Source organism: Chroicocephalus ridibundus, chromosome 5 (genome assembly GCF_963924245.1).
Source record: "Chroicocephalus ridibundus chromosome 5, bChrRid1.1, whole genome shotgun sequence".
Taxonomy (NCBI): domain Eukaryota; kingdom Metazoa; phylum Chordata; class Aves; order Charadriiformes; family Laridae; genus Chroicocephalus; species Chroicocephalus ridibundus.
The window spans coordinates 58,581,880-58,726,058 of record NC_086288.1 but is presented as its reverse complement, the minus strand read 5'-3'; the positions used below and the strand labels follow the sequence as shown (position 1 = coordinate 58,726,058).

Sequence of the window (144,179 nt, the reverse complement as noted above, 5' to 3'; positions counted from 1 at the left end):
TTCTCAAAAGACATGGAGCCAGTGACCCGTTTCTAGATGCTAATCAATCAGCAGTATGGGGAATTTTATGATCAGAACAGACAATTAGTCAGAAATTACTGCTTAGGAAATGTTGAAAAATGGCCTTATGAAGGAAAACAGATATGGAACTGTAGATGCACTCAGTTTGGTGTGACAGAAACATGTGACTGAATGATTGTGGCTTTTCCAGAGACCTGGTAGGTGTGACCCCAGGGGACACTGAACATCAAAGGAGCCCAAGAGAGGGAGTTGATTCAAGAACAATCTCCTCAAAGCACAAGAACAGTCCATCCAGACGGGCAGAAAATCAAAGCTGGGGAAGGGGGCCAGCTTGGCCAAATCAGGAAGTCCTGATCTAGCTTAAATGTTGGAAGAAAGTGTAGGGAGAGTGGAAGCAAGGATGGACTATCTGGGAGGAATGTACCAGCATTGCCTAGACTGTTAGGTTATGCGCTAAAGCTCATCTGAACACCCATAAAGGAGCTCAGAGAGACACAAGCCCAGAGGAGCACAGGGGCACAAAGGCAGGCAAGAACCCAAATTAAGGACTCCTGAGGAACAAACTCTTTGCCTGGGTCCCTCCAGGGCTGTTCCAGCAGAGCCTTAGCTCTAACATCCAGACGTGACACCCATCACCAGGAGCACTGGGGGCAGCTCGCCAGGTCACCTTTTAGACTAAGGAGCTGCCTAGGAGTGGGATATATCGAGGGATGCAGGGGAAAAGCAGTTCATGATCACACAGGACTTATTATGGGATGTTTAGGGGAGGGGGAAGAAAAGGTGGGGCAAGGGAGGGGTTTAGGTGATTTGGGAGGAACAAGAGTGGTGAAATAGAGGGGTACAGGAATAAAAAGGGCCAGTTCTATGTAAACAGCTGGTTGGTCAGTTCATTTGCCTGGCCATGCCCTGTGCCTGACCAGGGCAGTCTGTCCTGTCTTCTTCTTCAAGTCCTTTCCAGCCCTTCCCTGGGTGAGGGCTCTCTATTCCTTGTGTGCACGGGTGTGTACACAGGGGTGTGGGTGCAGCAACAGGTCAGGCCATGGGTTGGAGGGCCCGTGTGTCCCTGGTGCCAGTGACTGGAGTGAATGTGGGTGTGTGAGTGACACCGTGAGCACCAGCGGAGATCAAGCTGGACAAGCTGGTGAGCAGGCGACATGACCTAGGAGCTGGGGGTGAGTGGGTCTCTAAGGGCCAGCTCTGGCTGCGAGAGCACCCGGGTGTCTCTAAAGGCACGAGCATGGGGTGGGAGTCAGCTATGGGACCAGGAGAGTCTGGCTGGCTTTGTGTGTGTGACAGACATGCAGGCAAGCACTTAAGAAAGCCAAACCCGCAATGAAGTTAAAATTGGTGAAGTGTGGAAGGGCACCAAGAATGGCTTCCACAGGCACATCCACAGCAGAACAAACAGCAAGAAAAACATAAGGCAGCTGCTCAATGGGGCAGGTGACCTAGTCTCAAAGGACACTGAAAAAGCAGAGGTGACTCTAAGCTTTCTTTGACTTATTCTTCACTGGCACGGTCTGTTCTCAGTACTCTGAGGGGTCTTTGTGCCTACAGTGCCCAGGTAGGAGCCTTGGGGAGAAAACTGCTACCCATAGCAGAGGAAGATTGAGTTATGGATCATTTAAGCACGCTGGCTGAATACAAGTCCCTCAGTCCAGATGAGATGCATCTGAGGGTAGTAAGGACAAGCTGGCTTACATCACGGCAAAGTTACTCTTGCCTTTGAGAGCTGCCTTCCAGCATACATGACTCTATAATTCTCTGAAGCTACAATTTTGTGATAAGGATTTGCAAAATGCAGACAGATCTCCATGTTTTCTAATGAACTAGAGAACTGTATCAGACAGGCCTCCAAAGATATTGGAATTTAGGGAATTGAAGACAGATGGAAATCTAGCTAATCTTTCCTTGAAGACAATAGCTGAAATCAATTATTTATAAGAGCAAATCTCCAGGTAGCTTAATGTTGACTGTAAATGCAACATGCTGTGGAATATTATTTGTGCTGCCTAAATTTGAATTTTAAATGTCCTTGATAGACTGTCTTAGCCATCAGGTTTTAAAATAAATGCACCTAGTATGACTGACTGCTAAAACTCCATGGGCAGCTAACGATGTTATAAAAATAAAGCTGTCTTTCCAGTTACACATTATTGTTATGAAATAAAAAAAGGAACAGTACTATGTATGACAGGCCCTTCCAGAAAGAAAATATTTAGTAATTGCCATTCTTGGAAAACTCACAGTATGATTGAACAATGTAGGTTGGAAGAGACCTCTGCAGGTTATCTGGTCCCATCACTCGCTCAAATCATGGCTAACTTCAAGGTTAGATTAGGTTGCTCAGGGTGTTCTCCAGTGGAGTTTTGAAAACCTTCATGGATGGAGAATCCAAAACTTCTCTGGGCAGCCACTGCCACGGTATTATTATTTTTTTTTAAATGTTTAATCTGAATTTCACTTGCTGTACTTTTTGACCATTGCCCCTAGTATTTTCACTGTGCATCCCCGAAAAAAAGAGTATAGCTCCATTTCCTCTACAATGCCCTCTAGATAGCAGAAGAAACTATCCTTTCTGAATAACTTTCTGGATCTTCTTTTGGAAGATTTGTTGCTATAGCATGCAGAAGTGTCTCATGAAGAGTCGTAATGCTCAGGCTTTCACAACAAGGCTTCTGACACCCATCCACCAGTCATTTAAAAAAGATTTTAAGAAATTCTTCCTCTTACATTTGTATTTTTGGAAGAAATAGATGAGATTAAGGGAAGCTGTGGTAAAGAGCTACAGCATGGCTGTGTCAGGTTCAGTTCTTTTTTTTTTTCCAAATGATTTCCATTAGGGATTTGCTAAAGCAGAAACAGTGGCAGACTGTTCAGTTCCCTTGAGTCCTTGAGTCCTAGAACACAATCTCTGTCTCACCCTACTCTGTCTTTCCAAATGCCCTTACTTTCAAATGGGAGATCACAACTGGAGAAATAAAGGAAGCCAATTGTCTTTTCTTCTCATCAAACATCGTGCTTTAGTATGGAGGAGAAATCTTTTATCAGTAAGGGATAAATTTTCCTGATTAGTAAATTAGCTTTCCAAACCTTTCTGATTGCCTGTGTAGATAAGGTTTGTTTTTCTTTGTATGGATAATTATTCCTATTTGCCTATCTTCCTGTGAAGTTCTTCTTTAAGTAATGATTCCGGGATGTTTTGAAAGGCTTTTTTAGCCTTTGTATATATGTTAATTTTTCTAAAAACCTTTCTGATCGGGAAACTCCTACCAAACACCGCATAGAAAACTAGCTCCAAGCTTTTACACGCTATTGTTTCACCGCAGGCTATGGAGACAGCATAAGGGATGAGAGCTTTTCAGGGCCCACAACAGAGCTTAAGATCCCTAAATTAGTGGCCTGCTTTTTCTATTAGGGTTGTGCTCTGCTGAAATGGCATTAGATTTTAAGCTGCTTGTTTCTAGGATGTGATTTATGGCCAGTCAGATTATTTCCGTAGGATCAAGTATCTGGTGAAATACACTGACAGGAATATAGACGTATCCTGAGCTTTCTCAAAAGTGGTGACATCTGTCCTTCAGCTCAGATGTTTCAAACTGTGCTGCAGTTTTGACCGCTTTACAAATTAATAGCATTATGATGGGATGTGCCTTTATAGCTCATGTCCAGGGAAGGGGTGTTTGGGAACAGCTATTCCTCCCTCATGCTCCGCACAGCCGTGCGGAGTGCACGTGCACAGCCTAGTTCCTTTGCCCGAGTCTGTCCGATTAGCACTTGCTTCTCCGCTCACTGCTGTGCGAGCTCGCTTGGAGCCAGTTGGAGCCATGACAGCACTGGCTGTGCTGCTCAGCGTGGGACAGGGCAACACACACTAATGACTGATTTTTTTTCTTTGTTTATCACAAACAAAGATCCCAAAGGGTCCAAAACATTCTCCCTCTTTGGACCGAGCTTCTTCCTCCCATTTCTGTGCTTGTTTCCCTTGGCTGGCTCTCTTGAGTGTCAGGCCATCTGCTCCCTCCCCTTCGCTTGGAGAGCCTGGTGCTTGTACAGGTGCTTCTGAAGCTTTGCTGCTGCCTGAAGGATTTCCTGCTGTCACAAGTGCTGCTTTTTTTTGTTTTGTTTTTTTTTTTTTTTTTTCATTTTGCAGTTCCCAATTTCTTTCTCAGACAAAGTGGTGGGTTTGTAACAAAACAAAGACATAGCCAGGGTTTGTGCATTGATTTTCTCAGGGAGCAAGGCCACGTGCCGAGAGATCCCCTACGAAGGAACACACTGCTGGTGGGGAAGGGGCTGGAGTGGGGACACAAGCTGTGGAGTAGCTCCAGAACAGTTTGAGGAAATGGGTTGCTTCATTCTTCTGTATCACCTTCACCTGGTTTTCATATGCCTATTTAGACATGTCAGAAAATGATGTCCTGGGCAAATTTAAAAAAAACAACAAACCATATTCAAAGGTATAGGGTTTAAAGCACTAATATACAGAGAAGGGCACCCACATTTAACGAATCACGCATTCAACATGAATAGGCTATGAAGAAAATATTTCTTAATTCAAGACATGTTTAATTTATACAAAATGGAACAGCTGCAATAGAAGAGTTTGCAAGAAAGTGGGAGCTATACCAAAGCTACGATCCAGCAGTGAGGGATCTTACCATGATTTCTGATGAGGTTGCTGTACTTTTTTTGTGCAAAATTTTTTCAAGGTTTAGTTTTAGTGCAGAGGAAAAGCAAATGCAGTAACCTCACCGACTTTCATGAAATCAAGTGCTTGTTTGCTGCCCAATACCAATTATTATGCTGCTCACACATTCTGAAGGGAAATACCCAGCAGGCTCCCATCCCACCGAGGCAGCCAAGGAAACAAAGTTGATACAGAAGTATGCTCTGCAAGCACAGGACTGTGTAAATTGCAAAAATTCTCCTAAAAGAACTGTAGGGGGTAGATCTGCCACTTGGAAAGGCTCCATGTGATGGTTCAAAGGTCAAAAAACAAGAAACTTGAAAAACAAGATCTTTCCTGCTTGCCAGCTATGCAAAATATGCTTTTGTACACACACACATAAATATTTGTCCAGGATTTGATGCTGTGGCTTCCTAGTTTATTTGTTATTCTTACTGTTCTTCTTTTTCCATGATATATAACATATATTTCGCTTGCCATCACTTCTTTTTCATATTATTCCAGCATCTCTTTTTGTATTTACCCCACGCTAATGGGCAGTCATGACAGAAAATTCATGGTGAAAGCCCAGAGCATTCATTCTGCTTTGTGGAAATGCCAACGCTGGATTTTCTGGCATCTTTCATTAAAACAAAAGGCGGAGTAAAATGAAGCGTGACACTGGCCAGCATGTCATACAGTTGGGATTTGAGATTGCAAGATTTTGATCGAATACTTATTTCTGCTCATTTGCTTCTTCACTGGCTGCTCTTCAAAGTGGTATACTGTGACCTAGGAGCTTTTCCAGATCTGTACCCTGGCTTAGCATACCATATAGAATACCTGTCATTTACTTGACTTTACCTGTTGCAAATGGCAAAAAAAAGGGTCCTCCTGCAGTTTGGTGATCCAGATTCTTGACATATCAACCTACGCCTGCAATACCTGACATTCCTTGTTAATTATTTATCCAAGCACTCATTAGCACCTGATATCAGACTGTATCAGATGTAATCACTAAGAGCTGCCCAGGCAAACACAGTTACTGGATGAAAAAATGCTAGGTCTTTCTTAATTATTGTAACTAATGGTATAACTCGAGTTACTCCAGATACACAGTTCTGGAGCATCCCCTCTGCCTGCACTTTGGGAACTTAACCACACTTACTGCTTCCATAGCGCAGAGGTATTCCTACTCAAATGGTCGCAAGTCAAGGATTAGTTACTTTACTTCAGTGCCTATTACTTAAAGGCGATGTGTATTATTAAATATAATTCCCTCTTTCATTTTCCTTCTATAAAACTTCCAACATCGCAATTTTCCACTCACACCCTCTGCTAAAAATACGAAGTAACTCATCTGCACTGAGGTCAGGTTCACCTTTGCTGCGAGTGGCAGGAAAGAGAGGAGAAGGTGGGCGAAGAGGGGCTGCCCGGGCAGGGTGGACACCCTGGCACGGTGTGAGGGTACGTATGTGCCATGCTCCCAGCCCCCAGTTCCCTGCGCTCCTCTCCCTGCCAGCCTGCACTTGAACTGTGCTGCTATAGTAAGGGCATCAGGGTCTGCTCTGAGCCTGCCTTTTTTAATTCACAGGGAACAGTAGGAAATGAAATGCCTGCAGATTATAAATAAAATCTGGCAGATTATATTCTTCACCTCTTAAATAAGTAAGTACATTTATGAATAAATCTAGACTGCGCAGAAGCTGGAATTAGGAAAAACCTGAAAATCAGAAAAACACTTCTAAAGTGCTTGAGCCACCCTAACATTTTCCTAAATTAAGATGCTGTGCCTCCCCACACTGCGCTATTTTAAACCAAAGTTCTTGGCTCTGCTAAAAGCACTTTACACTCTCTATTGTTGAAGCAGAATACAGCAGAATTATTTCTAGCTCATCCAATTGAAAGGAAAACTATCGAGAAAGTTAGCTTTCTTTGAACAATAAGTATTACACAACTTGTTGAGGTTTAAGTTCAAGTTTCACTACATCTGAGATTGCTGATCAGAAACACAGTCGTGTCAGCTGAATATCACATCAAGGCCAATATGACAAAAATAAACACCAGCAGTATAAAAAGAACAGAGAGGTGAACAAGCTGTCCTTGCTTTATTCTCATAACTTCTTACTCCAGAGCACCCCAGAGTTTGCATTTAAAAGTAGACAGAGCAGGTATGAGCAGATCTATATGTGTGCATGCACATAACAAGCTGAAAAAATTAATTATTATGAACTAGAGTTTGGCTTTTGTCAGAGACACTGACTAGAACACATGCAGCAGCAAAAAAATAAAGAAAAAGGAAGTAGGTTAGCAGAAGGGGGGTTTATACCTATTTCTATATAGGAATGAAAAGTACGACATAACTGAGTTCTTCAGTGATCCACAAAACGGGCAAAGGCATGAAATACTACCTTAGTATCAGCGGCTTCCACAGGTGTGTTTGCAGAAATGCCGATCGCCTTGTAATGCTCCTGTACATGATGCTTTCAGTTGCCCCGAGTAGTTGGATATTAACAGATCTACACAGGACTGTGGCATCCAACGGGATTCAAAATGAAGTGACACACATAATGTTTTCATAGTCAACATTTTCCCCCTTGAATTCAGGTCTGGAAACAGCTGTTTTTGCAGTGCTGCTAGTAGAAGTATGACTGTATGAAACATTCTGAAGCCATATTTGAAGCACCCTGCTGACCACTAGCAGGCTTGCATGAGTTTAGGTAGAAGGGCAGATGCCTTTTAGATATGATGATTTCTCCAAATTTGCCACAGCTGTTACAGGAGACATTGCTAATCAGAACATTTACTGAGTGTTCAAGACAAGAGCACAGGCATATGTAGCTGATTCTCACCACTAAGTGTAAAATATATGTGTAAATAGCACTATTTGCACACTTTGTAGATGTAGAAGTAAATAAAAAAAGAAAGATATACAGGATTCTCTTGCTCACAACTTTTTGTTCATGTCTTTCCCTCCAGGAGTAACAAATGACCCTATTGTTTCTCAATTTGCCGACACTTCTGCGCCTCTGCTTCCAAGATGCCAGTCACACTGTTCTTTTGCACAGATTAAAACCATTATATTAAACTCAGAACAACTGATCCACACTCAGCCTGAAATTTCCTGCCTTTAAGATTTCAGGAAGCCTATATATCTAAAACTTTGCCTTCTTTTTTTTCCCAAATGTATTAGTTGGTTAGCTAAAAATCTACAGATCTTCGCAAGCCTTTCCAGCAAGTTTGAGACATTTTATTCAAAAGATATTGAAAAAAATTGCTGCCTTTGATACCGAGTTGAAGGAATGGGAAAAGAGGCAAGAACATTAGAAATAAGAAAACACTGCAAGAGGTTTCTGAGTATGTTGTTCTTCATATAAGGTTATGCAGTAAATAACCTAAAATTATTTGAATCATATCTATGCTACTTTGTATTTTACTGTTTTTTCAAAACAGAATTATGTAGCACTTCCTACAGTGTGTTTGGTATCATACGCAATGGCCAGCACTGCCTGCGCTGCTGGAGTGGATTGCATCCAGGGGCTGGAAAGTTTTCATAGGCTGGAAAGCAAAAGTTGGCCATCTGGGGTGCTTGGCTTGTGGATGGAAGTTGCCTAAGAGGCATATGGCTTGTTAATGGTATTAAGCTATTCTCTGAATCTCGGACACACTATAATATACAGGTCAATGGGTAGGACAACACTCAACCAAACGATGGCTGGGACACCTATCTGTGAGCCTCATATGCACTCCACAGCCTGTGGTCCAAAATGTGTCATGGTGTGATCTGCTGTGGACAAATAGAAGACTGATCAAAATTGCTTGGCTTTAGTTACCTGAGCTGTGTCTGTGTTACAAACAGATCCCTCTCTTATTACTCTGGCAGCTGCTAAGGACAGCATCATAGAATCATAGAATCATAGAATCATTTAGGTTGGAAAAGACCCTTGGGATCATCGAGTCCAACCATCAGCTCCACTCTACAAAGTTCTCCCAAACAAGCAATAAAAATGAGGAGGATGTTGAAGGAACTAATCAAAGGACTAACGTTTCAGCATAGGCAAGGAAAGATTTTGAGGCATAATACAGCCCAGATTTTAACTTCTGATCTCGGTACTTTTGCAAGTGTCTGAAACAGACACAAAAATCCTTCAAGCTGGAGCCTAAACCCGGCTGTGACACAGGCAAACACAACTATGTGTGTAAAGGGGTTTGCATTAAAACCAAATTAAAGATTATTACAGGAATGGAAGCCAGACAAATAAGCAACAACAACATATTTTAGTTATTTTATCTTTCAAACATACAACATGATATAGTTGTACCAGGGATTGAACAGGGATTGAAAGGACATAAATCTACTATGGAGTCCTAAATCAGATGCACTGAGATAACAGGAATATCCTATTCCAGTTTCCTGACAACCAGCTAATACAAACACAAATAAAATAAATAATACAGAAGCTAACAGAGAATGGGCAGCAAAATTCTACTTAAAAGTTATTTTTCTACAAGAACAACTATTTTTTTCCAAAGATTTCTGTGTCATCTTGGTAGCTGGATGTCTTGGTGGTTTAGAGGAGCACCTAGCTGGAACACGTAGATAATTCACAGAAGTAACACAAGAGATCTTCAAGATGGCATCTGCTGTCTCCTCAATATATTCTGAAGCACGCTAACCGAGTTCACTGCAAGCAGGCAGATGTCTGACTTGGCAGGTTCTTGTCTGAATTTGATACGCCATAAATCACATCATGGTGGAAAACCCATGGAGCTTTCTAGACCCCGGTATTCCTGACTATTGGCTACCCACTGGCCGGGAAAATGCCAGCTGAGGAACAGCTGTGCGGATGATGAAGCAATCGATAATATGTGGTAAAATGCTGTATGGAATTATGCAAGCCAGAACCTCTCTTTATGATAGTTTCAGGTAAGTTTGGCCCAAGTACTGGACCCCTTATGAAAATGAGTTTAATTTTTCCACTGTACCAAGTAAGCAAGCTAAGCTCTATCTCATCTGAATTCATAGTTCCCCTTCCCAATACACGAAAATCAGACACTTAAGTTTCCACGGCCAAATGTTAGGATTGTTTTTACAAACAAGCAAGCTGTGTGGGAGATGTATGACAGGCATAGTTTCACTTTTCTTTCTGAAATATGTGAACAGGAAGTATTAGTCTTAGTTTAATTCTGGAGAATAAGGATAAGGGGAAACAGCAATAGATTTCTTCTATTCAAGAAAAGGAAAGGAAGGGTGAGGCTTCCTAGAAGCAGTAGAATAATTTTTGATATTAAAAGTAGTTGGCATCTAGATAGAAATATGCAGTGTTTTAATATGCAGGTTTGCCAGTCCCAGAACTAGGGTAAAATTGCAGTTAGAAATTAATTAAAGCCGAATTTCTAGCCAGCTAAGGCAAACAGAGGATATGGATTCACTTGATTAACTTAGTACACTAAAGCAAATCTGAACAAAAAGCCTACAAAAGAAACAAACATGAGCTTGTTCCAGCTGCCTCCTCTGTTTGAAGATATAGGTCCTCTTTGTGCTGCTGGTGCAGATCTAAAGAAAAGAAAACAAACAGGATGTTCACAGCACAGAGCTGAGTTAGGATTCTTTTAAATATCAGGGGTTTGTTGCCAAGGATGAAGTTTGCCGTCCAAGTGCTAAGCTAGAAGTTTCTTTGTAAGAGCTCGTCACCAGATTCCTTTTGGCTGTCATGATTTTATAAACGGGATATCTGTGTGCCAAACCCTGGGAACGCTCCTTTCTACCTTAATACCTGAGCCTCCTTGTCTCTCCACATCCATTTACTGTCTCTGGCCTTATTCTTGAGATTGTATAGAGCTCTTCTAGACCGCAGTGTTCCTAGAGGTCTATATTTTTACAGCACTTCATACGACAGTATCCATATCCATTTCTAAGTCTCCCTGACACTGCAATAATGCAAGTAATAAATACCACTACTAATAGATTGCATCTGGCTTCCTTTCTGCTTATGTCTGTAAGGCATCTGTGCCATCTAGTGGGTATTTTTTTACTTGCAAGTTCTTGGCAAACAGGGTGTCAACGAACCAATTGACATAGACCGTAGTTCAAGTCCGGAGAGGAGTCAAGGGGCACTATGACTACCCAGTAAGCCCCAAGCACACTTCAGCACATTCAAGCCATCCCTCTGCTACCCTGACACAGCCTCTCCTTTGGTATGCTGATGTAACGGGAGCTGCGGTGACAAAAAGCAGTCACTTGCACAACTCTGACGTTCTTGGGCTCGGGACATGATTCTCCGGAGGCTGAGAAGCCAACTATCGGTCTTGTAACAGCAAATGGCCATTGTGAAAGGGGATGCCACAGGGCCTGCATGCCTACTCTCGCTATTTATTATGGAAGTATGAAAATGTAACATGTGTACACTGAGCACACACTATGCAAAGGAAGCCTTTTCTTAACAGAGGCACGCTCTTAAAAGTGATACCACTACTGACCAAACTCTTCCCATGTCAGTTAATGGACCATCAGAGGGTGGGGAAAACAGAGAAAACAAATCTAGAAGATAATCATCAAATAATTTATATACATCTGCTTAAGGATCTTTCTGAAAGGGCATCTAATTTCAATGGAGATGTTATTTATTGCAGAGAAGTAAATAATTTGGAGAAGAGTGTAAGTATTCATTGGCTTAAAGTATTTTTAGCCACTTACATTTCAGGGAGAGGCAATGATAGTTAGCATTCCGATTGGGAAGCTCTGTCTTGATTAGGGATAACATAGATGAGAAGTGAATCAAGGCTATTACATTGTCATGCATACAGGAGGGAATAGAAGGCTCAGGAAGAAACAGAAAGACACAAGGAAACATTTCCGAAGGAGGATCATAACAGCTGAGTCGCTTAGGAGTTACCCCAGGAAAGGATGAAACTGGTGCTTAGAATACGCTAGTGATCATGTTAATTTAAGTACCGACATAGATGGAAAGGAAGGGGTGGCTGCTCCCCTGCTTACATACTGCAAGCGCTATGTGGTAATAGTGGAGAACTGGTATGCTCATCCCTTAGGTGAAAGAAAAATACATTAATGGTTTCCAAAAGCCTTTTCATCCACATTTCCTCAGCTGAGGAATGTACCCACATCACAAAACTTTGAGGGAAATCGTTTAAAACCTGGGAGAAGAGAAAAATCTTCTGTTAAGAGGTCACAGCATTATATGTTTTAAAGTCCTGTAAAGTGCTTTTTCCTCTAGTTTGTTAACATTGTCATCACGTTCACAGATGTGATTTTGCATAGGACAACCGTATTTTCCTTTGACACATGAACAAAAGCTTTACCGTTCACTGGCAGAACAAGGAAACCCTATTTTAATCCACCATGCAAGGTATCTAGTAACAAACAAATGCCTTAACACGGCTGGAAGCCTGTTCTATGATCAGCTACCTAGAAGGACTCTGGAGATATCAGTGGTATCTACAATGCCACTGTTTTCATCACACATTTATATGTTGGTGCTGGGATATAATTTGGATGTAAGAATAAATGTTGTTGCATCACAAGATGAGTGAAAGCTTTCAGTGACCAGTACAAAAAAAGAATACTCACTTTCTCTGTTAGGGTATATTAAAAACCGAACATATGCTACAGAAAGTGATATACGCCTCCTTTTCTGTACTGCATGAAGCACTACTGCCACACACTGCAAGGCAGGCAAGCAGGAGTCGCACCTCTCTGCTGCCATAACCAGGGACAGCAAATCAGGTTTTTCATAGCAGAAGTTATCGTTGCAGCATTAGGTAGGTATTAACACACAAAATATTTTCAGGTGCTTGAATTATGGCAGAAAGGACAGTGGGAGATAGGATGTGGCCAGATGTATGGATTACGCATAAAAGTAATATAACTAGAGAACAACTTTTATGCATCCTTCAACTTTTATGGATCCTGCAACTTTCCAAACTGTGAGGACGTTTTCACATTCAGATGTTCAAGTACCTTATGTGTACCTATATGTGCAACAGCATATAGATTATGAAATTTAGCCACAACTGAAAACAGTCATCTTTACTGTAAATTCACTGAAATGCATAAATTAATCTAATCCTCTTTATACAATAAAGAAAAATATGGATAGGAAAGGAAACTATTAAAACTATTGGGAGTGATGCTTGCTAATTAAGAAAGTTGTATCTTGGATGTAATCTGCATTCTCTGCAGATAACCTACTGGCCCAAGGTAAATACGTTAAAATATAGAAATTGTGTGTGCACACAAAATGGAAGATTAAAAAGAAACTTCCTCAAAATTTGGAACGAAAAGTTCCAGTAACTGGAGAAGCGTCCTTTAGGTCTGTTGCCGTTTGACCTACTATTTCATTGTTCAAGGAAGAATATTAATAAAAGCAATTTCAAATTTGTAATAGATTTTGCATCAGAACACGGATATTTACAAACTTCATTCATACCATGAGTGATATACAGTATGGCTGTGTGATCTATTAGAACTGATTAACACCTAATTTGGAATAGCAGCTGCTCACAGACAATTATGCACAATTTGTAGATAGAAATACTCAATACACAGTAAGTAATAAATTCAAGAATACTGTATATTGTGTATGGGTGATATATAATAGATGATAGAGGTGGAATCTGTCAAACTGTTGATTTCTGCATTATTTATTTGATTGTAATGACACTGATGATGGACTGAACTTATTTTACTTACGATGAAAGGGTACACTTAGAATCATCAGGGTGATCCAGGCAAAGTAAGAACATTACAGACCTGTGGAAAATATAATTTTATTTAGCATCTTTCAGGCAGAAAACTTAGGAAACCAAATGAAAAAACAAAACAAACTCTAACAGTACTATAGTGTCTAAAGCTTCCCTTCAATTACATTTATCTTAAAATCTGCTGTGAATAACTACAGCTGTGAATACTACTGTGAATAACTAACAATTCTGCAGACATCCAACAGTGTTTTTAACTGTTGTTCAGATTTTTCAATCCAAATAAAGATTTTACAGTGAAGTGGAATACATGAGGCCATCTTCTGTGTCTGACATTGGGTAAGTAAAACGTTCCACTTAATTATACAGTTATACAATATGGTGTAGTGTTTTGTTCAATTCATGGCTGAAAAATGCTAAGGCTGAAAAATGTGACATCACCCCTCCAACGTTTCAGTCTCCTACTGAAGACACAACATTAATGGCACTTAAGTATCAGAAGTTAAGAAATCATTTAAAATACATGCTTCTGCAAATATGGCATATTAATGAACGATCTTCACTTACTTGTAATTGTCAGTGCAGGTGACATCATAACCAAGGGCTTTCAGCCTGTTTTCTAATATCTTTACAGTATGAGTTCCACAGGAATCTCTGTGAGAAAGCATTTTAATATTATTGCAAGTCTTTTATTATCTAATTTCCTTTCACTGAACTCGATGGAATTAGTAAAGTAAATCCCCATTACTTTGCCTCTTCTATACTCCTTAACACCTATGGAAAATTGGTGTACATTGCCATTTATAATGCTTCATTTTCTTACAGTCATTTAATATTTTATAGTCAGTTTGCAGAGACTGGAAGATTGGCTTCAGCCAGTGTAGCATTTGCAGATTCTATTAACCAATATTTCCACCTTTAACACTTCACTAGACAAACAGAAAAAGAGCTAAATAATTTTGTAAAATAATAAATGTTTCATTTGTAATATTCTTTGGCAGCTATTTAGGTAGTGCTAAAGTTGATGCTAGCTGGCTTTACAGAATAAGTTGGTTATAATTAATTAGAATTATTCCTGTTGTTAGAAGCTTGTCCTCTTTCTTGAATACAGAACTACAGAAAAACACAAGGAGAGAGAAAAAACCAGAAACAGTCCTAAACACAGCTTGTGTCTAGCACTGATTTTTTGATTTGTGGTCCAATTAGCAAAAGAAAGTTTAGCATAGTATAGAACCTACTGAGACCTCTAAAACTTGCACCAATGTCAAGTATTAAGGTCAGTGCTACTTACACATTGGTCACTAAATACTCATGACTCTAAAGAAATCATATGGGGACCAACAAAATAATCGTAAAAGCAATTAATAAAAATACACAAATATTCCCTTGCATCCAGACAAGCACAAACTGAAAGATAAATTAACATCCAGTGCTTTTCTCAATTTTTCATTGTAATAAGGGTGACCTTTGCAGAGGTGAGCTGTATGGCGGTTTTTTTTTCAAAAGGGTATGATTCTTTGATTTAAAGAGAAAGGCTGAGAAATGCTAATCTGAACTATGCTTCATAGACTCCGCAGCACTACGGTAAAATATGTGGTCTGGGTTGGCCATGCCAAAACTGAATGAAAGAGAAGCAAAAGGAGATAGGAAAGAGAAGAGATGAGATGTGAAAGGGAAATGACACAAAATGAATGGATGCAACTGAAAAGCATCGAGTAGCAAGAACAGAAGCCTCATGCTCGTAAGAATGCAGATGACATCTGGGATGCAGTCACCAGTGGTGGATATAGTGACATCTGAGACCATTTCTCTGGACCTTTTCAGCCAGGGCAGTTTTAACACCAATGAAGTGCCACCAGGTTATATTAAACTGCAGGGACCCTGCAGATGGTTGGGATAAAACTGACTTCCTCTGCTCCTCTACCCCCGACTCATCTATGTACATTTGTAGGGACCCCACAAAAGCTATAATGAACAGACTATTTACTTCTTCCTTTAATCAGTCTGAAACTAGGCCTAATTTCTGGCCTAATGAATTCATTTTTTCAACTTCACAGTCCATTTTCTGTTTCTGTTTCTGTTGAAAATTGTCACTATCTTTGGCTATCTACCAACAGGCTATTCTGTTTGGACTAATCTGTTTTGTATTCTTTATTGTTTGTTTAGGTTTTTTAAATTAAATTAACAGCAAAATTAGACCATTTTAAAGCCTACTTTTTATTATTAGCTTGATTTTAAGTACTGAGAGAAGACGAGCCCCCAGTGGTATTTCTCTGCTTCTACTAGTTTTCAAACAGTTAAGATGACAGGTGAAAATGAAAAGAAGGCATACGGCAAGGCGAAAGAAATATTTCATGTCGGCATTTAATCTAAAACTCAGATTGATGCTTTTCTTAATGAACCTGTATGTGCTACAAGTTCACTCAAGATCTGAGATCCACACACACATCTCTCTAACTAAGAGTGGACTCCAGACCTAATATTAGAATTTATATTTTGTCTAATTCTGGTATTTCTATACTCTTTGGGAACGGCAGGGTTTGCCTTCTGTGTTAGTGAAAGCATCTAAAATATTTTTAGTTTAATTGCTATGAAAACATAATCAAACTGAAAGATAAGGTGAATTTTTAAAGACAGGTCCAAAAAAGGAGTAATTAAGTTTTTTTGAAGACATAACTTACATATCTGCTCCTTCAATATCATCCACAACCCAGATGACAATTTGTGAGATTTTGTCTTTCTGTAGATTAGGTATTTCATAATCTGCAAAAAAACTGATTCAAGAAACAAATTTTTAGAACTATAAAAAACACAAAAAAGAAATAATCTTTTTCCCCTTTGCATTAATCAAGGCTCTGATCCTTCTGTGATATATGGGGTTACTCAATTTTACATTTATATCTTCTGATTACAATCAGACTCAACACAAAGAAGAAAAAATCTGATTCACATTCTGAATGTCCTCAAAGGTCAAAGGCATTTAATCAGAAGCTTTGTTTTCATATTCTTCATCTTAGAGGGGCTCAGCTGAAAAAAAGTTACAACTCAGAGGTGAACCAAATTTAAGTGAAGTTTAAAAAAGGCAAAAGCAAACCAAAAAGCATTTGATATTTAGTAAGAAAGAAAAAAGTCATTCTTGTAGTTATAGCTTTTACATACAATACAATTTTGCTTTAAATAAAAAAATAACAACAGCCTCAAGACAAATATATATTTTAGGTACAAAATCACAGCAACAGTAAAATGAAGTATTTGTCTAGGATATATAAGACCATAAAGGAGAAACTTCTAGACATGTCCATCCTTCGCCTAGGGAATTTTCCACTTTATTGCTTTGTGTAAATTGACTTTGATAGGTATTTAAATAACAATTAAAATAATAAAATGGCAACTAAATAATAGAATCATAGAATGGTTTGGGTTGGAAGGGACCTTAAAGATCATCTAGTTCCAACCCCCCTGCCCTGGGCAGGGACACCTCCCACTAGACCAGGCTGCTCAAAGCCCCATCCAGCCTGGCCTTGAACACTTCCAGGGATGGGGCACCCACAGCTTCTCTGGGCAACCTGTGCCAGTGTCTCACCACCCTGAATTTAATTTTTTATGAGACACAGGCATTTCAAAGCCACAGATTTCTAACCCTTCCAGCAAGATGTACTGTAATGACTTCCAACCTCTTAATTCCTTTTTTTTTCCCCTCAGAAATCTTGTAAGGGCCGTGTCTCCACTGAATGCTTGGTCCAAGCCTGAGCCTAAGTATGTGCTCTAATTTGCCTATAATGGGTCTTCTTAAATGTCTACATCTGGGCTGCAGTGTCTCTTAGCCACTTCAAATGCTCTGAGACCCACCCCCCAGACTAGAAGGGACTGTTAGTTGTCACCTCCTGGATGAGACCAGTGATGTCAATGTGACCACCACTCTGTCCCCCTGGTGCCTGCAGGCAAACTACTGGTGCTTTGGTGTGGAAGCTCTGTTGGCAGCCAGCTGAGACCCATTCATGAAGTTACCAAGTTAAATTTAAACTTCTGAAGAAGTGGAACATGAGGAGGCGAATACCAACAGTTTCCCTCTCTGGTCAACTCCAGTTAGTGGTGGCTAACCAGAGACCAGTAGCCGCAACAGCAGGGTTGCCTATCTGTCCAAGGTGTCCAAGCCTGTCTTAAACACATAGTGAAAAGACAACAAAAAATAAAGATTCAAATTTTTTTTAACTTATTTGCCCATTCATGCATATGTTATTGCCAGCAAAAATGCAGCTTTCTCCAAAAGATAAATAAATCTTTAACTAGAGGAGTCAGAAACTGTGGAAAAACACTGTACAATTGGCTTCAGTAAACCAATTTTTGAAAAGACTAATATTATTAAAGAAGTCTGCCAACTAAATTCATACTGTGTGGATGAGCAAAGTTATTTTGCAGTGAAGTGAGAAATAAACCTTAACTGAAATGGTAACAGGTGACTTAATGATGATTTAAGTGTACAAACTCTAATGCAGTATAAACTTTGGAAGTGGCTTTGAAATGCCTGAAAACAGACAAGAGATGTTTAGGAAAACAGGTAGACCTTTCACATTACCTTCTGCTGTTAACTATTCAACTCTAAGCCTCTTTCAAACAAGATCTCTTAAATGAATTCAGTTATAAATGGGACAAAAGATACACAGCAAATAAAACAGACGGAGTAACTGGCTTTGGGTTTTTTTCATGGCAGGTTGTGTTCCAGTTATGGAGATTTCACTGCTCACAATACCACCAGGCAGGTAACCCGGGGAACTGGTGGAAAAAATTAATTTATGTGTAATAGGTTTCTGAAATAAGGAATCTGTAGATTAACAGAAATAAGGAATCTGTTTCTGAAATAAGGACTCTATACGGGAATCTGTGCATTGATAGACTGCCAGGTATTATCATCTGCATAAGAATCAATCCCAGCTGACCACTTGACCAACCCAAGGAGACCATATAAGTCATCTTGATTAGCTGAAAGGTGTGTACAGAGATGGACCGTTTGGGGGGTGCAGGTAAGTAGGTAGTAGGGGTTTTGGAACAGATGGTTCCTGTTTCTCTCCTATCTAGAGATAAAATTAAGTTTTCAATGATTATTTTTAGTCCTCAGTGAGCACACAGGAGTAGGATCTGTTCTATGGGGTTTTTAAAGATGTTTTTTTGATCTGCCTTGGACAGGACGGTTGCTGAGGTGAGGAAAGATGAATTTTTCATCAAAGGTAGGCAGTTGCTACAGCCACATATTCAGTAAAAGTTCTTATGGGTGTATTTTTACAACAAATTTTCATTATAAGCTTAGATGAACTTCTGCATAGTGGTACACCTATAAATCAGGGAAAATACATCTGTCCTTAATATACGACGGAGTAAGGAGAAGAAGAACCTAATCCTTGCTATTACCCTTCTCAATGATCTTTTTTGCTTTCTTAATACACAGTGGATCTCAAGCTACCTCCTTCTCTCGGTCATGGAGAAACAGCAGGACCAAGCACCTTCACTAGACAACTTACAAAGTTTTCTCCTAGGCCTGACAGAGGCTATGTTCCCTGTAACGTCCTCTCCTTGGAGGTGTTCCTGAATAGAAATTTTGTAACAGTCATTTTTTTTAAGACATACACATTTTGTCCCAGTATGTTGGCTGGCTTGAAGGCTGCTTTCAAAGAGCGTTTATCCTGCTCGCCACAGCAGTTTGTAAAATGCAAGAGTCAAAAGGATTCTTTCCATCCATTTCATTTTAATTCCTACAGCTGGGGGCAATTAGCAGTTGTCCCCACAACTCAGCAGACTTTGATGTAACAGGCTGTTTCAGCCATGCTTTGGGCAGCAGAAGACCCAAACAACTGGTTGACCTTTTTTTTTGCCGGCATCAGACCTTGTACACATAAATAAGTCAGTTTTCTTACCCTGGGTCTGGATAAGCTCCTCCAACAGAAGAACCATTCAATAAGACGTGTATCACCCCAGAACTCTGCTGTGCATACTGCAATACATAACAATTATATTTTTTTTCAGAACTCATCTTACACACTTGTCATATGATTTGGTATTGTATTGCAAGCAAAAATGACCAAGGAAAGAATTTTACCAAGAAGAATATCAGAATTCTGAAAATAATATGAAACTAGCACCCTAGCAGGTCACAGCAGCAGAGAGAACTAAATAGCCAACGCATTAATTCAATGCATCTTCTCAAACTATTTTCTCGCACCTATAAATAGTTACTTCAGCATAGGAAGAAAGCATTTTGGCACTCTGTGTTGGGTTTGATCTATGAATAAAGGGTTTTCACCAAGGCTGTCGAATGTCACTTAGGACCTGTATTCAGTAGACAACTAGTGTGCTTATTGTGCTTAGTATATGCTTAATATATATTAACAAAGCTAACACAGAATTTTAACACATTATCTAGCTAAGGTGAAAGTTAGGTTCCTCTTGCTAAGACACTATTTCCAGGCTAAAAAAAATGTATTTGTATCAGAAGAAATAATCTAGCACAGTTACAGACTTAAATCTGTTTTAATCCAGCCATGTTTTCCTGAACCACCCAGGACACACTAATGTCTGAAGTCACGCACTACTTACAGTGATTGAGGCCATCCTCCAGAAAGACTCCACCGCGTTGTTTTCGCATTCCTGTGTGGTAGGGCAGGATTCATAGTCCAGTCCTGTAGGAAGGCACATGATTTGTGCTATTAGAGAGATGATAATGGCCATAAAAAGTGACCTTAGAAAGCAATTAAATATATTTGCGCATTACTCACTGAACATAGCAGGTGGTCTGACATAACACTGAAAGCTGGAAGTTGTATTTTTTTGTATGACTTTCCATCCTTTGCAGTTTACACAAACAGTGACATTCTGTGGATTCGATAATTTGGCTGAACTGACTAACTCTATACCTAGGATGCAGAGAGCTCCTCATTCAGAGGACTGTGAGGTTTATCTCCTGTGCAGCACTGTTTAGATTTCACTGTGTTCCCCTGACTGCAATGTTAAATATTCACACAAAACAGGAGAGAACGAGACAGTGAAGCTATCCCTAATTTTTCATGGGGTGAGAGCAAAATTAGCTCCTCCAGAACACTGCAGTCAGTCTCCATTATGGTTTTACAGACAGATGTTTAACATAGCACTCATCGTCTTACCAGGGCTGTCGGCCTGCCCACACCAGTTCAGAAAATCTGCAAAGAAGCCAAACAGAGTATCACCCAGAGACATGTAGCGACGGCCTCTGCCAGCAAAGGCATTGACTAGCAGCTGATTATTTTCCCAGAAGAGAGACTATATAAAAAAAGGAGAAAAAAAAATAGAGAAGAAATGAACCATCACTTGGGTGTGGACACAATGAGATTACGGGGTGTTGAAAACAGTTTAAAACATGTTTTGGTATTTCTTTCAAAATAAAGCTAATAGCCAGATATGTTAGCTATCTCTTTAGAGGAAAGAAGTTTGTTTTTTTTACAGTCATGTAAATTCTGATCACTAGAGGCTTGAGGGCATTCATACCATGATGGGAATGGAGACAGACCTATATTCAATAAGGTTATCCCTAGCTTTGCCTTCCTCACCTGACAGATTTAGGGAAAGGAAGAAAAAAGGGAAGACAGATATTTATAAGACAGATATATCTTACCAAAATTCTCTCACACTGCTATGTTGGCTTATGGTGTGAAAAAATCACTCGTGTAGCTGCGATTTCTGTGTTTGCAAAACCCTTCCATGAATTAAGCTATGTTGACGGGAGTATTTATTGGTTTAGTTTGTGTCATTTAGAGATAAGGAATAATTGTGCTAGAGGAAAAACTGCCTTAAAGCACAACCTTTTAGAGAAGGACAAAGCACACATTCTGATGGGATACGATGGCACGAAGAGCTGTGGTGTTTGCACTTTCACAGTTGTCTGCAATTGCCAGCCCCTCAAACCCTTACTGTTTTCTAGCATATAACGGTGTCTTATCTCATTTCTGCTTATGCTTGTTTAACATGTTGATGTTTAACATGTCATTGCCCTGAGACTTGGCTGTGAGGAGTGGAAGCAAAAGACGACAGCAGACACAGTTTTTGCAGGCAGACCACCTAACTTGAGGAAAAGGAGAAGTGGAAGTTCAGGGACTACAACAGAGCTCCCAGCACAGCAGGAAAAATGGGGGATCTTTGGTATGGAAACAGAGAAGCTGATGAGAAGTTACTGCATAAAATAAATGCAAACACATTGAAAAATGCCATCAAGCCTGAGCCTCATTCGTAAACTACAGACAGGCCAAAAATAGTGAATCATGAGTCATCCACAGAAAGACTCTTGGTCAGTTTTGAACTGTGTCATGGAAAATCTGCTGGATGTCACAGGACTCGTAACATAACATTAGTAATCATTACCTTGTTAGGTGGAATTGTGTGCAATGACAGGTTGATGAATAATTCATAGTCCTTAGGTAGAATGCTGCAAGGATCCTTGTTAATAAATGCATTTTTAAATGCTTCCCATATCTCTGAACAATTCTTTTCACTGTAATAATTGAAACAAATAGCAGAATTGTTTTTTCAGAGCACAGCAAGAAAGTAATTTGTTCACAACTTCTTCAAATTCCCAAATTGAACCCCCCACAAGTTTAAGACAGGAAACTGAAGTCAGGGTGGTAGAAAACTTGCAACCCAGGAAGAGCATATAGATCTTGTCTCTTCCTGACTCCTAACAGCAGCAGATTAGGAAAGCAAGGGAAATATTAGGATTTACAATGTAGAATTAGAAATACATAGTAATTCAACAAAAATCTTGGAAGGTACTGTACACGCAGTGAGCTTGCTACCAAGCACTATAGAAATACTAAAGAAAACACTTTGAAATCTTCCATATTCAAAAAGCCATTTCAATTAAAGCGTAGCTGAATGTGCAAAGCTACTGAAATATAAAACTACTCTTATAATGTCAGATTCAAGTGCAGGAGGAGTTACTAAAAAGTTTCAATGGTACAATAATGGTTTTGAGAGAGAGATGCCTTCTGTATATAGGCCCTAGGATTATGCAGCTTTACCTTGTTGGAATGAGTACCGTGATCGTCGGACACGTACTGCCACTGTGCAGTGACTGTGAGTCCTACAGGAACGTTAGGATTCAACATTTAAACTGCTTGTGAAGTGAGGCCTGAAATAAGATACTAGGGTCTGCACTTCAACGGTTCCCTTCTGCCAGCTATGCCTTGGGGACAATAATCTCCTGCGGAAGGACAGGACAGGCCATCCAGGGATGGGAGTGTTTTCTCTCTCTGGATTTGCACGATCTCATCTGTCACAACTCTGAGCCTGCCTGGAGTAATTAAGAAGGAAATTGCTGCTTTCACCACCTTCCCACAGTACCTTCCCTACATACTGTGTGACAATGTCTATGCTGGGAACACTCTGCAGAACAGAATAATGTATTTTATGTGCACACAGCATTCCTAACGCACACAGCTCTAATTGCAAAGCTGTAGCTTGAACAACAGTAGTCCCGATAAGTAAACCAAACTTTGCCGTTAAGAGTGTTTTGCTCATTTAATGTCATCCATAGACAGTTGGGTTTCTGCCAGCGCTTCTCCTCCTGGGATTCTTTAAGGAGCTGCTTTGTGATGCTGAATGTCGCAGATACTTTAAAGTTAAAGGACCCCTTGTGATGAGCTACGTAGCTCCCATGCAGGAAACAGACCACAGATTCTCTTACAGTAATCTCTAGTCATGCTTCCAACACCTATATTAAAAAAAACCCAATATTTCGTAAGCAAATACGGGATCTTGATCTGAAAATCTTTAGTGATAGTAGTTCCAATGTTTAAATAGCCTGACTTGATAAAAGGATTTGCACCCTATGTCTGATTTCAAGCTGTTAAACTTAGCTTCTGACAACTGTGTATACTTATCTCTCTTTCTGCTAAAGAGCTGTCTACTCTAAGCACACACTTATTCATGCTAGTACTTGTAAGTTATGATCAACTGAACTCTTAACATCTTTCTTGACAGTTGAATCCAGCAGTAATTTTCTGGTTAATTCACATATTGCATTTTTTTTCTTCATGTCTTCTCATCCAGGTTTGAACATCTTGTAAATCAAAAGGATTATTCTGCTCTGTTACTCAAAATTTCTTAGCTGGCAAAAATACTTTTTGAAACTACAGGGTGGGGAAGGACTGTAGTTCAGGACAATTCCTTCCAATCTTAATAGACACTATTAAGTCATATTAGATCTATTTCATACTAGTCAGTTAAAAAATATGCTTTCAAAACTTCCATTATATACTACAAATAAAAAATATGGGGGAAATGCATTACAGGAACATTTGTGTTATACATCACGCTCCTATTAGAAAATTTCAAAATGATTTTCATTCAAATCCCTCACTTCTACATGACCATAACATTTTGTAAAATGCATCTTCTAACTGCCATGTTGCATGTTCTGTTTTAATGTAAGGGAAAGTTTTTCTTATGTTTCTACAAATATCTTTATGTTTTAACTATGTTGCAGTGGAAAGACAGCCTTTGCTAGCTTCTTTTCTGTTAGCGAAGTATTTTTAAAAAACTATTCTATTTGCACATAAATTCAGAAGTAAAACCTATCCAGGTGGCCATGCCTCTGTAAAAGCTAGCCTGGGGGCAATTAAGAAACAGACAATGAACAGAAAGGGTTATAAATAATTAGAGTATCTGTTTTGCAGCTGTGCAATATGAAATTTCCATTTTGTTTAGATTACACTATTTGCTTACAGACCTAAGGGAAAGAGAAAAAACATAATAATATTAAATTAATCGTGCAGCTTTTCTTTTTTATAATGCCATTTTGGGCCTTTATTCAGGAAAGCAGTACTAATCTCCAGCTTGGCTTCATGCTATTCAGAGAATGGATACTTAATGAATGTGTTCAGACTTCTTAATTTTAAACTTATATTGTGAAAATGTCACGGGGATTAACTAGACCACAAAACTGTCATAAACATGAGACATATAGAAATACTTTCAAGAATATTGTATTTACATTTCTAAAAGCCCAAATTGGTTAACGATAAAGTTAACAATTCCATAGTAACAATGCTTTATGTTGCTCAATTTAGTCTATTCTATATTACTATTAGTCATGTCCTGCTTCAGATATAAATGAAGGGACAGCTGCTGTTAACTCCAACAGGAACTCTACCTACTGCAAGACCAGATTTCATATACCAACACAACTGTTAACTGATCAAAGTTTTCATAGTTTATAACATATATTATACCGTAGGTGTGTCAAAGTTTACTGGCACCTTCCACTCTGACATGTTTATAAATTTGCCAAACTTGAATTGTTCAGCTGAAATTTTAGTACCGTGTTACTGGCATTAGGATGATTTTTACTTTTATGAACCAAAACGCTTCTGAGAAGTTAAGAATGTTACTAGGAAGAAACATATTGGTTTGCCTTTGTTAAAAGCCACAAACCTGTTTTCAGTCCTGTATCTTCCTGTTTTGCAGCAGGAACTGAAAATGGGAGGTTGCGGGAAGGAGGTAATATTTGCTGATATTACACAACATGATCTAATCCTGTTTAAGACCACAATTCAGTGCTGCAGAAACACAGCCAAGCCCCCTCTGCAAATACCTCTTCAAACTATCAAGAAAAATTTTAGTGGCAGAATAAAGGACTGAACCCCAGGAGACTGTCCTTTTTTTTTTTTCTTTTTAGCGAAGCCCAAACAATGTTAGGATGACAGAAAAAGCGGTCATTTTAGCAAAGCCTGTGATTTATCTCCAGTTCTGTGTAATTAATACAGACAATGAAAGCTCATGGGTAATCATACTTCAGCAGTTGATTACTACTTGATTTTTCAGGTGGATGAGCTAAACAGTCTCTTTCAGTACCACAGGATAGCAATAAAGTGTGGTGCTTTCCCTCTTTCGTGACCTGACATAGAAGGCATGCAAAGTAAAGCTGGTCTTCCCAGGAGCACTGTCAGATTTGGTACTTCAGAAATACCATCTGCACCACTCATTTCTGTGCAGTGTTCTTACAGAACACTGTGGCGCTAGGGGGGGAGAAATGTGAAATAAAAAGTTGAAGGATTAAAAATCTTGCCTTAGTTATACTACTTTTATTAACATGACATCCATCAAAGTTCATTTTTTTGTTTTCAGACAGCTACAAACATATGGCTTCAAAAGGATCACTACTTTCCTGGCTAGGAGCAAAACATCAGGCTTCTGATTAATAATCATTTTGTACAGAACATAAAAAACTAATCCATAAACAAGCAAAAACTTACCCAACAGCAGGATTCACAATTCTGATATAGTCATAGCACCTTCCAATGGCAATACTTTCCAGGTTTTGCGTTGTACCTTCACCTTTCCATTTTCTTCCCTGCACTTCTGAGAAGCTGCTCATAAACAGAACAGAGAACAGTAAGAGAGACAAAAGAAGGCTCTTCATAATGAATTCTTGACACAACCTAAGTTCTTGAAAAAAAAAAAAAAAAGGAGAGTTAAATGATACAATTTAAATAGAAACCTGGAGGCTTAACATCTAATAATTTCAATACTGGCTATAGCTCTGTACACAAAAGACGAAGTTAGACGGAAATGTGAACCTTGCTGGGGACTCTAGTCTGTTTCCTGAATGATTGCAGAGCAGGGATACATCACTTCCTCATGGCTAACTGTTCCCCACTTCAGTAAAAATAGACTTTTAAGGCCATGATATTGCCACCTGGTGATAACTGGGAAGAATTACAACATATTTCAGCAAAGGGAGGAAAAAACCCTTACCACTTCAGTATTTTCGATGCCTTAGGTTCGCTTAATACTCATTACCATGCTACATCTTCCGAAAACATCACAAGAGCTTGCAAGCAACATGTTTTAAACCAGTTTCTTTTCGTTTTAAAAGGGCTATACTTTTTGCACATATTTCTCTAATGGCTGAAAAAAATGCTGGAATGCATACCAAGAACAAAAAAATTGGAAATATGCACATAAAACAATGATTGCATAAATACCCAAATTCTCATGTGATCTTGTATCACACATAGGGGTAACACAGTCAGTTCTTTTTCCACCTCTCCACTGGATACCGACAGTGACGTTTTGGTGTGATGACACATGTTCTAAAGTCTTCTTCATGAGCAAAACCGCCTTGCAGGCAGAAATCAATCACAACGAGAACAAAAAGGATGAAGAAATAGTTCCTGTGCACTGAAGAAATCTCTTCAACTTCTGTTTACTCTCATTCTCCCTCCAGCTTTACTTCCCTACGTATTTTGTTAGACCATCAAATGGCATCAATTAATCTAATCTTCAGTGTAAATACTCTCTGGTATACACTGCTGCAAATACACCCACATGATGTTTTTCCCTTTTTAAAAAAAAAAATAATTTTTTTTCAACCTTAGAGTAATTTGTCTATGGACTCGTTTTTGAGGAACATGCTGGTTCTTTTTCTCTTTCTATTAAACACTCTCCATGCCTCAGTGAATATATACATCTTTATTATTTATGTAGTTATTTATATAGTGTCATGCTTACACTGAAGCACTGGTACTCAGCTGATGGATCTTCCTGAAGGCAAAGCGTTGCTAATTATAGAGTAAGTTGCTGCTGATGGATTTCTACTGTAAATGATATAAAGATAGCCAGTTGGCTTGTTTCCTCCAGCAGTCTCTTCAGGAAAGCCAGATTTACCCAGAAATGGATGTGCAATGTTGTGCTTCATATGGTGGAGACATGGCAAATGCTGCATTTCAGTTATTTCTCTCTTGCTTTTTCTCCCTATTTCTCTTCCTAGCCTCTCTGAAACATGCCCATGCTGACAGGGCACCAGCACGTTAATCGAACGGCTTGAAGTCACTGCTTTGGGTTCAGAATTAGAAAGTGCAGTAATCCATGGGAATTAATGAATTTATTATCAACTTTGCTGCAACCAAATTTTGCTCAGTAATCTCAGGGCTAACAGAAACCAGAGGCATCACTGATGTGATCTTCTATAGCGAACAGGGCAGAAATTGTCACTGATTTTTGCATCAAGAATAAAAGTTCTGCTTAAAATATACAGTGTAAGTTAAAAAGAAATAAAGACGGATACCGAGTTTTGAAATGGCTTTTCTCCAAGGAGACCCCAGGTTAGGACTCATCAGCTTTGGGAAGCAGACGTGAGTGCTGCTCAGTGGTGTTCTGCAAAAAGAGACGGCCCGTCATAACATCCCAGAGGGAATGGAAATGAGTCCAACAACTGCTGGGATCACCATCTCACCACCTAACGAGCTCCCTTTCCTCTCTGGCCACTTCTAGAAACACATCATCAGGCCGGAATGGGCCTCTGATCTAACTCACCACAGACATTTTTAATGTATGTTCTTAGTTTTGATTTAACTACTTCATGTGATGGATAAAATGACACACCTCTGTGTAAATTGCTGCAATGGTTTGATATCCTTGAGATTCAAACCTTAGCTCTGGGCTGAACTTGCCTGCCTTTAGCTTCCAGTCCTTGGATCTCATGATGTGTTTTTCTGCTACATTAATGAAGAATTTACCCTCAGAAATCTTCTCTCCGTGTAAATTCTTGTAGAAAATGACCAAGTCTCCCCTTAAACTTGTCCATGAAAAATTCAATATTTTAATCCCATTATCAGGCACTTTCTCTTGTAGTGTTGTACTTCACCACCACGAACTGGATGTCCACCTTGCCTCCCAAGGCCTGGCAATTCATGCTGGATGCAGATCACTCTCCCTCGCTCTCTGCCCCTCTCTCCTAGAGGAGGTTATTGCCCATGAAGCAGAGTCAGCAAAATTGGCAGCGTATTTGCTCTGCAGATACTCTAGTTCACAAACTGAATAATAACTCAACCAACCATGAAATTCAGCATACATTTATGTTCTGAAGCCCTGGAAGATGAGGAAGGGACATGTTCTCTCTTGCTATTTCTACCAGATGGGAGTGGTAACTTCCAGCAAAAGGAAGGTATAACAGGTGGGAACATTATTCACCTATTACTCAGGCATGAATTGCCGGCATAATAACCCCAATTCTGTATGACTTCATGCTGTATGCCTGGAAATATGACCTTGGAACTGTTCATGTTAACAAGCTCCTCTGTAAGCAACGATCTTCACCAAACTTTGTTTCTTGAGGGTTTGTGTCTTCGGTGTGTAATTCTACTGACAGCAGTAACCGGAGGTCTCCCTGGTACGCCATGATACGCACAAGCCCAAAACCAGAGCAACCAGTGCTTGCCTGCCACACAGTAAATACAACCATGTGCTGGCTGGCCAGCTGCGTTAACACCTGTGCTTTGCCTTCCTTTTCTTCTCTCACGTGTAACTGCTTCTTTTTTTCCCAAAGTTGTACGAATTTAACCTTCTCAGATTCGTACATATTTGCAAATATGACTAAGTAGGCCAGCATGTTCAAAAGTCCTTGGAGGTGGAAAGGATGAATGGAAAAGGAAACACCCAATACTGCAATTGCTTAAGCCTCATTTCCTTAAAGAGATAAAGAGATTCTTTTGCACAGTGTGATCTAGATAACCCTCATCACCTGATCTCTCGTCAACTCACTGTCTACTACCAGCAATAGTTTTGCATTTTATTCCCAAGCATTAGTACATTGAGGAATACTGGACTAAAAACGTATGCGTGCCTTTGCTTGAAATATTTCAATCTGTTTACAATTAACTGCTTACATCTATAAACCAGCTAGCTTTTTAATCTATTTGATATCTGCAACATAGATTTTATACAGTAATAGTTTTCAGTCAAGAAGGTCTACTGCATTTATTATATGCTTGACCATGCATTTTTGGGACATTTACTACACGTTGCCATGTTGGCTGACAGTTACACCTTTCGTTAAACTGATGCACAATCTCAATTCTGCTAAGTGTTCCTACTCTTTTTTGAAATGCTGCACGGGGAGACGAGTATCAAAGGTTGATGGTCCTGCTCCTTTTGTTAAACAAACGCAGTATTTGTTTTATTTGGTACAAATGCTGCAAAAAGTTGGGCGGAGATTCCCCACCATAGCCCCATTTCAGACATACCACTCATCTTCATAGAATCATAGAATGGTTTGGGTTGGAAGGGACCTTAAAGATCACCTAGTTCTAACCCCCTGCCATGGGCAGGGACACCTCCCACTAGACCAGGCTGCTCAAAGCCCCATCCAGCCTGGCCTTGAACACTTCCAGGGATGGGTCATCCACAGCTTCCCTGGGCAACCTGTTCCAGTGTCTCACCACCCTCACAGGAAAGAATTTATTCCTTATATCTAACCTAAATCTCCTCTCTTCAGTTTAAAACTGTTACCCCTCGTCCTATTACTACATGCCCTTGTAAAAAGTCCCTCCCCATCTCTCCTGTAGGCCCCCTTCAGTACTGGAAAGCTGCAGTAAGGTCTCTCCAGAGCCTTCTCTTCTCCAGGCTGAACGACCCCAACTCTCCCAGCCTGTCCTCACAGGAGAGGTGCTCCAGCCCTCTGAGCATCTTTGTGTGCCTCCTCCGGACCTGCTACAGCAGGCCCACAGCTCCCTCACGGACAGGAATTCACCTGCCAACACCCTCTTGATTCCTCACACGTTGTCCCCTCCTCAGATTATTCGTGCGAAGCCAGTTTTCTTTACTTAATGCAAACGCACCATGCGATTTTTACTTCTTTACGATTTCATTAAAGGCCTAAAACCTGCTGAGCCACCGGCGCGCCAGCTGACCCACTGGGCACGGAGACCCGCCACCACGGGACGTGGACGGCGGCCGCGCCCGCGGCGCAGCCTAGGAGCCCCGCTGCACCCGGAGCCCCTCCCGCAGCTCCGGTCAGCCTCTCTCCCCAACACCCCCCGGCATTTTGCAGGCCTGGCCTCCGACGCCCGGGGCCCACCGGGCCGCCATGCGCCCCTCCACCGCCCCCTCGGCGCGGGGCGAACTGCGCGTGCGCGGAGCGGCGGGGCGGGCGGCGGCGCTGGCGGGGCGGCCGTGGTCACGCGGGGCGGCGCGCATGCGCGGGGCGGCTGTTTAGCGCCGCCGTTAGCGCTGCCGTTAGCGGCGGGGCTCTATGGGGAGAACATGGCTCCTTTCCCCGAGGAGGTGGACGTCTTCTCGGCTCCGCACTGGCGGATGAAGCAGCTTGTGGGGCTCTACTGCGACAAGGTAGCGGAGGGGGGCAGTCTCGGCCCCGCTGCCCTCAGGCGGGGGGGCGGATTCCGGCAGTGCGCAGCTGTCAGCGCCCCGGCCCCGGCGGCAACTTCTCACCGCTGCCGCGGTGCTCCCCGGCCCTTCCCGCCGCGGGTGGTGCCGCCTCCCCCGCCGCGCCCCACGCCCCCCTCGGGTCCCTTCAAGGCCGGGCCGGGGCTCACTCGCCTCCCGGCCCCCGGCGGGGTGTAGCGCTCTCCTTATCCCGGAGGAGCGGCGCATCCTGGCGGGGGCCGCGCCTTCCCGCCGCCTTCCCTCTGGCCGGGCCGCGGGGAGGGAGGGCGCCGGCTCTCAGCCCCCGGCCACGCTTGCTGCTCCGGGGCTGGGGGGTGGGCGCCCGTCGGGGCCGGCCGCGGCGGAGCAGCCACCCCCCTTAGGGCGAGGGGCTGCCCCAGAGGGGCCGTAGGGATGAGGGGGCGGCGGGGAGGCAGGCAGCAAGCCCCGTTGTTTTTTTTTGTTAATTAACAGTTTTTGTTAATTAATGCCTTGCCTGGCACTAGTGCTGTGCGTTGTGCTCGCTAACAGTCCGCAAGTGGCTGTGTTTGCGTTTTTGTGCGCAGCGTTTAATGGGTGAGTCGCTTAAAGATGCCCCAGGTAGGGTTGTTCTTTTTTTTTTTTTAATTTTAACTATATATAATTTTACTTGTGGACAAAATTGTTTTTTATTCTTGCATCAGGGTAGTTAGTAATCAAGGCTGATGTGTCACCTGAAAGGCAAACTTTGCAGCAGCAGCAGCTTTGAGTGTAATAGAAGGGTTTCAGGCAAATACTTCAAAACCAGCACTCGTACTGAAAGAAGTAGTGCCTCCCATCTCCGGGCATAAATGGCTGTTTGGAGAACCAGATTGGCTAACAGACATTTAAAAGGAGGGTGAAGTTACATGAGAGACAGCATAATGGTTTACTGCTGCCAACAGGATGGGGGAATTCTCGCTTCCTTCCCTTGTTTTCTACGTGCCACCTTGTACTGCTCTGGGGCTCACCAGACCCCTTCGTGTGAGCCTGTTCGGTTTGCTAATCAGGTGAAGAAAATGTGAGGGTTTTTTTTGCTAGGTTAGCTAACTGAACTGGCTGAGCGGAGCAGGAACGAGAATGTGAGACCTTGTGCAATTTCACTTTGCCTTTTATCTGTGAGTGCATTTGCAGTTTCTTTTTCTTCTGTGGTGGCATGAGAACTTCTGGTATCTTAACAGAGTGCATTTTACATGAAGGGAAACAAACATCTCCAGATATTGTAGTAATTTGGATTTTGTTCCTAGAGAGGCATTTCTGGCACTTTATTGACCCTCCCACAAAGTTTTGACCAAATTTACCACGACTTGATAAAAGTAAAACTGCCTGGGCAGGAATGGTTGGTTTTCCTAAATATTGGCAAACTTGATTAAAACTACCCAGTTTGCAATGAACGTAATCTCTCATTTTTAAAAAAAGTTTTATACAGGAGTTCACTTGCTTCCTTGTTCTTTTGAAGAATTGCAAGCATGAATGAATGGTGCTTTTTCTAAAGTATTCAATCCTGTATCCTTTAACCCTGTTCCAGAAATTGGAGATTGTGCCTGGCCTATGACCTTTGTATTAGAGTAATGCTAGCTTTGCATCAGAAAAAAACTCTCTGAACTGTGTTTGACTTTCCGTCTTGTGTGACTGAAATGCGGTAATTAGATAAGACCGTAGTTCTGCTTACATGGCAATTATAATCTGTGAAGCCATGCTCTTTATCAATTTAGTTTGTCCTTGAGGGGTCTTTCATTTTGTGAATTACACGTTACCTGCTGTTCCTCATGTTCCCTGCATACTGTATTATAGCCACTGTCTGTTAGCGGCTGAATTTACTAATTTCCACCAAATGTTAGCGAGGGTGAAATGGTTGCATCTGTGCTTTGCTTTTTCTGGGGAACAACTATAATGTTACTGATGGGTAAAGCATGTAGGCTCTTCCTTTAGGACAGAGTTATACAGTTTATTTTGTTCTTCCAGCACCTGATGTGAGACAGAACAGTGAATCAGACATTTAAGGTGTTCGGTGTATTAGGAAAGTTATCCTACTTGGTTTTTAACTTGCTAGCAGAGATCTCACTAGAGGTTTGCTGCATTCTTAAATGGCATATTTGCTTATGTCGTGCACGGTGCCCTGGACTTGGATAACAAGAATAACTAAAATTCTGTTTTGTAAGGAAACCCACAGAGTTATCAAATCTATTGCCTACTCTGATGATTAGTAGATTTTTTTTAAGTCCTCAGAGGATGTACCCCCCTGTAGGTAGAGGAGTGCTACAGCAGACAGTCTTTATAGTTAAAATGCCTTTTCTAATGCCTGACGTCATCCTTGCCACATAGAGCAGATTCTGTTTTCCTATCTCCAGTGAACCGTTCTTCGTTTTCAGAAAGATCGTGCGCCCATTTGCAGATTGTAGCCGTGTCCTCCATCTTAGTTATCTGTTTTCTGGCCAAAGCGAACGGATTCATTGTTCTTCACCATCTGGGTCACGGTTTCCGTACCTCAGCGTACTTGTTGCTTTTGTCAGAACTGAGCTGCTGTTCCGTAACAGTTTAAGCTATCTGACCGCCACTGTTACGACTGTGTGCCTTTCTTGCTCCCATCAGCACTTGAAGTGACTCACAAAGGCCCTAAGCTGGCAGAAAACATTTTTTTTTTTTTCTGAAGTGGAGTGGTTTTTCTGCTGATGTAGTGCTGCCAGCAAGCACTGGTCAGATGAGTATTGAAGCCAATGCGAGGCAGAGGGTGGAACCATGACAGCCAGCAACTAGATTGGCTTAAGCTGCTGTGAAACCTCAGCCTAATTATGTCTATGTTTTCCTGAAATCTGTTGTGCAAAACAGGACACTGCTGGTGTTGAGTAAAGCAGATGTGTTATTCTGCAAGCTCTTTTTCTCTCTTTTTTTTTTTAACAGCAGCATACTTGCTCTTTGCTTCTCTATAATCCCATGCTTCTCTGAGGACTGATGCTCAAGTTTCCTTTCACATTTGTTGTTAGACTCCTGTCCTGTTTGTAGAATTCTGCACTTGTCCAAGTCAATATGTCAGTGTCCAGTAGAGGCTGTTTCTGTTGTCGCATTACAATCTTGTGTGTCCTGCACCCGAGCATGCTCCACTTGTGTACTTCCTGCTTTCCCAGCTGTGCCTGAAAGTATTGTATTGGTCATGAGGCATTGCAGATTTCAACTCATCATGTCATGAAAATACGATTGTGGCTTGGCTGGAAACATTCGTAACCACAGCTTGAGAGCACTATTTACACGTGCTTGAGCTACCCTGAGACTTCCTGCAGACTGTATTAGTTTGCTGTAAGGCAAAACCGTATCAAAAACCTGAGAGAAGTCGTGATCTGTAACATGTATCACCTTCCTCTTAAGTAGTTTGGTTATCCTCTCAAAAGGAAATCAGATTCTTTTTTCTAAACAAATCTGTGCTGGCTGGTTGTTACTTCATTAGCTTCAAGATCAGGGCTGCTCAAGTAGCAGACTCTATTCTAGATACATACTGCAATTATGTTTTGGCTGAGCCTTCCCCAGGGACAAGACACCTGGTATTGCTGTATGGGCCTTCAGACTTCCTGTTGTCTGTGGAGTTACTGCCGCTGAAGAGTGTGTTTTCAAATCTTTGTGTTGTAGAATTACCCAGCAAATTTAGGCTTCTTTAGGGAAAGGAATAGGAAAAATAGTCATGCGCTAAATGCTGTAATGCAGTTATCGGTGGTTGATGAGCTTGTTCTCATGTTCTGTCTCTTTCTGTCTGCCTCTCAAAACTATCATGAGACTGAGGGGACCTAACAACTGCTGGAAGGGTTAATTGTTGATGATATCCTCTGTGCTTGTCTGTCCCCTTGATGAACAGCTAGTTCATCTAGTGCACTGAAGTGGAAGGTGATTCAGTAAAACCGGCTCACTAAGAGGTCAGACGAGCTCCAGAACCAGGTCAGCAGTATGGGAGGAGGGGACAGGACTAACCATTGCAGAAGTAAACAGCTGCTTTAATAGCTCAGCTTTATTGTGAAACCTTTGGGTGTGTGATCAAAAACATCTAAGGTCCTTCTTCTGTTTGCCTGAGTTCAGTCTTCTGTGATCGTACCTTTCTACAAAAGATGTCTGCAGTTCTCTCTCGTGGTTCAGTAATTACTTTGGCTAGTTCTTCCAGGAAACTTAGATCAATTTTGTCATGTTCTGCTGACTTGAATGCATTGAACTTGTATAAATATTTAACTAGTATTTTTCTTTTCTAGCCTATACTTCTGACTCTTTGTTAAAAATTAATTGCCATAAATATTTTTCCTAATTAACTTCCTTACGTAGACTTGAATAAAGACATTTAACTTTACTGTTCTCATCTCTGCCTTTCCTGTTAAATAGTTGACTTAAGTACCCCTTTTCTCCTTTTATTGAAGTATATATAGACTTTTTTTTTGCTGTTTTTCTGTGTCCTCTGTCCTCCTTGTTTGAAGTCTCAGTGCTGTTCTGTGTTCTGCAGTGATAAATTCTTGGTTATTTTTGTAGGATTCTTTTCAAAACTTCCATATAGCTAAAAAGTACCTCTTTATTTTCTAATAATGGTTTCTTTTGATAACTTGCATTTCTCTGTAACCTTTGTGTCTATGTCAGTAGCCTTCTATTGTGCTTCAGCTGTTTTTCTTACTTGCAAGCTTTGGCCTTTGCTGAAAAGAATGAATTGTTTTCATATGTTAAATTTGTGATGTTCTTACAATAAGGGTATTGCAGATGAACCATTTTAGGAGTCAAAAATACTACCGAATTAAGTTGAATTGACATTGTAAAGCACCGGGCAGGGAATTAGATGACCACATTGTGATTACACTTTTTGTGGCAGCAAGGGGGACTGAAATCTGAAAAGTCAGACAAATTATCAACATTCTGAATTTCTATTTCAAAGTCAAGTATTTTTCGCTTGCTGTCCTTGAGACCAGAAAATGATTGTTCCATGATGATGTCTCTTTCTGTTTCTAGTCAACAAATGTTGGTAAAGCTTTTGTTCTACTTTTGAACTCCTTTTTTGGTATTTTGGTACACAACCATTTGTTTTCCACTGCTGCTTCAAATATGTGTGTGTTGATTTAGAAATTCATAGTACTTGGTTATTACCAATTAACATTCTGTAGCATTGAGCACTTGCCTTCACCTGTGCTTAAAATGAATAAGCAGCTACTTAGGATGCTTAGTGTTAGTAAGTCTGCAAATGATGGGCTGCACTGACTAGGGGCAGAAGATGGAAGGAAATTAAACCTCCTCATTAGCATCCAGAGACAGGTGAGGAGTTAGCTGTCCATACCTCTGACTGTTTCACCAGAGACTCTACCCGGCGTCTTTCCATCTTAGCTTCTGGATGCTGAATAGTTCAGTAACTTCTTGCTATACCTGTTGTAAGATAACAGCTTTGAGTTCATTTTTCATGCAGAAGAATATTTTGAAGATGAATCTGGATGTGACAATGTGTTTTAAATACCTTCATTTTAATCAAATGCATATTAAGTAAAGTGCTGAAGGAGGTCTGAAATGGGGGACACAAGTGCGAAAACACATTTGGAATTTGTGAGGCTTTTCAGACCTGCATAGCAATTTTGCTCCTTTTTTCAGGATGCTGTTATCTCATGTTGTCACCTCAAACCTTCTCTCCTGTTCTTTATTTATTGTCTAGTAAAATACTTATTTTTTTCTTACCCATCAGATGCTTTGTTCTTTTTTCTCTTTTTTTGCCCTCATAAGAAAAAAACTGAGGGTATTTTCTTATGCCAGACACAGTACCAGGATTTTTTCCAAGTAATTGCTTGGCACCTATTTTTGCCCTTGAATTGCAGGGAAAAAAGAGTTTTCTGTTCACCCTTCGCATGTTGCTCTGATCTTTTGTCCTCTCTTCCAGCCTGCTCTGGAGAGCAGTAATAACCCACCTTTGCCCTTCTCTGCTTTAAGCAACAACAATTTATTCTCTCTTACTCTGTGCCACAAAAAAAAAAAACCAACCCAGAAACTGATGCCTTCTAAAAAGCTAGAGACTGTAATTAGTGTGTATCAGTGTTTTTACGTGGTTAATGCAGCTATCGTAGGATATGCTTTAATTGATTAAATGGAATATAAGTTGTAATTCTTGAGAGACTTGGCTTTTTATTTGTTTCTGCTGTTAGTGCCCAAGATGGATTAAGCTGGAGTGGTGAATTATTCCAATGCCCACCTTCGACCTTGTTAGGAAATTGCAGGGAGACTGCAGAAGGGCAAAGGCATTTTTACTATGTTTGTAGTTTGTGAGTTACTGCAGTGGGTGAGTGGAGAGGAGCCTTGAGGCTGCTGTTATTTCACACTTGGGCCTTCAGCTATCTCCTGACAGAAGGCAAAAGGCCAGGTCTTAACAGCTACCTATCTGTGGGAGGGTATAAGACAAGAAGTCCTCTATGGCATATAGAGTAAATATGAGAAATGCTGTGACACAGGTACCTAAAGAACAGCATCATTGCAAGTGTTCATCTTGCTTTCATTTGAAGCCTTTGTATTTCATACCCTTACTAGATTTTTCTTTAATGTTTTGTTGGGTTCATCTCTGCAGGCCTGGTGACAATCTGTGTCTATCCCTGGTAGACTTCTACTTGTAGAAGCCACATAGTGAGGCAGCTCAGCTGATGTTACCAGTGCTTCCTGAGCTGTGCTTTCTGTTATGGTCCCCAAGGGGGCCTGACACTAGTAGCATTGCATCATTGAAAATCTTGGTGCACTCAGTCCCGTACTGTGATTGATGTCTCTTTGTGGAAAGCCCTTCATGATTCAAAAACTGATCTACAAGTGTTCATTAGACAAAATTGACACCCATGTAGTGCAGAGTGCTATGAAAGACACCAGTAAAAATGAAAATAACAGCATTTTGTTTGCATCTCCACTGTGCTTTTACACTTGGCATTTATCAGCTTGACCTTAGCCTTTAAAAATACAGACAGTACAAGATTTTACCTGCCCTGTTGCCTGAGCTCTTTGAAAAACAAAATAATTTTACCTGCTTTAATCTCTGAGTTAATGTAGCGTTTGTTTTTCATTTTTCTTTTTGAAAGGCTATTTCAAGATTTTAGTTAAGCTGCAAAACAACTGACAAGATAACATAGAGGACAGGATTATGTAGACAAGATGACAGATAGATCGGCATTTGAAAGTTTTGTATTTCTTGTTGAATTCTGCCAGGTCCTGTCCTGCCTGCCTTACTAATTGCTATTATTTTGGGTTGATCCACAGCCAAGAAAAGTACACAGGGTAGAAAATCTGTATTACTCCTCTGATTTAAGGCTTCATATATCCAAACAGCTGGAGCATGAAGTAATTCTCTTACTGTTCACCTCGTATACCTCTGCATAAAGATAAGCCAAGGAGCAGGTGACACTGAAAGGACAGTCATCCTTGTTGCTAGACTGTCTTGAAACTATAGTTCTTCCTTGGGCACAATATAAACTGAGCTTCTTGTGGATCCTGAAGTAAGACGTGGCATGTGAGTGGGTGTCACTGCAGGCTGTCTGTAAGACTAGTGCACTGACCAGGTGAAAAATGAACCCACTAAAAAGGCACAACTTCTTTCTGGATCAGTACACCAGACATCTTGCAGCTGCATAATTGCTAGTGTATTCCAGGGAAGTAAGGGGAATGTACAGCTGGAAGCAGAGGCAGGGCTGCCGCTTCTGGGTGTTTCATTCTCCATCCTCGCCTCCTAATTTACAGCAGATTAAGTATAACATGAAACCACATGCTCTTGGTATTGACACAGGCACACCTTGTTATGGTCTTCGTCCCTCCATTTTCTTGCTCGTAAAATTGAGATACTCTCTCTGCAGAGTTCAGGTTCCTTTCCTTTGACTTTTAGTGCTATCGCATAGGTGAGGTGATAATACTTAAAAATGTAAGAGTGTAAAGTTGTAGCTGACTAGTAATGCCGTGTTGCTGCTTTTTTTTTCCAGCTGGTGCTATTCTATTCTAAAAGTGTTGGGTTTTTTTAATCCAAGTGGTCTGCCAGCTCCATAGTGAGAAAGATTTTACTGTTTGTTTTGTTTTTTTTAATGCGTTTTAACTCTGCTGAGTTAACTAGTGGTGGAAATGTAGTCTGCATTGATCATCAGGAATACGATATCTTTATTTCACCTCCATTGGTGATCAGATGCTTGTATAGGTCTTAATGAGCACAGTGGTTACACATGGAAAGCAGAATATATAGGTATGACCCGTTGAAAATGTCACTTGTGATGATACATGAGAAAGATTAAAATCACCTTCAATTTTTTTAGATTACAGGCTGAACTTTTAGGGTTAGCGGTTGCTCAGAAGTTACAGTTGCTGATGGGGGAAACACTTCATTTGAAGTAAAGCAGTTTGTGAATTTATAGCCACTTCTAACTTCTTTAACCTTTAGTAGTTATTCCATTTTAAATTTGTGAAATCTTTGGACACAGTGGAAAAATCGGTTTTCACTTTCCTCTTATCTTTCCTCTTATTTTTGTTGTTTTCTGGCTTGTAATTGGGAGTAAAGAGATACTTGTAACCGGGTAAGTTACAACACAGCATAAACTTTGCTGCTGTGCTAGTCTCATAAGGGCGGTGTACTTCTCTTTCTTTATTCGTGTTTGCCACTTTCTCCTTGCCAGTTTATAGTATTCTTGGATGTTTTTAAGGAAGAAGCAAACCCTTTCCACTCATTTAAGCTATTTTTGGCATAGATACTATGAAATAACTGTTACAGTTTACTCAGTGTAAGCTAACATTTCTGAAAAATTAATTTTCTTCTAGGAAGACTTTTTTCCATATTGTCACATACGTAAAACACTTCCAGAATCCAAGTAATGCTGTGTTTTGTTTGGTGATTTAATTAGCAGTATTGAGCTTTCTTATTTATTCACAAAATTTTGGATAGAAATATCTCTGTCCTCATCTGACAGAAAGTTTCTATTTTTTAATGAAAGCACTAAAGCCACAAAGGAGATACAAGAGTTGAATGTGGAATTACCTTCAGTTGAGCGTCATGAACATGAAGCACTGTATAAATAGCAATTACTGTTAATCTTGCCAGTATTGTCATCCTGTTCTTGAAGCACAAAAATGACATAATAGCTTATAGTAAGGAAGGGTGTTTGTCTGCTGCATCTCTGTACATTCATCTTGAACATATTAATGGCTCTGTTGTAGTCCAGTGGAGTTGAGCACTCACCTAAAACTGGTATATGATTGAGCTACAAAGATTTTTCAAGTGTAGCTGTTCTTCAGTGGTGTAATTTGAGGTTTAAGAAAAAAGATGTCCCTCAGGTGATTTCTTAATTCAGCATTACTGGTTTTTTCCTGCAAAAGAAGGATGGAATTACCGAATCTTGAATCGGTGGCAGAAAACTGCTAAGATCTACTTCTTAATAATCCTAATACTAGTTTACACATTGCTTTCAACCCTGATAAACAAAAATAAATATTTCCATTTTTTATTTACATCTTGATTTTAAGTATTGTATACTGCAAAACCCCTAAATTGACCAGTTAAGTATGAAGAATTTTAGAGGAGAACAGCAGTCTTAGGTTAGTGTGGCCATCCCCTTGTCATGCTGTTACTTGGAATAGATTTCGCACATTTTGTGACCTCATGCTTTACTTCGTTGCTGGCACCACAGCGGCCCTTGGATTGTAGATGTGCCTGCTCCAGTTTACATGAGATAAAGTTGAGGTATGGGTGGTTATTTTCGTTTGGGGGTTTTTTTAGGAGTTTAATAAATAAAGTTAATACTGAGTTTAACAGCTCCTGACTACTTCTAGAGTATGCCTGCATGAGCCAAAGGTCTCTGAAGTGTTTCAAACAATTTGCAATGCGATTGACTGACAGCCTATGGCTCAAGCTGTTTGGATTATGTAGAATTCTTAAGTTTCAGGAGGCACCATGACTGTTTCCCTTGTGGTACCACTCCTCAATTCCAGTTCACATTCCAAACACAAAACCGGTTGTGCTGTGACTTACAGTTGTTTAAATCTAATCTCTTCAAAAGTCCAGAAAGCTCCCAGGTATCTCTAATGCCTGTGGCTGTGATAATTGGTTTACTGCGGCGTGTTTTAATCCTGCTCAGGGATCACATGGGCACTGTACTTTATATTTTTGACCATTCAGCAAATATTCTTAATACAATCCATTTCCTTCCCCTTGCCCTTCTCTTGGGATTCTCTGTCTGAGTTTTGGGGGGTGGTGGTTTTCTTCTTGCCCTACTAAACTTCTGCGCTAGTTTTCCTTATGTAGAGCTGGTGGAAAGTGGATTTCGGAGTGTAGCAGCTGCAGTCTGCTAATAGTCTTGGTCCCCTATCATAAGACTTCATCAGTCCTGGTAATGAAATTAAAGATCTGACCGAGTGGCGTTGTTGCTAGGCTACCTGTCTTCTGAAAAGCCAGTTTTCCTCAGCTTCGGCTGACCTTTTTAATGTACCTGATTCAAGTACAGTCATTAAACTTTGATATCCTCTCCATAGTTCCTAATCTCTTGGATATCTGCTGGAAGCCTCAGTAGCAGAGGTGAATATGTAAGCATTTCATGTTACAGTGGCTTCTATAACAATACATTTATAACAGGAATTCTAAAATTGGATGCACAGATGGATTCTTTATTTATTCCAGATTTGTGGATGATAATAGGTAGGTTCAATAGAACTTTTCATCCTGGAAAGATTTTGGGTGAGGCAAATGAGAAGATGCTGTTTTCTATCAGAACTAATTTTGTGGTTGGTTGGCTGGTTGTTTATTTTAACCCAACAGCAAAATACAATAGTTTTGTCTAACCTTCCTGTTACACATTTCAGCAGCCTTGTTTACATTTTTGCATCAATCAAAACACCAAGCATTTTGGAGCAAGTGGGTTTCTTGGGGAAAATAGGGGTTTTTTTGGGACTGACTTCATGTATTGTAGATCCTTATGGGTGAAATGAATGATTTTGAGACCTAATCAAGAGAAATGCTACATTGGAAACCAAACTTCACCATTGTTGAGGTCTGAATCACAAATGGCTGGAGGTGAGGAGGCTATCCTGAAGAGGTATTTGTGTAGCCATCTCTTGTGCTTGCGCAGACTTCTGCTTTTCAGTGTGGGAAGTCTAGTCTGTAGTTTCATCTGGTACCGCTGCTCTGTACATTGCATTCTCTGAGCTTAGCATAGGATAGAAATGGTCTTCAGAGCCAAGATCTTTTCCCATTTGTGGTATGTACATAACAATGCATGACGCAAATCCTAACACAGTGGATTACAAATAACATCATTTTTTTTCTGACCAACCAGTCAGTGGTTGGTCTAAAAGGTAAGCGTTTGGGTTTTCTCCCCCCAGTAACTTTGTCCTATTTTCTGTCTCTGCTGAGGCTAAGTAAATGTGTTCTTTTTTTTTTATAACAACAGTCATTTTGCTTGTATGTACACCATGTAACGTACAGGAGGTACAGCTGAGTTGGAGTTGCATAAGTAAAAGTAATTGGCAGATGTCCAGTGTGTTTTGGTTGCATTGTGAGTGGTTGCCAGGAAGTGGCAATGCAATGTCAGAATGAATAAGTGCATTTGGCTTTTTTTTTTGAATGATAGAAGTTTTAAATATCTCAGTTTATCGTTATTTTTGATTTAAGTATTTTGTATGAACACATAAGTCTCAGATTACCGTTTGTAGTAAACTCCTTAGATTCCAGAATCTTTGTAAACTAAAACACTTCTGAATACTCCAGTGGCTTGTCCTCTGAATTAAATTAAAATATTTCTATTTCTAAAATGCTTGCTCTTGTATATTGCTGTAGGCTATGATTCTGGAAGCTGCAAGTGGAAAAAAACAGAAGGATGGAAAAAATACTATTTTTCTACATTCACCAAAGGGAAACGCAGTTCTGAAACATATTGTTGCTAATGGTGACTGTACACATGTAAAAATGGCACTACTGTGTTACCTAGAATTTATGCTGTCTTGATTTGTTGGTTCTTGGTTCATTGGAGACCTTTTCCAACAGCTAGTATAGTTTGTGTTCACTTGGGGGGGGACTCAGTGTCGCTTGTGGATAATATGTCCCTAAAGGTGGGCTCAGGGGTCTGTGATAATGACTCCTTAGTTAAGGACTAAAATGTAGATCTGCGAAAGTGGCAAAGCCTCTCAGTTGTCTGCCAGGCTGGGGAGATTGCATTGATTTCTACCAGGAAATCTTTCTATTTATCTCAAGGTTTCACAAGACTGGTTTATGATCTTTAAATACAACTTTGATTGTAGTGACTTCCTAGAACTAATGCTCTAACTGCATTGTTCGCTCAAGGATGATCTTCCTTTAAAAAGTTATCATACTACTTAGCTGTTTTCTTAAGCTCTGTTCATTCATGTAGAATGAGTCAATTGTCTTCAGAATTTGTATGATTAAACGTAACATGCTTTTTTTTTCTAATGTGCATTATTGCATATATTATGCTTTATTAAACTTCTGTAGTTATCATTAGTTCCTTGTAATATTTCTAAAATTTTAGCTTCTTTTTTTTTTTTCTTCAGAGCCTGTGATGGGAAATGCAGTTACCTAGTTGCCACTGGAAATCACAAAATTGTGCAACTCAGCCCTTAGTTTACTTAAACCTCATTCACAAAGCACAACGTTGTTGTAAAACTCTTAATATATTTTGGGGAGTTAAGAGAATGGCTTACTGTTTAAATGAACTGTAAGAGGAAACATATGTGAAATGACCATGCATAATGAGTTTTTGAAAGTTTTAAAACAAGTTTGAGGGTTTTATATAGAATTTGTGTCAGTTACTGTTAACAAATAAAAATCAAATGGCAAGTCAGTCATGAAGGTTAAAGTAATTATGAATTCTGTAAATGATTTCAATAGTCATGTTAAGAGGATTGTTATATAAATATTTGTTAATCTATAGTATTCAAGTGCCAGTATTAATTCTGCCCACTTTTGGAAGAAGTTGCATTAACTTATGTTTTAATACACCAATGGGATAAATTATGAGGAAGTTACTATTAAAATAGAAGACTAGTTTGTGTATTCCTATCTATGCACTTGAATTTCTGATTTTTATCTGTTGCGCTTGAAGATTGGAATTAAAAGCATTCCTTACTTTAATTTTTGATATCTTTTGAAGTGAGTCACTCGAATTGCGAATTCAGTTTTTATTTTTGCCAGTTTTCTTTACAAAACTGAAGGTTTTAAGCTTTTATGTTATAAGTAATGGGAGCAATGAATAACAGGAGTTATAATACCTGTTCTAAGGATTTAACTTGACCTTGACATGATTTTCACTGATTTTTTTGAGCTTTTCTTTCTTCTAGCTTTCCAAGACTAACTTCTCCAACAACAATGACTTCCGGGCTCTGCTGCAATCTCTTTATGCCACATTCAAGGAATTTAAAATGCATGAGCAGATTGAAAATGAGTGTATCATTGGTTTACTTCAGCAACGTAGCCGGACAGTGTACAATGTGCACTCGGACAACAAACTCTCAGAGATGCTTAGCCTCTTTGAGAAAGGGTTAAAGAATGTGAAGGTAGGTAGACTATAAGAAAGACTTGTGTCCTAAGGAAAACTTACATATTAGGTTGCCTCAACTTTCCTTGAGGGTCTCTAGAAATAAACTAAGGACAAAGAAGAAACATTCGTGTTTTCTTGATACAGTAGTGAAAACTTTCCAGTCGAAAACACAAATTATTTTGCCATTCATCACAGTTACTGAATTTGTAGTAAAAATTTTTTTCAGAGGTGCATTTTGTGGTAGAAGTACATCACTGCATAGTTGGAGGTGTTTTGGAGGGAAAACATGGAAGTTTCAAATACAAAGACTGATAATTGGTCAAAATGGAGTCTTGACTATAGAAATAATATACTTTTTATTAATTTGTTAGGAAATCCTGAGTATCTTTTCTTGTGGCACATAGCATCATATTATTGTCACAGATGGAGATGATTACCGGACTTAAAAAAAAAAAAAAAGGCATTGTTTTATTCTGTTAGTGAGTCATGTACTCCTTCCAGTAATCTGTTGCTCAGTAATGCTGTTAATGTTCCAGTCCTCAAGAAACTCTACGTGTTATTTCTCCAGCTGCCTTTTTCATGACTTAAAGTTGTTGAATTCTTCTCCAGTAGAATCCTACTTGAATTCTGCCATGTCTTTCCTCTGGGGTAACCAACTTAACTCCCCCTTTTTGCACTCTAAGAACTATAGTCTCCAGTAATAATTTTTCATCCCATATTACATTTCTAGTACACATGGTCCATATTTTCAGTAAGAAAAATACAAAATATGTGGTTGGTTAATTCTGTTTTACTATCTAAGGCTGGTTTTGACATGCAAATAATTTTTTCCCTGTGCGTATCAAACCTTAAAGTTTGTCTTATTTCCATTAATGAATGGGAAAAAGAAGGAAGGTGAAGCCAATTTAACACTTGGCTTTTGTTACACCTTCTCTGATAGGATGCTACTGTTATTCTGTTACTTAAGTGTGGAAAATCAGATTTCTATAGATTTCTTTAGATGTGTTAACTGTAACTTTTTTTTGAGAGTGGTTAGCTTAATTTAAAACTAAATGGCTAAAGCTTTTTTCTGTAATAGTCAAGTTTTCTTGCTGTAGAAGTTCGAAAAGTAAAACTTACAACACTTACGGTAAAAGCTATGAGGAACTTAAGTATGTTGCAATTACTGGGCAGACTTCAGAACTGGGTTCTGATTACTGGCACAGAGAACAAGTGAACAAATGGATAGATGATGCTGGTCTAACTTCAACATGTAAAAGTCAGTTACATCTTTATTTAAGAGTTTTTTCCATTTCCAAAGTAAATAGCTGTAGAGCATGTCTGACTCTAAATTCTGTTTATAATTTGGAAGCTAGAATTGTAGGATAACTAATGCAAAATGTATGCAGTTAAAAGATGAAGTGGAACTGCTGTATCCTAGAATAATTCTTATGCAAAACATGCACATGCTTAGATAAGTCTGTTACTACTTTGAACTTTGGGTGAGACTGTAGATTGGCAGACTTCAGTCTTTGCTCCAAAGTAAAAATGTGATTAGACAAGTTAATTCTTATCTGAAACAAAATAAACTGGAATCGGGCATGAAGAGAGTACTTTGTTCTGCCTAGTAACAGGCCGATACAGACTGTCAGCTTGTCACAAACCTTTGTAAGTGAACACATTCTTACCATGAAATAGAGCAAACGTGCTGCATGCATGGGCAAGAGGTAATGGGCTTTACTTTAGAACACTGGCTTATTTAACAGTTCACCCTTTGAATGAATGGATAATAGTTAAACCTTTGCTTTCTTCTCAGAATGAATACGAACAGCTAAACTATGCGAAACAGCTGAAGGAGAGATTGGAAGCCTTTACCAGGGATTTCCTTCCTCATATGAAAGAGGAAGAGGAGGTAGGTAAAAATCTTCCGCAAATATTATGCTGGTCTTCCTTGGGGTTTGGAATGACTGAATAGAGACAAAGGCTTCAGAGGTTCAGTTTTTTTCACAGCTCTCTTCTGTTTTTATTACAATGCCCATTTGCATTCAGGACTGTGGTGTCATCGTTCTGTTCTCTGACTGCAGCGTGACACATTCTGAAACTGAATATATTGAAAATTTGTGACGAAACTCCAGTCCTTTAAAAAATCGATAACAAAAGTCCACTGGGGCTGGGATGTATTTGCAGCAGGTAGTTATTTAAGGGGATGTGTAGCAAAACTTAAAGGAAAAAGACAAGTCCTGTAAACCAGCACTTCATGACTCAAACTGACACTCCCAAACAGCCTCTGACCTATATTTGAAACATAGACTAGTACTGCCAGTCTGAGGATTTATGGGTATCCAAAAACTGGGAAGCATCTTCTGGAGAGAGTAAATCTTCCGAAGTCTGTCCAAGAGAAATCTTTTCTCATGTTTTTCTTCCTTGCCACTTTGCCTTCCGTGTGAGTACCTTGATAACTTATATAGTTTAAGCAACTTTAATCACTTCCCTTTTCTATTGAGGAAAACAGTTAAACAGCTTGCCTGAGACTATGCAGTGATCCACTGGCAAGCAGAGGGTTGGAACGCAAATCTTCCACGGCCCTGTGCTTAGGTTCACTTAATGTATGACGTGTTTTACTTGGAGAGAATTTGAAACAGGAAATTCTGTGTTGGTAGGTCTGTGTAACATTATTGACTATCTCTGTCAGCACTGGGCTTTTTTTTTCCCTTTGCTTTAGGTTTTTCAGCCAATGTTGATGGAATACTTTACTTATGAAGAATTGAAAGATATTAAGAAAAAAGTAATTGCACAGCACTGCTCACAGAAGGAGGCTGCAGAATTCAGAGGTCTTAGTAAGTGGAATCAAGCAGAAGAGCTGCAGAAGGTCTTCAAATATTCTGTGGATGAGAAGGCAGATCAAGGTGAAGCATCTAATTAAAGTTATAAGTTAATTTTCAAACCGCAATTTTTATCTAAAAAGCCATACCAATGACATAACTAAGTTAAGTACTGGCAGATAAAATCTTTTTTATAAAATTTTTTCAAACCAGTTTTGAAACTTCAGTAACTTTACTATTTGATACAGGCTTCTTGGCAGGTTGTAATACAGATAGTACTTCACTGTTTACTGATTCTCAACCTTCTTCCTCTCCCTTCCCTCCCATGGTAATATTTGATATAATAAACAGGCAGGAATTAACTTCTAATTTCATACTTACATTGAAATTGTATTTTCTATTTGCAGACCCTGCATTTAATTCTTGGGTTTCAGGACCACTTTGTAAGCTTTTCTGTTGATGGTTTAATAACACAGAATAGTTAGGCAACGGATGATACTTCAAATTAAAAGCAACTCACCTTCCCCACTACCTCACTTCCCTGGCCTCTTAGCAACCAGAAAGGAAGAAACTGTGTGCGTGGAGTGATGCAAGGGAATGAACCCGTGCAGCGTGCGAGTAGGTCAGATGAAACATGCGTTCTGAAAGTGGATATTTGTGTTCATCTGTAACCGCCTTTCCTGATGGAACTTATAACACGTGGATAACTACTAAAATGCGCTTCAGGCTTGTTTTATGACTGTTGAAGTAGCCTCAGTTGTCCACGTTTGCAGTTTTGACTCTTAACTGAGAAAGAAGAGTTGATGCCCCAAGAAAGGAGAATTAATGTACCAAAAGTGTAATGCTGGGGTGTGAGACTGATAAGTAGAGCAAGCCCTCCTGAACTGACTTTGTGGTATAGATAAGATGTGGTGCTCTCAAAAAAAAAAAAAAAACAAAAAAAACAAAAAAACAAAAAAAAAACTTGAAAAACTACTGCGTAATCAGATCTTTTTTGATGAAATTTGACTTGAACTGATCATTTTCTGAACTACTGAACTGGTCATTTTCTGCCCTCCAGGTGAAACCTTCAGAAAAGATCATGGTCCATGGTGTGAAATACTATTGAATCTGAGCAGATGAATAGGACAGAAGTAGTCTTATGGCATTACTTGCTGTTAAGCTTAGCTGGAATAGCAGTTTTGGGACAGTAGTAAATCTGCAGTGGCTGTGTTCTAGACTTTAGGGAGAAGAAAGTATACGTCCTGCATACATTTTTGTAAAAAATGGAAGAAAATAGCACAGCTTGCAGTCCTGTGCAGTTTTAACTGCATTTTAGTGTGAAACTCTCTGTAGTTTACCTCCAGTGACTTGCCAGGTATACGAATAAATATATTGATTTATTAAGTGAAACTGTTATTTAGTTATATTTTTTGAAGTAGCAATGGATTATCACAGGGTGAAGTTTATATTATGCTCACTTTTGAAGGTTCTTTGCAAAAAGAAACCTGATCCTTGTCTCACTGTAAAGTCTTGTGTACTTGGTGTCTCAACTTTAAAAATAAATCCCTATTGATTTGTGAAACCACTTATTTCTAAGGACTTCTGAAAACTATTTTAGAAATGTTTTTTTGCTCAAGTAAATTATCTTTAAACAAAGCATTAAAAATTCCATTAAAACAGCAAAAAAGCCACTAACAAAAGCACTGAATTTGTTATTTTTATATAGTTTGCAGCTCTCTGTTCTTTGGAGATAAGGGAGTTATTGGAGATGGTTCCTACTGCTATCCATTAAAGTATTAATTACAGTGGTCAAGTTTTCGCCTCTAAGCTAATATTTTGTATTACCTTCTAACCTGAATGGCTTGTCACTGTTCATAAGTTAAAGTTAATTGTCTATGCTAGGAGTTAAAGCTAGAAACAAAATATGAGAGAGCTGCAAAGACTTAAGCATGGACTTCTTTCTGTGTCCCAGTCAAGAGGCTGAGCGCTTTTGCTGACAGTGGCCCCAGCTGGTAGATACTGTGTGCTAGCACCGTTTCCTGGGAATGTGGCAAAACACATATGTAGATCATCTATGACATAAGACATTTTTTTTAAAGCATTTCATTTATAGCAGATACTGCTTTAATCTTACTGTGGTTGAGTAGCAGCAGTTTACTTTTGTCCAGGGCTTTTTTTGGACCCTTGGAGTGTCAGGGTTGGAAAAAAACTAGTAAGTTGAAAAATGGCAAATAGGAAAACTGAGCTGATTTTTTTTTTTGTTTGAGGTGGTATTACAGTGAAAGCTTTTTAAAGCCAAAGCGATACCTACTTTTTTTTCAACATTTTTGCCAAGCAATTGTTTAAAACTTTTTTCAGACACTATTTTTTCATTGTTCTAGTCAAAACGTGAGTTCCACTATTACTTAAAGCTGTGATGCTGTGCTTCACTTAACACACACTTTCTGTGTTTCAGAAACCGAAGTAACAGGGCACACCACAAATATTAGTAATCTTCCTCCTGAAGTAATGCTGACCATTTTCAGTTACCTTAACCCCCAAGAGTTATGTCAGTGTAGTCAAGTAAGCACTGAATGGTCACAGCTGGCTAAAACTGGATCTCTCTGGAAACATCTTTACCCTGTTCGCTGGGCTAGAGGTAAGTTAAATGTAATTCTTCTTTGAAAGCATGTCAATTATCAGAATTTCTGAGTGTATAGAATGCTTTAGTGTAGGCTGTCATGTACAATGAACCTGACAGCTGAGCATGCTTCTGGCAAGGATGGTGCACTGAAACTTGGTTAAATATTAAAATCCCCAAAACATATTTCTGTCTTGTAGAATTAGGAAACCAAAAGTTGTCTTTGTGGTAACTCATGAGTAGCTCTTGTATACAAACTGTTTGATTAGTTTTGCTGAGGCTTTTTTGCTTGTATGAGTGCTAACAAGTATATTCACTAATACAACATCTTAATTATGATTTAAGAATTTAAGGGGTTTTGAATTATAAGTGCTGCTGTTACATCTACATCGGTAGTATTTTTATTTCATTAGGTTACTAGGTAAAATAAAATATATCTATCTTTGTTAGTTCCAGACTAGTATGCTCTCCTCTGAGAGATCTGTGTCATGACTCAGATATAACTGCAGAATGGAAGTTTAAAACAAATGTAATTCTAACACTTCCTCACAATCTGTTCTTTTTATATTCAGACTTCAAAGAAAACAGTATGAATGTTATTTTTAGTATTGATTCTTTAGATTTATTACTTCAGTAACTTCTACTGCAGTAAGGACTAAAAGTTTTTTTAATAAATTCTGTTCATCAAAATCTCTTGTTAATTAATATTTCCTATTGAGAAGTGTAAGTGTCAAATAGACAAAATACTATGTATTCTAATGAGGCCAGTTACAAGTTGTCAGAGTATATTTGTAACTTTAAATATTTGTAGTTGTCCATATTTAGGTGAATATTAAACGGTCACTAGACTATGGCACTGCAGGCTTTGCAATTGCCGCTGTGTCAGTGTACTTGTGTAAAAAGGAGACCATCTGTGCTGTTTAAGCTATATTTTATGTGCCTTCATAAAGTTTTAAGAGAGAAAGCTAACAATACATAACTTAAATTTTGAGATACATAAAGGCTAAGAACTTATTTCTGGCCAGACCAAAAATGGTTTCTGAGGTCTGTACCATGGTTTCTGAAGTCTGTACCAGGCAGAGAGGAATTAAATCACTCTTAGGTCTGAATTAATTTTTTTTGGTTGGATAAATCTCACTGAAAATAATAGATTGGTCCCTGAGCTGGAAAAGACTGAGTGGAGAGGAGGGTTTTCAGAGTTTAAACTGTTAAATTTTCATCTAAAACCTAGGTGTCTTGATAATTCAGTGCTACGCAAAAAAAGATAATTGGCAACTGCTTAAAATGACTTATTCCTAAATCTGTTTTTGGCACAACAGAAAGCTAGTCTCATGATATAGTGTCTATACGACTACAGTTATTTGTGCAGAAGTACTCTAAACTGGGTGGAAGCTTCTCAAATAGGATTTACTGCCAGAAGGGAAATTTCTAACTATTTTTTTCCCAATATAGAGAAGGCTTCCAATGCTTTTTATATATTAGAAAGATGAGTTAAGGATGAGAAATGTTACTGAAACCTTCTGCTTCAGTTGTTTGACAGTCAATTAGGATTTCATTGTCTCTGTGGTGCTCATGTAAGAAACCATGTTCCTTTTGGTACCATTCAACAGGGGTTGCTCTTGCTTTGGGGAGAGCAGGATCCCCCACTAATGAGACAGTAAGACAAGCTGTATTTGTCAAGCATTCCTGTGCTGAGGAAGGCAGCAGACCTGCTTATACCAAGCCCAAAACTGCAATATACCCAGATTAGAAGTAGATTATGCCAGTGCTATAACCCCTGGGGAGAGAAGGTACCCTACAAGCTAAAACAGTGTAGCTGTTGCTGATATTCGTGTTCATCCAGATGATCTAAAAAATTGTTTATTGATTAGTGTCATTTGTATGTTGTTATCAAGTACTGGATAGCTGTTTAAGTAGGCTACTTCTGGAACTTGGTTTTCTTGATCCTGGAGTTGTCATGTGCGATGACTAAAACCAGGCTAATAAAATACATGCTGGTTGACTGTATATTTGTGAGATTCCAGAGGAACACAGGAATGTCTTAAACCAACTGGTTATACTAAAAGTTGATGGTTAATATATCTAACAGAAAGAACTTTAGCACCTACACAGTCTAAATATTCCATAATTGTTTCTGTTATTTTTGCAATCATATTGGTCCCTACCAAGAAAATAAGGACAACAAGCATGTCTCAGGATAGCATAGTAGGCTGTGAGTTCTGTAACAGTACTGAAACTGTGCCTTCTTTTGAAGCCTTAAGAAATAGCTCAAAAAAGAATTATGTCAAGGTTCAATCCAACCTTAGTTGAGATAAATGCAAAATTAATTTATATCTTTAGGTGAAGTCACAGTATGCTGAGAAGTTTATCATTGCTATTTTCTGAAGTGATGAGAAGTTTGTATTAATGTCATTTTTCTTTTTGTTTCCCTTTCCTTTTTTTGTGTGTGGGGGGTGAGTAGGTGATTGGTATAGTGGTCCTGCAGCCGATCTTGAGACAGAACCTGATGAGGAATGGGTGAAAAATAGAAAAGATGAAAGTCGTGCTTTCCAGGAATGGGATGAAGATGCTGACATAGATGAATCTGGTAGGTAAACCTGGTTTTGTTGATTTTTTTTTTTTCATGAAGGTGACATATCTGTAAGAAATAAATGTATAAAATGGAGTCTTTTTGTAAAATCGGTTTAAAATACAGATTTTTTCATAGTTGATTCTAATACATTAAAATAATAACAAATGCAATAATACTTATGTTCAGTCTAGGTTAAATGCTTATTAAGCCAAGCCTTATACAGTAAGAAAGAACTTGTGAAGTTTTGTCTAGTGACTGCTTAAGGTTCCTTAAAGGAGCATTCTTTTTCCTTATCTTCATCTCATCCTGACTCCCAGCTGGGTGGACAAAAAAGGGGAATGGTGTGGGGCATGGGAGAAGCAGGCAGCTGCTTTTAATGAGCTGAATTAATTCATCTAGGAGAGAGCAAACATGAGTGTAGGTAGAAGAAGGGCTATGGGGATGTTTCTGGAGTTAGGAAGGCAGTAAAATATGGGCTTCATCTCTTCAGGAAGTTTGGATGAATCATTTTGCATCCTAACGCATTCTAGGCTTAATTTAAAACTTGTCTTAAGCTGTTATATCGCAGGATACAAAATGCTCAGTGAGATAGTATTTCCATGTTTACAGCAAGTTGGTGGAATCAGCTGCCCCAGAGACCCCTGAGCAGTACATAATCTGTAGTATATTTTTTTCCAACTTCTTTAATGATCATTTTCTGTTAAGACTCTTACTGTTTTTGTTAAACTCTTCAGGACTGTCAGAAAGGCAAGCAGATAGTTTTTAAAGATGAGACTTAAGTAGCATGTTGAGCTAGAGTTCAGCAAAAGTTTGATGTAAGGTACTTTCTGAAAGCTTGTTAAGCTTTCCTTAGTTCCCCAATAACTTGTTTGATGTAAGATGACAGTGTGACTTCCAAATGACTCAAAGCATATTTTAAGTCTTTCTCTTTGGTTTTGTTTTGCAGAAGAAGCAGCTGAAGATTCACTTGCTATTAATGTAGCACAAATGGAAAAACGTTTACTTCATGGCTTAATTCATAATGTCCTCCCGCATGTAGGTTCCTCAGTGAAGACATTAGTATTGGCCTACAGTTCTGCAGTGTCTAGCAAAATGGTGTGTAATTTGAAACTGGTATTTAATAATTGTAGCTATGCAGCCTCTAATTAATAACTGATGTGCCCGAGTTTAAAACACTTGGGTAGTGAAAATGAGTTGCAACTCAAGACAGTGTTAATTCATATGTTGTCTCTTGACACTGTGTGCAACCTTATTGCCTTGTGTCTTTACTGATTATTTTCCTTTCCTTTTCCAGGTTAGACAGATCTTGGAGCTTTGCCCAAACTTGGAATATTTGGATCTCACTCAAACTGATATTTCAGATTCTGCATTTGAAAGGTTAGATAATGGTTGTTTCCTCTAAAAAAAAAAATAAATAATAAAATCCAGATTTTTGAGGGGGAGAAACTTTCAAGCATGTCTTAGTCCATTGGCGATAGAGAGAGAAATACAGAAATTACACTCAGGTTTCACACTAAGTAAGAACTAAACCAGAGTAACAAATCAATGAAATAACAAGTGAAGCATGTAACTTCATAACGGACACTTAAAATGGCCTATCTTCAATATTGGATATGTATTACTTATCAATAACAGTAATTGTATTTTGTTCTACTGTTAACAACTCGAAATTGTCCCTAGATTGGTTTTTTTGGTAGTCAGTCAGTTAGGGTAGTTCTTGGTCTGATATAGCTGGCAGTGTTTGAAATGCTGCTATTTAAGACACTGATCGAATGCTGGGCGAAGCTCTAAGGCTTAGGTGTACTAACTGTGGATTCCTAAGTTTCACTGAAGCGTGCAGAAATTTCACTGATGTCAGTGGGATGGTGCATGGATGGAGAGCCGGCACCAATGGGTCTTAGCGTGATACTGAAACTCAGCGGCTATTTCAGTGCTCAACACATTCGTCATATAATGCTCTCAAGTTTTATATGTTAACAACACAGAATATTTTACCAGCATGGACGCTGGTAACAGCACTGCAGCTTGTGCAAGAAGTTTTACTTGAACTAAAAGCCTTACAGAATTTCTGTGGCTCAGAAATCAGTCTTTGTGAGCTTCTGTCAATCTCTAGATGTTGTGGTTTTGGCCAAATAGGCCAATGGCTGACGACAGATGTTCCCCCCCCCCCCCCCCCCCGTCTTGTACACGGAGAGGAGGTGGAGAGATAAAGACATTTACGAGTTTAGAAGAAACTAAACTACTTTCATGAAATATTAATAATAAAATTAAAAGGAAAATAATGAAATAGATACAGTATATACAAAACCGTATTAAGCTCCCAGGATGACATCACCGGCAGTCACTGGGGAAGTCCCAGACTGGATTCAGCAGTGGGTGGGAACTTGATTCCACAGATGGAGTCAGGGACACACGGATCGGGATCAAAGGCAGGTGAACCGGCAGGGTCCTCCTTGGACGTAAGCCACTGAAGGAAGAGAGTTGACCCTTTGATCTCTCGGCTTTTGTAGCGAGCATGGGGCAGATGGGATGGAATACCCCTGTTGGTCAATTTTGGGTCACCTGTCCTGTGCACTCCTCCCTGCAGGTGGGACCCCTCTATGCTTTTCCGCTTCCGACCCTCCAATGGGGCAAATAACGATATTAGCTGACTGTGGCTGTTATTGCAATAAGTTTAAGTAAGAGCCTCTCTGCATACCATTGCTTGGCACAAACTGTCTTATCACTCTGAAGGAACCCTTTTAGACACAACATGCTGTTAATTTCAGAGAGTTAGAAGAGGCCTAGCTAGGAAATAAAATTACTGAACAGAAAACTGGTTCTGTTTTACCTCAGACCAGGACGCTAGAGAAACTTACATTATTCCTGCTCCTCATGTATCTATATTTCCAACACAGAATTTTGTAACTGACAAAATGAGTTTGGCTTGCTGTAAATATAAGTAATCATTTATGGACAGTAAATGATAGTTAACATAAACTGTGGATAGATAGGTAGAAGTCACTTAAATCAGCTGTATACTTCTATAGCTAATAATGTCACAATATTACTGTATATCACATTTCTATTTCAGTTGAAAAAGATAAGACTGAAGGGGTGAGACTTTGTTAATATGAAAAAGTCAAATTTCATTACCATCTCTAATCCTAATCGTTTTTGTGGAATAATTAATACTGTACACAGAATATGTTTCAGGAATCCAGCTATTCTTTCTGAAAGAAATGGGAAATGACAGAAGGGCGTATGGTCTAAGTACACTGATATTTCAATATGTATAAACAGCCAAGCTTGAGAAACTCAAATAATAGAAATTCCAACTGTTAAAATACTTTGAACATTACATCTGAGAAGTATTTTTTTCTTTGAGGGGGGGTAAAACTTGCTAGTTCAGTAAGTTCTGTTTTTTTTCAGCTTTCTGAGAAGTTCACTGTCTAGTCTACAGTGTCTAGTAACTTAGATGCCTCTGGGTAACTGTGTTATGCACAACAGAAGCTGCTTTTTGAAATTTGTCATGTGTATTTGGTGTTTGCAGTCTGATCTACTATTTAAAAATGTGTTCAATATATGGCAAATTTGAACCTCTTAAGTCTCAGTACATGGAGAAATACAGGTTGTTACTGATTCCTGATTCATTTCATGTTTCTTTAGACATGATTTTTCTAGGAATATATACAGCACTTGGCGTATCCAATCTAACCTGTCTAGGATATTGTCTTTAAATATTCAGTGAATATAAGTATTTTATTTATGAAATGTTCTTTTCCATATTTAGCCTTAACAACTGTTTCTGAACAAAAACTTAAAACAGAAACACTTTTTTCCCTCATTTCAGTTGGTCTTCAGTTGGTTGTTGTCAAAATCTCCGCCACCTTGATCTGTCTGGATGTGAAAAAATCACAGATGTGGCTATAGAGAGGATTTCCAGAGCTCTGGGTATCATATCCACTCACCATAACAGAGGTATCCTGAAAAGCTGCAGAAACAGGAATGCTAAGACTTTGTGGAAAAACAGAGAGATTACTTTGCAGTCCAACAAGAAGTATAATTGTTTGCATGAAATCAACAATGAAAACCTCATTGAGGGAGGAGATAGTGAGCAGCATTGGACTAAACCTGACGGCTCAGAAAACTTCAGTTCTGCTTATGTGTGGATGTTAGATGCAGATGATTTAGCTGACATTGAAGATGCTGCGGAGTGGCGACACAGAAACGTTGAAGGATTTTGTCTTATGGAACCAACATCCCATATTAATTGTTCTGCATCTTGCTACAGTAGAGACATTTATGGATTAAGGACTAGAGGGTGGCAGCAGCACTGTGCTTCTACAGACTTGATTTACTGCGGTCACTCATTTTGTTGTGCTGGGACAGCACTAAGAACTATTCGAGCACTTCCAGAGTCCTCTGCACTGTGTAAAAAACCAACAAGGACTAAGCAGTCAGAGAAAAAAGACTCAGCATACTCTGGGAGTGAAAAAACAGATGAAGAGACTGCACGAGTTCTTCAGTTTCTCAGTCTGTCTGGATGTTACCAGATCACAGACCGTGCTCTCAGGTGAGGAGACATTTTTGAGCTATTTTGCTGCAGTACCTTTTTTCTAATTTTATTTCTTGAGTCATTCTGGGGTGAATCTGCCTAGTTTCAGTAGAAACATTTTAATTGAAGAAACTCTGGTAAGTTTTAAGTGATCTTTGCCCCTTAAAATATTTATAATACCAGACTTGAAAACTTTTTCCAGCTTTTCCTTTGGGGATTTAAAGAAAATAAAATCATTTAAACGTATTCTCTGAAGTCAAGTATTTTTGTGAATTTGTTGTTCTAGGCAGATTTCTTGTTAGGAAATTGTGTTGATTCACTGATTATTTTTTTCATTATGCCTGTCAGTACACTTGAAACTTCATAAAACTGGAGTAATGTCTCCTTTAACCTGTCTGGGTAATGACATAACTTATGGACAGGCTGGATCGATGGGCCGAGGCCAACTGTGTGAGGTTCAACAAAGTGGAGTGCTGGCTCCTGCGCTTAAATCACAACAGTCTCATGCAGTGCTACAGGCTTGGGGGGAAGAGTGGCAGGAGAGCTGCCCGGCAGAAAAGGACCTGGGGGTGTTGGTTGACAGCTGGCTGAATATGAGCCAGCAGTGTGCCCAGGTGGCCAAGAAGGCCAACAGCATCCTGGCCTGTATCAGAAATAGTGTGGTGAGCAGGACTAGGGAAGTGATTGTCCCCCTGTACTTGTTGCTGGTGAGGCCCCACCTTGAGTACTGTGTCCAGTTTTGGGCCCCTCATGACAAGAAAGACATTGAGGTGCCGGAGCATGTCCAGAGAAGAACAATGAACTTGGTGAAAGGTCTAGAGAACAAGTCTTATGAGGAGTGGCTGAAGGAACTGAGTCTGGAGAAAAGGAGGCTGAGGGAAGACCTTGTTGCTCTTTACAACTACCTGAAAGGAGGTTGTAGCGAGGTGGGGATTGGTCTCTTCTCCCACGTAACAAGTGATAAGACGAGAGGAAATGGCCTCAAGTTGCACTAGGGGAGGTTTAACTTGGATATTAGGAAAAATGCCTTCACTGAAAGGGTTATCAAGCATTGGACCAGGCTGCCTAGGGAAGTGGTTGACTCACCATCCCTGGAAGTATTTAAAAGACATATAGATGTGGTACTTAGGGAAGTGGTTTGGTGGTGGACTTGGCAGCGTTCAGGTAACAGTCGGACTTGATGATCCTAAGGGTCTTTTCCAGCCTAAATGAGTCTATGATAATTTTCTATGTGCAGAATATCATGTTAAATATGACTTCATATAACAGTTAGAGGTGGGAAAAATAGTTGACTTGAACATTGAGATGGCTTCGAGATTGCAAAATTACCTGTGTGTGATATTTTCCACTGATATTTTGTATAGTATCAAAAAAACGCATTAATTGCTTCATAATGAAAATGGGATGAGGCTGAGGTGTGCTGCAGCACTTAGGGCTAATTAAAGCCTCATGTAATGGGAAGACTTCAAGCCTACCTCTGTTGTGTGCTGTACTCAACTGTGAAATAGTGTGAGGCGCTGCTGGCATTGATTTGTTTCTCCAGAGACTTTGTCCACATTTGATGTTCAGAAGTACCAGCTGTTCAAATGTTTCCCATGGCGGTTATTCTGATGCTTATTCTTTCACTCAGAGTAAGCTTCAGATAGCTGCGCTTTCTGTTTGGGCTTGTGGCTGGTGGAGTGGGCTAGTACTGCTGAGTTTCGTGTGGTGCCGATTAGGTCATGCTGTGTGTAGTTTGCATGTTACTGGTCTGTTTTGTCATGACTCGGTAATCTAGGACCAAAGGGAGATTTGGTTACTGAGTCATGGGAAGGGTTTAGTTGTGCTGGTTTCCCATTGGTGCTTTTTGGATAAAAGGCAGTATTTAAGAGCTGAGAGCGTGCTGCAACGCATACTTCTTGCACTCACTGGAATAGTTTTGAGTTCCTGATGAAAGAGACTGAAACCTTGTAGTAGAAACACATGCCAGTGCATTTCATAGAAAAGTTGTTAAGTGATAGCTGGTTTTGTGGTCGACAGTTCTACTTCTGCCTGCTGACAGGACAAAGTTGCTCTGAAGGCATTTTCAGTTTTATGTTGTGGCTTGAATCTGCAGCGTAGTGATTCAAGCCTGGTGGTTTTTTCAGGTGGGTGAGCTTGCTTGTGATTGAACTTGGCCTGGCTGTCTTGTGAGCTTGCAGAGAAGCAAGCAGCCAAACACAGAGCGATTACTCAGGTGTGGTACATCCATGAGGCTGTTGCATCAGCAGCCAAAGTCTCTTGCACTCAGAGGAAAAACAGAGAATTCCACTCAAATAATAAGGTGGTGTGTTGTCAGAGGGAAGCTCCGCTGTCAGCCCTATGCAAATGCAAATTTGGATTCCAAAATAATTTTAATAAAAAAAAAAAAATACAAGACACTCAAACTTTCAGAAGCATAATGCACCAAAATTGTGTGTCATGTTTTAAGGATGGGTTGAGGAATATACATCACCTTGGAAGAGTTGCCAAAATCAGTGTGGTTTGGAGAAGAATGTCTTGGTAGTTCTTTGAAATACTTGGTCATCTCTGGATTTGTTTATAAACAAAGTGATTTACCATTAATTCTTCAGAAGGAATTGTTAGTTTCTTGCAGATATGTTCATTTTTCAGGTCTGTTAACACGGCTTCGGGGGTGATCCCCTTTACAGAGTATCAAACTGACAGATTTAAAACTAGGTGGTTTATTAGAAGTGTGAGGGCTTTATTACAAGACGCAATTAAGTTGTGACTTGGCGACATAGTGGAGTACTTGTCAGTCTAGAGTTGTGCAGGTTCTTACCACTTGTATTCTGTCTGTTAACAGGGCATTGACTCTGGGAGGAGGACTGCCGCATTTGGAACACCTTAACCTCTCGGGTTGTCTCACTGTAACTGGTGCAGGCCTGCAGGATTTAGTTTCTGCATGCCCTTCTCTGAACGATGAACACTTTTACTACTGTGACAACATTAACGGTAACGTCTTTTTATGAAGATGTGGTGTTTTTCTGGGGAGTGATGCTTGGTTTAAGGACACATTTAAAACAAAACAAAAAGAACCACCAGTATCCCACTTTTTTTTTTCTTGTTTCACAGATTAATTATGAAGTGACAACTGTTAAGTCAGTTTTTCCACACTTGTTCTTTTGGGTATTTTTGCTTGACGGTAATATTACCTAGGAAAGCATTTTTAGTCCATGTATCTCATAATTTAGCATAAATAATAGGGGCTAGAAAGTATGTCTCCATATAGCGAATACACACTTGCCCTCTCCATATTTTCCCTGTAAACCATGTAGTTTTATGTTTTCTTTATGGTCGTAACTTCAGACAGAGGTTTCATTAGATGGGTACTAAAGCAGTGATTTTTAGGGAAGCAATGACACGTGTTTTGCTATGCAAACCTCCCATATTGCAGTAGTTTTGGTATAAGATATTTTTCTTCCTACCATCATGTGTCCTTATGGAAAATGTAATTTAGTTTTTCTGGTTTTGCTTGAGTCAGTAATTTAGGAATGGATCTAAGCTGGGAAAGGATCTGGATAAATGCATAAAATATGTTTATGGTACAAGTCTTCTCAGTGTTTACCACACTGGAATTCAGTTTATTATGTTAGGTCCAGTAAGCATTCATAGCATTAGAGGTGGGGACCATGGTGTGACTTGTATTCCATGTGTGAGTTTAAAACAGGTAAGTGCAACAGAAGGGAAGGGAAATGGAGGATAATAACTGAGTTCACAGGTTTATAAGAGCTAATTGTGTGTAAAAACAAAATTATATTCCCTGGTAGATGATGGTGTCCAGCTCAGTAATTTGCGTCCATATTGAGATGCAGCCATGGCAGGGGTACAGGATGCTGGAGCTTTGGTACTGCAAGTAAATCTGTACTGACATTTGGGTCTTCGGTCCACTGATTGATAGAAGGTGATCCACTGGAATTGGATTCTAATACTAGAAGTGAAAGTATTAAATCATATTTTGCTTCCACAATTTTTGCACTACTTCATACACTTTTTTGCACTGACTGCTGTTTTCTTTAAATTGAGACTGCTTTTTGTAACTTCTATTCTATACAGACCGCAGCTGCTAAAAATCTAGCATTTCAATCTGAAAATTTTAAGGTTCCTTTTTTAAAATCCTTCACTGACTCTCCTTATGTTGTGTTGAGGTTAAAGTTGTCTTTAAAGACAAGTTAAAAGCTTTTACAGCTGATCCCTTACTATTTTTTCCTCTGTTTTCACTTCTGTCAGTGATACCAGACTTGATGTTCTGGTTTGCCTTCAGACATTTCTGTTTCTTTCCTTGTCCCTAAAATACACACTATGTTGTCTTTGTATTAGTTTACAAAGCCAGAATCTCTTGTGTGAGTCCATCACTTTAAAGCTTGGCTGTTCCATACTGTGCTCAAGAAATTATTTATATTTAAACCAAATACTTTTTTGGAATTATTCTGTAAAGTTGTCCTGATCCTTTTCCTGTTTATTTCCTTCCTTTCACCGCCTGCTGGAAGCTGTGAGCCTGTAAGCTCTGCTTGGTTCTGTAAAGCATCGTGCAGGCGTTTGGATGAGCAGTTACTCCTGTAGAGAGAAATCGACAGGAGAGTGAGGCTGTAATGGTCTGACTTCTCACATCTATTGAGAAATAGGAGCATCTGAGAAGTTTGTTGCTGTTTTCTTTAAGAAGGAAGTAGATAAAAACTTACAGCGGTGTCCTAGCAAAATTCTGAAATGGGAAATAACCTTTTATAATTGAATCCCCTGCGGTTTTATCTGGGGACTGTTCTTTGTGTTTTCACTCAAACTTCATTGTGATAGGGCTGTTCAGTGTGAAACTAATGCCTCATTCCACTCCGTGGGCAGCGGGATTTCTGTGACAGCTTGAACTATTTCTGTATCATTCGGTATTTCTAAAGTAACTGTAGGGAAAGCAATAGCTGTCTCATTTAAATCAGTCCCTATCTGAAGCAGTTTATGTTTGTTTGCACGTATGTAGATTGTATTATTAACTGCTAACACAAAGATCACTGGTCTGTCAGCATGTAGAGAATAATTTCATCATTTTCTTTGCCCACCAGCTTATCAGGGATTGTTTTCGGGGAAGGAGATATGTTCTGGGATCATGTTGGAAAACCCGTCAGTCTTGCAGAACAAAAATTGGAGCCAACAGCATGGAATTTAGCCATCTTTGAATAATAAAGATACCATTTTGTTGTCTGTTGACACATAAGGGCTTTACTTTCACCTACAGCCTATTCTCAGTTGTAGTGTTTTTTTTCTTACTATGAACACTGAGGCTAACGGGGGCCCTTACACACAGCTTCATGGGATTGTCTCTGTTGGAGGGTTTACCGGACTTGTTTGGTAGGCGTGTTTGCAATTTTCAGATTTGCATTGCAAGTGCTGGTCTACCTAGAGCTGCTCTACCTTTGTAGAAGACTAAAAGTAAACTGGTAGAGCCTCTGCTGTTAAGTAGACTCAGTTGTGCTGTTGCACAGCAGTGATGTCGTGCATTTATGAGCAGAAACTATGAATTTGTGCACAACTCCAAATTTATTTCCTGTTTGTTTACTGTTAGTATGACTTCAGTTCCTGGTTTGCCTACTGCTGTTTAGGATCTTTACCTCTGTTTTGCTCAACACTGGAAACTTAAATATAACCCTCAGCTGCAGCTGAAACCAAATCTGTCAGTATACACACCCCTTCTAGTTGCTGATTGTGTTTAATGTCTAAAACATGTTTGATTGTAAATCACACTGAACTCAATTAGAAGAATTTAATGTTTGAGTTACTTCTTACCACTTAAAGTTTATAGTTCCCCATAGGCTGTGTTCAGGCTCCTTACAGTGTTCTCAGTTTTACAGCCTGGAGTGCCGTCAGCTTCAGGATTAGAAGAGTGGGGCTCCCTAATTTTTGCAGCAGTAGCTGTTTGCAGCTTTTTTTAGCACGATTCAGTTCCTAAAGTTTTTAAATGATGTAGTCCTTGGGTGCTGTAATTAAAGAAATAGGGCATTAATGAAATGAAGTTGTGGTGATTCTGATGATTCATTCTTTTCTTCTGGCATTTAGAAATTCCTTGGTCATAGTTTGATCTGTCTTCCAGCATTGGATCCAAGACTTTGCAATATCTGTTAAGATTTACGGACTCCTGTGTGCAGATTTATGTGGGAACACATTGTTGTTAGACTTCAAGAGTTCGGTGTCTCTTTAAGTTCTACAGATAACCAAGGTGCTCTCATAAAGGTCTGTAAGTGGAACTTTACCAAAGGTTGATAGAGAGTAGCACTTAGTAAACTCAGATTTGAGTTTATTATTGCTTTTATATATTTTCTTAAAAGCTAATGCTTAATTTGAGCACTCTTTCGGTAGTTCCCCTGTATTGTTTTACTTTGGCTACCTTACCATCAAGTACAGTATGCAGTGTTGATGGAGCCTCTCGCTGGTGGTGGCTGTGAAAAAGAACCGCCTTTCCTTCCCTCCTTTGTGTTCCTCCAAGCTCATTCTTGCTGCCTTCCTGTGGCCAGCATTAGTCTTTGTGTGGCTACTTGGTAAACTGAATCAAGAACTGGGGTAGCCAAAAGCCTTTTTATTTTTCTTTTTTCCTTCTTCCTAGATAGGTCAGGGATCCATCTTGCTGTAGACCTCATGAATGTTTCTGCTGCCGCAGGCAAGAGCTAGAACAGATGTCTGAAGGGATGTGGTGGTGGCAGCCAGTTGTCCTGGCTGGAGTGGCTTTTTTTATCATGGTCTGGGTTGTCACGTATTCTTTGTGAAATGCCTAACTTCTTTCTAGGAAATTTTAACTAATTTTTGTTTCACTAGTACACGTAACAAAATGAAGTAATCAAATAGCTATGCTCCTTTCTTGCATTGCAATGTGTCTTTATATGTAGTTTATTTGAAAACGCTGAGAGCTTTTCATCATGAGTAAGCAGACCTCTGTTCTGGGTCACCTGAAGCATGTGAGTAATCAGACGTGCATGTAAAGAGCATTATAATAATCCAGTTTAGTGGTAACTCAACCAGTAACGTAGACAGTGGCAGGTTAGATGAGAATCTGATTAACTTTGCTCTCCCAGGTGAACCAGCCCAAAATACATTTAATTTAGGCACTGCACTGCTAGCACTCATTAATTCTTCACAGTTTGTAGAAAAAGAGGGACCCTTCTGAAAGTGATTCAGCCCCACTGTGAGATCTGAAATGCCCATCTTGCTGGACAATATAAAAGGACCTCTATATGGCTACCATATTGCTTAACCTGCTGAATCGGTGAGGTGAGATGAATTGGAGACCTTGTATATACAGTCCAAAGAAAACAGGAGAGTGTGTTTTTTGGCAAGGTTAAAGAGGCCGTTTGAACTTAAACAGGGGTAGTTTGAAAACAAAGTCCAGTCCAAATGAAGTCAGTAGCAAAGAATGGGGAAATCTGAGGTTAGGAAGCTGAAGAGGTGTAGCCAAAGGTCAGTCGTAGTAAACAAAGCTAGGGAAGCAAAAACAGTCTCTGTGGCTATCAAAAGCAAAGGCATTTCAGTTGTGCTATTCGTATCAAATACAAAAAAAGAACAAGCTAAGGAGGGCTAGGGCATTTATAGAGGAGATAAATGACCTGTGATGGAGGAGATCAATTGCTATGTCAAAACATAAATTAAACGAGCTGTAACTGAATAGCCTTACTGTTAAAACTACCATTAATGACACTTACTACCGTGTTGTAATAAGAGCATAAAATACCCTCCAAATTATGGGAATTACCTGTATGTGTTAAGAAAGAACAGAGTGGCAGATTTCAGGAAATGTGGTTTGAACTCTGAATATTTAATTTCATGAGAATTCTTTATCTGAGGCTATAAAGGGTGTGATAAAGTTAGTGATGGTGTGAGGATTAGACATGGGACAAGAAATGCAGCATAGGAACAAGGGTGAATTTTCACTGTGGTGTGGTTAATGGCATTTGTAATTCAGTGCCTAACAAATTAGGAAATGAACCTATAAACTTTTCAGATGATGCAGTTTACTTATCTCAAAAACTTAGAAACTTCTAAGTTGTTTTAAGACTGGTTTAAATTTTAAAAACTGAAAGCTAATTAAAGGATAGGAAGAAAGAACAGGGCTTAATGGTCCCTGTTCAGGATGGACAGGAATCTGGGAGGTGACATCTCTCTCCCCATTCCCCCTTCCCCAAGACTTCTGTGCCTGATCAGTATTACCCAGCATTTCTGTTGCTGCTGTGGTGTAAGAAATGCAGACAGCGATTTCCAAGTTTTTGAGTTGTACTGAACTGCCTCAAGTAAGGATACCGGTGCTGAAGATTTCCGGAAGGACTTCTTACGAGCTTCCCGTATAGCTGTATGTATGGTTATATGTCTGGGTGGTTGGGAATAATCAAACTTTGATTGCATGAAACTGAATTCAGAGCTGGCAGTTGCAACGTGGAGACGATGATTTCAGAGAGCTGTTGGTGCTAATTCTGAGATCTTTCCTGTTTGCAGCAGCAGCCAAAAAAGCCACCAGTGTTATGCGGCATCAGGGCGTTGGGAACAAGATAGTGTGCTGCATGGTCCTGGAAGCCTTGGGGCACTCACATGTGGAGTACTGCATGCGGTTTTGGTCTCCCCATCTTGAGGAGTGTATGTGATGGAGTTACAGAAGATACAGAAGAGGCCTACTAAAAAGAGTTAGGGAACTGAGCGGCTGTCTTGCAAGGAGACACTCAAAAGGCTGGAATCTTTCAATATGGGAATGAGAAGGCAGGAAGGGGGATGACTTTCCAGAACTGGGAAGGCAATAGATGAGGTGACTGTGCAACAGTAACTCTCCAAATTCTGCAGTATTATCATTCGGCAACAGTAGATGAAATGGGTAGGAGATTGATTTAAAGCAGACACACAACGTAGCAAACTTCTGGAATTTGGCCCTGTGGGGAATTGTGGAAGCAGTTAGTATCAGCAGGTTAAAATAGAGGTTAAACAAATGCATGCACAATTGAGCCTTAAACAAATAATAAAGAGAATAGACTTTAATGTCCCTACTACAACAGTTAGGGATGCTGGGAAGACACGAAAGGTGTGCACAGTAGGCTTTTATCTCCCTCGGTAACACTTGCTGTTGCCAGTGATGGAGGTAGGGAGGGTTAGATGGACCATTGCTCAGACCTAGAAGGACAGCTTTTCTGTTCCAGTTGTGAGCAAGAGAAGGATGGAAAGCGGTGTCAAAATCCTTCCTTGGGATTGTTGTGGTTCTGTAGGTTTTGTCAACAAGCATTTTACTAGAAATGTGACAGTTGCTTCAAAATTACTGCTGCGCTGCTTAGCGGTGGCAATGATGAGGAAGGTCAGCTATGACTTGGGAAATGCTGCCACACAGAACATGCGCTGCTAAACCAGCTATTCAGAAGCACCGACTCTAGCTCGTAAGTGACTTGGAAGATCAAAATTTAGTTCAGGTGAATAAAAAGATTTGAAAAGGAAAAAGCTTATTGACAAATGCAAAGTTCACTATTTTGCATACTGTCCTTTGTTATAGCTTCAGGTTTGTTTTATTCAGTCTCATGCATGTTAACTGAATTACTTTGTAGAATATTGCTTATCAGTGTGTGGCATGAAGTAGAAATCTGATTTCCAGACACCTGGTTCTTAGAAATTAATTGAATTATGACATAAATTACTGTTCAAGGGGAAAAAAACAAGCCAGACATGGCATGGTGCCCTAGTTCGTTACATGATTTTGCTAGTCTTTTCTGAACGTATTAAAGCCACCTTAAATATTCTTTGATTTGTCTCAAACACAAAGCGGGGGGAAATTTGGGTTGTCCTGGTTAGGTCTTTACCAGCTTGTTTTAGTTAACTCAGCGGCCCACTGCCAATTTATGTTGGGTGCCAGAGTTCAGCCAACCTGAATGTAAATGTTTGTGTCTCTAAAGCAGGCTTATGGCTGCAGGAAATAAAATCCTGTAGTAATAAACTTAATAGTTTCTTATCTCATGATCACTGTAACATTTCAAATTAAAGGGATAACAGTAAGCGAAGGTAAGTGGAGGTGGGTAGAATTACAGTGTTGGTTTATCCTGTCTGTGCTCCCAACTTTTTCTTTCTTTTTGAATGGCTGGTTTTTAGCCTAATGGCTTCTGAAAACCACAGTGATACTAAAGGTGATTTTCTCTTTAGTATTTGAATTTCCAGTTGGAGTATGTGAGGTCTAGCCAACCATGAAGTGTTCATGAAGGAACAAAAAACCTTCCAGACTAAAAAAAACCCAAACTGTTCCATTACAGTAGAAAGACTTTTGGAGATCACGGTTTCTTTGGTAATGCCATGAAAGTCGTCATCTGAATTTGAAAAATGGGAGTTAAATATGGATTGTGAAAGTATACCTCATCTTGAAAGCTAGCTGTGAGAGCTGGCTTAAACTGCATTTAGTGTTGCTCATCATACGTCTGTCTCATTTTTGAATGTGTTATCTTCATGGCACTAAGCTATCAGAGCAAAAATCTCTTGAAAAATAACTGTTCCAATCGAGGTTTTTATACTACAATAGTACTGACAGTGCTTCAGGCTTCACAGTGCTGAAGGAAGTTTAGTCTACTAAAAAAAATCTATTCTGAATTACCAGGTTATGAGAATTCTGCATCTAAATAAATGGCCTTTTCTTCTTTTCACATTTGTTCTGTTTTTGTGCAGGTCCTCATGCTGAAACCGCCAGTGGATGCCAGAATTTGCAGTGTGGTTTTCGGGCCTGCTGCCGCTCTGGCGAATGACCGCTGACTTCTGACCTTTCAGTCTACTTCATTTAGCTGAGCAGGCTTCCTTTCATGCACTTTACTTACAGTTCGCATCTTGTGTTAACAATCCTTGGAGTGAGATTTGTTATACTAGCCTGACCCTGCCCACAACTTCAAAATGTTAATTATGAGTGTACTGTACAGTGTTGTAACAATCTCACAAAATCTCATTTGGTTTGAAGGGTGTTGGGTTTTGTTTTACTTAATTTGGGGAAGATGGGAAAACATTCAGATTATTTTTTTTTTAATGCCACTTTCTTCCAAGTTTGGCACTTAAATATACTTTACAGGATTATTTTTGTGTTAAGTGAATGTTTTTTTAATTTTGAATCCGTAAGTACAATATAAAGCTCTGCAGAGAATTTGAAATGTACTGTTTGCATTTGGGTAACAATTCTACATCTTTAGGAGCCTTGTTTCTTCCCCCTTTCCTCTCATCCTGAAGTCGTTCTTTATATTGCAAAATTAGGGAAATTCCCACCTTCCTTTTGCATTTGGTTTTGTATTTGGGCTTGAAAGACATACTCAAATAAAACATTCCCACCAACAAAAAAGTTATGTAGCGGTTGAATATATATGCTTTTAAGGTGTAACATCCAGGCGTGCCATACCAGTAGGCTGCAGAGACTGGGTGGGTGGGTGCTGTGCTGGTTGCAGAGCTGTGAACCTTGCAGTGTGCGTGGGGGGGTTTGTTTTGGTTTTGTTTCTTCTTTGACTGTGTTAAGATGCATTTTTGAAACAACTTCAAAGGATGTCAGTTCTCATTCACAGGAAATCTGTAGAAGACAATGATACATTTTGCCCATTGCTTTGATTTTTAGAAAGACCCCTCCCTGCACAGTAAGGGACTGGCAGGGAGGAAGAGAATCTCTTGTTGGGCTGAGCGAAACCTGCACTAGGAGGAGACACGAGTAACGTATGAGTCGCGTGTGGGGTGGTCTGGGGAAGAGCCCACCGCAAGAGGAGGTGAGTGTTGTTGCCCATGTTGAGTTGCAGACTGTAATGGGCACCCGCTTGTATGGCTGGCATGGCTGCAGCTGGTTTTTCCTTTGGGCAGAGGAGGGGTAGGTGGCAGCCTTTGTAGAAGGCAGACAGTTGTGTTTTTTTTTTTCCCCCTCCATCCTGCTTTATTTTGAAGACTGACAGTATGTCAAACTAGTAATTTTTACCTGTTTTACTAATTGAATAAATTCTCTTGAGTTGTAGTTATTTAGGACAGCAATCATGGTGGCATATGTAGCTGTCAAGACTCCTGGTGTCTGGGATGTCAGCTTGTGGGCACAGCTGGAGATTAAAATAAACTGCAAGTTTTGATACCATCTTGCTCCCACTAGTACTAAAGAATAGTAAGATAAGAAAAATACAAGTGAATGGAGAGTTTGTGCGCAGTTCATTGTTCATGTTTAACAGCTGAACATGGGCTGGAGGCAGAACGTACAGTGCTCAGTTAGAAGCCTACAGAGGAGGTATAAAAGGACACCATTATTCCAGCAGCTGTTGCTTCAAGGAAACTGCGTTTAATTTACTTTGTTGCCCAAAGGTTAAAGTAGATACGTGGCTATTTGTGCAATGCTGACTGAGGCAAGATGAGAGTAATAGGGTACATGGTGGGCTTTCTTGCATCTGTACTTGTTCCAAACTTTGTTTCTGAGGCTGGGAAGGTGCAGCTAGAGGTCCTTCTCCTTGCTGCTAGGTGGTTTTCTGTGCAGTTTGGTAGAGACAGAGCTGAGGGATGAATCAGCTGCAGAAAATCCTGTTCACTTACTGTGTTTTTTCTTGACCCTTCTCTGAAGGGGAGTTGGACTAAACTTGTGAGATGTCATCAGTGTTGTTCAGCAAAGCATTGTGTGATGACAATGTACCTAGAGGTACAAAGGGAACCTGTGGCAACCAGAGGCTTTAAACCAAAGATTTTGTGTCTAGTATTTATTAGATGGACTGAGTCGGGTTTGGAATTAAGCTCAAGAACAATTTCAACTTTGATATGTTCTGATGAATGTTGTTCCTGTAGGAACGTTGGTCCTACCCACCACTCTCACTTGGAAGAGCTGCATTAGTAAGGTAACTGCATGAAAAGGATATATATTTATAAAAGCATTAACAGTTAACACCATTACTCACGTACTAAAAATCCAATCTGCTTATTAGTAAACTCCTTTGATAATCTTTTACTAGTGGAACTTGTAGATAAGGATTTCACACTCAATTTAATCAAACTCCTGTATAAAATGAGTGAGCTTCCACTTAGGTTTTGGTACGAGCCGCATCAAAAGAAGCGTGGCCAGCAGGTCGAGGAGGTGATTCTCCCCCTCTACTCTGCTGTGGTGACACCTCACCTGCAGTACTGTGTCCAGCTCTGGAGTCCTCAACACAAGAAGGACACAGACCTGTTGGAACAGGTCCAGCGGAGGGTCATGAAGATGATGAGAGGGCTGGAGCACCTCTGCTATGAGGACAGGCTCAGAGAGTTGGGGCTGTTCAGCCTGGAGAAGAGAAGGCTCCGGGGAGACCTTATAGCAGCCTTCCAGTACCTGAAGGAAGGATGGGGAGGGACTCTTTATCAGGGAGTGTAATGATAGGACATGAGGTAACAGCCTCAAACTGAAAGAGGGGAGATCTAGATTAGATATTAGGAAGAAATTCTTTCCTGTGAGGGTGGTGAGGCACTGGAACAGGTTGCCCAGGGAGGCTGTGGATGCCCCATCCCTGGAGGTGTTCAAGGCCAGGCTGGATGGGGCTTTGAGCAGCCTGGTCTAGTGGGAGACCAGGGGCAGAGGGGTTGGAACTAGATGATCTTTGAGGTCCCTTCCAACCCAAACCATCCTGTGATTCTGTGTAAATACTTAACTTTTATGTTAAACATTAAGAAAATGTCACCTTACACCTCTAAATGGTGCTGGCGTTATACAGACACAGTGTACGAACTAGCAGAAGCAGCAGCCTCTTAAAAGCTGAAATATGGCCTTCACCGATGGCTCTTTGGTGCACAAAACTTATTCATGGGTCTTCATTCTGGAACTCAGGTAGTAGAAAACTGTAACTATTTGTATTGTAACTGAATGACAGTGTCTTTGGAGAGGTAGAAGGTCTGTTGATAAAATAAACTGGCTAGCTAAAAACACACTCTTCAAGGCAGGGTTCCAGGAACAAAGTTTCACCTGAAAATTAGGTGTCCAAGCTCTACCATTTCACTCTGCAGTGTCACTGTATGTGGGCATGTGTAATGCCTTTCAGCATGTCATGACCCACTGGGAGCTATAAAAACTGTATAAAATTGACCTATTAGTACTGGAATTTTAAGCAGTCAGCCTCTTCCTTAGCAGTAATAAGTAGTATCTTTGGTGGTTGGAGGATGAATAAAGCTCATGTGTTTGCAGCTACTAAAAATCAAGTTCTCACTCTATTTTTGAAATAGTTGGGATAGCTCAAATCAGCAGCGTGAGACACCTGTTATATTTACTACATAAGCAAATACACATAAGCTACATTAATCAGATTTCTTGAGGTATTCTGACTACTCTATACTACCTATTTCGAACAAGTGAAGCAACATAAATCCATACAGAGAGAACGTTTTGGGGATAAGCATGAATATACACAGCTAGAGCAAATTCAACGTTGCAAACATCAATGGTATGAACTCCTGTGCTGTGTACAGCTTCTATTAAAGGCTTGACTTCAGAGTATGCCATATGAATAGGAAATCCAGAGACCTGGGAGAAAGAAAGAGGAAAAAAACCACATAAGGTAAGAAGAAAAGGTAAAGGCACCTGAATAAATACATAGTTTTAAAAATCTGTTTTACTGTGCGTGTAAACTTATCTTTTCTATTGCTGGCCTGAGGAGATACAAAATGCCCTTTTTTATTGCATCTTAATACCACCTCCCTGTTTCATATATTCCAGGCAAACTTTGACATTTTTCCTCTTTAGTTTGGGTTAAGTTCAAAGTGAAGATGAAATCCACTAGAATAAAGTTATATTGTTGAACACCTACAGCATAACTTTGTTGCTTTTCTGCTTTGTAACTGGTTTTAATTCATTGTGTTCTCCTGTCTGCACCGGCTGGGGGGTTGAGGTGGCAAACATTTCTTGCCCATCATACGTTTCAGGTTCAACAGGAACTGAAACCTCAACTCATCTGAAAATTGCTGAAGTTGTGTACAGTGTTGTTACCATGTTTTACATAAAGAACAGAATGCCGTAACCTTTAGAAGGGCCTGGAGGAAGGATGCACAGGTACACCAGTGGCTGCAGTGAATGCTTAAGTAAATTTTCTTCTGTCTTTAAAGAGTGGAGCAAAGAGTAGAAAACTGCAGTAAAGCATGTTGTTGTGTGGGCTCCTGCATCTGTAAGACTGTGTGTAGTGCTACTCAGTACCAGTGCCAGGTTCTCGCTGACCAGACTAATGCACCAGTCAGCCCAGTGCAAGGAGACTGCCCGGGTTTTTATGTATTGCAGGTAGTGACTGTTGTGGTACTGCAATAATACAAGAACAGTGCAGCCAATTTATCTTTACAGTCTTATCTTTCTGTTCAACATAAAGTTTTTATCTCCAACATCTACAAATGAAATAAAATATATCATCAGTCATTCACTCTGTGAATATTACACTGGTTAAGCTTTAGTATAAAAGCTCTTAGGACTTTTGGTAGCAGAGGAAAGGAATAGCCTGGGACACGCTTCTCTACCACAGAGTAGCGATACTAAATCCTAGGGCTTTAGCTTCCTACTTCTGTGCACAAGCCATGTGCATTCACAACTGTACCCTGTAATCTCCTAGCTGTTTTTGCAGCTCTGCCTGATGGTCATCTTCTACATCTTTGCCTTGGTTTTGTTCCAGCAGCGGCAGAAAGTTACGCAGGGTAGAAGTACAGTATCTGTTCCAACGAGTTAGATGCCTTGGTCTCCATTCCATAATCTTATCTTTTAATATTTTTTCAATCCTGCAATAAAACATACCTATTATTAGAGTTCTAGTATTTACTGGACACCTGAACTGATCTCCCTTGACACACTTCAGACAGGTTACAGGGAACATAAATGACCAGTTAAATTTACCACAACCTAGAAGCACAGAAAAGCAATGCCAACGTAGCTTTCTCTTCAGTAACCATGGGAGGGCAGGGACTTACACCCCTTTTTAGTCTACAGCCTCTCCTCTCATCCCTCTACAGCATTTTGCTTATTAGGAAACTGTACAGCAATGCTTTCTGGCAATCTCTATTAAAGAGAGAAAATTAAAAAAAGCCCTGTGAACTACAGCTTCTGATTATTTTTTTTTTAAGGCCATTCTCAGTTCCTAGGATTCAACGCTGGGTTTTAGGACCTAGGTATGGATATGCTTGAGGAATGTAAGAAGATGTTCCACCTCTAGTGATCAGCACTGACAGCATTTATTTTAGAGGTAGAGTTACCTGCCCTGTAGTTCCACTGCAGCAGCCTTGTCCGAATGCTGATAAACTAATTCTTCAGGCTAGCAAGAAATAAAAAATTTAAGTATTAAAAAGTGCAATCTTTCTAGCTATACAACAATGTAACTTCAGGAGTTACTGCCTTGATGGTACTTGCCTGAGTTCACAATTATGCTGAAATAATCTATTATTTAGTAGAGACACAATAAAAGCATTACCTAGATGCCTTTTTTTTTTTTAAGTAAACATCAGCTGCTTATACCTTTGAGAAACTGTATAGAAATTTTTGTTTATTTACTAAGGATGTGTGTACAGCTTGAAATAACGCCTTCCTAGCTGTAAGACAAAAGTTGACATTTTCTCTGTACCACCGAGCTACTTATTTTGATAGGGTTGTGTTAAAGATTTACTTCACTGTTGTCCTCTAAATATCTATGTGAGATCCCAGGCCAACAGATGTGCATTCATTCTGTGTAAAACCAAATACTTGGCAGTATTCTTGCTTTCAGGTTTTTAAGGAGTGCCTGGGAAAAATTTTTTAAAACCAATGCTATTACATAAATATACCGAACCACAGGATTCCAAAGAACTTAGTCTCTGCTGGTTTATATTAAGTCTGTGATCTCTGAACCCCTCAAATGAAGTCAGTAATAGATACATCCATACCTGAATGCTGCGGAGACCAGGGTATGGCAGGCTTCTTGAAAAGAAAGACTTCCAAAGTTTTGGTTTGCCGATATCAAAATTTATCCTTACTGGGGAATCATATTCTTGCATATTAAACCAAATCTACAAGAAAGCAAGTTTGTTTTAACTTTTCAGCATATAATCCCAGCTCTGTAACATGTTCTACTTCAATGGCAATAACATACTATATGGTCCTGACCTCCTATAGCAAGTAGGGGTATGAGTTCATATGGAACAAGGCAATCACAGCTGATGTGCAGTTTTTGCACTCTCCAGCAAAAGGGTGCTGCTGGTCTGTCCTATCTTGTGAGTATGGATTGAGACCAGCATATGATCAGAACTACTGTCTGCAGTTGGCAGCTCTTCCTGCTGCATCTTTGTTTTCTCCAGTATTTCCTTTTCAACACCCCATCCACTGCGCACCATGGCAGCTTTTACGCTTTCAGAAACTTTCTGCCTTTACCAGCACTTCAGCATCACGGGGTGTTGGGTTACAGTATACGACAGAATTTCTTCCACTGTCCTGAGCTGCATTTCCATCCCTCTGGATTACTACACGAGTCTTTTCTGTATTCTGATGAAGTTCTTCCAGTGGCCCAGCACAGTGCAGCTGTGGCTGTGATGCCTGGGAGCCTGCTGCACCCCAGCACCATTGCTGTTTCAAGCTTATGATGCAGAATATAAGTAGATATTGCACAGGTAGCTTCTCTGTGTATTTTGTCATCAAGAGGAACCCATGTCTTGCACTCCACTTCTTTATACGTGTTCAGTTTGGTCTGTGTTTGAGCCTAGTCTGAAGCACGCAAGCACTGTAGGCTTCTTGTTCAAAACAACCTTTAAATTACTACTGCTAAGGCTGCAAAACAGTATCAACAATTAATATGTAAATGTACTAATTAATGCATAACCTTTTGTAACTGACGGTTCTGTGTACGGCCTGTATGACACAGCATAGCTGTTTTTTTCCCTTGTTAGACCATTTGGTGCTGTGCCTGCCATTATCTATGCAACTCAAGTGACTCCTTCCAACATGCTTTATTTTTCATTTATCAGTTACATTTCACTGAATTGCTGCTCCTCAGCTAAGCAGTGCTAAACTTAGGCCATCCAAGTTGGGAAACACATAAGTAAAACCAAGTAACAAAAATTATATGAATGGATGTCATTATCCACCTAAATGCTGATTAAAAAAATATATCTTTCAGTTACTCTAAATATTTGAAATAAGAAAAACCTACTTAAGATTGAATAAAATCACTAATAACATAACAGCATAAATATAGTTACACTGATGAGCACATGATGCATAATGTCAAAAAAAAATACAGAGTTATCAGCTCTTAAATGTACAGAAATGTGACAAGACTGGGTACACTTACATTGTCACAGCTGATCAGACAGTACACATTTTGTAGAGGGCAGAAAGTATCATACTGCCCATAAAAACACCCAGTACTGGGATTCCAAATTACATATTGACTTTGTTCCAAAGTTAATACATACGCAGTTGGTCCCTAGGAAGAAAAAAATATGAGAAAGATGTTTTAAAACTGGCTACAAAGACCGTACAGTTTGTATTGTTTGGAATATTAAATTTTTACCATTGAGATAAACAGTACTTTTTCGGGGCAAACTGGTGGGCAGAATTTACAGGTTCGTTACAATTCAATCAACTAACACTTACATAATAATAAGTGTTGTCTCTTAGGTGTCAGTGTTAGGCATGCACAGCCTCAAGCCATTCTTAAAATAGAGATTCTTATAGTCATCTCAGTTCATCTAACAACTGATGTGAAATCCTATATACAGGAATGTTTACTGGATGCCACTTCAGTATCAGCATGTCCTACTTGGCTACTGCCACAACTCTCGCCCACGGGCAATCTCCGAGTTGCAGGACTGCCGCCCAGGCAGTGCACTTGCGTCTCATCCATCAGCCATCCCTCACGCGGGCACTGAAAGGAATTTCCCAGCTATCTTTTTATATTCTCTAACAGGAATCCCTAAACTGCTCTTCTGTTTTCTTGTTATCTATCTCCCCCACTTTTCAGGTACCTTGAAATACCTGGCATAAACTCCCTCCTTACAGCATGCCTAAGCTGAACGCGTTATTAAGCACTACCATCTCCATCAGATTTGGAGTGGAAGGAATGTACCCGAGTACCTGTTCCTGCTGTGCAAGATCTGAGAATGTGCTAAAGACACTAGTCGTGACAGGGATTTTTACCGTAATTCTGTTTGGCAAAATTTTCACATGTGCTTGGTAATTTGAGATACTAATGGTGGCAATTTGCAGCCCAAGGCACAGCAGAGTGGCTAACCTGCCTCTGTTACAGAAGGCAGATGAAGACTGTTGGAGCCAGAGCAGAGCTATCATTACTCACTGCAGCTCCGCCATCAGCTGGAGAGAGAAGCAAGAGACGGTACGTAGCAGTAAGAATCCCTGGCAGGCCCCTAGCCCCCTCCTGCCACCTCTCAACCTTTACCCAGTCCCACCCCAACTCTGTCACAGGCTGCGTATTCCCGACTCAAGTCACTGCACATGGACTGTCTCCATTACCTTTGTCCTGGAGACACCATTTATAGACGCTAAAGGCCAATCAAGGTTTACAGGTGCTGGGTATTCTACTATGAGGATGACAGCTACTACCAGATTATGTGTGGAAGCATGGGTCCAGGAAAAAAAACAACAGATGACATTTATACTAAGATATACTTTCAACTTATTCTTTTTTTCTCTCTGGAAAGAATCAGTTCCAGCAGCCCCAAGGCTTAGACAACTTCCTGGAAAAACGCGCCAGCAAGAAACAGTTATATCCATTGGTGGGAACCAAAGACGTCAGAGAATAAAAGTTAATATTCAGACCAATGGAAAAAATCCTCTTACCTCAGGAATTGCATTTCCAATGATAAGCCAGGCTTTTTTCCCCATACCAAGAAAGTAATTACACAAGAGCACGGCATGTTCTTCCTCATCTCCCGCCAGAAGATAAAGAAATTGCTAATTGAGATATTAAAAAAGGGAAAAAAAAAGTCTTTCTATGCAGCTATTAACTGTGTTTTCAACTTACACCATTTAATAATATTTTTTAACACTTCTGAAGCAAAAGAGTTCTCAGATCTTTGCAATGGATCTTTATTGTTGATCGAGCACTGTTTCAACATGCAGGATGCAGAGTGAATGCTGCGAAAATCCATGATTTCTCGTGGTAAAAATCTGAGATTGTACCACAAGAACCAAGGTCTTTTGTCTTTTGAGTTACTCTGAAAAGTTCTGAGATGGTAAAAACATCATCTGTGAGTAACTTAATGTCTGCTATTATTCTATACATAACAGCATTTATATGCCACAAATTTCTTATTATTGCTGACATTACATGCAATATTTTTTCTCTAGTTCCTTGGAACTACAATGATCAATTTTAAGTCTAGTTTTAAAGTCTCCATCAGTCAGCATCCTTTCACTTGTGCCTGAATAGCCGTTTTGGATTGGTTTATAACTGAAAAAAAACCAACAGGAAAAACTTAAAGCCCTAAGCATTCTTAGGGTCAATCAATTGCAACCTATCAAAGATAATTATTTTGGCTTATATCAGGATGAGCAACTTTTTTCTCAAGCTTTGGTCCTCACTCTTCGAAGTAAAGAGCTTACAAAGAAAAACAATCCTCACAGTAATACAAATACAGAATAATTTAGGTCTGAAGGGGCCTCGAGCTTTTCTAGTACCATCTCCCTCCAAAAGCAGGGGCTGCTAGGATGTTACATCACGTTGAAGAGGATAAAGAACTGATTAATGCATTACTTACGTCTGATGTACTCCATAAATCACAAATTCCAGCAAATGACACGCTATCTGGCAAAAAAGGAATTAAAGCAACATACCGAGCCACCAATTCCTGCAAGAAAACAACATAGACCAAGTCGCCCCTTCAATTCACAAGGCTATATAACAATAGTAGTATTACACCAGATGTGAAGCACAGTGCTCCTTCCACAGATACCAATGACAAAACACTGACTGAATTCATTACAGTAGCAGCTAGCTCATTTTAGAACTTGCATCAGAGACTGATGTGATTTACTTCCATTAAGGTTTGGCGTAATTCTTTGTCTTTTAAAGGACAATAATCGTTAATATACCTATATTTTTTCCAGCGAAGACAAATACCCATTCCTAGCATCATAATGGATAGACTTACTGTGTATCACACATAGTCATTACTACTTTGTTTTGTATCTCTAGTTCTTCCTTTATAAAAAGCATCGCTACACAGCAAACATATAGAAGTGCTATGTGCCTATGTGCACGTGCAAACACATACATTGTGAAATCTATATCCCAGAAACTTCACTTCTTTTCTAAGTACTTACTGCTGCTGTTTGACAACTATTTGGGACGGCATCAAGAAGCTCCTGCGGTGGATTCAGAGGTTTGATATACCTGGTAATAAAAACTGTTTTCCCATTGAGGTCAATTACGGTCGTTAGGCATTGGCGGCTGGGAAACTTCGATGTACATTCAGCCTCATACTTAGCTGCTGCCTGGAGCAATTGCTCATCTTCCTGGGTATCAAACTTCAAAAGAAAGTAGAAGTTATATAGAAATAGTTTTATTTATAATTTGGGCTTAAGTCTTTACTATGTTTGGCCTTACTTCAGGGTTTACAGGAGCCTAAAAGGAGTGTAAAATTCTTTCCTAATAGCATTTTGAAATATCCTTGTAGTATGTACTTTGTTTCACAGATGTATAAGAAATGACAAAGTAATGGAAAATCAGGCAATTTGCATTTACTTATGAATGCACCTAATGACCTGTACCTGGCTTTATTAAAGCACTGAAAACGTAGTGAAAGTTATGGCCAAATAAAACTGCAGGGACGAGTAGGTAACACCACATATTCATTCAAAGGTAAACAATTACGGTTCGGTGCTAATCCTACATGCTAGTCACATCACACTCCATTAAAAACACATTGAGGTTATGCACAAAATCCCAGTAATTTTTCTATAAATAATACCGCGATAACCCTGCGCGATGCCAAAATATTTGCAGAGGAAGTCAAGTAATTTTTAGATAAATCCTTGTAATTCAGACTTGTATAAAATTTTAACACTTTTAGGTGAGATTTTCCAGAAGCAAATCTAGGACTCAAAAGCACATATTAATTTTATAACACTGACAATTATTTGCTCACGTGTCACCTAAGATGTCATCTTTTAAAGGTCTTAGGATCAGTTCAAATTGGTTTTTACATCTCCTTAGAATCCCTTGTCTATTTCTAGTGGTGCTGAGAACAAAAGCTCACCCTTCGTAATATTTTTGTTCAAAACAAACCACTTCTTCGTGGTTTGTTACCCTTCTTCTCAAACCAACCGGAGGTGGAACAGCTGGGCAGGGCCCCGCAGCTAGACCTCCAGTCAGCAGAGAAGGCACACAGCGGTGATTCTTCTCAACCATAATTAACAGACAAAATACACAGCCCCCAGCACTTTGTAAATTTAAATGTAGTGATTCACTGCAAATATTACTGACAAACAACTACTATGTCAGAATCAAGTAACGTGAAGTGCGCAAAGATTGCTGAATGGCACAAACCCAAGCTAAATCTTAAGCAAGGAACAACAGGAATCGCTCAACTGATTGAATTTATTAACATTGTACCTTAAGCATTTCATTCATCTATATAGAGGTTCAGGACGGACAGCAAGAAAGAGAGGAAAAATAGGTAAAGAAACAAAAAAAGGGTATTGCACAATTAAACTAAAATTAAGCTTAGCATCCTAAAACAGTACACAAGTATTTCAAAAGAGGAAGGAATGGCTAGGAATAGGGACAAAGGACAGCAAAACATTTAATTAGGTTTTGTCATTTTATGCCGAACACTTTCTATAATAAGTATATGTGCTACATTTGGCAAGTTGCAGCACAGAATTATAATTTTTTTTAGTCATGGTTAGAACACGTGCACATGTCGCTTCAGTAGTATTTTTGCATACAGATTTCATTAGGTACCTGCCACATAAAATAGAACGGTCTTTAAATGTATGGTCCTGCTTTATTTAGTTTCTTCTAACACGAAATCCTATTTTATTGTGTCCTATTTATATTGCTTTGAAAAAAAATTGATTATTATAATCCTGTACAATGTTTGCTAAAGAAAGAATTTGGTTTGGCATAGCATCCAAGGTAAACAAATCATCTGCTGCTGAGTGCAATTTTTATAAAATTTAGAAAAATCTCTAATGCAAAGAGTGAACAAAAATCTGGCAAAACTCCTAAGGATTTATTAATCAATCACAACTGTTTTTTCCACTGTTCTTCAAATTTTGGAAAACAGATTTTCTGTACTAATAGTTTTCTTACCTCAGCAAGATTTTCCTTATCCCTGGTTTTACTTTCAACGCACTTCAGTGGCAATGCACTTTGCGGTACAGTTTAGCTTTGACAGAATCATGAAACAGCTCAGGTTGGAAGGGACCCTGAAAGACCATCTTGTCCAACCTTTTGTGGGAAAGGGAGCCCAGGTGAGATTATGCGGCACCCTGTCCAATCGCAGCTTGAGAACCTCCAGTGATGGGGACTCTACCGTGTCCCTGGGGAGGTTGTTTGAGTGAATGATTGTTCTCACTGTAAAAAATGGCTTTCTTACATCGAGATAAAACCTCTCCTGGTGCAACTTGCGCCCATTGCCCCTTGTCTTCTCAGTGTGGCTCCTAGTGAGGAGAAGCTTTGGCATGCAGTCTTTCTTGCTGCTTACAACAGGACTCGTTTCCTGTGTTGTGATTTAGTGTGCTATGATTCTTTGCTGCATCTTCAGTCTCTTTATAGTGCTTTATGTCTGAGTTTTGGCAAGGGGCAGTGAGCTCCCACTGTTGTATTTGAAATGGAAGAGAACTTATGTCAGAAAGATCTACGACTTGAATAAAACATGCTGGTTTTTCTCTCTGAGGTGTTCACATCCATTCTAAGTATAGCTACCAAACTGCGCCGTTTTACTAAGTATTAATACAGTACATAACCTTTTGGAAACTACGCATCAAATTGCATCCATGCAAGAAATTCTGAGCACTTGCTCATTAAAGAGGTTAAGATTTGCAACATATAGTCCATAATATTTTACATTAATCTCGCCCCTTATTTGAATTTCTATGATTTTTCTTTTGAAACAGTACCGGAGACAGGTCTTTCTATAAACAGAGATCTGTTTCCTTATAAATTCAGTATATTTTTTTCCCAGAAACCAATTACTGTATGTGAAGATTAAGACTGAAACTCTTGAATGAGGTCTCGTCTATTAAAGGTGCTTCAAGCCTGTTAAGTTTATATTTATGGTTCTGAGTTCCAGTAATGATCTTATCATTCAAAGTAATTAACCTTAAAAGGCATCCATGAACGCACTTTATTAATTTTCTTTATTTTCAACAGTACTAGATTGTAACAATTTCCACGGCATTCCATAAAAGCAAGAAAACATAGGACTGGATAGTCTCCAAGGCTATAATTTAACAGGAAAAAGGATTTTTTGAATGCATCATACAATTTTATATTTATTCTGAAAAAGAAATTACATAATGATAGACCTTTCTCTCCAGTTCCTGTTTCTCTCTAATAAATGACCAAAATAAATGTTTGTCTCTAATAAACAACAGCTGAATGAATCTCAAAATCATTGCATAAATGTTACATAAAATAGCAAGCGGTGTATGCATTTTAACTACATATTGTTGTTGTAAGTGTAAGGCACTTCTGGTTTAGTAAAATAACTGAAAAAAATAACAGCTGCTGTTTAGAAATAATTATCTTCAAGATCTGGAGGCATGCGTGAAGCCATAAATAATAAATGCTGTATTTGAATAGTATAAACACAGAAGCAAGAAAATACTATGTTTGCACCTGCCACCTCCTTTTCACATGCTGTTCACAAATACTCACATGAATACTTTACTGTTTACAAAAGTAAATGGGGAAATTATATGCTCACAGATAACGAATGCCAATTTGTTTTCTATTAACATTGGAACTAGATACCTGGTGAAAGTTATTTCTCATGGATTAAGTGTCCATCTAACTTAATAGTGCATCCAATGAAATTGAACTGAGCTAAAAAATTCGAAGTGGAACACTCAGAATTTGTATTAATGTCCTTCCGTACTTCATGTCCTTTGGTACGCTAAGCACACCCATTTATATGCATCTCAAGAACTCCACCACTGGAAACAAAAAGCAAGAACGTGATTAGTTACCTTTTCTCTGACTGACTCTCCAGGAATGAGCTGGGGTTCAATGGTAATAAACAGCGTTATATACGAGCCCTCGCTCAGGCTTCGCACAGAATCATAACCTCTCTCAATTCCCAGGTTCTTTTCTTTGCTGTAGCCGAGGAGGACTGGAGGAGTATCCACCTTAAATGTACCATCAATCTACAACACATAGAGAGAAATACTTCTCATTAGAAGCACAAAAGCAAAACTTCCTTCTCAAACACATTTGCTACTTTTATTCAAATATTTTATTCCTTTATTACTCTGAATTACAAAACAATAAAATCAGAGCATATTGCATACATCCTGATTAACTGTGGGGAAGCCGTGAGACATCTCATTGTTAAACGTATTAATTACAACTGGATTTCAACCTCTAATGCGTATTATGGACACTGATATTTAATGTAACGGAAGTCATACACACTAGTTCTTAGAGAAGTAGAGAGTGACAGCTTTTCACTGTTCTTATTTCAAACAGCAATCTCCACATGGCACTATTTACCTGGGAAAATGACAAAATGGCAAAATACAGGTTACAGGACTACACTCCTGAAGGCAGCATCACGCCAACAGGCCTTTGCATATGTTTGATTGATGTGGCAATGATATTTCAGCATCTCAACGATGGACACCTTCCACACAGAAGCTAATGATGTTTCTCAAGTGCAACTGGAACTGGGCCCATTCAGCCAGCTTCCCCATGGAAGAGTGCTCTGATAGACGCACCAGCCCTTTCCATCTCCCCCTGCCACCACAAACAGAAGATAAGGTCTTTCTGAAAGGTCAGACAAGAGATGGCATGACCCACGCTTGCTCGGGCAAGTCTCAATAGTGGAAGAACATAGCTTCAAGAGAAAAGCGAGAAGATAAACCTCCTGATTTGGGCAGAATTCAGGTGACTGACATCAGGAAGGACATCTTCAGTGGATGTGAAGATGAACAGATGACTCACTGGGCTGGCCCATCAAACATTTAAGAACAAAATTAAGTTTTGATGAGGAGAAAACTCTAAATAAATCACTCAGAATTTCTGCTGCAGTATAGTGGAACGCGATGAAGAAATGCTTAATTTGCTACTGAAATTTAATTGCTAGATGCACCTTCATCTGGAATGATCAGGTTTTTTCAAATTCAGCAAGAAATCCTGTTCAAATGAAAAGAATCTCTAATGCTGGGAAGATCTAGCAGGCACTTACACCGTGCTTAGGGAATCACTAACTGCAACACCTCCTCAAAGCGAGTCAGGAGCGCATCTCACAGGAATCCTGGAGCTACTCTGGTTCTACAGCAGAAAGACTGATACAACAAGAAGTATGAAGAGCAGAGGTTGACATCAGCGCTGGTAATCCTCAAAGACCGACTACAGCCTGTGTCCTTCACTACATATTAGTAAGCAGTTTGTTAAAATGTCGAAGCCTGCCCCTTAAGTCTCTAAGGACTGTGAGCGGACACACTTCTCAGGTGAATTTCATGCATTCAACATGGAACATTTCCCTAAAAAAAGTAAAGGATCTTGTTCTTTCTTGTTGTGTTGACCTATAACAATGGTGGTCACATCATGTGACATTGTCTGCACAGGATGGCCAAAGACTCATGAAGAAAAGGTTAGGGCTTCTAACTACTTACACCTTCTTTGAAGCCAATGAAAGCTTCGTTCTATAGGGCACCACAACCCTCAAACACCTAAATTCATTGATTGACCTCACGAGTTGAAGATAGCATATTATTAACGATCTAGCAGAAGCAAGTGGACTAGCACGGGTTAGACACACACCATCCAAAATTTCTCAGCAATGAAAAGAATCCCATGCTTTCTTGAATCCCATGACAATTATCTGCTGTTATACCTTGTGAATGGAGAGCCCAAGAAAAACACTTTGAACTCCAAGCACTACACTTAAATTGAAGGAGACCCCTACAGACTTACCTTGCACTCAAAGAAGCCAGGAGGCACACAGTATGTCTTAAAGCCTTTAAGGTTCTGAGAAGTGCCCCATATACTCAGAAAAGAACAAATTAATGTGTCATTAGGTACGCAGCTGATGTCAGAATCTTCATGAAGTAAGAAATTGAGACTTTTATGATATGATGACTTGATCTACACATGAAAGTAATTGCCCTGCAGAAAAAGATTCCTACACCAAGACTACAATACGACAGGACTATTGATGTGAAAAATTGGTTTCCTTAACCTAAGCCCAAGATGGGTGGCTGGACAAAAAATGCCTTTCCCTTATGAAAAACTGCATGTTTTACTATCACTCCCATGACTAACCATTGATATCTCTTGAAGAAAGCTTCTCTTGAAAAGTTCTAAAAACGGAGGAAAGAACGCATTGGGAAAGGCAAAGATGAAAATTTGGTGATTCATGAAAAGTGTGGGAATAGAAGAGTTAGGTCAAGTTTCCCACCACCTATCTAGGTAATATTCCTATTCCTAGCTCACCTATCCAGACTGTGCAATACCAGAAATCTCAAAAGCCACTGACAAAACCATCTAAAGAATGTGCACTTTTAACCTCACTACGGCAGGAAGCCAAGGCTGAACTGTCGGTGTAGATTTATGTTTGTCTATCTCTTCTCCCTTCAAAACATTGAATTTACTGGGAAACACTCACCAAATTTGGCAAAAACTAATGGTTTCAAAGACATTTTCAAACAATTCCACAAAGATAAACTAACAGGTACTGAGGTAAATCTGACATTCCATTACCAGCCCCTTTCCACTCTCCGGTTTTGTATTTTAAGAGATTTACTCCAAGTTATTGACACTTACCCTCCCTTGAAAATATATCGTAGTAAATGGAATCTTAACACATCCCAGCCAGTGCCTCTCAACATGAGTGCGGATTCCACTTCCTCTTTCACGATCATCCTATTAAGAAGTTCCCCAACACAAAACTTTGTAAGACAGCTTCATTTCCTTTAATTCAACCAATAATTTAATCAAGGCATTAATAAAAATTCAGTATTGTTTTAATAATTTACTACGAGTTCAGTTAGTAGTATGGCAATGATTATTCTGCATGCCTTTCAAGCAAATACAAGAACGTCATGGTCCATGATATAATGTGCTTGCACTTCAGGGTTCAATCCCTGTATAACCTGTGATGGAGATCTCAAAAATCTGACAAGGAATCTATAAGAGTCTTCTCAAAGTAAATTAAGCTGTGGTCTTCTAATGAAATATTTTACTAGTATTAAAAAAAGCTTATTGAAGGCAAAATTGTATGAAAATTTAACTAAACCCTGTGGAATGGAAGCATTGTTTCCATGTGTATTGCCTATCAGGGATTTCCAAATCTAGTATGATCAGCCTACAAGTTATTAAAAAAAAAAAAAAATAAATCTTTAAAGGCTAGAGTGACATCTGAGTTTCAAGACTGTATCTTGCTTCCTTCTGCTGCACAAAATTCCATTTCAGTTTTGAGGACAGAATTCTGTTCTCAGTGAAATGTGTGCATTATTTATTTTTGGTTCATATTTTCAAGAATGTTGAGTGCTGCTATTTTTGTGCATGCTGAACTGACTGGGAAAGTTTTCGCTGGTTTCAACAAGGGAAGGAGATATGCCAACACTGAGAGCTTACAAAAATTTCTTGTTACTAGTACTTGCAATTTTTATCTCTTTCAAAAAAATTAATATATACAACCAAAACATGTTTTCTTTCACCAAACAGCTTGTAAAACAGGATGAGACACAGCATAAAAAGAGAGCTAATAAAAAATACAGAAACTGGGATCATTCATCTGGGATTTAGTAAAAATCCTTATTAAATTTAAGAAGAACAGAATTCAGATTATAATTCATACATTGCCTCTCAATCTTAATATCTCCAATTTCTTTAAATATCACTAAAATAGATTACATACACATGTTCAACTCCAGCAGCGGATTATATAGTACAAGCTTAATTCATACAAAGATTAACGCTGTAAAGACTGCTCCCTCTAACAATCTTACAGTATTGACTAGATATAAAACTATAAGGAATGACAAAATAGAGGAAAAAAAGGCACAGGAGGGTGAAAGCTATTACACTGAAAAATCTTATTCTGTGAACTTCAAAAAGCTTATAATATTCTGTAATATACCCTGTTCTTCAATTATGAACTCACCTCTACAGCATCATGAAGGACTTCATCAAAAACATTAATGAAAACTTCATCCTTCACTGACTGCAGACTATGAGTGCTGTAGTCACCATTAGGAGCTCTGAAAAGGTTAAATAAACCAAAATAGTGATTCGAACAGGAAAATTTTAATAAATTTGCATGCTCAAATTAAATTATTATTAGTCAGAAATAAAGTGATTTCATTTTGCCACACCTAAATGGAAGCTCAAGTTCCTCATTCCAGTTAGGGTTTGGACCCTCTGCTGTTGTTGTCCGACAGACTGTTCGCTGAAAAGAAACTTCTACGAAAGGACGGACTAAAACCTATAAATAGAGATCAAAACAAAGGAAACAGTATCTATAAAAAGTAAACAGAACATATTAATTACACATTTTCATGTATTTAGAAAAACAGACATATACTTTGTGGAGATCAGGCTGGTCCAGCCCAGATAAAACTTTACGATATCTCGAATATTGCATTTCCCAGGTTTCTAAGCACTTATGAAGCTTTTAAAAATTTTGTATGTTAGCATTTCCAGAAGATTATGTGTATTCAGAATACTTGATGTATTTATATACACCAGCAGAACCACATCTGAGAGTGGGAAAGCTACTGGCTGTCTAATCAAAGAAGGTAACTGAAATCGAACACGTGATCCAGACACCAGTGGAAAAAAGTGCCCTTGTATCCTATCTGTAATCCAAGAAGCCTTCTGCTAAAATCCTGGTTGTCTCTGAAACTGCGCCCTATTACAGATAAGCAACTCCTAACTAGACACAACAAACCCCTAATGTGATTAAAAATGCCTTAGTGAAGCATTTCATTAGCGTTCAAATGCATACAGCAGAACCTTTTCTACTTTTCAAGAAGCAGTAATTCTGAACGAAAACTGTAGGAAAAAGAAGAAAAAACACTGAAGGACTTCCATCTTCATTCTGAAGGATGCTGAATTTAGTTCTCAATTAGCAAGCAAATATAGTTTCATTATCAGCCATAAGAATGACTGTGCTCGTTTAGACTAAGAACGCACCGGGCCCAAAATTCAGGCTGTGAAAACGGCCATCAGCAGACACATACAGAAGAGTAAGAACAGAGCAGGCATAGATGATATTTTGTCCTATTACTCTTCCAGGCTTCAACCTTTTTCAGAGGGACTTTCTTAAGCCTGTAACGATTTTTCTCTTTAGTAACTCCCAATGGATCACTCTTCCAAGTACTTGTCCAATACCCATTTGCAAGCAAACCCATTTTCAATGCAAGCAAACCTCTTTATTCCACACTACACGTAAGCAACTTCTCTGGGCAGCTACTAACTGCCGCATGAAGAATCACAACCTTTTGTTTCTTTTGAACCTAACTCCTACCAGCCTCACTTGACAATCCCTCACCCTTGGACCAAAAGAGCCAGTAAACAGTCAATCCCTATCTACAGCCTCTATATTAGTCATGATTTTGTGTGTCTCTATCATATTCCTCCTCCCCTACTCACAGTTACTGCCATGCTGGCTGAAAAGCCCTACCATTGTTCACTGTACAGTGGCCATTCCATATTTCTGACATCCTTATTGCCCTTCTCTGAACCTTTTGCAGCTTTACTGTCTTGTTGGACATCAAGGAGTGGGCAAGCCAGCTTCACTAATAAGATATCTTTTTGATGGTAAATGTTACTATCTATGGAAAAAAGGAATAGTCCCAACTTCATGTAAGAAAACGTTAGGTTTTTAAGATACCTGGTTGAATGTCCAATCTGGGCTATCACTTGGGCTCTGAGCTGATGGAGAGGCGGCAAACATCTCATTAAAGGACCTTGAAGATTTAGATGGTTGTTGAAGTTTGCTATGAGAGGAAACAGACAACAACAAGAAAAGACAGAAAACACATTACAAAATATCAATCCCTCACATTCTGTATTAACCATACAGAATTTTGGAAATACTTCTGATATTTTTATGTTATGACTTCAACCTTGGAAAGATATTTATTTGATCAAATAACATGAAACGAATGCCAGAAAGGGGTAGTGAGTGTATAGCTCTTGTAAGCTTTGTGCCTGGAGGCTCTCTTTTCTGAAGAGCTTATCAACCCCAGACCCTTTTTTTTTTGCCTCCACTGTGCAATCTCCTTAAGCTACAGGTTTCTCAGTGGAAGGAGATGAACCCCCACAGAATTCATAAACAAGTGTAGACTTCATGGTATCCAGGCAAGGCCTCTACGACAAAATTAAACCCATATGAATATTACACAATTGGCAACCCATGAGTGAAGTAAAATAAATGTTAATGTTTATTTTTACAGTGTTTCCACATAACTTTTTTTGTAATAACACCAGAGTAGAGATTATAAAAAAATAAATATTCATGGAGAAAGCAGCTCAAAATATGATATCATATAATGCAAAAAGACTGGGAGGGGTTTTAGTTATTTTTGTAATACCGATAATAAGTTGAAATTTTCATCTTTTCCTTTCTGTCAACATGTTTCTAATATGAATTGCTTTTCTCAGTATGAACTTATTTACAGAAATCCAACAGAACTTTTACTATAATAGAGAGATAAACCACCACCAGACGCTAAATTCTATACGCACAGTAATTGGTCGGTTTAAAAATACCTCTGAGTGAAATGCAAGGTGTATTCATTTTCGGAGAGAGAGAGAGCGCTGCACTAATACATTGCTGCTAGAACTGAACCAGACTGCTCACAACTCCAGTACCTCTACACGACACAGCCTTAACGTGCCTAAAGGTAATGGTCACGTTTAAAATTAGAGCCAAATTAGGCTCAGTCCATTAACTTAAACAAACAGTCCATGAAGGAGAAGACCAACAAGCTACACTCAGGAGGCAAATATAGTATCCCACAAGGAAGCACTGCATTTTTTAAATACTTATTTTTTGGTATTATGAATTAAAATTGCCCTAACTAGCAGGCTTGCTTAAGGTATAATTCATCTGATATTACCAGAGTTATAATGTTGTCAAAGCTGTAAATTATCTTCCAGGCAGATTTTCCCTCAAGCAGATGAATATGGTTTTTGGTAAAACATTTCTTAAATTTAGCAGTTATTGATAAATGATAATACTATTCTACAAAATTGCAGGGGAGGTTAGACTAGATGACCTTTTAAGGTCCCTTCCAACCCAAACTCCTCCATTATTCTGTGATTCTAAAATTACAAACCAGCCGTTCTTTATCATTACTAATAAAAAGATAAACGTATATATGTTTTTATCATGAAGATCAAAACAATACACATGGCTGAATTTCAACATTAGTTGCTTCAGCTGTCCTTAAACCAGCAGAAACCAGAAAATGAATCTGTACTGGAAACATGCATTTAAACATACCTCATTACTGGTTTTCTCACTGGAATATCGTAAGCTCTAATGATGTTCACCAACAGTTTTATGTCTCCATCGGATAAATTCTGTGCTGTGACCTTCTTCCTTTCTTTTCTTCTTGGCTTTAATGGTCGTTTTGGCTCTGCCAGTTTGAAGAGGCTAAGTCCCAAAATACTAATAATCATAAAACAGATATTTAGTCATTTTTGCATAGAATCCAGCAGTCTAGTGTTTCCATGACACACATGCAAAATTATGCACTAACAGAAAAAGGAAATATATGCTCCTGTTAGTGCCATATAAAACTCTATGAAATAGCAATAAGTTTTAATTGTTTAGTACTACACAATTCAGTTCTGTCTTGTATTTCACAAATAAAAACTTAAATGTGTAAAAACGTGGGTTTGGGTTTTGGTTTTGTTTTGTTTTTTTCACAAAACTAGGTAAGGTACAAATAAGACAATTATACAACTTCAAGATAGATCTAAACTACAGTGCTATAAACAAGGTATCTAGCACATGATGACAACCACTGTATGGAATAGGCAAAAAATCTAATTATACAGCTATGTACAACAAACAATAGGCTATAGAAAGGAAGCAGAATGAATATGCCACAACATACCCTGGACCCTCAGAACTTATAACCCAAGGCAAAGCAGAACCAAAGAAAAAAAAAAAAACAAGAAAAGAATAAAAAGCAGATGTATGTTTTTTTTCACATCATTGATATTAACTGCAGACATTCCAAAATCTACTTTAAAAATTGATAGCAAATGACATTATTTTCTTTATTATGTATAAGGAAATATCACAGTAATTGCTGTTAAAATAACACAAAACCACAAGTTACTGAAATATCTCACTAAGCAGATGCTTTAAACATATCATGGTGTATTTTAAATTCACTAACCATATAAATTAGCAAATAGAATCCAATATGAAGTAGTATTCATGGTAAGAAAATATCAATGAAGCATTTTATTTTAAACAACTCAAAAAGCTGATTATAGTCGTGTTTGGATTTTTCCATTCTGTGATGTGAAAACACGAACTAAAAACCAGGATGAACTCTTTTGTAAGCGAGCAAGTCTCTGTATCTCCAGCAGATGGAACTGTTTAGATTTATACTGCTGATTGAAAAAGCTTTGTCTGTACTTTAAGGGTGTCACATTTATAGTGAACACAAGGAACTTCTACATAAAAGAAAAAGATAACTATCTTTCACAACCTGCCTACTTACACAGATTTTAAATGACCAACACTAATTAAGAGTCATCTCTGCTGTGATGACTGATAAACGTCAAGATCAACAAGTACAGGATTCGGAACAAAAATTCAAAGAAAGTGCTTAAGTAATAAAAAAATAATAATCTTAAAAGAAAAAAAAGAAGTAATTTCCAAACTCAGTAACATTTCTGAAAGTAAAGATCCAGCAACAACAAACAGGAATATATGAGAAGTAAAATAAAGGAAATGACTGTTAAAAAAATCTATTGCACGTTATTTGCAGGGCATATGCACCGACCAAAGTGAGCATCACCTATAGAACCAGGAGTAGTGTTACTTCCTCTGATGCTTGTCTGATATTTGGAAATCATTCAATCTGGCACCAGCTAGGGGTATGCTCAGCTCACCAAATCATAGCCTGATGCATTATATCCTGCTAAATCTTACTTACACGGCTTCACATTACTTCTACCAAACACAGACTTTTTCTTAAAGTTTTTACATACTTTGTGTATCAGTACACTGTCTGTACTGGCAGAAGTGTACACAGCGATGGGAAGTTTATATATTATATGAAACACAAAGTCGCGTCAGTTAGTTAGTCACATCAATACACTTTGCAAAAAAAATCAGAGATGGTTTTACATTAATTATTTTGATTTATAACAAATAAAGATAGCTCCCTTACCCCAAGCTGGGAATCTCCTCTTCATTGACAAGGTCAGAGAGGAGGAAATGGTGTTTTGCTATGAGGAAACGGTTTATTACTGATTCTCGAACCTGTGAATGCAGAAGGAGAAGAGACAAAAGTACATTTATAACGCAAACCCACTGCAAATATTTGTATTCTGTCCATTAAACACAAACAAAATGTCCAAATACACATTCTATATTTTTTCCCACTTCTAAAAGAGTCATGGTCCAAGAAAAATTTTCTTTCCACCAGATATTTCTTCAGAACATAATATAAGCTCATTCTACAAATACAGTTATTCTCTAGAAAGATACTGGCTAGCCACACATAAGAACATCTGAAAGCACACCATCAGCAAAATGAAGTCTTATCTGCTTACAGTTCATCATCAGAAGCAATCACAACAACAAATGACACTAACAGGCATCTGTTTTCCACATCTATATGAAGCTGCAGAAAAGGCTGTAGAATAATCTATATAATATTAGTTATGGGGAATAAAAGCAGCACTTTGGACTGCAGAACAATCGATGAAGCCTGTATTGCAAATACTATGATTTCAAATAAATGTTTAAAATCCTTAGTTCCTTTCATTTCTATGCTGAGGTCACAGACTGAAGGACAGAGATGAAAGCATTCCCTGTTCTCCAAACAACCTCTTACTTCAAGGAGGAACTCTTAAAAGCTCAGGAGAAGGCCATGCCCAAGTCCCAAAAAGCAAGCAGACAGGGAAGAAGACCAGCCTGGCTAAATAGAGAGCTTTGGCTGGACCTCAGGGAAAAAAAAAGAAAGTTTATGATCTTTGGAAAAGAGGGTTGGCTACTTATGAAAAATACCAAGATGTAGTGAAGCTATGCAGGGCAAAAATTAGAAGGGCCAAAGCTCAAGCAGAACTCATCTTGGCCACCACGGTTAAAGATAACAAGAAGAGGTTCTTTCAGTATATCAATAGAAAAAGGAAGACTAGGGAAAATGTAGGCCCACTAACGAATGAGATGATGGGTGCCCTAGTGGTGGAAGACGCAGAGAAGGCAGAGCTACTGAATGCCACCTTTGCTTTAGACTTCACTGTTAAAGCTGTCCCTCATGAATACCAGGCCCTGGGGGCAAGGGGGAAGGTCTGGAGAGAGGAAGAGTTTTCCCCAGTAGAGGAAGATCAGGTTAGAGACCACTTGGCCAAACTGGACATCCATATGTCCATGGGCCCTGAGGAGATGCACCCACAAGTGCTGAGACAGCTGGCAGATGTTATTGCTTGGCCACTCTCCATCATCTTTGAAAGGTCATGGAGAACTGGAGAGGTGCCTGAGGACTGAAGGAAGGCCAGTATCACTCCAGTCTTCAAAAAGGGCAGGAAGGAGGACCCAGGGAACTACAGACCAGTTAGTCTCACCTCTGTTCCTGGGAAGGTAACGGAGTGACTCGTTCTGGATGTCATATCCAAGCACGTTCAGGAGCAGGAAGTTATTGGAAGTGGTCAACATGGATTTACCAAGGGTAAATCATGTTTGACCCATCTCTGATGTTATAACTGGTTGGCTAGATGAGGGCAGAGCAGCAGATGTCATCTACCTTGACTTCAGCAAGGCTTTTGACACTGTCTCTCATAACATCCTCCTTAGGAAACTGAGGAAGTGTGGACTAGACGAGGGGACAGCGAGGTGGATTGAGAGCTGGCTGTGTGACAGGACTCAGAGGGTTGTGATTAATGGAGCAGGGTCAAGTTGGAGGCCTGTAACCAGTGGTGTCCCCCAGGGTTCAGTACTTGGACCAGTATTGTTTAACGTATTCGTCAATGACCTGGACGAGGGGACAGAGTGTATTCTCAGCAAGTTCGCTGATAATACCAAACTGGGTGGGGTGGCTGACACCCCAGAGGGCCGTGCTGCCATCCAGCATGACCTAGACAGGCTGGAGAGCTGGGCAGAGGAGAACCTAATGAGGTTCAACAAGGACAAGTGTAGGGTCCTGCACCTGGGGAGGAAGAATGTCAGGCACCAGTATAGGTTAGGGGTGGACCTGCTGGAAAGCAGCTCTGAAGAAAAGGATCTGAGGGTCTTGGCAGACAGTAAATTATCCATGAGCAAGCAATGTGCCCTTGTCGCCAAGAAGGCCAACAGAATTCTGGGCTGCATAGGGAGTGTGGCCAGCAGGTCAAGGGAGGTCATTCTCCCCCTCTACTCTGCACTGGTGAGGCCACAACTGGAATACTGTGTCCAGTTCTGAGCTCCCCAGTTCAAGAGAGACAGGGAACTACTGGAGAGAGTCCAGCGTAGGGCAACAAAAATGACTGAGGGACTGGAGCACCTCCCTTATGAGGAAAGGCTGAGAGAGCTGGGACTCTTTAGCCTGGAGAAGAGAAGGCTGAAGGGAGACCTTATTAATGTTTACAAGTATCTAAAGGGTGGGTTTAAGGAGGATGGAGCCAGACTCTTTTCAGTGGTTCCCAGTAACAGGACGAGGGGTAACAGGCACAAGCTGGAACATAGGAAGAGCATATGAGAAAAAACTTCTTTACGGTGAGGGTGACAGAGCACTGGAACAGGCTGCCCAGGGAGGTTGTGGAGTCCCCTTCTCTGGAGACTTTCAAGACCCGCCTGGATGCAGTGCTGAGTGATGTGCTCTAGGCAATGCTGCTTTAGCAGGGGAGTTGGACTAGATGATCCCTAGAGGTCCCTTCCAACTCTGAAAAATTCTGTGATTCCGTGAATCATGTGGAAGCAGACTGACAGAATATTGCCTTTGCCCTTTTTTCGTACCCATAACATGCGTAAAGCCTTTATATACTGTGCTCTTACAAGATCAGTAGCAGAACAGCAATAAAACCCAATTTTCTGTGATACATCTCCCTTTGTTATTTTAAAAAGTTTTTATTTTAGTTATTATATCTGTGTGTTGAAGTGACAGGCATATAAAGATCACATTTCAGAGTGAACTGAATTTCAGTTCTGATGTGAGCAATCTAATTTTCAAGCACATCTGATGATTTTATGAAAGTGTAAAATGTCCAAATATTATTTTAAAAAAGGCTACTTGTATTTAATCTAAAAGACTGACAGATAAAGGTACCATAATGTATGTTACTCTGTACTACTATACTATTATTCAGTGCGCTGCACAAACCATATGTTTGAGTACACACTTAAATACCATGCAAAACATACGGGGCTGACACAGACACGAGAAGTTTGTTAAAAATGATTTTTTTGTATTATCATACTGAATCTGGGCTTTAGCACTCGCCTGGAAGATCTAAACACTCTTCATTTTCTGTGATTCTTCTACAAAACATTCTTTCTAACAGACAATTTGTTTTGTCCTACATCAAATCAACCTTAACATCGTATTACACGTTTTGCGGGCTGGCTAGGATTTGATACACTTTTTGGTATTTCCAGTACTGGTCGCCATGTTTTGCGCTTGCTATTTTGCCAAAGTAGCCTGAAATTGCACACTTCTCTTGGTTTTACGGCCAATGTTTTCCTATATTTTTTTTCCCTAAGGTTTAAAGAGAACATCATCCTAACAGAATGAACAGACTAGAAAAATAAATTAAATCAAGAAAACGGGGAGAAGATGTTACTCTAATACCACAATGAAGGTAATGTGATGGAAGATATGCCCTTTACCTTAGGCTGCAGGACAAGACACTGTGTATTACATTAAATGATTTTTAACAGCTGTTAGGGCCCCTTTCATGGAGACAATTCAGTTCTTAGCATCACAGCTTACAAGAAGGAAAATAGTGAGGAAAAGGAAATCAGCAAATACCTGGGAAACAACACTACAAATCTCTGGGACACTGGAGCAAAAAAAAGAATTTACAGAACTACTAGAAAAGTCCAGAATGGCTGGTCATTTTGTACACTGCAACTTTTTCAATAAGATTAAATGAGTCATTCAGAAACGTCTGCTTGTTCAATTAGACCAGTTTCAGGCCTAAATCAGAATTTTGAAGATGTTTATGGGTCATGTTTAGAGATGAATCAGGTTTTAAGCAATAAAACATCCAAGTATAGAAGCAACGTACGGCCTGGAGAAATATGGTGGATCCGTATTTATTGCAGCTTACCTCTGTAGATAGTTGGCAACAACTGCTCTGTGTGAATCTAGGTAATTTTTGCTGTCAATCACATCCTTTTCTTGCAGTCTCTTCTCATAGTCCTAAAGACATTTACTAGAGTTGTGATTCAATATATATTCAGTGCTTTATTACATACAAGAGAAATGGTAAATATTTCGTTAATATTAATATATGGATCACAGTAAACCAAAACAGATGTCAGAGGTTTATAAAGCTATTTTTAATGCTAATGTATACAGCAATAGCATTGCTAAACTTCCATGAATAGAGACAAGAATTCCATTAAGTTACAAGATTCATGTGGTTTAAATTACTATGAATAACTTGAAGATTTCCCTCTCTTCTTTTAAAGCTGAACTTTGACCTGCTGCTGTAAACTGAAATTCCATTTGAACTGGAAATGGCTTATTTTCCTGCAGCTGCAATAGGGAGAATCTTTTACAAACAGAAGTGACGCAATATTCATGGAAGATGACCTGAAATCTGAACTGTGTTTTAATACACATAACTAGTTTTCATAGTGTCTAAAACTGGAAGAAACTCTACGTGTAGGAGACTTTGTTGAGAAACAATTATTGAGCTATTTTTAAGTTATATTCAAGAAATAAAGAGATTTAATAGCACAATAAAAATCCTTGTTTGTACATTGTGAGAAAATGAAAGCTCTTTAAGCAGCCAGAGTGCGAAGGTTTTGCTTTGCCTGAGGTTTGATAAAAGAGCCTGTAGCCTAACCAAGGGGCTGAAATGATTACTGGTTACCACCACAAGAAAAATATTTATGAGAAGCACTTGCTTCTTGGGAAGATGTATATTGATAGAATATTCCTCTGGGTTGTGGTTACTATTCTGGTGGACTACAATGAAAACTGTACTGACAGATGCAATAAGTTTAGGGAAGTGTCTCTCATAAATTAAGAAAAGTCTAGAGTCCAAGCAAAACACAGAGTCTACACATCCAGGGGGTCTCCTAGGATCTGCAGCTTAATGGCAGTCTGCAAATCAGGTTGGCTTTAAAACCACAGCTCATTATCATGTAAAAGCTACTCAGTAAAATTATTCTTCAGGACATTTTGCTACTGTTATTACTTAAGAAAACCTAAATTTTTCCTGAGATAAAGGGTCTGGGAAGGGCATTCTGGAAACACAGTTCTTCCTTATTTCCACAATAAATCCTTATCTAACTTTTCCAGTGCACAATAATTATTGTTGAATGACTTCAGATTAGCAACAAAATAAGAACAGCTCTTCTGAGCCAGAAAGAAGTCTGACAATGGGAGCTGAACGTCTAACTGGTACATGCATATACATTGCTCCCTTCAGAAGTCTTTTTACTGCAATATGATTTAAGTACCACAAATCAGTAATTAGTACTTGTTAACTCTTGCTATACTCTTGGCATTAAATAAACTTTCAGAAGAAACAGGAAGAGATCATAAACTTCTGATAAAGCAAATACTCAGCTACCGACTGATTGGCCCTTACTCTGGTGTTGAACCCCAAATTGAAACTCTTCCCATTTGACCTAAGACACTTGTGTTGCTTCATTTCCATAAGTGTATCAAGACATTCTGCTTGCCTATAAGCATGGCATGTCTTGGATTATCAAAATCCTACAGCCCACGCTGGTGGGTTCATTGGTAGACAAGACGGACCCATTTGTTCTGAGGAACATAAGCAACCAAAAATATAGAGCAAAATAAGATTTCATAGCAATGCTGCATATTAGTGTTGTAGTGCAGAGGATGCATACAACAGAACCACTTGGGGAAACACCACAGTGGGGAAAAAAAGAAGATAATTTCATAGCCTAATTGTATTGGGTCTGGCTGGGATGGACTTAATTTTCTTCACAGCACCCAGTATGGTGCTATGTTTTGAATTTATGACTAAAATGTTGTTGATGACACACCAGTGTTTTGACTATTGTTGAGCAGTGCCTGCACAGTGTGAACACCATCTCTTTCTCCAACTCCCCCGCAGCAAGTAGGTTGGGGGTGTGCAAGAAGTTGGGAGGCAACACAGCAAGAACAGCTAACCCAAAATTACCAAAGGGATATTCCAGGCCATATAATGTCATGATCAGCAGTAAAATGGAAAGGATGGGGATTTTGGGGAAGGTAGCTATTGCTCACAGACTGATTAGGGATCAGTCTACACATGGGAGGTGGCAAGGGCCTTTACATCACTTTGTTTTGGTTTTTTTTTTTCTTCCTTCTTCCTCTTTCCTTCACTTATAAAACTATCTCAACTCATGAGTTTTCTTGCTTTTGCTCTAGCTATTCTCTCCCCTGTCCTGGGGAGAGAATAGCTAGAGGGAGAGGGGAAGTGAACAAGCATCTGTGTGGTGCTTAGCTGCCTACCATGGTTAACCAACAGCAGGTAACTTCCATTATCAGGTTTAGGTACAACTACAGAATTTGCCATTTAGGAATAGAGCTAGGATATAGATTGAAAATATCACCACTGTCAACAAGTAGAATGCAGTTATTCCTGGTTGGGATAACCTGAGGAAGTATGGGTTTGAATGGACTGAATGGACTGCTTGCTGGGTTGAAAAAAGGATGGACAACTGAGCTCTAACAGTAAGGGATCAACAGCTTAATGTCCAGTTGGTGTCCTCTAACAAAGTATCGCTGGGATTGATTACAGTGCCAATACTCCTCAGTATTTTCAGTGACCTGGATGAGGAGGCACAATACACTATCAGCAATTTAGCCAATGACACTTGATTAGGAAGAGTGGTCAATACAATGAATGACCGAACCACAATTCAGAGGGCTCTTGATAATTGAAGACTATGACAACCGAAGTCTCAATGAAGAAAAGGCAAAATTCTGTACTGAGGGTGGAGTAACTCCACGTGCTGGCACAGACTGGAAAGCAACCATCAGAGTAACAGCCATATTGGAAAAAATCTGGGGGTTATCATTTAATGACAACAAATAAGGTGGTCTTTTGGCAAAGGACAAACTGCAGGGTACATTAGGAGTAGCATGACCTAGAGACAGTGGGAAATTACTCGCCCCTCCAGCTTGGCACTTGTGAGGGCATATCTGAAATACTGAATCCAGTTTGGGGTTGCCAGTTCAAGCCGCGTGGGGAGAAACTGGATGGGGGTCCGCTAAAGGACTAAGACAGTCAGAGGCCTAGAGTACATGACCTACAAGAAGAGGTCAGAATCTTAGAATAATGTAGGCTGGAAGAGACTTCTGGTGGTCATTTGATCAAAACCCTCACTCAAAGCAGGAACAAGTCCAATCAGGATGCTCAGGGCCTTTGCCAGGTGAATTTTCAGTATCTCTAGAGATGGCAATTCTACAAACTTGCTGGACAATGTGTTCTATAATTTGAATACATTCTTTGTGAAAAATGTTTTCATTATGTCTAAGTGGGATTTCTCTTGGAGTAACATGTATATCATCCTGCCTCTAAAATGAGTCTATCTCTGTTTTCTCTGCACTGTCTCACTAGGTACCTGAAGGAAGCAATAAAATGCCCCCCTTAGCCTTGCCTGCTTAGGCCAAAACCAACTTAGTCCTTTCAGCCTCTCCTTGTACGTCACGTGCTACAACCTGCAGATGTTCTGGTAGCTCTGTGCTGGACTTGCTCCAGTATTGTGGTGTCTTTCTTGCACTGGACAAGGTGTTCAACTTTAATTAGCCTGGTAAGGAAGAGATTAATGAGCAATCCAATATCTACCCACAACTCTTTGAAGGGCAGTTAGAAAGAAGAGAGTGCTAAACTAATCTCTGTAGTTCCAGAAAATATAACAAGGGAAACCCGCCATGAAATACAACTTGGAATGCTCAGGTTGGGCATGATTTTATTTTTTTTTTTTTAATAATCACTGGAAGAATAGTGCAGCACTGGCACAGGTTATCCATAAAGGCTGTGGAATCACCCATTTAGAGGTTTTCAAAACTTGGCCAGACAAATAACACAGCTGACCTCACTAGTGCTGGCAACAGTCCCACCTCTTCAGTGGAAAGCAGGACTAGATGACCTCCAGACAATATTTTCCAAACAATATTTCCACGATCCTATAAATTTTTAGACTTCTTTGCCAAATTGCTCGTGAACGAACTAGAAACAATACTACTTAAAACTTAGTTTTGAAGATCACGCCATATAAAATGAACTTGGAATGGGTGATCATGGGTTTATTCAATTTACCCTTAGTGAAAATAAAACCCACCCAAATAAAACAATTCTTAAACTATGTTTTTCAATTTTGAATTGTAACATGAAATGAACAAAGTTAGTCCATAAAATCAACTGGATCAGAAATTTATATCAAAGATGTGACACGTCTTTAAATAAAAGATACGAAACTACTCTAAAATTTAAAAAGGAAAACCAGTTATTGTAAAGAGCCAGACATGATCAAATTAATAAATAAAAAAGATATAATCCAAAAGAAATGGAAGAAAGGAATTTTTCAAAGAAATTTATGTGAGAAGAAGTAGAAATAAAGCAGCAGTTGCCAGAATCTGAGATGATTTTGATCCTGCTAAGGAATGCACACACTAAAATGCTCCTTAGCCACATGAATTGCTAAAGAACTAAAGAACGCTAATACTGGAGATGAGATTAAAAATAACTGAAGTATGACCCAAATAAAAAATGCACACATTGCTTTTCAGTAAGGTAATTAACAGACAGGCAAGGACAGGGTAAGCTAATTGGAACAATATACTAAACAAGAAAAGACTGCAACGTAAGCCATAGCAACACATAAGAAGGTTTTAATTTTTGTTAGAGTCATTGCTTTCAGCAGTCTCCACAGAAAGGGCTCAAAAGTTAATAAGCCTAAGCCTGAATTATCTTTGCATTACCTTTCTATATTTGAAATCACCTTTGAAAAAAAAAAAAAAAAGTATCTTAGAACATTTGTGTCTACAGCAGTTGCTGTGTTTTATTTTTCTCCTTCCACACTATAGGTGTGGAAATACTGCCTTCAAAGAAAGTTATCTTAATTAGATTAAAATAACACCAGCAAAAACTGAAGGAATAAAATTCTAATTTTTTTTACTCATCAGCATAGCTTTACATTCTTTAAGGGACCAATTTACTTAATTGCAAGTCAAATATTATTAGCATTAAAACAATAAAGAAATATTTCAGATAACATTCTACCTGGAAGATTTTCTCACTGATTTCTCGTTCATGTAAAGGGACTTGCTTATAGTTTCGGAACTCTGCCACCTCCGCATTTCTGAGCTGCAAGAGTCGGAATCTCTTTGATCTATTAAATTCCTCATCAGAAACAAAATTAAATTCTTGCTGCAACTGTTCCAACCTGAAGAAATCAGGAACACGTGCCTCTCCACTTGTGGCAACCTAAATTAGACAAAAAATTATTACCCTTTTCATACAAAGTGACAAAAGTCTACAAAATAACTTCTGTAAGTCTTACGTATTGAAAGGATGTTAATTTTAAGCAAAAGCAATTGAGGTGTATCAAACTGAGACTGAAACACTAAGTGTTTTAAAGTAGGTTTTTGTTGAGTATATGAGATTATACATTGAAGACAACAATAAAATGCTATTTCCTTGTAACATAAATGAAACATTAAAAAGCAGGAAAACTAACATAGCAGAGTAACCTAGGAAGCTGTACTGTAAAGGCAATTCATTCACACAACTTCAGCTATGTAAATAGCTCCTCAATTTGACGTTTAGAAAAGTCCCAACTTCTACAATACACTACATCTCTTTGTGCAATTGCCACTAATGAGCGATTTCCTATTTAATACCATACAAGTACACTGGGAATACCCCTGCACTTTAAGGAAACAACAAACTCAGAATCTATATATAATTTTTATTTATTTATAAATTAATCATTCTGTGCATTCCCCTATACCTATTTTTCACCACTAGAATACTACTGAATGGATTAATAAACCACATTCATTAATAAATCATTAACCCACTACTAAATGGATTAATAAATCATATTTTTAGTTAGCATTTTGCTTCTTACCACTCACACAAGCACGTCCATCACAAATTCAAATGCTACTACCTCCCTGGCATGCATGCAGATTGTCTGAGAAGGTACTGGTGGCTGAGTGTTTCAGAGCTCCATTAACCCTGTATCTCTGGAAAAGCCACTTACCATGATCAGCTGCATCAGAGCTGCATTGTTTGGGTCATTTGGGTCAAGTTTTGCTTCTGCTGCCCACTTAGCTAATTTCTTCATGTCAGTTAAGCCCGAAGTGCCAATTGATGCAATAGCATCAATATTTTTTAAAGCACTAAAAAGACAGAAATTGACAGAACTTATACCTAACACACATATGATTTAGCAATATAAAAAAAAATATTTTAAGCAATCTTAGAATAAAAAAAGAAAGCTCCCCACAAACTGAATAGCAAATTCCACTACACAATTCTTAGTTGTAGCTATGCAACTGAGGGAATGATGAATTGCAAAGGAAAGTAAGGGGGAAATATGAAGAAACTGGTGGAAGGGAACTTTTACACAGGGTAATAAAGTGCTTATTGATACGTTTATGATACACCTACACTATTCCATGTTGCTGATTACTAGGAAGTAAGATGATAGATTGCCTCACAGCATGAAAGTTAACATAAAAGTTTTGACAATCCATCCCGAAAAGAACTTCTCAGATGTACAGTCCTTGCTTGTGCTACGTGTTAAATCCTGTCTTTGACCTGTCTCCTGGATGGCTTTCTCAGACCTGCAATGTAGCCTTGGTCTCTGCCGCCTTCTCTGCTGTTTCTGGATAGACCCTGGGGCCTGACTCATCCCCTCACCATGTCTGAGACTGCTGCCAGCACCCTGCTCTGCCTCTCCTGTTCAGCTCCTGCAGGACTGCATGCTGGCTGGTGAGGGCACTGCCTGCGCTGGGACACCCTTGCAGCCTTCTCCCTGGTGGTGCAGCTCTGCTTTTGGTCCTCCCTGACACTACAGAGTCCCAGCTCCACTCTTTATCCTTTGGATGCTCCTGCTCACTTTCTTGTACTCATAGTAGGCGAGGAAGTATGGTAGGTAGTCTGGAGGCCATTCATACACGGACTTGTTTGCCAGGCTTCTGGTGTCTTCTCACAAAGACCACTCTTGAAGCCCCCCTGCTACCAAAACCTTGCCACGTAAACCCAGTACGCCAGGAAATGCATGTTATTCGCTAAATACCACAGAAAGTGGATGTCGTCCCTTCTCTTATTAGGCATGCTAATTTGAGTCTTTGTTCTCTACTTACCTGAATATTTTCAGGAAAGCTTTAAGAACTTATGGATATTTTTCATGCTTGGTTAGAATCAGACAAATATCCAGCAGTTACTGGAGCCGCAGATAAAGTGGTAACATCAAGGTTCTATCTTTAGGCGCCATTCTTGAACAAACGCATACTGAATCACAGTTGTGCTGAAAAGCTAATGGGCAGCAAAAACTAACTTCAGGCATGAAAATCTTGTGTCTGACTGTCACAACAGACAATGGAAAGTCATGGAGGGCTGTTCATCTCCAGAGGGTAATTCAAAGAAGGGTGTTTTACAGCAAACTTCCTTCTGAAATTCCCCATTTTTCCATTTACTACAGTGATTAGTGAAAGTTAGCCTTTGGGAACGCATCCTTATGTTTTAATCTCATGCTGTTCCAGTGTCATTGAAGTCAGCAGGTTACTCATATGCTGATCAGCAAATTACTCTAATGGCTGGAGCCTGGGTCAAAAATAGTAACAGGGCGATTTGGATGCCAGTGTCTAGCCTCTAAATAAATAAAAATCTGACAGAATCTAATCAGCTGGGAGAGGTACTTGCTCAGTGTTATTAAGCATGGGAAAACTCTTAAGGCTTTACAGTGAAGTTACCTGGGGTCATTACAAAAAACAGACATTATTAATTCCTTGACTTTACTGGAAATATATAAAGGCAACAAAATGGACAAATAATCTACAAAGTCCAACTTGCAGCCACAGGGCAAATTAGATTGTTTTGAATGGAATAATATACTCATTTCTGCAGCTCAATAGACTTCTGATGGAGAAAAATCAGGAAAGAGTATTATTTTGGAATGATCAGACACAAATTTTTCACTGATTAATTCACTAATAGTGTCAAGCCCCCATACTAACTTCTACTGCTTTCATAACATAATTTTTATCATTAATTACTGGAAAGGAATTTAAAGCATGGGTCTCGATAGCCTCCCCAAATGTACTTCAAATAAGAAAGAGCTGATTACATATATATTCCTTGCCAATATATACATCTTCTATTAGAAAATCATAGAAGTGAATTAATCAGCTTGACATTAACTTTAATATTGTCCATAAATAATGTACTAAGTGATAAAATTTCTAAATAAAACCTATTTACCAAAAATGTGTACCCCTAAGATATCCGCAGGGGGTTACAGCGAAAGTAAAATATCTAAATTTAAGGAAAAAAAATTATGAAAATTCTTGTTTATGAACGTCTGGGGTTTTTTTAAATACTAGTATAATCAGTTTCCCATCAATCACTGCAAATTCATACCATATTACCTTGGAATGCCTGTGTTTTGCTGAGATATTGGAGGAATTAAGGGGATTCCTTTTTCTCCAACTGCCCAGGAGACACTATTGGATACTTTCCCAGAGGTCATTAAAGTCATTTCATTGCTACCATCAGCTTCAAATGAAAAGGACACACCTATCAAGGGGGAAAAAACGAGTTGTATATTTATGCATTCAAATACAATGTCTAAACATCTTTAAAAATACTTCCCGAAAATAAGCAGTCAAATAACTTGTGCCTTTACATAAACGAGGTTGTGTGAAACAACTTAATTCTGCTGCATGCTGTAGGGAAGGACTGTGCTCTACAAAGGAGTGAAAGATTCCATTCCACCTACAGAAGGGCTTTCCATTTGGGTTGGAAGGAAAGGGTATGCCTTGAAAGCTATGCCAAAGGCATTTTTTCCCCCTCTTCACAGATGCACACTATTTCTGGCAATTTTCAGATTCAGCATACTGTTATTAATGAAACAGAAATTCAGAGTCAAAAGAATTATGCATGACTGAAAAGTCAGTCCTAAAGCTTTGAGACACACAATTGCATGTACAGTCATCATGGTCAATAACATTTACACACACAGTTGTTGTAACGCTTTTTACCCTATTTCCGTCCTCCAGAGCTTTTTATCTATCATTCTGCTGTAGCTTAATCTGTATATCATATATGGCAAATTTATGCAAGTCAGTCATCTCCTAATGCTGTTCAAACTTCTTATATAAACTTGAACGTTCCATATGCTACTACGTATCATTCTTGTTTCCCCTTTTCCTACCACCTCCCTTGTTTCATCTTCCTAAAGTCCCGGGATAAAATGTGTTGCAGGATGGCATCAAAGAAAATAGGAAGACAAAAAAATTAATCTGCATATACACTTATACAGTCAGTTCTTCAGTGGTTTAAAACATTAAAATCACTGGAGCTATACTGATTAATACCACCTGTTTGCTCTGCAGTGTCAGAGGCCCGATTACCTAAATACTAAAAATACCTCAAACACCTTCTATAGCTAATACTACAAGCCAAACAATAAACACACACATTTTTATTACACACAGCTTAAAATTAGTAAGTGACAAAAATTCCATAGCAAACTTTAATAATAAGAATCATGACTATTTTTTAAGATGCAGTTACAGAAGCTGTGAACACTCTTAACAGAATTTACTCTGAAGCTTACAGCAGCCTGTTACTGCTACATGGTTTCAGCAACATGAGAAACACTGAACGGAGAAAGACCGAGAGCCCCTACCGCTCCCAACTCCTTCATGGTCCAACATCACACGCTGATTGCTGCTGAACTCTATTTCTTCCAGAGGAGCACTGCCTGTCAGAATCGTAGTCTCAGGAACCGGTATGAACACTTCAGCCAACAAGGTGGTACCGCTCATACCCATCGTTTCATATATCTAGAAAAAAACATGGTGACAGACATAGTAAAAAATTTACACATGTAATCATGAGAAGTTGAAAACTTATCGTAGGGTATTTGTACAAAAGGTTTTACTATGACGTAAGCATGAAATAATTCACTTAAGGCAATTGTATTCGTTTACTTTCTAAAATATCCAATTAGCAGACATTTCAGCTACCAGCAACTAACTTGGTCTGAACTCTTCTTAGAAGGAGATCCTCCTCACCTTTCTAACACACCTGAGAACAGTACGACAAGCTCTAGGCTCTAAAGAGTCTCATTGCACAATATGCAACTGCTTGTGACAGTCGCTGGCATCAGGTGAAGATGCCAGAGGGAATCTGCCTCAGTAACTGTCCTTTAACACAACAAGCAGGGGAAGGCACACAGTCCCCATTCTGGGAGTACTGCAGGCTGCTTCCCCCTTCCCTGGCCACTTGCAGGCTCAGCGTGGTATGAGTGATTTCTCCATTCAGATGTTTTTAATCCGAGATGATTCCTTTTCCCCTTCAATTTTTGCATTACATAAACGGAGCAGGCAAGAGGTAGACACCCTCCCCTGAACTACCAGTGATAAGTTACCTAACAGGAAAAGTCATCTAACAGGATAAGCAGGATCCTGACCGTGTCTGTCCTAAGAACAGATTATATTGGCTCTGAAAATTATTCATGTGACTCATTCATTAATTCATATTTGGAATGGGGGTGGTGGTGGTCTGACTTAACTGCACTGTTGATCAAGTCCAGTGCAGTTATGGACATTACTAGCAATGAATTTTTTTCTTATCCCACTCCAGCAAACATTATGATGATTTCCCTGTGTGGACAATAGGGTTTCAAGACAACCATTTTTGGCAAGTTTATCTGCAACCTAAGTCAGTTTTTCTAAAATTAAGAGGCTGCTCTGCTAACATATTTAATCACATGTCCCAATTATTTAATTTCCCCCATGCAGCCCACAGTCATGTTACATGTAACACACACATATATATAAAACACACACACACATATATATCTATAAAGCACAAGCATCAAAAATGTTTGTGACGAGAAGCAAGGAAGGGGTATAACATCAATGATTTACAAAGGGTTCTTCACAGGCTTTTCAGTCTTTAAAACACTACCATAGAGCAAAATACAAGCATTAGAGGAATAATTAAACTTCATATGATCTTTTTGAAAGTTATTATGATAAATCATTATATACCTGTAGTTTCAAACTCTCTGGCCAATTGAATATTTGTAAATTGAAAATCTGACCAAAGTGAACTCTGAAATCTGAACTTATTGGTCGGGTAACAGTCCTTGATACTTCTTTGGAGTTGAAAAGGACTTTTATAAACGCTGAGCGTTTCTTCACGTCTTCTCGTCGCAAAACTTCTGGTCTGTAAATACGTCAAACAAGCTGTCAGATCATTTTTAATAACATTTTTATTCTTCGGTTATTTTCAAAGAGAATCTGATTCCTCAAGGGGAAACAGAAGTGATCTAAACAAAGATGGTATTCTAAAAATGTCACTACACAGAAGAGACTTTAAACTATTATTTAACAGTTGTTTTAACTTCTCATGAATATAAAATGATTTTAAAATGAACAGGTCAAATTTTAGATCCACTAAAGCCACCTCCATATAAAAGGAGTTATTTAGGGAAACAAAATTCCCTTCTACTCTCCTTCCTCCAAAGCACAAAAAATGGTATCAAATTGAGTTAAGATTTTGAAGTTTTTAGTCATTGGGAGCAGAACAGCCAAGAAATATTCCTCGATGACGGTATTTACTGAATAAATATGAAAAAAGCAGTTTTTAAATTAATAAAATCTGCTAGATGTATTTTAAATTGCATGTATAAATGTGAAAAGTAACACAAGTACATTCATTTTACCCACAGTGAAATCTCTGGTTTACTACTTGATTTCTTCACTTTCCCTGCGTTGACTATAGCACAGATCTGGTATAAAGGACTAGCTAGTGAGAGTGGTACTGCCAGAAGTGACTTAGACTCTACACTGGAAACAACTTCTTCATATACACCACTGTTCCATGCAGATGCTCAAGGAACATCAGAAGGTTCAAAAGGAATGTGGAGGCATGCATTTTCCAAGCCCACTATATACAAGGTTACCTGTGACTTAAACGAATTAAACTGTATCAGCTTCAGAAGCAGAAGTTTTATCATTAGGCTAAACAGAATGGTGAGCACACGCTCCTGACGTTGTACAAACAATCAATTGCTACATAACAGCAGAAGATCATTATAAAAGTAATTTGCAAGCCAACATTTATCTTACCGAGGACACAGATCTGTTGGAGTTATGCTTCCTGACAGGACCAGCTCAGGAATTAGAACAGGCTCTCCAGGTTTCCTTCTGCAGTTGTCAGCTTTTTCTCTAACCTGCTGCTCTATTTCCAGGCTATTGACCATTTCAGGTGGGATGGGTTTTACACGTTCCTCACCAAGATCACCGTCTTCTACTGATTCTTCTTCCTCATGAATGTCTTTTTTCTTCTTTTTCTTCTTGGACTTCTGCATATAAAAATAACAATGTTTTTCCTGAACTTGTTTCAATCAGTAGATTTGTTTTCTCTTTTTGATTCAGTAGTGATAAACATATATGAGAAAAGACTGTACAATTTTAAAATCACCACACACAAAAATAAGATTTCTCCTATTCTACAGTACTACTTCAGATTCAGAATTCAGCAATGCATTCCATTCATATGCTTCAAAAATATAACATGCTTCAAACAAAACATTTATTTAACCTTCCCAACCAACTTACGAAGTTTCTTGAACATTCTGGCTAGCAGCTGACTTCTCATTTAGCCTGAGTTACCACATGCATTCTGTTAGGATTGAAGGAAGGTTACTCAACATTTCTTCAAGATGTATTGTCTGCATACACATTGACGAAGTGAATGCAGATGTGCCACAAACTTTGGAGCACAAGCTTTTTATCTTAGCAGTATCTTTAGCACGTGCAGAATGATCCCCTCCCTTCCTCTATGCCAAACAGAATAAACAAACAGAAGACCACGTGCCTTTCAGCATCTCCTAAACTGCAGAACTCCAGTGTTCATATGCATGTTCAGCTTTAAACAACTGCAAATCCCTCCTTCCACAGAGTTGCAGCTTGCTTGGAAGCACCAGCCACTTCATGATTTAAGACACCATAAGTAAAACAGGAGGAGGTGAGGAAAGGAACAGTTTTTCCTCACTAACTGAAGTATTTAGCCACACAACTTGTTCACATATTTTTATTTTTGTTCTTGTATTTCCTTTTAAATTTATCTAGTCTCTTCTACCTCTAGCATCTTCCTTGGATTCGTGTGATCTGTGTTAGTAAGACACCAACGGCAGTGATTAACCAACAAAGTACTTTGAGTAAAATAAAATAAAGTACATCTGTGTATGAAAGGAAGGTTGTGTACTACATTTTGCTCTGAAAGGGAAGAACCACAATCACCTCAGTCTCAGGACAGTTTGTGACTAAGAATAAAAAGATGCTGAGAGCAGCTTTGGCTGGAACCACCAACCATGGTATTTGTGAGGGCGTAACTGGCTAGATGCAGATGAACAGTTCCCATTAGGATCAATGCCCAGGACTGTCTGCCTTCATTTTAAGGTTTATATTTATTCATCTTATCTTACAAGTCAATTGAGATGATACTAATGAGTCATATGCTCCGCTTGTGTTCTGATAATGGAAATTTCCAATACCTACAGATCAGCTTCCCCTCAAACACTTTAAATGCCTTCCATAGATGCTGCATGTACATGAAACAACTTTACATAAAAGTATCAGCAGACGCACTAGATTCTTGAAAACTATATTTGAAGCATTTTCTTAAATTTCATTTGCTTTGGTATCCAAAATCCCACAGTGTTGAAACTGGGAAGTAATTATATTCAAATATGATCACTATTACTGTGAGGTATCCAGTACCTTGCCACATAAGTATGAAAGCAAATCTGATTTTGCTGGCACTGCCACAGGCTATTTCAAAGATCATCCTATTGCGGTGTATCGTTCTAGCTCCTGTATTTGTCCATATCCCCTTGAAACATGACTGAGACCTTAACTACAATACAGATTATTAACAATAAAGCTTCTCAGAGGTAAAAGTCCAAAATATTAATTAAAGTTTTCAGCTTTGGGACATTTCTGAACATTAATTTACATGAGATGACACAAACTGCTTGTTCATTAGAAACATCAGAATTATTTTGCTTCACCACTTACACACACGAATTTCATCCTTGTTTTTTCCTTGCAAGAAGGACATGAATTTAATGGGAATGCTGCAAAACTATCAAATTTAAAGAAAGAACTGCTGAAGTGCTGAAAATCAATAGCATGAAGACAACGCTCCACAAAAACCTAACATATTTTAATTTTTTAATTAACAATTAATTTACTAACAAATTCTAAGTAGACAGAATGTATCCATTTATGCTTAACTATCCCGAAATTTATTTATTTCTGTATTAGAAGGACAAATTTTGAACATATTTAGTAATTTATTTTTTTTTCTGGAACTAAATGATTTAAACAAACCTGTGTCTTCTTCCAGGATTTCCACTCCTGTAACTCAGTTTTATATTCCTTCATTTTCTTTTCGTGTTCTTCCATACATTCTTCTAGTAATTCATTTATCTCAGCCTGAATTTCTGCTTCATATGCTTTTTCATCTGATCTCTGATCAACCTCTTCCCTTCAAAACAATAGTTATCAACACGTTGCATAAATTAACGTGAGAGCTACAATTAAGTCTATAACATATAGTGTCTACTTCTCTATGAATTAATTTCATTATATCCCAAGTGTGTTCTATTTAAAATTACTAGCATAAATAGATAAGAGTTGAAAGCAGATAGTCACCATCCAGAATGAATACAATTACGTTTTATTTACTTATTAGCCTTTAGAAATTCCTTTCTGTTACAGTAGTTACTTGTTATTTTCATCTTCCTTTCTCCCCAAACTCAAACAGAATAGTGGCAGCCTCAACCAGTGCCAGACACTACTCAAATTCTTACTTTTGCCCCCTTCATATCAGAATTCTAAATTCCCAAATTGACTAATTTTATTAAAACTCCAGTGCTGGCAAATGAAGTACAAAAAGTGTTATCAAAACATACTTCCTCAAATAAAGTTTCATGGGTGTGTTGGTAAACTTCTGAAAGTCACGGAGGGATTTGATTTGTTTCCAAACTTTTATAATGGTCTTAAGCAACATTCTGTCTTTTTCTTGTTCAGCATCACGAAGTCTTCTGGTTTGCCTAGAAATATATATAAACATATGCACAAAATCAAACAGAATTGTATAACTCAGTGGAACAACAGAGTGAAAACTTGTGATACCGAAAGCCAAGCGATGTGGGTTTCGATTTGATTGATGCCTGCAGTGGTTTAAATCCAAGGAGCATAAAACCCAGACTTGAAGATGGCAGGATTTGATTTCCTTCTGTACTCTAGTCTCTTGTACTTTGCACAATCTGACTTCAATTACAGTTCGCTCTCTAGAGATATTGAAGTTTTCTGAAATGCTTATTACAGCTGTACATCATTAAAAACATTTTAAAGTCCATTCATGTAAACAACAGACCACGAAACCTACACTGCTGCTATGAAGTAATGCTTATTACCATTGTACATTACAAAATATGTTTTAAACTTAACATGTTTCTAGCTCCAGTAAAACAACTTGCAGAGATGAAGTAATGTAGTAATGTATGAAGTAATGTAAGTCCTTCGACAGCCCTACAAGATTCTTCACACAAACAAAATTAACAGGGCGTTGGGATTTTTTTGTCTCAGAATTCGTATTTCACATTTCCACCCTCTAATCTGTTTGTAAAAGAGCTATTCATTACCACTTTTAATGATCAACACACACTTTCGATGTAAACGTCTATGCAGCACAAGCACAGGCTGCTTCTAGCACTATCTTGGTAGCTAAACATGTCTAGTAAAGTGATTTAAAAAAAAAAGAAAAGATGTAAACTAACACATTACTGCTTGTAATATTCAGAGGATACAGAAGACAAGGAGGCTGTTAGAGCCGAGAGGAGAAATACATCATACATTGTTTAAAAGCATAAGCAAATTCAGTAAAAACAATACACAAAGATGAACTACAGACTTTCCAGAAAGGAACTTGAGTAACTTCTCCCTTTTGTTAGCTAGCAGCTTGAGTACTACTTATCCACTCAGCTTAACAACCTTTACTTCTTTGTCTACCAGATGAAGCTAGAAGACAAAGCTTAAAGACACGAGGAACATATAGGTAACTAATTACACTTATCTAATGCATTCAATTTGGAACCACCTCTGCTAAAACACATCAGCCAGAAGAGCCTGAAACCTGCAAGTCGCAGCATATGTTGGCTTCCTCCTCAGCTAATGAGGAGAGTAGGGCTGGAATTGCCCATTTGCAAAAGTTTTCTGCATTCAGATGACATTTCTTCCTTAAACCGATGGAAAACTACACCTCTGATCTTCAGACAACAAAGAGTACACATCAGTTATGTTATTAGAGGGTGGAGGAAACAATTACATTATTTTCCATGCTACACTCTCTTCACTTCTGTAATTTCTCATGAGTGTACTACATTGACGATCAGGGAAATGCAATGTTAGGAGAGAGACAAGGGAGGTCAGATGTTTTTACCAACATATGTGGTCCAAGTTAGTACTAAACGCCATGACAGTAAAAACTCCCGATCCCATCTGATCCTCATAAGCGTAACAGCTTCCAACAACAGAGCTGTAGCCAGAAAGAATTACAGATATGAAAAGCCCTAAAATAATCCCAGCCAAGCTCATCTCATATTACTTACACAACACTGATCTCACTGATTTCAGCTGAGTTTCTCCTGATTCATAATAGTGTAACACTAAACTAAAGCACTCAAGACCTACAAAAACACATACGATATCCAGAAGGAATATTCTGTCTAATTAGAATTAACCACCAAGCAAGCCTCAGGATTGCTGCCAAAATCCAAGAATCTCCTTCCCACAGTGAACCTTCTCATTACCATTCTCATGCCTTCCCTGGTGAGTGCTCCTGTCTCCAAGATACTGTATGGTAACTACACACCTCCTGCTCCTAGTCCTCTAGTAGATGTGTTAAGAAAATATTAATAAAAGCTACTCCTTTTCAATGGAAGACTTTATCCTTCAGTATAAAATAATACATTATAGACTTCTGTAAGTCCTGCATAGATACCAATGTATTACAAGACAGCACACTTGAAGGATGAAAATCTGAAGAATCAATTCCCAAACTAAGAGTAGTGAGTGGATGTGTAAGTGTAAGCAGACGTAGATTTCAAGGCTGAAAGAATTATTATTAAAAAGAAAAATTAATTTAAATATTATCATGTGATCCACTACATTAGTCTAAACTTGTATTTATTTAAATTAATACACCATTGCCTACTTTCAGATTGTAAAAAACTTTCATATCTTTATTAAGTTAAAGGCTGTTCAGCATGGGTCTCCAACTTAATTTTTATCCTATTGCTTACACTTACAGCTCACCACTGTCCATCTGCCAAAAATAATACTCACTTTCACTACCAAGCCAAAAACTGTAATATATATTTACTATACAGTTACTGTCCAAGAACAATAACCGTAATCTTGTAAAACAAAACTCTTACCATTTTATGTATATATTAACCCATTGGCAAAACCATGGCCAAAATACCTAAGAATGGGAAGTGAATCCAGAACACTTGTGCAATGAGGAAGAGGATGATGGAAAAAACTAGAGTTTTTGTGTCTTCAAAAAGTTATGTCACTTGCATTGTTGTGAGAGCTTCATGCATCCAGATGATTGTCTATTAAAACCTTATTTTAATTAAATTTTAATTGCACAAAACACATCAGTAAATACTTACTAAGTAATTCATAAAAGGTAATAAAATTGGACCACTTTTGAATCAAGATTTCTGCCTAAGCTATATTTTCTTCATAATTATTTTTACTCAACTTAGTTAGAACTCTTAAGCCCTGAAAATTCTTACTTACAGCAGAATTTAAAAGCCTGACATGAATAATATTCTGTACCAGCACGGAAAGGAAAAAGGGAATACAGTTTTAAAAAGCAATGATTTAATGAGTCCATACCTACCTGATCTCAATTTTGTATTCAGGTATGCTCTGTTGTGCCACAGGACTAGGAACACCGGTATCACCACCATCTATACTACGTTGCACAGCATTCCTCAAAGCATGCAGCTTAAATGAATGAACAAACAATTAACAGATGGTTTGACATTTATAAGGCATACAGTGTAATCCACCTTGACATGAAAGATCTAGTTGCTACGTAACAAAAAACTTTGCATTGTCTTGATTCTGTATTTACAGGGTTTTGCCATGTCTGTGAGGTGCTGATTCTTCAAGATGAAATTTTAATTAGGAACCCTGGACATACGAGGGAGATTTACTGACTTTGACCACCGTGATGGATCTAAACAAGGCAACAAGACTGATCTAGGGATTATTTTGAGAGCTCAGCAATCAAAGGGGTAGGAAAAAAGCCAGTGAGTCTGCCAAAGAAACACCTTCGGCAGCACCTTCTGTAAAAGGTCTTTTGGGGACTAGGAACAGCCACCAAAACTTACCCTAGCAAATCAATAAACAACAAAAATGAGTGGATTATGGATTTGATGAGTGCCTTACGGAAGCTGGGCACCTTGCAGCAAAGCATTTAGGCATAACTTACTGCATGTAACAACAAGGACAAGACGGAACTGGAAACAATGGTACAGTTCAAATGCACTTTTGAAGCCATACTGTTGAGACAAGGCCACCCCTTCAACTAAGATTTGAAGATAGGCATCAAATGATTACATGGAAGATGGACACCTAGTTTAGGAGAATGCAAAAGTATACATGGCTGTGAAGACAAGAGAATGTAAAGGACTGGCTAGGAGAAGAGAGAAAAATAAGGAACAGCAGTAGGGTAGGAACTAAAACGTTAGTTATTATGTTGCTGTAGATCTCCTTAAGGATAATCCTGAATGTGAAACCAGAATGGCTAATGGGAATCCCAGAAACAAAAGCAACTACATCCAAAGTAGAAGGAATGAAATTACAAATCAAGGAGCAAAGATTTTTTTCAAGAAATCCATCAAACTGGAGAGACAATGTAATAGGAGAACACGAAGCATACAGCTGAAAACATACAGGGGCAACCACAAAATTAAACTCACTGGTATAAAAAAAAAAGATGTTGAAAAAAATTTTGAAAGAATAACTGAAAACACGGAAAGTTGCTAGTATCATCCGGGGCATGGAGAGACAAAAAATGCAGTTTCTTTAACCTGACAAAACAAGGACTGAAAGGTGATATATTTTAAGATAAGAAATGCACACATCAGTAGTGGATAAGTAGAAGTCCACTAGGACATGGCAAGGAGGGAGGAGAAAAGGGAGGAAGCCAGATAAGAACAATCTGTCTGTAACACTCTGGCTATTAAATAATGACTGTTAGAGGAGACAGGTTTTAAAACTGCCTGTCAGTAGCAGAATGGTGGCTAAAATCGCGGAATCACGGAATCTTCAGAGTTGGAAGGGACCTCTAGAGATCATCTAGTCCAAAATACCTAATCGTTAAAAATCATTTATGAAAAATACATCATGCAGTTTCCTACAATACTGGCAAAGTATTGTGAAAACGCTCAGGAAACCCCTCCCACACACAGGTTCCTGTAATATAGGCATGGAGAACCCAAATGTCCTATTTCACTGTTTCATGGAAAACTAAAGCAAATCCTTCAAAAGTAATGACAGAAGTATACCAAAGTAATACCAAAGAATTCTTTTGAGACTCTATATGAAATATTTGGCCAGCATTATAACTATAGCCTAATGCTTTATACCAAAATTCATAAATATCTGTACAGCACCTACTGATTTTCATTACAGTAACATAAAAATGACCTTGCATACAATGATTATTTTCCCCCTCTAACAGCCCTTTAAGTTAGTTAGTTAATTCATGGAAATCTGAATCTATATCCATGTACTTAATAATCAAACTAATTTTTAACAGACCAGCTCTACTACATAGAGCTGTGTCATATCATAGTATTTACCTCACATTTCTAAAGTAGTCGTTATCCTTTCAGATTTCAAAAGCAGTTTAAAATGCTTTAAAAATATTCTTGGGTACCCGGATGATATTAGAATTGTACTAACAATGCCTCATGTTCATGTACAAATTTGCGCCAGAGAAGACCACTACCATTACTCCCAACGTACAGATGGAGGAAGAGTGATGGCACACAGCGGGTAAGCAGCCCAGCCAAGGTCACCCAGCAAGTCACTAACGGAGCCAGGAACAGAGAAGTCTACGTTTGGACAAGGGTTTTGCTGTGTCACAAGAGCGACATAATAGATGTGACAACAGTACGCATTTAAAACACAGCATCTGTCACAGATACATACCTGAAAATCTGTCATCAATTTTTCCAGAATGTGGTGAAATTAAACTGCTTCCTTTTACTCTTTATTGACAACTGAAAGGAAACTGCACTAACTTCCCTCCATCCTCAAATTCTGTCTTTTGCTGCCTGCCTTTCAGAGCCACTGTACACAATCCTGTAAAGTCTTATCTGTCATTCACGGGAAAACATTTTGGATACTCTAAGGAATACTATGTAAATGTTATTGTATTCTAACTATTATATTCCCTTTACTTCAGAACCTACACGGAGTTCATTTTAAATAGAAGATCAAAGAAATCCATAATCTTAAAAATTCAGTTCTGCACTGAACAGAGCAATCTAAATGAAATACTTAGGGTTTTATCTTCTGATAAAACGCCATTCATTACATACAATTAGAATTTCATCACTCCACTCTGAAGAAACAAATTCAGCTTTTACCTTCAATTGTCACATCATTATCTCAATAAACTGTGACGACGCAACAGAAATACCTTGTCCGTGAGAAGTTTGGTAAGATTCTTCTGTCTTCTTGCTAAATACTGATCATATAACTGAGCCAATTTAGCTGCTAACACATGCTCACGGCTAAAACAGGGATGATGGGTGAATATCAGTCCAGAAATATCAATATCCAATTGAAATGGACCCTGAAAATCTCCAGGTCCGACAAGATATTGATTGGCAGCTGTCATTTTTATTGCCTGAAAGAAAAAAAGAATAAAATGGATTTACAAGCACCAACAAAATTATCTTGCAAAGAGATCCCATGACAGAAAATGACCCATTTAGCACTGCCTACATCTAACTACAGAGTCTTAAACTGTAAAGGCTTTTGTGGTAACCTCATTGTTTTATTGAAAAATGGGTGGTATAAAACCACCACGGGTATTCTACACAACAGAATTCTGATACCCCATGTGAGACTGAAATAAGAAGTCACCTGCATCTGCCTTTACTGCAGGTTTTGCTGAGTAATGAAGACGATGACACTGAACTGGAAAAAGAAAAGCCTGCTAGTTCTCTTTTTATCTGTTTGTTTAGTACGGGTTTATTTTCTCTGAGCTCTAAGATAAACAGTCCAGTTCTCAGAAAGCAGCCTTCCTTGTAGACCATCTGGATTGTGCAGAAGAGGAAATATGTTCTTTGCTTCTCCATTCTAACGCCAGGGAAATTCACACCAACAAAGCCCAATGAAAGCTTTCAACAACAAAGCTCAAAGAGTCTGCTGCAACCGAAAGGCAAACATGGTTTCTATCAGTAATTCCTGCCTGACTACTGCTGCCCCCCTCTTTGGATCCTTCAGGAGGGATTCATCAGATATATCCTGGTACCATAAAAGACGAAGTTGTTATTTATGTGGTGTTTGTTGCAGCCCCTCCATAAGAACTGGAAAAAGGGGGATTGAGAGGGGAATTCAGCTGTTGCATAGCTCTTTTACAGGACTGTTATAAATGGCCATGAAACACACCCAATCCTTCCACATTCAGTTTCTCATCAAAATTTTTAATGTAACATAATCTGTCATAAAAATGACAGCTTTGAATTCCTTATGCTTTAATTATTTCTCTGCTCATAAAGGACCCCTGAGCTTCATGTCTTTCTTTCAACAGTGATTTGGGTATTTACATATCACTATTCATGTAAACATGGTGTTCTTGAAACATAAGCTCTCTTGGCCTATGTTTACTAAAATCTAAGCAGCAACCTCTTTTCCTGTAGGCAGAAACACCCTGCACAGGTCTGTGGTACTGAATGCATCCTGAGAATTGCATATTTGTAACCAGCATCAATTAAAGGCCAACATTCAAATCAGTACCAACAGCAGGAGAGAGAAACACTCTGTGTGTCCCGAAAGAGCAATATACTTTAAAGTCTAGAAAGCCACAGTTGTTCCAATGGGGTAATAGAGTGCTGACAAGCAGAGCAATTAAAGCTTGCTGAATGATTTTAATCGAAACTTATTTCGATTTGTACTGACCGCACACTGCAACTGCTGTTTGCCAGGGTAGGTAAAAACAAAAAACCCAAAAAAGATGTGCACTGATGCAACATAACTCAAAATTAGTTGCTTTCTACATGAGCGAACTGCATGTAAAGATTTCTTTTGGAGGAGTTTCATCGGCGTCAAATAACCATCATGCACACGCCTTTCAATTATTTCTCTCTTAAGCTGCAGAGAGCACCTCTGTCCTGATCACCGAGTTTGTCTACCAGCTTCTACCACCAGGAGCTTTATAGTATCTATCTACATTATAATATAGGCACCCCTGCTTTAGCCTAAGAATATCCAAGGGTGCCTCACAGAGACCTTAGTCACTCACAGACTTGAAGCAGTTTCTCATGGACTGTCACTTTACTATTTTAACGGGCACTACCGACTAAACTCTTCATCCTTTTGTATGCATTATTTTTACAGAAAAGCACAGGGGCAATACACTTGAAAAAGTAGAGCACATTTAAAATCCAGTTGTGGAACCCCAAAAAGCAGTCAGTACTCGTGGTTCTTAGCGCAAAACCCTTCGGCTCACCAGGGTTTCTGGAACAGAAGAACTGGTATATTGGGTCTCAGGAACAACACATATGAAAGATGCCTACCTTTCTATACACTGTTTCAAGTTCTGGTGCAATGCCTTCTTCAAGTGAGAATATTGGAGGCCTTGTAGAAGACTGTTTAATTGGATTAGGCAATGCTAAAATTTTGCCATCGTCACCAAACCACTCTTTCCCCTACAAATAAAACCATAATTTTATATTGTTTCTTACTTTATATATAAATAACTTGCAAAAGTGTAATTCTTATGAAAAGCAATTACAGAAGAAAAGGTGACCAAATTAACCGAAACTTTTCTAAGACACCAAAATGAAGTCTTCAAATACACTATAGGTAAGTTTTGAAATCAGAAGATCAAGAGCTTGTTCAAACTTTAAATATACTGATTTTTTTCCTTCAACATTCAGTGTTACAGATTTGAAAGCAAAACAAAACAAACAAAAAAATCGACACTTACATCACTTAATATTTAAATATTATGTTTTCTTAAATTGCTAAGATTGAAAGAATTATAATGTTTTACACAAGACTGCCACCCAAATCTTCAAATTGGATTATAAAAATCATAAAGCAAAGAATTAAAGAGCTAAATGGCAGCTCAGAGAGATCACTTATCAAAGGATCTCTCAACTCTTCTAGTCCACAAACTGAACTAATTAAACAGTATCTATGAAAGCAGATACGGTAAGTGTCTTACACACCAATTCCTACCCATGGCTTCACGTGTTAAACATTGTCCTAATTCATCCCTCTGCTTTCATGACCTGGATTCAAGAATAGCTTAAACCAGCGCAGCTGCTGAAAGATGCTGGCCTGCCCTCTTATTCCCACACCTGGTTTAAGCTGACCTTAGAACCAAATACTGATGTGGTAACACAGTGAAGCAAACCAGAAAACTAACTGGGTTGAAGAGTCGTCCAGTTAAAAATTTTAGATCCAAATATTCCCAATCTAATTCACAAAAGTACCCCTGCCAGCCCAGGAAAAATTCATAGAGTCATAATAAAATATAAAGGGCAACTGCTGTACAGTAGCTTAAATCTATACTAAACTATACATATATAGCAGGATAAAATACATCGAAGCCACCTTCATGGTGTTCCCATAAGCCATTCTTAAAAATCTAAAATGATGCTAAAAGCCCTCCAGATAGTCTATACCAATATTTAATTACTCATAGAGTCTGATCAGTAAATTTCTACAAATTTATTAGTTCATATTATCTTCAGTGAACACAGAAAACAGCCATTCCATATTGCTTCCTTTTGTTATGATCTTCCAGTAAATAATAACAACAGCTCTTGCATAACTCTTTATACATACCACTAGGGCTCACAACATTTTATAAAATAGTAAATTATAATTCCCCCATTGTAGTGGCAACTAAACTCTGGCACAGAAAAGTGAGGTGATTTGTTCCCCAGCAGGCTACGAGCAGAGCCAGGAAAAGACACCAGTTTTCTAAGACCCAGTCTGGTGCTCTGACTATTGGGATACACTAAAACACGCTCCTACAAGAATCCACATTTCCTGACGACTGATACTGCTAAACATTTTAAATAGGAAAGCCCCATATTACCATAACCATCTACCTACTTAACTATAACAAAATAAAATACTGATAAATAAAGGATTTAAAAAAGACAGCAGCTAAGAAGGTAGTGGTGACTTACTTGCTCCTGTCTGAGTATTCTGTTTTCTAATATATTTTGATTAGACTGGGATACAAAGGGCCTTTCTCCCGTGTAAAGACCCTCATCCTCAAGGTACCTAGGTTGCACATTTCCAGGCATCTTCTCAGAAGTAGGCACTAATGAGAAATTGAATAGAAAAGCATGTAAAATATCTAACAACTGTAGTTCTAGTTTATTAATTCTCTAAAAGCCTATGCCATTCTTAAACAAATGGCACTGCATATTAGAGCATGCCATCAGAAATATTTTCCTAACTAGGAAAAAAGAAATAGATATATAACCAAAACAGGTCCTTTTCTTAATCAGGACAGATCCACAATTTAAACCTATCATAAAAGTGTCACAAGTCTGTGAAACAGATAATTAAACATTTCCTCACCAAAAAATACTTCAAATAACTTAGTGGACTTTAGTTTTAATGGTTGCTTGCAAAACAGTGTAAAAACCCATTCGCAGCAACAACTGACCAAACATCACAGAATGTTTCGGGTTGGAAAGGACCTTAAAGATCACCTAGTTCCACCCCCCCTGCCCTGGGCAGGGACACCTCCCACTAGACCAGGCTGCTCAAAGCCCCATCCAGCCTGGCCATAAACACCTCCAGGGATGGGGCATCCACAGCTTCCCTGGGCAACCTGTTCCAGTGCCTCACCACCCTTACGGAAAAGAATTTCTTCCTGGAAACACTTCTAAGCCTTTCCCATATAAAGTCAAACTTTAACTAAGATTAATCCAAACTACTATTACTAGTTTGCTTAAACTACTCTTGTACAAAATACAGAACACGCATAAAAAGTCGTGTTAGCCCAATAACAGTAGGTGGAATTCTTTACAGCCTGCCTGCAGGATTATCTCACTGGTGTCTATGGGCTCAGTATTTTTCAAGGAGCAATCTTGAAACAGGGAGAGATTATGCTGAGGGTTACAATAAAAGTTATCCCCCAAGTCAGAACACAGTGGACCACACTGGAAGCAGTCAGAACTAAGATACAAGACAGGAAAAAACACAAGCATCGAATGTCAAATATTTTGACGTTGCACTGCAAGCTGTGCTGATACCATTCTGGTACAGACCACCAAGAGACTCATTTCTATTTCTTCCACTTCAAATATTAAATAGCAAGTGATATTATAAAGCAATTTTTTCGGACTTTGCAGTTCTATGGGAATAAGGCAAAAAGGTCAGAGACATGATCAGTGTTGACTAACTATTTCCAATTCACAAAATCACATTTTGGGAAAAGGGTCACTTGAATTACAAAAATCCTTATGTTACTTACATGAGTCTTGACAAATTTGCCACGTGGAAAAAACTGCAGATGTGGCCAAGTGAAGAAACAGTGTAAGTTATAACGTACAGTGCCTGATCCACTCTTAGTACCTAACTATGTGTACCCAGTGCCCTGTTGCATATGTTAAATAATGTAACAGCTAAACCTCAGTGAAAGAGGGGGCAGCCGGCTTGCATTTACTATGGACGGCACTAAGGTAATTACGCCAGAGCAACCAATGTGCCCCGAGTTCACTTGCCCATACCAGCTGGTGACCTGCTGAGGTGTGCATGTCCCTAGTTAATCCATTTTGTCAGACCTTTTCAGACTTGACTGGATGATCAGTGTCAGAGAAATGCAATTAAGTACCCCTCTACTGCTAGAGACACTCTGACAGGTATTTTTTTAGCAGATCAAAGGGTGTCATGCTATGCAAAATCCAGGAACAAAATGGATAAGCACAATCTTCATACCTGCTAGCATGCTGGGAATGAAAAGAAATTCTTTTTCCTTTTTTACTTGCTCTGAGTAGATTTCACAATCAGCAGGTTTCATTACTATAAAATCTTCGTCTGTCTGCCCAATAACGAATAAATCATCATCTTTAACTAGGCATATGTCTTCATCCTATAGTTTAAGTGCAAACGTCTCTGTTAGTTCATCTGTTTCTTAAAATGGAGAGCTTTAGAGAGTACACTTTCAGAATTTTTAAGGAAACAAAAGTTGTCATTTTGTATTAGGTGATTAATTGAAAAATAAAAATATGAACATTTATTCTATAGCTCCCACCGTTTCATCCTCCTCTTGCTCATCCTCATGTGTTTCTACACATTCTTCTTCTGCCTCCTCTTCTGCATTTAATTCATTCCTTTTCCTGGCACCAGCCTTCATACCTTCTGGTTCAGGATCAAAATTGAAGGTAAAGAAATTATACGCTTCCTCAGCGGAAGGAAAATCATTCTGGAACTAAGAAAAGAAGACAATGATGCTTTAAACACAGAACACGCATACGAAATTTAGGCCAAGTGAAGGCATCTTTCCATTAATAATAGCAATAACAGCATGTATAAACACGTCTCACAGGATAACAACTATTTTATCTCCAATAGAACTCAAATAGAACTGTTCAAATAGAACAAATGCTTAAGCTCACTGAAATTTTTAAATGATACATGAAACTTTCTCTAATGTTATACTGTTACTTCATTAAATATTTCTTGCAATGTTTTATTAAAAAGAGTTACCTCGTTCAATTTTAACCAGCTTATTGTTTCAAATATAAACAATTTGTGAATGAGAAATGCCAAAGTTTAAATTCTGGCCATAATGCAGACATCCAAGTGAAAGAAATTAAGAGAAATTTCTAATGGCTTTTTGCCTCTGAAGGACCCAGGCCCCTTTAGTGTTAGGATGAATCCTCTAATAAAAGAATTAACAGTAGCATTAAGAGTAGCATTTTGTGGATAATAAATATGAATATACTAATCTGTAAATTGCTTTAATGCCAATTGGTGGCATTCAATAGAAAGTATTTAAACATTAAAAAGCATAAAATTTTTCCTCCAGTAATTGTGTCCAGATGGATTTTACTTGATATTTTTTTAAAATCAAATGACCCAAAGCCATTCTTATATTTAAGGTTCCCATTTTATCCTTCAATTGTTGGCACATACTGTTTGTGAATTTTTAAATTAAATAACACCCCCTCCACTACTTAAGACTGAATTCTGTCTGCTTCTTCAAACAGAATCATGAAGCCACATAAAGTTTAAATTAAATTAATATCAGTTATTGAAATGAAAGTATTGATACTTACTGTTGACTTTTGCTTAAGCTTTTTGACAGAATCACGAAACTTTATTTTTGACGGTAAGTGGGATTCATCCTCTTGCATCTCCCTAAATTTATCATTATCAGACTGCATAAAAACATATACATAAGATATAACATACATTTACTGTTTTATAGAAAAAAAAAAAAGACAACAAATAGCTGAATACAGAGATTATATATTGCTTTGTCACAGAAAAAAACCAAACCAAAACTAAAAAGAAGTAGAGTCACTGTGATAACAATTACATTGATTTTATATTTATTTTAAAAGGGTACATCTATTTATTACTTAACTCCTTTCTCCTTTGGGTCAAGAAATAGACTTCGGAGTATCAAGAAATGGTTCATGGCATAAATGTTAGTTTACTTTCTTCACTGCTGATGAGATCATTGTTTCTGCATTGCCAAACACAAGCAACCACATGCTAATCTCCGCAAGGGGGAGAAATGGGGCAGCAATGCAAAAATCTTCCTGTCTACAAATGCAAGGTTGACAGACAGCACAAAGTGGGCAGCAGTGGCGAGGGTGCTGCTGACAGACACTGCTGACCCGGGAAGGGAATCAAGGAGCTAGGGCCAGCTTCTCATACAGCCCCTGCTGCAATCAGGAAAAACCTTTTTAGTATTATTTAAAAAAGGTGGTGTCCATTGCTCGGGTGCTTAAATACGAACTCAATTATTTGTTTTGTTCTCTCTCAAACAATTATTGCTAGGCTACCCTAAAACTCCATGGGTGATACTCCTCTACCTTTTCAAGAAAGAAGGTATTGTGGTTATCCAATTCCAGTTTTCTGAAGTAGGGAGAGTACCTGTCCCTACTCAGAGATCACTGTAAGCATCACTGGTTCTGAGGTTGCTTCAGCACTTAAGGGCTTCTAAGTGATTTTCATTGGGCCCAGCCAACATAAACACATCTAACATTCTATCTGTTTTTCCACCCTGTGGCCTGAATTCTTAGATTAAAGGAAGACATTTCTCAAGTTTACATCTATTCAACCTAAACTTCAAAATACTAATAGCAAAAAGAAAATCTCAAACCCTGGCAGTCTGATGGCCGCTTGTTTAACAACAAAACAGGACTTCATATGTGGGTAAATACGTACAGGAAACAAAGCAAACACATGGAAAGCTTCAGCCACATTTTATATAAATTAGTAAACAACTTTAATAAGGGTAGCAATTCCACATTTTCCTAATACAAACATATTAAAACAACACTTAACTGAAAGCTGTGAAAATTACTTTTTATAAGAAAACACTACCAAAAACCTTCCCCGCAACCTACATGATTAGGTAATTCTCCCCTGGACAAGCAATTTAGCCAAGCTAATTCATATTGTTTGGAATTCCAGACAAAAACGTTACTGCTACGTGCTGTTATTTCCTGGGCATACACATTCCTTGGAACGCATTTTCTATAGGCAAACAATCTCTTTGTGAATTCTGAAGACTATCTGGGTGCAAGTTCTACACAGGCATAGCCTTTGTTATTTTTTTTAATACAAAATTCATTTTCTAACAAAGAACATGCTTATACTAAAAAAAACCTGAATATAAAATACAAGGAAATACAATACAGTACAATGACAGAAAGCTAATATCCAGCCTTTAGCAATTACACTGTGCAAATTTATATAAAGCTACAATACAGTGGTCCCTTCTGTCACAGTAACTTTTAAATACTTCAAGGCATCTTAAGCAACAGAAGTCATGAACCTGTACATGACAGAAATTCCACATGATGGCTATGCTATAATGAAAGCCAATGATTATTGTTAAATAGGTACATTAAAAGCAATAATCAGAAAGTTTCCTTCCTGATCACTAATTTAAACAATAGTATAATTTTGATCCCGTTAAAATAAATGAAATTGATCCTCAAGGCTATGCGTAGTCTTTGATTTATTCCATTTTTCAGATTCATTTTCTCATCATCAGAATAGCAAAACCCAATGCACCTTCTTACCGTTTTATCCAGTCTGACTTCTGTTTTCCTTTCTCTGATGCCTTTTAAACACCTGGGTCGGGGGCTGGGGTCTTCTTGTGATAAAGTAGTTTCTGCTTTTGACTAAGCAAACAAACAAAAAAATGCTTAGCTATAACCGAAATATAATAAGACCAAAGCTACAATAATTCCCAGGAACTCAACACCTTATGCATGTTTGTTTTAGGGACAGAATCTTTTAACTATATAATCAGCTTAAGTGATTTTACAGACCTAGATGTTAATACTCCTTATTAAACTGCACAGTAAACTTACAAGGAAATACAATGATTTCAAAATAATGTATCTTTTTGACAAAAACACAGAAGGATTTTGTAATGACTGTATCATTTGAATTATGAAACAAAGACAACTTTTATATTATTACAAACAAATTAAATATAAACTTTATAAAAAACACAGCAATAGAAATATACTGGAAAATAATTGTACTGATCAACCAAGCATTATGTCGGCCCTAGACATAAAAAAGCAGGTATCTCATCTGAGATTCACACAGCACTAAGCAAGCAAAATGATGTTGGTGGTACTTAGAAGACTAAAGTTAACCAAACAGGACTTCTGAAGGATTCTCACCCTTGCTGCTTTTAGTTTCTCTCTCATTCGCTCCCTAACAGAAAGTTCTGCAGAGTCTCTCCTCGATGTAGAAGGAACAGGCGGCAAGTCTGAAACAGTGAAAAAACAGTAATGTTTAAATTAAGTATTTTCTGAAAGAAAATTATATAAAATAAAACCATATATACCATACTGAGTCCCATATTCCAACAGAAAGAACTTGCATGAGAGAATGTGAAGGAATGAAACATTTATTTGGAATTCAGACATTACAGACTATCACTTAAATGCATTTATCTGTGATGGATCTACCTTTCATCATACACTATGAACCACCTTAAGTAAACCATATGCACACTTTTTTTCTATTAAAAATATGTAAAGAATTACCTGATATTTTATAACCTGTTACTCAGAGCCGTCTAGATCTAATTTTGAATGGTGATGTGCTCTGAATCTTGATACAGGTGTGATCAAAACAGTAAAGAATTTACAGACTTGCTCGCTTTTCAGCATAGAGGTACCTGCTTTTTGTAGTGACAAAATACTAAATTTCTGCAGCAGTGTTTTTGTGCTACAGCTCTAGTACAATCAAGAGAATTTTTTTACCCTGTCCCATGTCCGACTGGCAGCATTATCAAGTAACTTCCCATTTCACACACAAACTACTCGCAGCTCTACTTGTGCCACCCCTCTGTCATCAACAGATCACCTCCTCCAAGCTCACCAGCAGTCTGTCCCCATACTCAGGAAGTCAAGCAAGACCCACAGGAGGCTACATGGATTAACCAACTTAAATCACAAGTAAAACGAAAACTTACAAGAGATGTAAACAGGGACAGGAGACCTGGGAGGAATACTATGACACTGTCCTAGCGTGCAGGGATGGGCTTAGAAAAGCCAGAGTCCACCTGGACTTGAATACGGCAATAGATGTGCTGGCCAACAAGACGGGATATTACAGGTTTATTAGCAGCAAAAGGAAGACTAGGGAAACTGCTTACCTGCTGCTGAATGGGGCAGTGGACCTGGTAACAGGAGACACAGAAAAGACCCAAGTAATCAGTGCTCTCTTCATCTCAGTTTTTACTGCCATTAGGACCAACAGGCCCCAGAGACCAGTGAAAAAGACTGGGGCAGCAAAAACTTACCCTCAGTGGAGGAAGATCAAGTAAGGCCACATTTAAACAAACTGGACATACGCAAATCCGTGGGTCCTAATGGGATGCCTCCATGAGTACTGAGGGAGCTGGTCAATGTCATCTCAAGGCCACTGTCAATTATCTTTAAAAGATTGTGATGATGATTAAGGGAGGTTCCTGAGGACTGGAAGTGAGAAAACATCACTCCTGTCTTCAAGGAGGAAAATCTGGGGAACTACAGGCTGGTCTGCCTCATCTTGATGCCCAAGAAGGTGATGGAGCAAATAATCCTGGAAACCATTGCCGAATATGTTAAGTACAAGACGAAAATTGGGAGTTGTCAGCATGGATTTATGAAGGGGAAAAACTTCTACCTGACCAACGAGACAACTTTCCATGATAAGACAATTGGGTTAGTGGATGAAGGGAAAACAGTGGATGTTGTTTTTCACCATTTCCTGTAACACCCTTATAGAGAAACTGATGAAATATGGACTACATAAGTAGGTGAACTGAAAATTGGCTGAACTTTTGAGCTCAAAGGGTTGTGATCGGTATTGCTAAGTCCAGCTGAAGGCCATCACTAGAGGTGTACCCCCTGGTACAAAACCAAACAAACAAAAAAATCCCACAACCCACCTACCAACCCCAAGAACTCATCAAAACTCTGTATCCTTTAGGATCAAGTATTCTCTGCTGATCCTGTGAAACACACAAATCTGAGTTTTAAATCAGCGGCATATATTTAGATTTTTTGATAAATAGTAAATACCAGGTTTGGCCACTGACTTGAGTAATCATGTGATTGTGGAAAAGGATAATTAGTTTGTTGCAGACTTTGAATTGCTGTTCCCCAAAAGCCCAGGCTTTTCTTCCATAATTAAAACCAAATGAGAAAGTGTCTTTGATAATCAAACTTATCAGGGTCTCCTTTTCCTTTGAAGGACTGACGGCATTCCTCCCCCTTATCTTCCACATATCAGATCCTCTTAGATTATGATTTCTTCAGGTAGATTCAGTAAATATTCAATGGGCGAACCTGTACCCTACTGCATTCCTTGATACCTAAATAAAAAATAAATAATTATCCAGTTGTTTATAGAGAAGCTACGCTCTTGGGGTCAGAAATACAAAGGAGTGGATACCTGCAACCCATCCTCTCATATAAACACAAATGAAAACCATTTTAAATGTACAATATAAATGAGATTGTATGTCTAAGCAAATGGCAACACTTCCAGCAGCTTTATGTATTAAACATGCTTATGGTTGTCTTCTGCTTGGTAATTTGAGAAGGTACCCATCTCCCTCTCATGGATTGCATTACCACTGTAAAAGAGTCAAAGCTACCCTCCTTATAAAAGTCTCTGGAATATTTTAAGCTGAATATACCCAATAGCTTAGAAAGTCATCATTGAAGTATTTTTCTTTTTGAAAGACCCAACTCATTTCTTCATTAGCAAAATTGATTCTAGCTACGTAATTGTCTCCCCATCTGCACAGACCTCTTCAGTCTCAATGGAGCCCTGGAGTTCACCTGGAAATTCTCAGGAGCTTACTGAAACTTTAACTTTGACTTTGATATATGCAATATTAACTTTTTAAAGAGAAGAGCCTTATGTGCCTTTTTATATGTGGAATCCTCAGATCTTACTTTCTTCTCCCAAACTTTTTTAACTAGCTTGTCTTTCCAGAAGGAGCTCCATTATTCCACACAGGACACACTGGTACTTTTACTGGAACAATTGTAAGACGATTATCAGGAGAAAACTGCAGCTCTTTTCACACATGTGCTTTGTGGTGCATGGTGCTGTTTTTTTTTTTCTTTAATTTTTAATCTGTGCATACATGACATTCTAGGTAAATAAGTTTTTGTAGTTATCTCCATTTATAGAATTATATTACTTGTCAGTTCTTTGAGCCAAACACTGATTTGTTCTTTGCCCTTACGAAAGAACATTGTTTGCCAAGGTCTAAGTAAAGGGTGATTTCAGGTTTATATAAGGCATTAAATTCATGAACAGGAGATAAAACAGCAAAGGGTAAGGGCTTTAGGAGGTAAGGTCACACAACATATATCACATTACGGCTGATTCAATATTATTCCAAGAGCTTTACTGGCTGCAGAAAATACTGTACATTGAATATACAACTTAAAAATTTAAAGGCTACCTACCATACCAAATTCAAAGTGCAATCTAATTTCTAGGATGACCTTAGTCCACTGTCATTTAGAAAAGAAAAATACATTAAGATAAACCCCACTAATACTGATTCTACTCAGAAACATCAAAAGATTTGAGAGAATCATAATCTTTTCAAATGACACAATTTACTGCCTGTATTTTTACAAAGTAGCATTCATTGTATTTGGAAACCTCCAAAAGAAAAAACAAGGTACAAAGTGAATATCGATAGCATGAGACAAATAAGAGAAAAGAAAGCACCCCATAATCACTTCCTTAACAAGAGGATTACTAGAGACAGAAATAAGCAAGTACTCAGTAGAGACACTAAGAGATGACACACAGGAAAGTCTATTTGCATTTTGTCTTTTCTAACAAGGAACGCAGTACGAGCAAGAACAGGGTAAGAATTAATGACAAAACAGAGAACAAGATCTAGATAAATATTCATCAGACTGAGCTAATTAAGAACCATCATTGCAGGGTATCCAATAATTAACTGGCTGCAACAACATCAGAACTTCCAGTGATTCTGAGAAGTGATGGAGAATAGGCAAGTTCCAAAATCCTGGGCGAGTGTCTTAAGAGATGGGAAAGAGCAAGCTGCAGAAGCATACAGAAGTCAGTCAAACTTCAACTCTACAAAAAAGTCTCAGCCTATTTGTAAATATTTAAGTCAGTAAAACAATATGCATCAGAAGGCCGCATTAGCCAAGATCAAGACTGATCAAGCCAATTTAATGTTCTTCAACATATATTCTACCCAGTCTTGTGAATAATGGAAAAAGCATACATCTCACCTTTTGAGCTTGCCCTATAAAAAGTGTCTCTCAATAGGAAATATTTGAATGAAATGACAGAGAGGCAGGGGGAAGGGGACGCGTGCAAGTCACTGGAAAAATCATAATAAATTCAAACTGAGTAGGTATTTTCAGGGTCTGCCTCAATCTAATGCCTTTAAAATGCTTATTAGTGGTTTGAATGATGGAATAGTCTATCAGTGTATAAAACATGCAGGCAAGAACTACAAGAAGTCACATTTGCTCAAAGACTGACTTTGAAGAGATTTTGGAATGAGGAAAAAAACTTCAACATCTTTTACAACTTCAAGCCCACAAAAGGCTGTTGGATGCAGAAAGGCTCTCTGTGTCTGCTGGAGATTGAAATGATGGAATTTAATTGCAATAAGAAAAGTTGTTACACACTGAAAAGCTTTTTAACTTCTGGGGTATTCTAGCACTGGAATTGAGTCCCTTAAATACTTATGGAATCTTCACTGGTGCAAGCTTTAAAGCAAAAAAACCCAAACAAAACAAACAGAACACAAACCCACCAATAAAAAATACCAAAAAAACCCAGAACAACCCAGGCAACAAACGTGCATGTCCAAGTCCACCTGTCTACCCCCGCCCCTCCCCCCCCCAAAAAAAAAACAAAACCAAAAACAGGTCTGAAGACTTGAATAGAGTTGAAATGACTTAAGGGGAGAAGCTGGTCTAAGTTACCTTTTGATTTCCCTTCCATGACTTTTTTCTACGATTGTATTCTCTTCAGGTAGCATGTAAAAACATATTCTATTTCATTGGAGCAAATGCTTTATTTCAATTCCATTCTGATAAATGTAAACTAGAAAGCAACAGATTGGAATCTGCTTTTCATCTTCTGAAATACTTGACAATTGCTTGTAAGCATTTCCAGACAAGCCAGGTTAAAGTGAAAGGCGTAAACCTGCAAAATTAGTGCAGAAACAATCTGTCGCTACTTTAAGCGCCTCTTAAAGCATGAGAGCTGTTCTCCATGCAGAATTATTTATGAATGAATCAGTCCTTGCAACAACAGGGGAATTATCCTTTCTATACATAATGAAAAACATTTTAAGGCTTTAATAGTTGCAGTAAAATTAGTGCATCAATTATTGTGGGATCATGTGGTTCCCTGAAAAAAGGACCACATAAAAAATATTTTTGTTGCTTTATTTTTCTGTACATATACTATTGTTCTGCTTATGTGAACGGGCTCTACAGCCAACTAATTTGTGTTTACCTTCAAAATACATTTTTGAAGTGAAAGAATAATACTGAGAACATTACTTCACAAGGTTGCCATTACAGGCCTTTATTTTCCATACAGGCCTAATTTCACACCGTTTTTTACATTGGAAGTGTCATTATCCTACAATGGTTTCATATTTTACTTCTGGCAGATCTAATAAGCTTGCTGGATAGTCAAACTGAAATTAAGCCAAACTGAAAACCTGAAAATGTCATCTAATAACTCTCCCTTGATTCCCCCTGTACTCGGAGGAGCCCAAACCCACTGGGTCTCTGTGTGACTTCAAAGCTCTCCACACTGACAGAGTCCCAGAACTGCTGCAAGTATCTCGACACTAGTCCCGTATCTGAACTGGATGCAGAAACCAGGCAGGAGGGAAAGCAGACAGACAGACAGTTATGCTGTGACCAAGCATCAGTTACCTGAAAGAAAATAGGGAACCCTCTGTCATAGGTCCTAGACAAACTTTTTTATTTTTCATGGTACAATCACTGCATAAATGCATACTAAGGCACTCCAGAAATTGCAACCACGTTAACTACACAAATTCAAAAAAAACCAACAACGAAGAAAACAATTTTGTAACACTGCAGTTGTCCTGGCTTTACAAGGGAATAACTATCAGACATGGGCTTTTTATTTAAAGCAATTCTTCTTTATGTCTGACTAGTGGACCGACATATAGCCAAGTCCTTCCATTTACAAAAGGTATATAGGAATCTAAGTACACACATAAGTAGATCATAGTAAAATAATAAATTTCTGCACACAGACTGCATTAAAAAACAGTAGAGACTGACTGAGCGCCTGAAAGACTAGCAGGGACAAACAGAGACTATGACGAATGTTACATGAAGAAATAGTTGATGGATATGTTTCAAGCTAAGTTTGCTATAGTGGGACCAGAATGAAAAAATAAGCATACCATGCTAGCATAAAATAAACCAAATATTTGAGGGACATCAGAAATTGGTAATTCCATAAACATTACCTGCTTCCCACGTGTGTTAAAATACAGTTCCTTCTTCATAAAAAGGGGTGTGTGTATACTTTTAACACCAGAAATTTAACATAAACAATGAACAGATATGGTGACAGCCACAACAAACTAAAAAATGGCCTAGTAATAGAGGCAATGTATTACAGGCACTAAAGCAAAACCAAAAAAAGAGAGTAGAGAAAACACCCGATGTAGAATTTTTCCATGACACCTGGAAAATGGGGGGGTGGTGTTGTTACATTTTATTACTTTGTTTAAATGGTTAGTTATGGCTTGGCAAGACAATGATAAGCAGAAATTCATGCACAGATCTTCAGTCTAGTAAAGGCAATGAGGAAATAAAAAAGAAATCTACTTTTAGCTTATGATTGGGCAACAAAATAGCAGACATCAGTGTCAGCATATTAAAAAGTTTAATATACAGATGATGGAAATCTAAATTATTTATAAATCTGTCAGACTGATTTTTGAGGGGAAAAAAATGGAAAAAAGTTTTGGATAGATGCACGAAGACTTCAGCTCAAGGTGGTCCTTCTCAAAATTTAAGATGTAATTTAACAAAAAAACCCAAACCAGATGGATAAATTATACCGCAATTAAGTAAACCAATGACACAGTCTATTCACAATACCACAAGCAGTACTTTTCACTCCATCATACAAAATTAGCAGAATTACAGAGATTTCAGAAGCAGCACAACAAGAACAAGTAACAGAGCAAAATAGTTAAGGAAACAAAACCTCACATAAGGGAATTAATGGCTAGTTTCCTTCTCAGAGTATGCTGTGCTGTTCTGTTTATTCTTGGAAAATGAGCTTCTGTAAAAGAAAACAACCATCACTAGAGGGTGTCTCTTGATTTCCCCATGCAATCAATTCTGAAAACTGTTTGGACTCCATCTGTCAACAGCGTATCACTTGTTAGCACAAGTTGGCACAGCGAGAGACAAAAAACATTCAAAAGAAAAGTACACGGACCTTGAAAGGGCTGGAAACATCCCTAAATTGTAGACAGCTGTAACAAAAACCCTATTTCGCTAAAATGAGTTTAAGGATAACGCATACATTTTACTTTGATAAACCTTGATGTTGATGAAAACCTAAGCATGTCTATACTTTCCTGGATGTTTCATTTTATTGACTTTTTAATACTCTGTTCTTAATTAGTTTTTTTTATGCACCCTATTTAGGTAAACCCATGAAAACATGCAGTAAGATCCACAACATTAACGTTGTCCAAAGTATTTAACAGGAATATTCCTGAGATTCTGTCGAAGAAACTGGAGATTAGCTTTCAAGTACCCACAACTTCCATTCTTCCCCAGCCTCGTTAGACATTCACTTCTAACGGCTTCCCCCTACATCACTCTTGCCCTCTCCTGTTTTGTGAGTAGAGTATTTCACACGTGACAGTTAAAATAGCCCATCAGTAAATCCATACGTCACCATAACACTTCAAGCACAAAATCTGAGGTTCACATTCAAATATGTAAATGCTTCCAACAGCTTCCCACTACATCGCCCTCCTACTTTGTATGTCACCTGGCATAGTTAAAATAGCCCATCAATAAGTCCAAATGCCACCGTAAGCACAAATAACACTTCAAGCACGAAATACAAGGTTCACATTCAAGTACGTAAATACTGCAGGTCTACACTAACACCTTTGAAAAGCGTTGTGCATTTTGTGCAAGCACACTTCATAACCTATCCACATTTGAATACCACGGGGGTATGTGTTTCAAGCGCAGCGCCCTGACTGTACGCATAACGCTCCCAGCTGACTCAGCCACACAGCAGACCCCGACAAAGACCCCTCCATCCCCGCACTACTACCGCGGATGAAAAGCGAGTTTAATGAAGCCCTCGAAGGGCGGGATAATTAGCGCGCCCCGCCCCCGGCCCCGCCCCCGGCCCACCGCGGCCGCTGGGAAGTCACTCACCGCGCACTGCCCGGGGAGCCGCCGCCATGCTAGAGCGGCTCCTTTCCTCCGCCCGCGGTTCGGGGGGACCCACAGCCTCCGGCAGCTGCAGCGGGGCAGAAAGAGAGAGGGAGGGCGCATGAGTGAGGGGGAGCCAGGACGCGACGGAACGGGACAAGAAGCGGGGCCGCTGCCTGCAGCCGCCGCCGGTGGGACCCCGGCCCTGAGGGGGGGAGCGCGAGCCGCGCATGCGCGGTAGCGGCCGGCCGTCAGCCCGCGGCGGGGCGGGACCCGGGGGCCGCCGCGCCTAGGCCTGGGCCGGGGAAGGGGAGGCGGAGGTGCTTACCGCTTTTTTTCTGCTTTGGCGGCGAGCGGTCAAGGTCCTCCTCAGCCTTTCCATCTCGGCAGCGTCCTCCTCCGGGAACTCCGCCTTTCACAGAGGGAGAGAGAGAGAGAGAGCGCGAGCTGCGCTGTGGGGTGGAGGCTGGCCTTGTCCCCAGACCCACGGAGATAACCTCTGGTCTATTAAAACATTTTATCAATTTTACCTGTATCTGCATGTTCCGCTGCTGCCATTGGCAGACTACAGTCGTGACACTGACTGAAGTTAGCATGCACTGCTATTTATTAGCAAGATTAAAGCCTACTAACAGCTATAAAGTACATTGCCTGATCTACACATATCTGTCTATTACATTGCCTGATCTACACGTATCTGTCTATATCTTCTTATACCACAAAGAGGTTTTTGGGTTTTGTTTTTTTTTCCCCTTTTAAGATTTCATTGACATCACATGAGGCACAGTTTAAACACGATCACCTCAAAAGCGTTTCTACAGATGAGAAAACAGGGTAATGTTCATTTTTTTCAACCTACTCAAGGCTAAATACACTATACCAATAATTCAAAGATAATCAACAAAGTGTTGGATCAGTATGAAATAGAATAAAAAATACACATTAAAGGTGCCTGTTTCACAGCATATGGTATCTGCAGTTGCAATGTATTTGCACAGAAATAAATAATGATGCAAGCCTGCATCAACTAGAATGGTACTGTCTGATCTAGGATTAACCAGAACTTGCAAGACACTCCTGACTTACTTATTTTGCTTTTTTCAGTTACATATATACAGTGAAAAGTGATCATACACTGGTTTTGTCTCAACTAACTGGACACTAACCTCCATGATTATCCTCTGGGATTCTTCACTGCAGTTCATCTGGTCAGTGGCTGACACCTGGCTGTCACAAGCAATGCAGGAATTACTCATGAGAGATACACTTTGATATCTATGTAATGATTATGAGATATATTCCATGTAACCTTTGCACCCTGAATGCTGGAAGTTGCTGTATTTGATTACAAGCATTTAGGAAATTTTTAAATTTATGTCTGTATAACTCCATTCGTTGCCACTATTACTGCAGGTTCCTGTCCTGCTTTACCCTTAAATCGACAGGGAAACGACTTCGTCTGTACTTGTTCCCTGGACAAACCTTGCGCCAACGTAGCTGCATGAGTGCAAAACCTGAGCGCCGATGTGCTGACCTAACAGTTGAAGTAACTCACAGCAGCATAGTTTATTCTGGATTTCAAAATCCCCATGAAAAAACTCACAGGAGTAAAATGTGGGGCCTTTTTCCATACCTGGCTAAATCTCCTCTAGCGATAGGGCTAACTGAGCCCTCCACAGGTCATCCGTTCGTTCCCCATCAGTTCTTTGTACTGGGTATGTACAGACTTGTGCATACTCGCCTCAAAAAATGCTTCCAGCCCAGGCTAGAATATGAAGACTCATCTTCACATTCTTTATCTCTTAGGAGATGCCTAATAAAAAAGCAGAAGCAGCAGAGGAGGAGCAAGGTGGTTGTCTCCTCCTGAGGCTTAGCCCTTGCCAGTTAGTAGCCCCAAGGACATTCAGGTTTCTAAATAAGTCTCAACTAACTCAGAGCTGAACTTGCCCTAAATGAGTGGTTTTCTTTCTCCCAAACCACCTGTGCATTCGCTTCAATTCCCTGAGTAAGTATCTTGCACCAGGGCTAAGGGTGATCTACCCAAAAATGGCAAAATTTCCTTGCTGCAGGCAGGGTTCAAATACCCTCTTCACGGCACTGCAAGAAGAGGCAGCATTTTTATTGCTTGGCACATAAATCTCTTGTTCATATCAAGCTTTATATATCAAATTTAAACAGGCTTCCCTAAAGGCACGTGTAAATGGAGAACACCAGCAACATAGCAGAAGGGCCTCATGGTCACTTTCTTTAACAATTTTCTAGCATTTCTTGAAGTTAAGTACTATAGCAGGCACTTTAAAATGTAATAAGCAACTGTATGCAAGAACTATAAAACTCTCCCTTAGCTCAGAGGCTGTTTCCAAAGCACTTAAAACTGACAACAGAAACACAGTGAAGTTTCTCTCACTTCTCTTTAAAAAAGTAACTACATCAAAAGCACCTAGAAAATAATTTTTAGGATTTTGGATCCTTAAATCTGTCTCGTTCATGTAAGCACGCAGAATGCTCTGATGTTGAAACAGATCTGAAGGAAAATGTTTGTTTCCTACCTGAGCTTTCTTACACAGCAGCTTTCCGTGTACAGAAAGAGGCAAGCACAAAGCTCCTCCTAGCAACAAAGCCTCAGCTTTGCCTTTTAAAGAGAAAGAGTCAGATTCTCCTCCTCAAACCACTAAAACAGTTCCGGAAGACTTCCTTTTTGTCAACAATTTCTTTTACAGTAAAAGGGAAAGTCCTGAATAAAGTATGATGAAGTGATTGCAGCTCCTGCAGGCAGGGGTGCATTTCAGTTACTGCAGTGACTTGAAGAAAACATAATCCATGCTATATTTTTGCAGGATCAAGGATGGTTGTTTCAGATTGAAGTACAGTAAAGATAGTCGCTCTTCATAACTTTATGTACCTAACTTTGCTGAATTATCTGACTTAATTTCTGTGTACTTCTTCCGTAACTAGAGGAGAGGCACAGACTCTTGTTGGGATGTGTGTGATTCAGAGCAGTAATTCCTGATTATCAGTTGTTTGCGGAAGAGCCTGTCTCAATCTGTTGACCAAAGGGTGATGCTAAACCTCTAATTCAGACTGCATGCCAACATTCCAGCAAGTAATTTTTTTTTAGATTAATTTCACTCTGAAAAAAATCCCTGACATCAGTCATGTAGGCTAAATCCTTGAAGTAGACGGTTAGTAGCCAGTTCTTTTCCAATGCATTAAAGTACTCAGAGTATTATCTGAAGCTGTATCAAGGGGACAACGATGCATTATTATTTACAGATGACCTTTACAAATCAGCGTAAGCCTCAGCAAGCTTCTTAGCACGTCATTTTGGGGAAAAATAATGGGAAACACTGCAAAGTTAGAAAAGGTATAGTCTCTCAACAGCTGCAATTTGCAAACACAGGCCTTTTGCCACACCAGGATTAAAAAATGTATCAGTAAATATTCTGAGTCGGGAAGGCAAATCTTGAAACTAAAGTGAGAAGTGAGACAAATCATAACTTTATGAAGTTATCAATATACTTTAATACTTCTGTAGCAGAGAAAAGAAAGATATGAAGGCTTCATTGGGGTTGTTCTAGAGCCCGCTTAAAGTGAAATACAATCCTCTAGCCCCGGTTAGAGAAGCAGTGGAGGGATGAGTTATCTACTTGTTAAATGCTCCCAAACAGCCTGTGTAGGTACTAGGAATCGCAGAAATGTCAGTACTATCAGATGGTTTGTAGGAATGTGGATTGTCTTATATAAAATTCCTAATTTTTATAGGTAAAAGAATTTATAGTTTTCCTATCAAATCTGGAGAGGGATCTTTTCTGCTGCACTGAATTGTTAACAAAGTAATTTCTTATGTTAACATGTGTATTAATATCTTTAGAACAACTGGAATAAACAATATTGCTGGTACTAAATGGAGTTTTTATTAGACCTATTTATAATTGTCTTTATATAAACAGTCCCTGTAACATCTGAAGGTCTGTTACTGCAAAGTTTTAGTAGTTGGAATCACATGAAAAAAGATCGCTAAAATGTTTCCCATTTCTGAATACTGTTGTAAGAAGGAAATCATGGGAAGAAGTAAACATAGTAGATAAAAGATTGGGAGTATGCATTTTTAATTGCTAAAAGAGGAGCTTTCACAGCTAGAAGACACCTGACATGACAACAGCCTTCAAGAATAGGAAAGAAGTGGCAGAAGAGAGGTTTTTTAGGGTAACTTTATCCAGTACACAGTCTCTGTTATCTGCTAAGTCCCACTGTATGTGGGACTGTGGAAATGTTCCAGTGGGTGAACCTTCATCTAAAGTTTTGGCAAGAACTCAGATTCAACATCTTGTTTTGCTAATAAGTCTGCATCCCAACAATTATTCCAGTCACAGAAACAGTTGTACAAACCGTTTAAATGAGGGACAAATATGAAGAGCATTATGTAAGGAACAGTACTGTAATACCCTAAAGGAGCAGTGGGGGACCTTTGCTTAACAGGATGGAAAGCTGCTTAAAAACACATGTCAGTACAATGACTGTACTCACAGGAGACATCCAGAATTCAAACCACATATGTTTCCTGGGGCGGAGAACAACTCATTTATCTCAGTCAGCATTATAAAAACAAAGGCAAGCCCAATGTCATTGATTACACTGGACGGCAGATTTAGTGGTCCAAATTAGATGATGTGAGCAGCTTTACTTAGTTAGTTATGACACTGTCACACTTAAACAGTTATTTTGTTAGCAAGGGTCAAGGATGGATATTGGCACAGGCAGGGTAGATGTCAGCTTGTAGTGCTGCCCCAGGGGCAGGCAGGCTAAGGGATCACAGCCCCCAAGTTCAGTCACAAAACAGCTTTAAAATGAATAATGTAAGGTTTGGATTGCCATACACACCTCTTTTTACCTGCCTTGCCTTTTTACAAAACAAAACTTGTAAAACCAAATGAAAACAGAAGCAAAACTCCAAATCTTACAAGCCATGTACAACGTTTACAAGAGTATGTGTTGCTGTGTTCGTAGAATAGGAGTATCAAATACTATGTGCAACTCTACAGTGATCTTGGTTTCATGGAGTTTACAAACAAGGGAGAACAAACTCCACTTATCCTGATGATTTTAAACTGATCACCCCTTACTCCAACATGACAGAAATCACAGATAAAATTTCCTGAAATTTGTCACAGGCGGAGAAGAGATCTGGGTTCACATTCCAGAACATCCAGAGTGTGAGTGAATGCAGGTGGTGTGTGGAAGGGACATCAGCATAAGTGGTAGGCAAGCTTTCAGATCATTAAAGAGATTGTTCTTCAACTCAAAAATTTTAAATACTTTCCACTGTCTTCCGAGCCTAGGGATAATGCTTTGTTGAAAGTAGAGAAAGAAAAGGGACTACTGGTATATTTCCTTCATATAATTCACTTATTTCTAGAAATCCCATCTTCTTGCTAAAAGTCGCTTTAGAGCCTGCTGAGAATCATGGCTCATTTATGTTTTTCCAGAATTCAGTATTTTTGTCCCTTTGTTAACATGACAAGGTTATTCTTTCACAGAGACAATTTTACAAATATTGCATTATGTTTTGTATTGTGTTTAGGATTTTGACAGGTGCTTCAAAGTTGAAAAGAAACAAATTTGTAATTTTTTTTGTATAAGTAGAAATACTTCAGGATACATTTAGGTTTTCTACACCTAAATTAAGTATCCTTAAAAAGTAAATATTTTGTATATATTTAAGTGTGTTGAATTTGGAGGCATGAGAGGATTATCTAGCCCACCTTAATATACTGTAGCATTTTCTGGAGGACAGCCAAGTTACTGCAGTTGAAGTTGTCTCAGGAGGAACTTGAGCAATACTTTACGAAAGGTCTGAGAAGAGGTCACTTCCATCATTAGAAAGGTACTTCTAATGTTCTCATCAATCCACATCTTCTCCCTAATTGTGAGGCATATAAATTGCCGTATTAAATTACGCCAATTTTTCCACTTAGCAGGTTGTTCTCTAAGAGCAGATGTCTTATTTAACTTTTGCCGTCTCAAAGGCTAACCTAAGTCAGTCACGTAGATACAGGTAATGTGAAGAGACAGGTATCTCCAGATTCTTCCTTTCTTGAGGTAGGCATCTAATACAGTGTCATCCAAACAGAGATTTACCCCACATATTTCTTTGAACTGATGACAGGAGAGCTAACGACTGATTTAACTCAGGCAATGATCTTTGAGCTTTTAGAGCTTAAAGTCGTGTAAGATAAATTTCACATTAATAATGGCTTCTGCAGGAACAATCTGCATAGAGGAAAAATCTTCTCATACCTCGTCCAGCAGGTAACTGCTGGATCATACCAAAATAATTATACTCAGAATTGAGGGATATAAGCCAAATGCCAAATAATCCAAAACATGGTTTTCTTTGTAGGTATTTACTATTAAAATATAAATGTATAATATATGTAATTAATTTTTGTTTTGCTTTAGGTGGTAACTTTCATGATTTGATCTGATGAATGAAACTAGGACAAAACCACATGTCAGAGACTACAGAATTTCGTCAGATTTCTTGGAACTTTCTTCATGCCAGTATGAGGAAGAATCATGCCTCTGAAATTCAGAAATACGGACATAACCTCAGTTTGGAGCGTTGACTTAAGGAGTTACAGGGAAATGAGTGTAACCTCTAAATGCTCTGTGAGTCTAAATGGTTTATATTGAAAGGAATAAATTGCTTCTTGAAAGCAATGTATTACTCATTGAGAAAGATTGTGCTATATTGCTTTCTCAGCTCTATTTTTCTCCTGTTTAGTCTCATGTATTATTTCTTGGATGGGATTCATCACCTACTGAACTACATATATAAAATAAGCCACATCTCCACATAAAACTAAAGTTCCTACTGACCAAATTACCTAGTACAACATCAGCATAGTTATACAGAGTATGAATTGCCTGCTAATGGATACATTGAACCTGTTAGTTAGAAGTGAATTAATCAGTAAACGTCTTAGTGAATAAATATGAATTGAATCTAGTGGGTGACCTGTGGAAGATAAATAAAAATAAGGTATTATGCAAACTGCGTCAACTAATGAAACGTACTTGGTAGGAAACAAAATAAGCTGCTTGTCAGATTTTTATATTTTTGCCTGTCACAAAAACACATAAGTGGTTTTAGGTAGATTTAAAAAGATTTGAAGAATGTGGATAATGTTTTCAGTACTGATATTCAATAGCAACTCTTTCCTCTATATTGCCTGAGCTTTGTAAAAAAATCTTTAGAACCTTATGGTTATGAATACCAATAGTGAAGAATGTGAAGGTATTTATTCAAAATAGCATATCAGTTTGGAGATGGAGTTTAATATTTCTTTAGTTATCTAGGTTAAAAATGTTCAGCAATGGAACATGTGACTGACGACTTCTTTGATGTCACTCTACCAGGTATTAAAGAAAGTCTGAAAGAGTAAACGATTGTGGGGGCTATTTTGGTTTAATTAATCTTATTTTTACTTATGTATATTTAAATACATATATCCCAAGTAAATATATATATACTTACGAATCTCAGGAACGCTATTTTTCTTGATCGCGTTTGAAGGTTTCCTGGTGGTTTCAGGTTTGTATGAGTTCTTCCAGCCTCAGTCAGAAAGCCCAAGAGTTGGTGGTGCAGCAAAGACCTGCTTTCTCCTAGGTGTTTCTTCTGGTGGTACTCACTTCTCCCTGCTGACTGTAGACAAAGTCTAGATGACTAACTTGATCTGGATGTCTGATTTTATCTGGCACTATGGCATCTGTAGAATGACATCTATATTCTGTAGAAATCTTTGATTGATTTTAAATGTAATCCCAAAGATATTTTGTGCTGTGTTACCCTACAACATCTTTAAAGCAAACCAGACCTCGCCAACTATTGGTGTAATTAGTGGGAAGACTTCAGCCCAAGATATTTTCCATATAGATTCAAATTGAGACTGAGAAATACCCCTAATGAAATATCATGTCATCAAAGTTGATCTATTTTCAAGTAAAATAATAGTAGTAACAATGATTTCCTTTAGAAGAATGTCTGGAGATCCTGAATGAGGGTAGGGACACATTCTACTTGTATAAATATGTTGTCCATACGTGTAGTAAAAAGATTCTTCTTGCCAAAACCTATAGCAATAATTCAATAGAATTACTTGTTTTTAACAGTTCATGCCAAAATATTAAACTGTTCAAATAACTACAGAATCCAAATGGGAAAACTCAGGGAAGCTAAAATGACTTTTCTATGATTGTACAAACATAAATCTAAAATTATTAAGTAAAAGGAAGCAGTAATTCTTGGTTTACTTATTCCCATGATGTCATTTTCAACATAGGTGTGGTTAAAATATCTCCATTTCATTCATTTTTACAATTTCAGTATTACATGGAATCAGTTTGCTTCTAGTTAGGATTGCAACCAGGAACATTTCACTATAAAGCCCTATTTTTTCTCTGTTCGATGGTGAAAAATTAGTTTTGTCCGAAAATTTCCAGTTTTATTATAACAACCAAATATGTTTTTGGAGAGCGTGAAGAAAATCGGTCAGATTCTTTTCTTAAGTTTGGCTTGAAGGTGTGAAATATTTCTAGTAAAAATCGACTTTTTATTTCTAACATGAACTTTCTATTGATTGAAATGTCATAAACCTATTTCCACATTTATTTAAAAAATAAACACGTAATTAAATACTTCTATTAGTTGCTTTCATCGCATAATACATATTATAGGGCCAATCTTGCATCTATTGAATTATGCTTCCTGGACATCATGGGCCTGATAGGATTGTCTGTCCTGTCCTGTGGAATTTCATTGTGGACAGCACAGAGCGATGCCGATAGTCTTTGTCCCTTGTATAGGCAGCGGTGGCGCTGAAGCACTGGCTGTCAGTCATTGCTGTGAATGATGACTGGGCTGTGTTTTACACTCATATTGTGCTTAATTTGCAGATGTATAAATGATTGTACAGCACGGTGATAAACTGAATCTGTAAGTATTCTCTTCCATATTTCTATAACACTAATAAATTAGATGTCTAGTTAGAAAAATAATCCACTTTTGTCTTCTACCACCCATCTCTCACTGTCAAATAAAACCAGGGCTGTACAGGCAGTGCTGGTTTGATTTGTGGACAGGACTTTGCAGCCGTTCTCTGCATGAAGCAGCAATCATGCACGCAAAGACACGCGAGTTAACGCCTGGGGAGATGGGGGCACAGGTGCAGGGTGCGTAGATTCATGTTCCATACATAACCGTAGTGCTCATTTTGCAATCTCAGCCGTATTTTTGTGGCATTTTATTTGGTTGTTATTTTCTTAATTAAGTCAAGTACACAGAAAGCCCCCAGAAATTTCCCCCCGCCTTGGTCATAAATAAGTTGGGATCACGAGTTGTGCAACGCAGACCACTAGCATTGGAGACTATCTGAATAACTGATAAAAGCAGCAGGTTTCTGTAAATCTGGGATGGTTAAAATAATTTTGTAAATTCTTGGAAAGTAAGAACACCCAATTAAAGATTGCCGGTCTTGATTTAAAGATGTTGACTGCAGGAGAACTCATGAGGTTCCTGGGTATTTTTACAATGATTGATTACCGCCATTGGTAAAATGGGTCCCTTATTTCCAGTGGGAATTGATACCGTTTCTCACCAGTGGATCTTGCTGTGCTCCTGTCGGCTAGAAGGAATTGGCAGCTGCTACCAGAAATTTTATCTCCAGATTAGTAGTTGTAGACTGTGATCAAATCACCTCTTAACCTGATTGACAAGAGAAATAAACTGACCTTATTACATCTCTTGTGTAATCCACATGGGTAGAATTACAACCATTTTTTCCCCCCGTTTTTAGGTAAGTTTTTGAAACATTGACAGAAGTATCAGCTTCATAAGTAACTACTCCTTCCTCCTGCTTGTAATTCCATTTATCGTACATCCAAAGGGCTGTAGCAACAGCCTACTCTGATGGCTCATATTTAGCTGATTATCCATGACGTCCCGTGTACTTTTTCCAAGTTCACTGTTTTCCTGAATGCAGTTTTTCATCTTGTGTGTGACCTACATTTATTTTATTGCATTTGGCCATATTGGAATGCAAGAAAGTCTGCTTTAACGATGTGACTCAGTTTGTTCCATATAATTTATTCTCATTACTGGTTACTGTTCTATCAGCTTTTTGGCATCCATAATTTTCTTCAGCAAAAAGTTTATATTTTCATCCACATTTCTTGTAAAGATACTGAATAGCATTGAAAGAATAGCGAACGTACTTGTAAATATACTGAAAATACCCACATTGAGTACTGGTTGCCTATCTCCAAGTTTTC

The 144,179-nt window shown here is 38.8% G+C and overlaps 3 protein-coding genes across 9 annotated transcripts; 1 reads left to right on the top strand and 2 right to left on the bottom strand.

The window, feature by feature from the left end:
- Positions 1 to 8,964: 8,964 nt before the first annotated feature.
- Positions 8,965 to 25,995, bottom strand: BST1 (bone marrow stromal cell antigen 1). 3 transcript variants are annotated; one of them, XR_010071331.1, is made up of 10 exons: positions 25,681 to 25,995; positions 21,791 to 21,920; positions 20,560 to 20,695; positions 19,997 to 20,079; positions 19,318 to 19,394; positions 16,090 to 16,182; positions 13,976 to 14,062; positions 13,401 to 13,460; positions 11,692 to 11,845; positions 10,107 to 10,247 (listed from the first exon to the last, which is right to left on the bottom strand). XR_010071331.1 is itself a non-coding variant. In XM_063336702.1 (9 exons), exons 1-9 carry the CDS (start codon positions 25,845 to 25,847, stop codon positions 11,839 to 11,841), a joined length of 840 nt encoding a protein of 279 aa, XP_063192772.1. In that variant the 5' UTR covers positions 25,848 to 25,995; the 3' UTR covers positions 8,965 to 11,838. The 3 variants fall into 3 exon arrangements, 2 of the variants coding, with proteins under 2 accessions (XP_063192772.1, XP_063192771.1); XM_063336702.1 differs by having other exon boundaries at positions 8,965 to 11,845; XM_063336701.1 differs by lacking the exon at positions 11,692 to 11,845 and having other exon boundaries at positions 8,965 to 10,247.
- A 4,379-nt stretch (positions 25,996 to 30,374) lies between these two features.
- Positions 30,375 to 69,358, top strand: FBXL5 (F-box and leucine rich repeat protein 5). Of its 3 annotated transcripts, none has more exons than XR_010071271.1 (12): positions 30,375 to 30,553; positions 43,898 to 44,113; positions 45,893 to 45,988; positions 46,799 to 46,982; positions 49,336 to 49,518; positions 51,962 to 52,087; positions 53,019 to 53,167; positions 53,367 to 53,449; positions 55,905 to 56,627; positions 59,434 to 59,582; positions 65,094 to 66,013; positions 67,281 to 69,358. XR_010071271.1 is itself a non-coding variant. In XM_063336256.1 (12 exons), exons 1-12 carry the CDS (start codon positions 30,470 to 30,472, stop codon positions 67,355 to 67,357), a joined length of 2,208 nt encoding a protein of 735 aa, XP_063192326.1. In that variant the 5' UTR covers positions 30,375 to 30,469; the 3' UTR covers positions 67,358 to 69,355. The 3 variants fall into 3 exon arrangements, 2 of the variants coding, with proteins under 2 accessions (XP_063192326.1, XP_063192328.1); XM_063336256.1 differs by having other exon boundaries at positions 65,094 to 65,231; positions 67,281 to 69,355; XM_063336258.1 differs by lacking the exon at positions 65,094 to 66,013 and having other exon boundaries at positions 30,378 to 30,553; positions 67,281 to 69,353.
- Positions 69,359 to 70,748: 1,390 nt separating this feature from the next.
- Positions 70,749 to 136,456, bottom strand: CC2D2A (coiled-coil and C2 domain containing 2A). Of its 3 annotated transcripts, XM_063336255.1 has the most exons (38): positions 136,400 to 136,456; positions 135,017 to 135,077; positions 134,179 to 134,262; positions 133,854 to 133,938; positions 125,553 to 125,641; positions 124,938 to 125,039; positions 122,955 to 123,056; positions 121,928 to 122,104; positions 121,612 to 121,765; positions 119,847 to 119,983; positions 118,218 to 118,349; positions 116,114 to 116,323; positions 113,297 to 113,403; positions 110,295 to 110,435; positions 109,711 to 109,867; positions 107,443 to 107,678; positions 106,360 to 106,537; positions 104,991 to 105,147; positions 103,729 to 103,876; positions 101,337 to 101,475; positions 100,352 to 100,555; positions 95,205 to 95,295; positions 91,126 to 91,219; positions 89,214 to 89,381; positions 87,597 to 87,702; positions 86,077 to 86,186; positions 85,866 to 85,962; positions 84,524 to 84,622; positions 81,727 to 81,903; positions 79,145 to 79,162; positions 77,854 to 78,057; positions 77,289 to 77,378; positions 76,369 to 76,482; positions 74,861 to 74,995; positions 73,461 to 73,583; positions 72,798 to 72,856; positions 72,149 to 72,326; positions 70,749 to 71,094 (listed from the first exon to the last, which is right to left on the bottom strand). In XM_063336255.1, exons 2-38 carry the CDS (start codon positions 135,053 to 135,055, stop codon positions 70,906 to 70,908), a joined length of 4,830 nt encoding a protein of 1,609 aa, XP_063192325.1. In that variant the 5' UTR covers positions 135,056 to 135,077; positions 136,400 to 136,456; the 3' UTR covers positions 70,749 to 70,905. The 3 variants fall into 3 exon arrangements, with proteins under 3 accessions (XP_063192325.1, XP_063192323.1, XP_063192324.1); XM_063336253.1 differs by lacking the exons at positions 135,017 to 135,077; positions 136,400 to 136,456 and adding an exon at positions 134,381 to 134,863; XM_063336254.1 differs by lacking the exons at positions 79,145 to 79,162; positions 135,017 to 135,077; positions 136,400 to 136,456 and adding an exon at positions 134,381 to 134,862.
- Positions 136,457 to 144,179: the final 7,723 nt, after the last annotated feature.

What these genes read in the sequence shown, in the direction of transcription:
- BST1 (XM_063336701.1), bottom strand. Translation starts at nt 25,847, where the DNA reads ATGAAGAGCCTTCTTTTGTCTCTCTTACTGTTCTCTGTTCTGTTTATG. An exon ending in ACACAATTCCACCTAACAAG is followed by an intron (nt 20,696 to 21,790) that starts GTAATGATTACT and finishes TTTTTTATATAG; the next exon opens with TCTCTCTTCTGGGAAAATAA. An exon ending in GATATTGAAGGAGCAGATAT is followed by an intron (nt 14,063 to 16,089) that starts GTAAGTTATGTC and finishes GCTTTCTCACAG; the next exon opens with AGATTCCTGTGGAACTCATA.
- FBXL5 (XM_063336256.1), top strand. Translation starts at nt 30,470, where the DNA reads ATGGCTCCTTTCCCCGAGGAGGTGGACGTCTTCTCGGCTCCGCACTGG. An exon ending in ATATGAAAGAGGAAGAGGAG is followed by an intron (nt 45,989 to 46,798) that starts GTAGGTAAAAAT and finishes CCTTTGCTTTAG; the next exon opens with GTTTTTCAGCCAATGTTGAT. An exon ending in ATCACAGACCGTGCTCTCAG is followed by an intron (nt 56,628 to 59,433) that starts GTGAGGAGACAT and finishes GTCTGTTAACAG; the next exon opens with GGCATTGACTCTGGGAGGAG.
- CC2D2A (XM_063336253.1), bottom strand. Translation starts at nt 134,446, where the DNA reads ATGCTAACTTCAGTCAGTGTCACGACTGTAGTCTGCCAATGGCAGCAG. An exon ending in GAATACAAAATTGAGATCAG is followed by an intron (nt 110,436 to 113,296) that starts GTAGGTATGGAC and finishes ATATATTTCTAG; the next exon opens with GCAAACCAGAAGACTTCGTG. An exon ending in ATGAAACTTTATTTGAGGAA is followed by an intron (nt 109,868 to 110,294) that starts GTATGTTTTGAT and finishes ATTGTTTTGAAG; the next exon opens with GGAAGAGGTTGATCAGAGAT.